Genomic DNA, 125,645 nt, shown 5'->3' on the forward strand with positions numbered 1-125,645 from the left:
AAATGCTCACAGCACTCCAGGTGTGGTCTAACCAGGGCTTTGTATAGCCAAAGCATGACTTCTACCTCCTTGCACTCTAGATATAAAGGCCAGTATTCCATTAGCCTTTCTGATTATTTTCTATACCTGTTCATGACATTTTAATAATCTTATGTACCTGGACCCCCCCAAGTCTCTTTGGAACTCCACTGTTTTTAGCTTTTCACCATTTTGAAAGTGCCCTGTTCCATCCTTTTTAGGTCCAAAGTGGATGACCTCACATTTTCCTACATTCAAATCCATTTACCACAGGTTTGCTCATTCACTTAATCTATCAATAGCTCTTTGTAATTTTATGCTTCCATCCACACTACTTGCAATGCCACTATCTTTGTGTCATTGGCAAATTTGGATATGTGGTTTTCTATCCCATCATCTAAACATCGTTAATAAATACGGTGAATAGCTGAGGCCCCAACACAGATCCCTGCGGGACACCACTAGTCACCTCCTGCCAATTAGAGCACCTGCTCATTATCCCTACTCTCTGTCTCCTGCTGCTCAGCCAATTTCCTAACCAGGTCAATAATTTGCCTTCAATTCCATGGACTTCAACTTTAGTTAACTGTCTCTTATGAGGGACTTTATCAAATGCCTTCTGGAAGTCCATATAAATAACATCCAGAGACATTCTACTTTAGTCACCTCTTCAAAAAATTCAATCAGGTTCGTCAGGCATGACCTACCAGCAACCCTGGAGAAAATGTATTGGGGCAATAAAGAATTTTTGTTTTGTTTTCTTTGAACATTTTCATTTATTAGTTATAAAAATATTAATGATGGTGGAGAAAAGGTTGTTTGACATTCAAGAATCATCCAATCAGGTCGAGTCAATTCACTTTCCAGTTGACCGAGGGAAGGCGGAACTACGTGAAGATGGGCATGTTGGGCGACCAATGGCGGGAGCGTGGGGTGGGGTGGGTGGGCGAGGTTGGGGGCGGGAAGGTCATGTGACGAAAGCTCCAGGAATACATCCGACCAGAGTTGGCAACCCGACTCCCGCTGTGGAGCCTGATCTGCCCAGTTCACCAAGCGTAAAACTACCTGTCCATTTGTGACTCACCCCTCCCAGAAATTCTGCTGTGAGGCGGGAGGCTGAGGCCAATTTATTTGTTCATATCATTTGGCTTTATTTTATATAGGCCTGATGTCACTGCAGCCTTTTTCAAAACCAGTCTGCAGGTTTTTGAGATACCAACTTGGTGCTGAAAAACAGTCCCCATGAACCGGCCGGCCTTTGGACCTCACCCAGCTGGTCATTCTTCCTACACAAACTTAGGTGAGGTACATTAGCAGACTACTGACTGGAGAAGCTGGGGTTGTTCTCCTTAGAGCAGAGAAGCTTGAGAGGAGATTTGATAGAGGTGTTCAAAATCATGAAGGGTCTAGACAGAGTAGATAGAGAGAAACTGTTCCCATTGGCGGAAGGGTCGAGAACCAGAGGACACAGGTTTATTGGCAGAAGAACCAAAGGCGACATGAGGAAAAACTTTTTTACACAGCGAGTGGTTAGGATCTGGAATGCACTGCCTGAAAGGGTAGTGGAGGCAGATTCAATCATGGCTTTTAAAAGGGAATTGGATAAGAACCTGAAGGAAAAAAATTTGCAGGGCTTCGGGGAAAGGGCAGGGTAGTGGGACTAGCTGAAGTGCTCGTGCAGAGAGCTGGCACGGGCTCGACGGGCTGAATGGCCTCCTGTGCTGTAACCATTCTCTGATTCTATGATTCTATTGGACCATGAATTGCTGAGCCTGATCATGTCCTCCCACAACCACCAAGCACGTGCACTTTTCAACAGGTGTCATTTGATCCTGAATTAAAATTTGCTGGGAGTGTACTATAGGCCTCCAAACAGTCAGGGGGAGATGGAGGAACAGATATGTAGGCAAATCTCAGAGAAGTGTAGAAATAATAGGGTAATAATAGTAGGGGATTTCAACTTCCCAATATTAACTGGGATAGTCAAAGTGTGAAAGGCTTAGAGGGTGCGGAATTCTTAAAGTGCATCCAGGAGAGCTTTTTGAGCCAGCATGTGGAAAGTCCTACAAGAGAGGGGGCGGCACTGGACCTAATTCTAGGGAATGTAGCCGGCAAGTGGTAGGAGAGTCAGTAGGAGAGCATTTTGGTGACAGTGACCATAATTCGGTGAGATTTAAGGTAGTCATGGAGAAGGACAAAGATGGACTGGAAATAAAGGTTCTAAATTGGGGGAAGGCCAATTTTAATATGAGAAGGCAGGATCTGGCCAAAGTGGACTGGGATCAGCTACTTGTAGGAAAATCCACATCAGAGCAGTGGGAGTCATTCAGAAAGGAAATAGAGAGAGTACAACGCCAACATGTTCCCGTAAAGGTCAAGGGTGGGACCAACAAACCCAGGGAACCCTGGATGTCAAGGGATATACAAGAATGGATTAGGAAAAAAAGGGATGCTTTTGGCAGATACAAAGGACTAAAAACAGTAAAAGCCCTAGAGGAGTATAGAAAGTGCAGGGGGGTACTTAAAAAAGAAATTAGGAGAGCGAAGAGGGGGCATGAAAAAACACTGGCAGGCAAAATAAAGGAAAATCCCAAGGTGTTTTATAAGTATATTAAGGGCAAGAGGATAACCAGGGAAAGAGTAGGGCCCATTAGGGACCAAAGTGGCAATTTGTGTGTAGAGCCGGAAGATGTAGGTGAGGTTTTAAATGAATATTTTGCATTTGTGTTCACTATGGAGAAGGACGATGTAGACATAGACACCAGGCAGGGGGATTGTGATATACTTGAACAAATTAGTATTGAGAGGGAGGAGGTACTAGCGGTTTTAGCGGCCTTAAAAGTGGATAAATCCCCAGATCCTGACGAGATATACCCCAGGCTGCTGTGTGAGGCTAGGGAGGAGATTGCAGGGGCTCTGACACAAATTTTCAGAACCTCTCTGGCTACAGGGGAGGTGCCATAGGACTGGAGAACAGCTAACGTAGTACCATTATACAAGAAGGGTAGTAGGGATAAACCAGGGAATTACAGGCCAGTGAGCCTAACATCAGTGGTAGGGAAATTATTGGAAAAAATTCTGAGGGACAGAATTAGTCTCCACTTGGAGAGGCAAGGATTAATCAAGGATAGTCAGCATGACTTTGTCAGGGGGAGATCATGTCTAACCAATTTCATTTATTTTTTCGAGGGGTGACTAGGTGTGTGGATGAGGGTAGTGCAGTTGATGTAGTCTACATGGACTTCGGTAAGGCTTTCGACAAAGTCCCACATGAGAGACTGGTCAAGAAGGTAAGAGCCCATGGGATCCAGGGCAATTTGGCACATTGGATCCAAAATTGGCTTCGGGCAGGAGGCAGAGGGTGATGGTTGAAGGTTGTTTTTGTGACTGGAAGCCTGTGTCCAGTGGTGTACCACAGAGATCGGTGCTGGGTCCTTTGCTGTTTGTAGTGTACATTAATGATTTAGATATGAATGTAGGAGGTATGATCAGTAATTTCGCAGATGACACGAAAATTGGTGGAGTGGTAAAGAGTGAGGAGGGAAGCCTCAGGCTACAGGACGATATAGACGGGTTGGTTAGATGGGCAGAACAGTGGTAAATGGAATTTAACCCTGAAAAGTGTGAGGTGATGCATTTTGGGAGGACTAACAAGGCAAGGGAATACACAATGAATGGTAGGACCCTAGGAAGGACAGAGGATCAGAGGGACCTTGGTGTGCATGTACATAGATCCCCAAAAGCAGCAGGACAGGTAGATAAGGTGGTTAAAAAGGCATATGGGATACTTGCCTTCATTAGCCGAGGCATAGAATATAAGAGCAGGGAGGTTATGATGGAGCTGTACAAAACGTTAGTTAGGCCACAGCTGGAATACTGTGTGCAGTTCTGGTCGCCACATTACAGGAGGGATGTGATTGCATTGGAGAGGGTGCAGAGGAGATTCACCAGGATGTTACCTGGACTGGAGCGCTTCAGCTATGAAGAGAGACTGGACAGGCTGGGGTTGTTTTCCTTAGAGCAGAGAAGGCTGAGGGGGGACCTGATTGAGGTGCACAACATTATGAGGGGCATAGATAGGGTAGATAGAAAGGAACTTTTCCCCTTAGTAGAGGGGCAATAACCAGGGGGCATAGTTTCAAGGTAAGGGGCAGGAGGTTTAGAGGGGATTTGAGGAAGAACTTTTTCACCCAGAGGGTGGTTGGAATCTGGAACTCACTGCCTGAAAGGGTGGTAGAGGCAGGAACCCTCACAACATTCAAGAAGCATTTAGATGAGCACTTGAAATGCCATAGCATACAAGGCTACGGACCAAGTGCTGGAAAATGGGATTAGAATAGACAGGGCTTGATGGCCAGTGCGGACATGATGGGCCAAAGGGCCTCTTTCTGTGTTGTATATCTCTATGACTCTATGACTCTATCCCGTTAAACAAAAGAAAATCAGAGCATATATAGCATCTTACATGTCCTCGGGATGTCCCACACTACTTCACAACTTTTCAGACTATAGTCACTATTGTTTTGCAGGCCAATCAGTAGCCAGCAGCAAGATCCCATGAACAGCAGTGATATAAATGACCAGATAATCTATTTTTGGTGGAGGAACTGCCTTCTGCTGCTCTTCTTCGAATAGTGCCTGGGATCTTTTACATCAACCTAAACAGGCAAGTGGGGCCGGCACCTTCCCATGCAAGCACAGGAGATGCAACACCTGCCCTTATACCTCCCCCCTTCCCACTGTCCAGGGTCCCAAACACCCCTTCCAGGTGAAACAGCGATTTACTTGTACTTCTTGCAATCTAGTATACTGTATTCGCTGCTCACGATGTGGTCTCCTCTACATTGGGGAGACCAAACGCAGATTGGGTGACTGCTTTGCGGAACACCTCCGTTAGGTTGATTGGCCATGATAAAAAATTGGCCCTTAGTGTTAGGGGGGATTAAATACGTGGGGTTACGGGGATAGGGCTTGGGCGGGATGGCTGTCGGTGTAGGGACCGGGTGCTAGGGTTTGGATGATCAGCCATGATCTCGTTGAATGGCGGAGCAGGCTCGAAGGGCCGAATGGCCTACTCCTGCTCCTAGTTTCTATGTTTCTATGTTCAGCCCGTAAGGGTGACCCCGAGCTTCCGGTCGCCTGTCATTTCAATTCACCACTCCATTCCCACTCAGACCTCACCGTCCTTGGCCTCTTGTATTGTTCCACGGAAGCTCGAGGAACAGCACCTCATCTTCCGATTAGGCACTCTGCAGCCTTCCGGACTCAATATCGAGTTCAACAATTTCAGACCATAACCTCGGCCCCTATTATATTTTTATATATTTTTTATCCACACCTTTGGTTTGTGCCTTTTCCTTTTTTCTCTCCCACATGGCAGCTGTCTCTCATTCTGCCAGCGCATTTCACACTTCATCTAGAGCCATCCTTTGTCTCTTTACCTGTCCTATTACCATCTCGTCTCGCCTTGAATATCTCTTAATGTCTCCTAACCTCTCCCAGACCTTCCCTTTTGTTCTTTCATCCCCTCCCCCATTTCCCAGCCCCCAAACTGGCCTTTTAATCTGTTTCATTCCCTGCTTTTTTCTCAGTTCTGACGAAGGGTTTCGACCTGAAACGTTAACTCTGTTTCTCTTTCCACAGATGTTGCCTGGCCTGCTGAGTTTTTCCAGCGTTTTCTGTTGTTATTTTGGATTTCCAGCATCCGCAGTATTTTGCTATCACCAGGCAAGTGGGGCCTTGGTTTAATGTTTGAAAGACAGCACCTCCAACAAGGCATCATTCCTTCAATACTGCACTGAAGTATCAGCCTAGACTATGTGCCTGGAATAGTGTTCTCTGACTCAAAGGGCAGTGTCCTACCACTGAGCCAGGTTGACGTCCTGGTTTTCTCTCTGAATCATAGAATGGTTACAGCACGGAATAAGGCCATTCGGCCCATCGAGCCCGTGCCAGCTCTCAGCTCCGTCCCACTCCCCCACCCTTTCCCTGTAGCCATACAAACTTTTTTCCTTTTGAAAGATAAGATTGAGTCTGCCTCCACCCCCCTCCCCCCCACCCCCCTTTCAGACAGTGCATTCCAGATCTTAATCACTCGCTGCGTAAAAACGTTTTTTCTCACGTCGCCTCTGGTTCTTTTGCCAATCACCTTAAATTTGTGTCCTCTGGTTTTCGATCCTGCTATGTATCATTCCCCCTGAAACTTCAGTAATAGTAGGTCTACCAGCTGCGTGTCAGCCATGGCTCAGTGGGTAGCACCCTCGTCTCTCAGTCAGAAGGTCGCGGGTTCATAGTCCCACTCCAGAGACTTGAGCACAAAAATCTAGGCTGACACTCCCAGTGCAGTACCGAGGGAGCGCTGCACTGTCAGAGGTGCCGTCTGTCGGATGAGACGTTAAACAGGAGACCCTGTCTGCCCTCTCGGGTGAACGTAAAAGATCCCGCGACACTATTTGGAAGACAAGCGGAGGAGTTCTCCCCGGTGTCCTGGGCCAATATTTCTCCTTCAATCAACTAACACAAAAAAACAGATTATCTGGTCGTTATCACATTGCTGTTTGTGAGATTGTTGTGTGCAAATTGGCTGCCACGTTTCCTACATTACAACAGTGACTGCACTTCAACTTCAATACTTCAAAGGCGCTCTAAAAATGCAAATATTTTCTTTCTTTCTGTGTCTGCTGTGTATTCCCCCCCCGCACCACCTGTCCCATCCTCCAGTAAGCCCGACTCTACCTCTCTGCTATTTACCCATCCCCCCAGTGATAGCTGAGCTGAGCTGGCCTCGGAAAGCCTCTTGGCACCAGACCAGCTGCAATCTGTGTACCTGACACAGCAGGTGAAACAGGCTGGACCAGCTCGAGGCATCCTGGGAACGGGGAAGAAAGCCTGAGGCTCACAACGTTCCCGGAGGCAAGTGCGGCAGTCAACGAGTTCATCAGATCAGCCTCCAAAACCAAAACAGGACTCAGTCTAAAAATAAATTACCCTGGATACCTGCTCCTGACAGAAAGCAGGGGCGCAGCACGATTCGGGCTCAGGACCGATTTACTGAGAGATAGCAGGACAAAGTCTCAAATATCCTGCCTACCTGCGACTGAGAGGCAGCACCAGCCCGGACACTGCTTAGACAGAGGCAGCACCAGCCCGGACACTGCTTAGACAGAGGCAGCACCAGCCCGGAAAACTGAAAAACAAAGCCTAAATACTGCTTACTGGGAGACAGAGGCAGCACCAGCCTGGACACAGGCTACTGAGAGACAGCAGGACACAGCCTGAACACCATTTAATGAGACAGAGCCTGAATATTGCTCACTGAGAGACAGAGGCAGCACCAGCCTGTACACCGGTTCCTGAGAGACAGCAGGACACAGTCTGAACACCGTTTAATGAGACAGAGCCTGAATATTGCTCACTGAGAGACAGAGGCAGCACCAGCCTGTACACCGGTTCCTGAGAGACAGCAGGACACAGTCTGAACACCGTTTAATGAGACAGAGCCTGAATATTGCTCACTGAGAGACAGAGCGGGACAGCACCATCCTGAACACCGGTTCCTGAGAGATAGCAGCACCAGCCTGAACACTGGTTCGCTGCGAGACAGCGGGACAGAGCCCGAATACTTGCTTTACTGAGAGACAGAGGCAGCACCGGCCTGAACACTGTTCACTGACAGTCAGCACCATCTGGAATGCCTATAACTGACAGACAACAGGACAGAATCTGAATGCCTGCTACTGAGAGACAGCGGGACACATTCTGAATGCCTGTTCGTGAGGGGCAGCGGGACACAATCAACAAGATCTGAACCAACAACAGGAGGGAGGATGGAAAACAATTCGACAGCCGAAAGCTCAGAGCCACAAACAGGTGAGCGCAACTCCCGCGCGCGAAATGTACAGTAAGAGCAGGAGAGATATATAAAGAGTTTTTTTTTAATCAGGGTAAGAATGAGAAATACAATCAGAAGGATTCGAGACAGTCTGAATATAAGGGGTTAACAGCTGGCGTGCAAATAACAATTTTCCAATTATATAGCACCCTGGCACTTGGAAATGTCTCCGAGTGCTCCGCAAATAAGTTACTTTTTTGTGGCCGTGACTGTATGAAAACAAAGGGAAGCTGGGAGCAGACCAAGGCTGAAAAGCTGTGAAGCAGAGCCCAGGATACAGAGAGCAAGCCGATCCCACAAGCGTCTCCTGTTTATAAAGAGTTTGATTCAGCTCAGTGCGCGAACAGATTTGGGGTGGGGGTGACAGGGAGCAATTGCCCACTCCGTGGACGATAGTGTGTAGGAGCGGCTCTATTGGAATGGAACCACTTCCTCTGCAGCCTAATTCTAGAATGAAAGACTTACAGTAATACAGCGACTTTCGCGACCTCAGGATGTCCCAATTTTTTTTATTCGTTTATGGGATGTGGGCGTCGCTGGCAAGGCCAGCATTTATTGCCCATCCCTAATTGCCCTTGAGAAGGTGGTGGTGAGCCGCCTTCTTGAACCGCTGCAGTCCGTGTGGTGAAGGTGCTCCCACAGTGCTGTTAGGGAGGGAGTTCCAGGATTTTGACCCAGTAGCGATGAAGGATCGACGATATACTTCTAAGTCAGGATGGTGTGTGACTTGGAGGAGAACTTGGAGGTGGCGATGTTCCCAAGCGTCTACTGCCCTTGTCCTTCTAGGTGGTAGAGGTCGCGGGTTTGGGAGGTGCTGCCGAAGAAGCCTTGGCGAGTTGCTGCAGTGCATCTTGTAGATGGTACACACTGCAGCCACGGTGCGCCGGTGGTGGAGGGAGTGAATGTTGAAGGTGGTGGATGGGGTGCCAATCAAGCGGGCTGCTTTGTCCTGGATGGTGTTGAGCTTCTTGAGTGTTGTTAGAGCTGCACTCATCCAGGTAAATGGAGAGTATTCCATCACACTTCTTACTTGTGCCTTGTAGATGGCGGAAAGACTTTGGGGAGTCAGGAGGTGAGACACTAGCCGCAGAATACCCAGCCTCTGACCTGCTCTTGTTGCCACAGTATTTATGCAATGAAGTATTGTAATTACAATGTTGCAATGTAGGAAATCCAGGTCATAGTTTTGGAAAGTGATTTGGAACAGCAAAATCCCAGGAATCTCTAGTTATTGTGTGAGGTACAATTAATTCTTTCTTTATTTTTCTCCTTTGAGCAGAGAAGCTTAAGAGGAGATTTGATAGAGGTGTTCAAAATCATGAAGGGTTTTGATAGAGTAAATCAGGAGAAACTGTTTCCAGTGGCAGAAGGGTCGGTAACCAGAGGACACAGATTTCAGGTGATTGGCTAAAGAACCAGAGGTGACATGAGGGGGAAAGAATTGCGCAGCGACTTGTCATGATCTGAGATGCACTGCCTGAAAGGGTGGTGGAGGCAGACTCAATCTTATCTTTCAAAAGGGAGTTGGATAAGTATCTGAAGGAAAATAATTTGCAGGGCTACGGGGAAAGGGCGGGGGAGTGGGACTAGCTGAGAGTTGGCATGGGCTCGACAGGTTGAATGGCCTTCTTCCGTGCTGTAACCATTCTATGATTCTATGTTTCTATAGGAGTGAGATTAATTGGATAGTTCTTTCAAAGAGCCGGCACAGGCACGATGGGCCGAATGGCCTCCTTCTGTGCTGTATCCTTTCTTTCTTTCTTTCTTTCTTTCTTATACCTTCCCTATCTTCCATCTGCCACGTACAAAACCACTTTGCCTGTCCTTTGCTTGGTGTTTGCTCCCATTCCCCAATGCCCTGTCCTCACGGCACACACTCCCCACCCCTCCCCCTAATCTCTGCTTGCTTTGCCCCATTTTCTTCCAGTCTGTGCTAGCCATTACAAACCCTTAACACAGACCTACAGGCACATTTTTTAAAAAGAGTTGAAGTAAGCACTACAATTAGGGTTGCCAACTTTTGTTGCATGTATTCCTGGTGGTTTCGTGACATGATCTCCCCCCCCCTCCAACTGACCCGCCCGGTCAAACAGCACTTTTTCCCCCATCTCCAATATTTTAATAACTAATAACAAAAGTGTTCAAAGAAACTAATACAATCATTTTTTTTAATTCTCCCATGCTTTTTTTCCTCCCGGATTGCTCACAGCAGTGTCTAGGAGATTAATCCTTAATTCCTGGAGACTCAGGTTGGTAACCCTAACTACAATCAGGCTCCATGCCTCTGGGACAAGAAAAGTAAAAGATCAGCCAGGGTCCTGATCACTATGCAACGACCTCTGCTGAAAATTGCTCCTATGTGTGGGCATTGAGTGAGGGCAGGATTGGGCACAACTGACAAGTCGAGCACCCTGCTGACACTCACTGTGAGGAATGTCCATGTGGGTGAGATGCTGGCAGGTGGTCTGTTGAATCGTACCGCAGCAAGAGCCAGCAACCTTCATGAGAGGAGGGTGGAACGTTGATGGGGAACTAAAGAAGGAAAGTCCCGTGATCTATGAGCACTTGGTGCAGGCCTGTGTACTTGCAAATGTGTCTGCGCGAGTTTGTCTGCAAGTGTGCATACATATGTGTGACATGTGTGCGAGATTGTGTATACACATGTGAGTGCAAGGTTGAGAGTCTGCATGCACATCTGTGTGCAAGTGTGCATAAACTGACAGTACAGTATGGTATCAGCTGTGGTAAAAGAAAGATTTGCATTTATATAGCTTCTTTCACGACCACCAGACGTCCCAAAGTACTTTACAGCCAATGAAGTACTTTTTGAAGTGTTGTCACTGCTGTAATGTGGGAAACACAGCAGCCAATTTGCACACAGCAAGCTCCCACAACCAGCAATGTGATAATGACCAGTCTGTCTTTAGTGATGTTGATTGAGGGATAACTATTGCCCAGGACACCGAGGATAACTCACCTGCTCTTCTTCAAAATAGTGCCATGGTATATTTTACATCCACCTGAGAGAGCAACGGGGTTTCAGTTTAATGTCTCATCCGAAAGGCAGCAGCTCTGACAGTGCAGCACTCCCTCAGTACTGCACTGGGAGCATCAGATTTTTGTGCTCAAGTCTCTGCCACCCACGACCCACGACCCTCTGATTCAGAGGCGAGGGTGCTACCAACTGAGCCATGGCTGATACACACGGCTGAGTACAGTACTGTATCAGCTGTACATCTCCTGACTCCCCAAAGCCTTTCCACCATCTACAAGGCACAAGTCAGGAGTGTGATGGAATACTCTCCACTTACCTGGATGAGTGCAGCTCCAACAACACTCAAGAAGTTCGACAACATCCAGGACAAAGCAACCGGATTAATTGGCACCCCATCCAACACTTTTAACATTCACACCCTCCACCACCGACGTACCGTGGCTGCAGTGTGTACCAGCTACAAGATGCACTGCAGCAACTCGCCAAGGCATCTTCAACAGCACCTCCCAAACCCGCGACCTCTTCCACCTAGAAGGACAAGGGCAGCAGGTGCATGGGAACACCACCACCTCCAAGTTTCCCTCCAAGTCACACACCATCCTGATTTGGAAATATATCGGCGTTCCTTCATCGCCGCTGGGTCATAATCCTGGAACTCCCTCCCTAACAGCACTGTGGGAGCACCTTCACCGCACGGTCTGCAGCGGTTCAAGAAGGCGGCTCACCACCACCTTCTCAAGGGCAATTAGGGATGGGCAATAAATGCTGGCCTTGCCAGTGATGCCCACATCCCATGAATGATTTTTTTTTAAAGTGCAGTACTGTATCAGCAGCAGTTCACTGGGGTGTAAATCAGGCATCAGCCCCATTCTTGCTGGGTGAATTAGGTTAAAATCAGGGCTCGTGCCCCTCACATATCATATTTCATTTAGGCTCGCAGCATCTCTCAAGTTTGTTCATTATTATTTGCAATGTTGCATTCCTCCCAGTTGAAAACATTATAAATAATGCTGTGACATTGCTCACACTACACCAACTATGGGTCTGTTACACCACATGACACACTGTTCATTATTATGTTGGTAAGGTGTGTTGAACTGACCTTTCCCTTTAAGGTCATCGAGTCTGATTGCTGTAAGTAAACACATCATGCGAGCCATCAAATTTTAATTGTTGTGGGTGAGGGAAGTGCCTGTAAATTTCTGGCGTCAAGCCAGGAAGAAAACAGTATGAAATGAAGCCCTTCTTTCTTCTTTTTTTTAATGTACTTTCGACACTCTGAAGCATGATTGGCCACTCAAAAACTTTCATATAGACTGAGAGCTTCTTCCCCAGTAGCATACAGGAAGATTAAAGGAAGGCAGTCACAGTGAAACCTGTAAATTACGGACACCTAATGGACTGGCATCAGCTATCCCCTTATTTTCAAAATGGTCAATGTATGTACTGACTGCTGTTGCAGGGGGGGATTCAAACCCGGATACCAGCAGGGGCAGCGGCCGTGGGGGAGATTCAAACCCGGATACCAGCAGGTACAGCAGCCGTGGGGGGATTCAAACCCGGATACCAGCAGGGACAGCGGCCGTGGGGGAGATTCAAACCCGGATACCAGCAGGGACAGCAGCCGTGGGGGGATTCAAACCCGGATACCAGCAGGGACAGCGGCCGTGGGGGAGATTCAAATCCCAATACCAGCAGGGGCAGCGGCCGTGGGGGAGATTCAAACCCGGATACCAGCAGGGACAGCGGCCGTGGGGGAGATTCAAATCCCAATACCAGCAGGGGCAGCAGCCGTGGGGGAGATTCAAATCCCAATACCAGCAGGGACAGCAGCCGTGGGGGGATTCAACCCCTGGGGACCGGCAAGGGCAAAAAGGAATCTAGTAACAATCCATCGGTCATCATGATCTTCAGACTCAGATACAATAGGTCCTTTGAACATTGATGTCACGCTGTGTCCCGTGTTTTCATAGAATCATAGAATGATACAGCACAGAAGAAGGCCATTTGGCCCATCATGCCTGTGCTGCCTCTTTGATAGAACCATCCAATCAGTTCCATTCCCCTTCTCTTTCATAGAATATTCAGCACAAAAAACAGGCCATTCGGCCCAACCAGTCTATGCTGGCATTTATGCTCCACTCCAGCCTCCTCCCATCCTTCCTCATCTAACTCTATCAGCATAACCCTCTATTCCCTTCTCCTTCGTATGTTTGTCAAGCCTCCTCTTAAATGCATCTATACTATTTGCTTCAACCACTCCCTGTGGTAGCGAGTTCCACATAGTTTTTGAGTGGCCAGTCATGCTTCAGAGAGTCGAAAGTACGTTCAAAAAAAGGAGAAAGAAGGGCTTCATTTCATACTGTTTTCTTCCTGGCTTGACGCCAGAAATTTACAGGCACTTCCCTCACCCACAACAATTAAGGGTAAAGAAGTTTCTTCCGAATTCCCTATTTGATTTCTTGGTGACTATCTTATATTAATGACCTCTAGTTTTGTTCTTCCCCACACTCACTCTATCAAAACCTTTCATAATTTTAAAGACCTCTATTAGGTCACCCCCTCAGCCTTCTCTTTTCAAGAGAAAAGAAACCCAGCCTGCTCATCCTTTCCTGATATGTATACCCTCGCATTTCTGGTATCTTCCTTGTAAATCTTTTGTGCACCCTCTCCAGTGCCTCTATATCCTTTTTATAACACAGTATTCCAAGTGTGGTCTAACCAAGGTTTGATACAAGTTTAGCATAACTTCCCTACTTTTCAATTCTATCCCTCTAGAAATAAACCCTAGTGCTTGGTTTGCTTCTTTTATGGCCTTATTGACCTGCGTTGCAACTTTTAGTTATTTGTATATTTGTGCTCCCTTTGCTCCTCTACCCCATTTAGATTCTTATTTTCCAAGTAATAAGCAAACGGCGGAGCGGCGTAAATCAACCAGCGAGTGCTGGAGATTCGCAGCTCGCGGCAGATATCTTCATCCCCTAAACTCGCTGGCCGATTTGCGCATTAATATTGGCCCAGAACTTCGGGTCTCCACGGGTGAGTACGCACGGGGTACTCACCCGTAAGCCCAATGGAAGTGCCGGTTTCCTGCATGCACTGTGCATGCGCGAGAAACCGGCACTTCCGTTCCTCTGAACGAAGGGGTTCAGAGTTCGAATGCGTGCGCGGGAGAGGCTGCGCGTGCGCATCGAACTTAGGTTTTTTTCGCAGGTTTTCCCGGGAGGGTAAGTCTCCAGAAGTTACACATTTAAAAAGCAGGCGTAAGGCCTGCTTTTTACAAGGTAAGTGGTGAATTAATTAAAATTAAAACAATTTTTCCACAGGTTTATTATTTTTAAATATTTTAAAGCAAGGTAAGTTTATTTTTAGCCCTGTTAGAAAATAAAATTATTTTTTTCAAAAATTTAAATTATTGTTTAAAATAGTTATTTCATGTAATTTATAGTTTATTTAAAAAATGTGATGTTTTTTTAAAATTTATTTGAAGATTTAGTGATGTTTTGGGGCCCGTAGTATTTATAAGTTTTGACACTTATGAATGGGCATTCCCTGCTCTGATTGCCTCTCCATGGCCCACGTGATCCCAGGGGACGCATCGAACTAACTGCGTCCCTGGGATACGCAAGCACTGCGCGCCGGCAGTTGGAGCAGGCCCAGGATCGGAATCCCACGGGGGCCCACAGCTCAACGGCCGGCGCGCAAGGTAAGTGCAGGTCAGGGGCTTACACCCGCAGGAAGCTCCCGACCCGAATTTCTGGGCCATCAACGGCGTGCGTCGTTAACACACCGTTATTTTTCCAGGAAGATTTTGGCCCAAGGTGTTTGAAGGTGAAAAGGCGCCATGTAAATTTTTCGCCCTTCCCAAGGCCTTTTTGAAAGTTACGATTGAATCTGCCTCCACCACCCTTTCAGGCAGTGCATTCCAGATCATAACAACTCGCTGCGTAATCTTTTCCCCTCATGGCGCCTCAGGTTCTTTTACCTTAAATCTGTGTCCTCTGGTTACCGGCCCTTCTGCCCGTAGAAACAGTTTAACAGTATAAAAGGGGTTGGTGCATTGAAGGCTGTCCTTTGTATGTAATTTTGAGAGTGTCCATGGTTTCAGAGTGCCTCTTGCATCTTTTACATTGTCTCTCTCTTAGGCAGTCCCTCAGAACCGAGGATGACTTGCTTCCACACTAAAAGTGAGTTCTCAGGTGACTGATGAGTCCAATGCGAGACCTACAGTCTCTGTCACAGGTGGGGCAGACGGTGGTTGAAGGGGTGGGTGGGTGGGGTGCTTGGGTTGACGTGCGCTCCTTCCGCTGTTTGCGCTTGGCTTCCGCTTGCTCCCGGCAAAGAGACTCGAGGTGTTCTCCGCCTTCCCAGATGCTTCTCCTCCACTTTGTGCAGTCTTGGGCTGGGGATTCCCAGGTGTCGGTGGGGATGTTGCACTTTTTCAAGGAGGCTTTGAGGATGTCCTTGAAGCATTTCCTCTGCCCACCTGGGGCTCTCTTGCCGTGTCAGAACTCAGAGTAAAGTGCTTGTTTTGGGAGTCTCGTATCGTGCATGCAGACGACGTGGCCCGTCCATCGGAGCTGATTGAGCGTGGTCAAAGCTTCGATGCTGGGGATGTTGGCCTGAGCGAGAACACTGACGTTGATACGCCTATCCTGCCAATGGATTTGCAGGATCTTGTGGAGGCAGTGTTGGTGGTACCTCTCCAGTGCTTTGAGGTGCCTGCTGTACATGGTCCATGTCTCTGAAGCATACAGGAGGGTGGGTATCAGTACTGCTCTGTAGACCATGAGCTTGGTGCTGGGTTTGAGGTCCTGGTCTTCAAACACTCTCTTCCTCAGGCGACCGAAGGCTGCACTGGCACACTGAAGGCAGTGTTGAACTATTTGGGATTGTCAATAAGTTACCATCTTATGTAGGTCTCCCTTTATACAGGTTTCTTCCATCAGATCGCTTTGCCCAGTTGTCGCAGTAGCGCGGTACTGTAGTGCGCCGCTTATGGTTACTGGACTCGTAGCAACAACAACATCAACTTGCATTTATCTAGCGCCTTTAACGAGGAGAGATTGAGTAGACTGGCTGGGAGTCTAGAACTAGGGGTTAGAGTCTCCGAATAAGGGGTCGGTCATTTAGGACTGAGATGAGGAGAAATTTCTTCACTCAAAGGGTTGGGTATGGGAACACCATCACCTCCAAGTTCCCCTGCAACTTAAACACCATACTGACTTGGACGTCTATCAGCGTTCCTTCATTATCGTTGGGTCAAAATCCTGGAACTCCTCCCTAAGGGCACTGTGGGAGTACCTTCACCACACGGACTGCAGCGGTTCAAGAAGGCGGCTCACCACCGCCTTCTCAAGGGCAACTAGGGATGGGCAATAAATGCCGGCCTTGCCAGCGACGCCCGCATCCCAGGAACAAATAAAGAAAAAGAATCTTTGGAATTCTCTATGCCATAGAGGTGTGGAGGCTCAGTCATTGAGTATTTTCAAGTTAGAGATCGATAGATTTTTGGGTACTAAGAGACCCAAGGGATATGGGGATAGTGCGGGAAGGTGGAGTTGAGGAAGGAGCTCAGCCATGATCTTATCGAATGGCAGAGCAGGCTCGAAGGGCTGAATGGCCGACTCCTGCTCCTATTTCTTATGTTCTTACATCTTATAAGGCATTGTGAGTTCAACTACCACCACAGCAAGCTCAGAGACTGAACTCAGGTAATCTGCGGGCTGGCACCATGAAAGCTGTTCACTAATGTCCTCCAGCGAAGGGAATCTGGCTGCTTCTACTCCGCACATGACTCTAATGCTGTCGACACTTGATGCCCTTGCTGAGCAGGCCTCCCGACACCTCGGGTCAACACTGTGTGGTTGGCTCCTAAAAGACTGGCATACCACTCAATTGCGCAAACAATCACAACTCAGAAAGTCCCTTCATGTTCTCAGGGCAACTCATTCAAAAGTTTCCAGTCATTCTCTCTATGATTTCCGGCCAGATGAAATCTCGGAGCAGCTTGCAACATCTTCAATTTACTCTTTTATTTGCACCACACAAGGCTCTTTTAAAACTTTTTTTTTAACTGTAATACTTCGCTGTTCCTTTTTTACATTCACCAGCCACTGTAACACCAAGTATCATAGAACCTTACAACACAGACGGAGACCATTCGGCCCATCATGCCTGTGCTGGCTCTTTGAAAGAGCGATCCAATTGGTCCCAATCCCCCTGTCCTTTCCCCCTCAGCCCTGCAATTTTCTTCCCTTCAAGTACTTATCCAATTCCCTTCTGAAAGTTACTGTTGAATCTGCTTCCACCGCCCTTTCAGGCAGTGCATTCCAGTTTTTTTTTATTATTCGTTCAAAGGATGTGGGCGTCGCTGGCAAGGCCGGCATTTATTGCCCATCCCTAATTGCCCTTGAGAAGGTGGTGGTGAGCCGCCTTCTTGAACTGCTGCAGTCCGTGTGGTGAAGGTGCTCCCATAGTGCTGTTAGGGAGGGAGTTCCAGGATTTTGACCCAGCGACGATGAAGGATTGGCGATATACTTCTAAGATGGTGTGTGACTTGGAGGGGAACTTGGAGGCGGTGGTGTTCCCATGCGCCTGTTGCCCTTGAACTTCTAGGTGGAAGAGGTCGCAGGTTTGGGAGGTGCTGCCGAAGAAGCTTTGCTGCAGTGCATCTTGTAGCTGGTACACACTGCACCCACGGTATGGTGGTGGTGGAGGGAGTGAATATTTAAGGTGGTGGATGGGGTGCCAATCAAGCGGGCTGCTTTGTCCTGAATGGTGTCGAGCTTCTTAAGTGTTGCTGGAGCTGCACTCATCCAGGCAAGTGGAGAGTATTCCATCACACTCCTTACTTGTGCCTTGTAGATGGTGGAAAGGCTTTGGGGGAGTCGGATCCTAACAACTCGCAGCGTAAACACTTTTTTCCTCATCTCACCTCTGGCTCTTTTGACAATTACTTTAAATCAGTGGTCTCTGGTTATCGACCCTGCTGCCAGTGGAAACGGTTTCTCCCTAAATCCATCAAAACCCTTCATATTTTAAACTACTCAATTAAACCTCTGTTTATCCTTCTCTGCTCTAAGGAGAACAAGCCCAGTTTCTCCAGTCTCTCCACATCACTGAAGTCCCTCCTCCCCGGTACCATTCTAGTAAATCTCCTCTGCACCTTCTCCAAGGCCTTGACATCCTTCCTAAAGTGTGGTGCCCAGAATTGGACACAATACTCCAGCTGGGGCCGAACCAGTGATTTATAAAGCTTTAGATTAACTTCATTATTTTTGTAATCAATGGCTCTATTTATAAAGCCTAGGATCCTGTATGCTTTTTTAGCAGCCATCTCAACTTGTCCTGCCACCTTTAAAGATTTAGCTATGTACACCCCCAGGTCTCTCTGTTCCTGCACCCCTTTTAAAATTGCACCACTGCCTCTCCTTATTAAGAACATAAGAAATAGGAGCAGGAGTTGGCTATTTGGCCCTTCGAGCCTGCTCCGCCATTCAATAAGATCATGGCTGATCTTCGAACTCATCTCCACTTTCCTGCACTATCCCCATATCCCTTGATTCCCTTAATATTCAAAAATCTATCGATCTCTGTCTTGAATATACTCAATGACTGAGCCTCCACAGCCCTCTGGGGTAGAGAATTCCAAATATTCACCACCCTCTGAGTGAAGAAATTTCTCCTCATCTCAGTCCTAAATGGCCGACCCCTTATTCTGAGACCGTGACCCCTGGTTCTAGACTCCCCAGCCAGGGAAACATCCTCCCTGCATCTACCCTGTCAAGTCCTGTAAGAATTTTGTATGTTTCAATGAGATCACCTCTCATTCTTCTAAATGCTAGAGAATATAGGCCTAGTCTACTCAATCTCTCCTCATAGGACAGTCGCCCCATCCCAGGAACCAGTCTGGTGAACCTTCGTTGCACTCCCTCTATGGCAAGTATATCCTTCCTTAGGTAAGGAGAACAAAACTATACACAATACTCCAGGTGTGGTCTCACCAGGGCCCTATATAATTGCAGTAAGACGTCTTTACTCTTATACACAAATCATCTTGTAATAAAGGCCAACATACGATTTGCTTTCCTAATTGCTTACTGTACCTGCATGTTAACATTCAGTGATTCATGTACAAGGACGTTCGTGTATCAAAATGCATCACTTCACACTTTTCTGCATTAAATTCTTATTTCAAACCAATTTTGTGTCCTTGGTAATCTACAGTTCAGAAAAACATAAGAAATAGGAGCAGGAGTCGGCCACTTGGCCCCTCGAGCCTGCTCTGCCATTCAATAAGATAATGGTTGATCTTGGGCTCAAAGCCACTTCCCCGCCCCATAGCTCTCTTATCTTGCAAAAATCTGTCTATCTCCACCTTAAATGTATTTAATGACCCAGCCTCCACAGCTCTCTGGGGCAGAGAATTCCACAGATTTACGACCCTCTGAGAGAAGAAATTCCTCCTCATCTCAGTTCTAAAGGGCGACCCTTTATTCTAAAACTGTGCCCCCGCGTTCTAGATTTCCCCACGAGGGAAACATCCTCTCTGCATCTACCTTGTTGTGCCCCCTCAGTATCTTATATGTTTCAATAAGATCACCTCTCATTCTTCTAAATTCCAATGAGTATAGGCCCAGCCTGTTCAATGTAAAGCAATTAATTTATTTTTAGAACAACAACTTGTATTTATATAGCGCCTTTAACGTAGTAAAACGTCCCAAGGTGCTTCACAGGAGCGATTATCGGACAAAACTTGGCACCGAGTCGCAAAAGGGGACATTAGGACAGGTGACTAAAAGCTGGGTCAAAGAGGTCGGTTTTAAGGAGCGACTTAAAGGAGAAGAGAGGTAGTGAGGTGGAGAGGTTTAGGGAGGGAATTCCAGAGCTTAGCGCCTAGGCAGCTAAAGGCACAGCCGCCAATGGTGGAGCGATTAAAATTGTGGGTGCCCAAGAGGCCAGAATTGGAGGAGCGCACAGGTCTCGGAGGGTAGTGAGGCTGGAGGAGGTTACAGAGATAGGGAGGGGCGAGGCCATGGAGGGATTTGAAAACAAGGATGTATATAAAACATTATGTAAAGCAGCAGCTTACCCTCTGCCAACAGAACTCTATCATCAATGCTCTGGTTGGAGCAATCTGTTTCAAGGACATTGTGTAATTGATGCACCCTCAGCTTGTTATTTTTAAGGGAATGTCTCTAAATTGCACAAGACTCATACAGAACACTGACAGTAAGGAACATCTATAAATGTTCATAGACTATCGTTAGTACTGGGGTACTGCGTTCAATTCTGGACACCGCACCTCAGGAAGGATATATTAACCGCAGAGGGGATGCAGCGCAGATTCACCAGAATGATAAGGGTTAAATTATGAGGACAGGTTACATAGACTGGGCTTGTATTCCCTCGAGTATAAAAGATTAAGGGGTGATCGAATCGAGGTGTTTAAGATGATTAAAGGATTTGATATTGTAGATAGAGAGAAACTATTTCCTCTGGTGGGGGGGAGTCCAGAACAAGGGGGCAGAACCTTCAAATTAGAGCTCGGCCATTCAGGGGTGATGTCAGGAAGCACTTCGTCACACAAAGGGTCGTGAAAATCTGGAACTCTCTCCCCCAAAAAGCTGTTGAGGCTGGGGGGTCAATGGAAAAATCTCAAAACTGAGATAGGATTTTGTTGGGTAAGGGTTTTAAGGGTTACAGAACCAAGGCGGATAGTCGGAGTTGAGGTACTGATCTAATTGAACGGCCATTCAACCCTGTCATGCCTGTTCCGCTGTTCAATTAGATCAGTACCTCAACTCCGACTATCCGCCTTGATTCCGCAACCCTTAAAACCCTTACCCAACAAAATCCTATCTCAGATTTGAGATTTTCCATTGACCCCCCAGCCTCAACAGCTTTTTGGGGGAGAGAGTTCCAGATTTCCACAACCCTTTGTGTGAAGAAGTGCTTCCTGACATCACCCCTGAATGGCCGAGCTCTAATTTGAAGGTTATGCCCCCTTGTTCTGGACTCCCCCACCAGAGGAAATAGTTTATCTCTATCTACAATATCAAATCCTTTAATCATCTTAAACACCTCACTTAGATCACCCCTTAATCTTCTATACTCGAGGGAATACAAGCAGAGAGGTTTAGGGAGGGAGTTCCAGAGATTAGGGCCTAGGCAACAGAAGGCACAGCCACCGATGGTTGAGTGAATATAACCAGGGATGCTCAAGAGGGCAGAATTAGAGGAGCGCAGATATCTCGGGGGGTGTTGTGGGGCTGAAGGAGATTACAGAGATAGGGAGGGGCGAGGCCATGGAGGGATTTGAAAACAAGGATGAAAATTTTGAAATCGAGGCGTTGCTTAACCGGGAATCAATCAATGTAGGTCAGCGAGCACAGGGGTGATGGGTGAACGGGACTTGGTGCGAGTCAGGACATGGGCAGCCGAGTTTTGGATGACCTCAAGTTTATGTAGGGTAGAACGAGGGAGGCCAGCCAGGAGTGCGTTGGAATAGTCAAGTCTAGAGGTAACAAAGGCATAGATGAGGGTTTCAGCAGCATATGAGCTGAGGCAAGGGCGGAGACGGACGATGTTACGGAGGTGGAAATAGGTGGTCTTAGTTATGCCACGGATATGTGGTTGGAGGCTCATTTCAGGGTCAAATATGACATCAAATATGACATACTCTATCATTATACTGATAGCTGCTCCGTTCTCTACACAGATAATCCAACCGTGGCCGAGAGCTCGGACATCACCGCCACCATCCCGCCTGCCACGTGTTCAAGCTCCAGCCTCCCCGACCTTGAGTGCGTCATCTGCTTCTCTCCGTACGACAATGTCTTCAAGCTGCCAAAGCTGCTGGGGTGCGGGCACACCTTCTGCCTCGAGTGCCTGGCCAGGATGAACGTGTCCTCGGACAACGTGAACTCCGTCACCTGCCCCATGTGCCGGCACCCCACCCCGCTGCCCTCCGGCAAGGGGCTGCCGGCCTTGGACAACAACCAGGCCATCCTGTCCCGCCTGCCCTCCAGCATGCGGAGCGTCCACTCGATCCGCTTCAGCCGCGACAAGGGCAAGCTCTACACCAGAAACCCGGAGCCCGGCTCGTTCCTCAAGCCCATCCACCTCAGCAGCGTCAGCATGAGCCTGGACGTGGGCCAGCCGGTGCCTCGCAGTACGGGCTCTGAGCCAAGGCAGCTGGACTGGCTACCTTTCCGTTCCAGCTGGTGTTACTACGTGGCCATCGTTTGTGTGGTGCTGCTCACCATCGCCCTCGTGATGTCGGGAATCTTTATTTTTGTAATTGTGCCATCCCTTACCTTGAGTGGAAGAAACTCAACGGGAGCTCAAGGCGGGCAAGGTCCATAACCTATTGTGGCTCCTTGCCCCTGCATCTTTAAGGATGACTGAACCAGTGCCAACGACTCACTTAGAACTCAAGCCCAATGCCTCGGCTGCATTCTGGTTTCCTCACTTTTATTCTGACTCTACCTTAATCCTGTACTAACATTTCTGGGCCACGGTGAACTTAAGAACATAAGACTGTCTTTGTAAATTCAGCGGCTAACCACAGCTAGAGCAGCCATGTTGAGATCTCCGATACCCTACTTGGAATCCATTTCTGGAGCTTTATGCCCATGACACTGAGAAGGAACCATAGACTTTCTTCACTGTCTGAACAACAACAACTTGCATTTATATAATGCCTTTAACATCGTAAAATGTCCCAAGGCGCTGCATAGGAGGGTTAGCAGAAAAAATTTGACACCGAGCCACATTGGAAGATATTAGGACAGGTGGCCAAAAGCATGGTCAAAGAGGTAGGCTTTGAGGAACATCTTATAAGAGGAGAGAGAGGTGGAGAGGTTTAGGGAGGTAGCTCGAGAGCTATGGGCCTTGGCAGCTGAAGGCGTGGCCGCCAATTGTGGAGCGATGAAAATCGGGGATGCGCAAGTGGCCAGAATTGGAGGCGCTGAGAGATCTCTGAGGGTTGTATGGTTGGAAGAGGTTACAGAGATAGAGATGGGCGAGGTCATGGAGGGATTTAAATCCAAGGATGAGAATTTTTGATAACGAGGCGTTGCCGGACCAGGAGCCAATGTAGGTTAGCGAGCACTGGGGTCATGGGTGAAGGGAACTTGAAACGAGTTAAGGAAAGGGCAGCAGAGTTTTGGATGAGCTCAAGTTTATGTAGGGTGGTATGTGGGGGAGCGTTGGAATAGTCAAGTCTAGAGGTAACAAAGGCATGGATGAGGGTTTCAGCAGCAGATGGGCTGAGGCAGGGATGGAGACAGGTGATGTTACAGAGGTGGTCTTGGTGATGGAGAGAATAAGGGATCCGGAAGCTCAACTGAGAAAGTTAACGTGAAGGACTCAAGCGAGCGTGAGGGAATCAGATCGCTGTATTGACTGCCTGGCCTTTTTATAAAATGCAACTGCGAAAACCAAAGACACGAACCAAGACTCGGTGCACACAGGACATCGACAGGAACTGGTTTCTGGCCACGTGCTAGTTCGTTGATCGTCATCAGACTCAGGCACGTGGTATCTTCCTCTTCCACGTACCTCCCCACCCTCCCACCCCAAAGACAGCTCACAATCTTTGAATGTGATCGGAACTCCTCCCGTGATCACCTGCTATGCAATGACTCGTGTGTCTCTCCAGGGACGTTATAGCTTATTCCTTTGTTTAGCATAGGATCATTGGTTGGGATCCCAGGTGACAAAGGATCTCAGTAGACCTGCTTCTATGGGTTTTGACACCCTGGACTCTTGATGGACAGCCCCTTGTTCTCACTCCCTGAATTGAATCCAGACTCATCATTCTGCTGGGATCTTGTACATTAGGAATGGGGTAACGTACAAATATAGTAACACGATGTAGACTCAAACGACAAACAATGGATTTCCTTGTGCGAATGTTTCTATCAATTAACGTCCATTCATTAGCTGGACTAGATTTGCTCTTTACATATACATCACTACCATACTACCTAAAATGATTGTGGTGAGGGGTCGACAATGAGGAACTGAGCCAATCAGAGCTGGAAGGTCCCTACTCTGTGCTGAGTTAGCAGATCTCAGCCAGGACAACTGACATAGGGCACTTCAATTGGCCTCAGGGTGCCTTGGATTAGGGAAGGAAAAAAAAATCAGTCAGGCTTCCCGGTCCTGATCTCAACCCAGTGACTAAGTGTCGATGTTGTGTAGGGAGGGACAGGATCAAACTCAGCTGTGATATACCCGCCACCAATCAGTCAATTACCTTACTCACTGTCCAGACTCGCTTGGGGGAAGGATCCGTAGGGTGGCGGGAGCCCGTGGAACTGTACCTCGGCGAGGAGTGAGGGCCTTCAGAGGAGGGGAGGAAATAGAGGGAAAGAGAATGCCCCTGGCTTAGTCTGAGATTATAAGCAGCTTTCGGAAATGGTCATCTTAAAGGAAACGAAGCAGGAGAGTGGTGGAAAACCCAAATCACACAGAAGAGCAAGAAGCATACCCAGCCCAGGCAGAGGTCCAGCTGACGCTGGGTGGGGTCCACCAGTGCCTCAGGTGAGGTCCATTTGGCGCTCACACGAGGTACGCACTGCCCTATAGCAAGATGCACCCAGCCCTTAGTGAAGTGCTTCTGGCTCCAGTGAGGTACACCTGGACCCGGGCAAGCTACGCCCTCCGCATAGCGACGTATAACCTGCTCCGGCCAAGGTACACCCGCCCCGCTGTAGTGAGGTACATCCTCCCCCATAGCAATGTACACCCAGCCCCCTTAGTTCATTGTTTGGCCATCGCGTACACATTGTATGTTACATATAACACACAACTTTCTCATATATATTTCTTTATTTTGCTGACACTGTTTTTTGATCACAACTGTTTTAAAGGTGGAGGTACTTCAATACTCGCTGCTGTGCCTCGTCAGTCTCCTCTCTCCATGGGGAGCTGGCGCTCTTCTCCAAAAAGAACCAATGATGTTTTAAATATTAAATGAGGTCCGATTTACCAAAACTTGGTGCAATTCCTCTGTAACTATACGCTCTGTGATGGGTCAACACAGACACCTTTAAAAGACCAGTGTGAATCTCCCTAGTGGCTCACTGGGTAAATGCAGCAACTCGTCGAGGCTTCTTCGGCAGCACCTCCCAAACCCACGACCTCCACCACCTAGAAGGACAAAGGGGGGCAGCAGGCGCATGGGAACACCACCACCTCCGAGTCCCCCTCCAAGTCACGCACACCATCCCGACTTGTATCGGCCGTTCCACCATGGTCGCTGGGTCAAGATCCTGGATCTGCCCTGCCTAACAGCACTGTGGGAGCACCTTCACCACACGGACAGTTAAAGGAGAAGGACCGCCGCCACCTTCTCAAGGGGCAACCAGAGATGGGCAGTAAATGCTGGCCTTGCCAGCGACGCACCGCCCGATGCACGACTGAACCGCACGGAGCAGAAAGGTCCCGGGCATCGACCCCGGTCTGTGCTGACTTAGTTGATGTCAGCTGGGGTGGCTGAGGTTCTGCAACTGGTCTCATAATTGGCTGTGTTATCCTCAACAGCCTCCTACCCGGATATAGGGTTGCCAACCCTCCAGGATTGGCCCTGGAGTCTCCAGGAACTGAAGATTAATCTCCAGGACACTGCTGTGAGCAACACCCCGGAGAAAAATCACAGGGGGCATTAAAAACAAAGGAGTGTGTTTGTTTCATTTTCTTTGAACACCTGAGTATAAAAATTGAGTAACGCCCCATTTGGGGTGATAACTTCGCCGGGGCACTACTTTTAGCGGCCTGAAAAAATTAGCGCCCCCATGACGGATATTGAGTAGTTGCGCCCCAAGAGGGAAGCGGGGCGCTACTGGAAGCGCCCCACATTCCTCTTGGGGCGCTGCGAGGGAATATCACGGCGCTACATGCATTGCAGGCCTTCCTCCCCTTCTTAAAGGGGAGGGGCCTTGTGCAGCACGGCCCGGGGCCCCCGGGGATCGAGAGTGCTGGCAAAAGAGCCCGGCACTCAAGAGAAGTGCCGGGTTCTTGGAGCACAGCTGGCACTCCGCGGGGGGGTGCGGTTCAGGAGGCCAGGGACGGGCGCGCAGGCAGGTGTTGGCAGGCAGCCAGCAACAAAAATGGCCGCCCCGCACCTCGCCTTTAAATAGCACCTCCCCAGCCACAGGTAGGTCCCCCTGACCCCGTCAGACATAGCGTCCGGCAGTAAGTCAGGAGTCGCTCCTGAAGATCGCGGCCGGGGCACGAGCGGTGTGCTCCACACGGCGATGACGTCATCGCCGGCGGCGCAGCGCCACAGGACACTACCAGTTAGCGCCGCCGCTAACCTCCTGCTGAATTTCGCGGGAGGCATAGGCGGCGCCGCGCCAAGGCGCTAGTTGCTTTGTGCCCTGTTAGCGCCCTCTTAGGGCACTAATGGGAGGCACAAAGCAACTGAATTTTTACCCCCTGTTTATTAGTTGTAAAGATATAGGAGAAGCAGGGGACAAAGGCTGTTTGACTGACTTCAATCTGGTAATGAAGAGTCTTTTCACTTTCCAATTGGCTGTGTCGGGTGACCAATGGTGGGAGTGCGGGGGCGGGGCAGTTAGAGGCAGCGGGTCATGTGATGAAACCTCCGGGAATCCAATAAACCAGGGTTGGCAACCCTCGCCAGGTGCCATACTTCAGGTGAGACATTAAACTCTCACCTTCACAGGGATGTTAACTCTGTGATTAGAGCATGGTATTCTGAAAAGATTGGATCGAAACATGCCTTCAGGTGTTCACTATCCAAACCAATCCAATACGAATCCCTGAGAGTGGCCCCCTTGAGTGACACATTGGTTGGGTATGTGTTTTATTTTACTTATTCATTCTCGGGGTGTGGGCGCCGCTGGCAAGGCTGGCATTTATTGCCCCTCCCCCAGTTGCCCCCGCAGTAGCGGTTTGATACAAATAAGTGACTTGCTGGGCCGCTTCAACGGGCAGTTAAGAGCCAATCATACTGGTGCAGGACTGGAGTCACCTATAGGCCAGACCGGGTCAAGTGAACCAGTTGGGTTTTTGTGACAATCCGATGCTTAAAATTATAGGCCTAGAAATTCAGTTGCGTTCGCCAGCCGTTAGCGCCATAAGAGGGGTAGATTTCGAGCGCTAGGCACTTAGCGCCCGGGCGCAGACTGATCTGCGCCTACGCCCAACTTCAGTTGACATTTAGCACCGGCGCAAAGTGTTTGCGTGCGCTCAGCTGCGCGCGCAGCTTATGACGTCATTTCGTCGTGCAACGCCGTTTGTGCGCCCCAAACCGGAACTTCAGTGGCACCCGCCCAATGTGGGCGTGGCGCTGTTAAGAACTGTGAAGTGGAACGCAGCAGAGGCTCTGCGGGCCTCGGGGAGCGCTAATTAAAGGGCACTTAGACTGAACTATAAAGGCCAGCCATTTCGCTGCAATGACTTTAGTGCTACGGATTTCTGGACAGAGACCAAGGAAGAGACCTTACTGAATTGGGCCAACATAGGAGAGGTATTTTTGGCTTCTGGCCAGAGCTTGCAAATTTGTCTCATTGTGATTTCACTGTTTGCAAGTATATTATGGGGGCTGCATGGGGTTCCAACCCTCAGTTCCAGCATTATGTGCGAAGGGCTCGCAGACGCTGTGTGAGAGGGGCAGCCATGCCTAGACGCAGAGGGGCCATCAGGCGTCGGCAACGTAGGCCTTACCCACTCAGGGAATACCGCCAGCAGGTGTCCTATCTCACCATGACTGCCGCGCAGTGTGTTAAGAGGCTGCGCTTCAGAAGGGAGGTGGTTGCAGAGATCTGCCAGCTGCTTCACAGAGATCTGCGTCCACAGCTGATGTGCAGGACTTCTCTGTTGGTGGAAGTGAAGGTCACGGTGGCTCTGAACTTTTATGCAAGCGGCTCCTTCCAAGCCACTGCTGGGGACATAGTGAACATCTCCCAGATCGCCGTGCATCACTGCATCCGGCAGGTCACCGATGCCCTTTTCGCAAGGAGACACCAATTCATCTCCTTCCCCATGACCCTAGAGAGGCAGGAGCAGCGTGCAGTCGGATTTGCGAGGATCGCCGACTTCCCCATGGTGCAGGGCGCCATTGACTGCACGCATGTGGCTATGCGGGCACCTATCGACAATGCCGAGGATTACCGCAACCGGAAGGGCTACCATTCCCTCAATGTACAGCTGGTGTGTGACCACAGGCAGCGCATCCTAGCTGTCAATGCCCGCTTTCCAGGAAGCAGCCACGATGCATTTATCCTGCGCCAGACTACTGTGGCTGACATGTTCCAGGCACAGCCTCCCCCAAGAGGATGGCTTATCAGGGACAAAGGCTATCCTTTGTGTACATGGCTCATGACCCCGCTCCGCGCGCCCAGGACCCCTGCTGAGGAGGCATACAACGAAAGCCATCAAGCCACAAGGAACATCATAGAGCAAACGATTGGCATCCTCAAGCAATGGTTCCGCTGCCTGGATCGTTCCGGCGGATCTCTACAGTATTCGCCGGATAGAGTCTCCCAGTTCGTCGTCGTTTGCTGCATGCTGCACAACCTGGCTATCCGCAGGACTCAGGCACTGCCACCTCACGTTGGACCACCACCTCAGGAGGACGAGCAGGAGGACCATGAGGAGGAGGAGTACCAGCCCAGGAGGGAGCCACAAAGTCCAAGGGCCGTCCGTCGGTGGCTTATTGAACGACACTTCTAGGCCCCCTGTCAGGGAATGGCTTGTGGCAATGAACGCACCTGAATGCAACCGCTCCGCAAGCCCTCAGCCGGTTAACGCAACAACCACTTGAAACATCACACATGGACAAGCTGAATAAATAAAAAGCTTTATTTAACAAACTCAGGGCCCTTCCCACATGAAACCCAAAAACAGACAAGACCCCCAAAAAACAGTCAAAAACATATCTCACTCCCACAACCTGGGGAGGAATAACAAAACTTGTCCATCCAAATGGCCTTCATCCTTGGCCTTACCAAGACAAACCCCCCCATACAGAACACAAACACCCCCATATAAAAAAACATTTGCCTTCATCTTCGGCCTTACCAAAATAAACCCCCCCCATATAGAACACAAACACCCCCATATAAAAAAACATTTGGCAACACACTCTGTGTGCCGAGAGGGCGAGTCCTTGTCCAGGCTTTTCCGGCCCCTGGCCGACCTGCTGCTCCGCCTCAACCTGGGCCCTGTGGGTGTTGCAAGGCTGGGGGAAGGCTCCTGAGGGGCACAATGCGTGACGGCAGATGCCCTTGGGGGTCGGCCTAGACGAGCTCCGGCCCTGGAGGGGCCGGCTGCTGACTGCTGCAGCTGTGGCTGGGCAGCATCAGTCTCTCCAGCAGCTCGTCGCAGCTTTGCTGGGGGAGTGGCAGTGGCGGCTGCAGCAATGGGGGCAAGCTGGCTGATGCCAGGCGCTCACTGGTCGCCAGAGACACTGGCAGTCGGCCGGGCTGGCACTGCAGCAAGCGCAGCAATCTGGTGAAGCCCAGACCGCTGTGCTGCAGCAGCACGGCGGGTGCCCTGGCGATGCGTGCATGACACAGCGAGTGTGGCAGCAGTGAGTGCCCGTACTGCCCTGGTCTGTGCCCACATCAGACCAGCCAGTGACTGCACGGCACCACTCATCAACTCTGCACTCACTGCCTGTGCTGCCCTGAAATCGGCCCGACTCGCGTCCTGTGATGCCCTGAATTCTTCGTGACCCCTGGCCTGTGCTGCCCCGAATTGTTCGTGACCCCTGGCCTGTGCTGCCGCGAGTTGTTCGAAACCCCTGGCCTGTGAGGCCCCGAAATCGGCCACACTATGAGCCAGGGACTCAATGGCCTCAGGCAACCGTCCCACAACCCCCATGAACTCGGTGTGCCGACGATCCGAGTCCGTGGACATTTGATCAAGGAGGCGCACCTCCTGGGCGAGGACCGTCTCCGGACTGGAGGCCGAACTCTCCCTCTGGGGAGAAGGCCGCCGAGCTGCCCGACCCTTCCCGCGTGGCTGGACGCCACTGGGCACAGGAGCTACACCCCCCTGCAACACTTCCCCCTGGCTCTCCTCCAGGCAAGACGTGTCCCCTCCATTGCCATCCCCTGGCGCGGATGAGGGTTCCCCCGATGTGCCGCCTTCCTCTTGCTCCTCGTCGTCCTCCTCTTCCGAGGGACTGACACTCGCAGCCTCAGGGACCTCCTCCTCACCAGCTGAAAGCAGGAAGGCACAAGAGTAGCTTTAGAGTGAGGACAGGGCGTCAGCGAGGGAGGCATGAGTGGTGGCATTATGCGCATTGGTCGGACAGTGGCAAAGGATGTAGATCTGAAGCGCAAGGGGAACGAGAGAGGTCCAAACGCTCATGTCCTTACCATTGGGGCCCAGCACAGGGTCGGCATCTCCAATTGCAACGGGGCCAATCACCCGGGCACCCATGAGTCGACCCACGCGCTCCTCCAGGTCACTGAGCTCCTGGAACTGGGCACGGCCTCCCCCGGTGACAGTCCGGCTCTTCAGATTCTGGGCCAGCTTGGCCTGCAAGAGAAAGGACGGCCTCTAAGTACAGTGTGGTGCCCTGTTGTTGTGTGCACTGCCTCCCATGGTCGAATAGCTTGGCCAGTGTGTAAAGTGCAGAAAGTGCTATTGATGTTCATGCCAGTGCCATAGCTGCTGGAGGAGGGCTGGCCATTAGGCCTTTGAGGTCCCTTTGCCCATAATGTGAGGTGCACATGCAAGGATGAGGAGGACAATGGAAAGGGTACTCACCCTGACCAACCGAGTGAGGTCGTTAAACTTTTTCCGGCATTGGTCACCAGTCCTGGGGACATCGCTGTTGGCTGTGACCCTCTGGGCGATTTCCCTCCAGGCTCTCCTGTACAGCCTCTTGGGAGCCTTCTTGCCACTGTCCGGGCACAAGATATCTCTTCTCTTCTCCAAACCCCTAAGCAGCACCTTCAAATCATGGGCAGAGAAGCGCTGCGCTCGCTCACGGGCCCTCTGCATCGTTGCTGGCGCTATTTCTCTCCAGCAGCAGTGTTTAGGCCTAGCTGGAGGGCTGCAGTATCCAGGGTGTGGCAGCAGACCAAGTCGACCCTTCCCCCTTTAAGAGCTGGCCGGCGCCTGGGTGTCTGCTGTCAATCAAAACATGACTGCACCTGCGCTGCGCCCGGCCTCGGCGGTATCAGTCTGCACCGCCGGCTTAGCGCCTAAAGATAGGGGTGCAACGCCAGTTTTAGCGCTCGAGCAAACTCCTTGGCCAAATCTACTGAATATCGGCGAAGTGGCCTCCACTTTCCGGTGGGCGCAAACTTTAGCGCCCGCCCGACTTTACCGCCCCAAAAGTGGCTATACTGAATTTCTAGGCCATAGACTTAAAAAGGAATCATTTGCAGGGCTTTGGGGGAAAGAGCAGGGGAGTGGGACTAATTGGCCAGTGCTTTCAGAGAGCTGGCACAGGCACGATGGGCTGAATGGCCTCCCTCTGTGCTCTATGATTCAACGAATCCGACTGCTTCATGGTCACTTTTACTGATAATCAGCTTTTCATTTCCAGATTACTTTTTGATAACTGAATTCAAACGATCAAACTGGCTAGCATTTCAACTCACGTTCTTTGAATTGTTCCAGTAATCTAATCAACCCACACTGCACTACTGTCCCCTGGGTAAAACTGGTTAGTGCACTCTGCTGTTCTCCGGTTCTGGCTGAGCTCACTGCCAGCGGCAACTAAAATGACCTGATCTGTCTGCCTGCTGTAGTGACCGGCCCACTTTGCTTTCATAAAATTTAACAAGAAGCAGTTCAGCGGGATGTTATTCATTCCTTTGAAGTCACAGAGTGAGTCAGTGCTGTGGTATAAATGACAACGTGTTCCTTCCCCAGAGATGTAAAGACTTGAGAGGACGTAGCGGCAGCACAAAGCAAGTCACTATCCTCATTACGCCAAGTGCCCCTCGAAAACATTGGCCCAGAATTTCTTGGAGTGGGGCTTCGTTAGACTTTTTCCCTTACCCTTTCGCTGGAAGTGCGAGCTGATAACGGCGCAGCAAGGGCAACGGGGCATCTGAGACCTTGGTGAACAAAGGGACCAATAGTCTATCTCCTTAACCAATGAGTTTGAAGGATTGAGAAAGAGATGGAGGAATGACAGAGAAGGAAATAGGGTGCATTAGAGTCAAATCAGGTACAGAAAGAGAAATAGAGAGGGAAAGAAAGATTGGATTAAGAGAGAGAAAAAAAGTAAGAAAAATTTAATTTAAATTTTATAAATCTCTAACAACAATTTACTACCTGTAGGAATGAGACTCCACTGTTTTAAATGTGCCCTTTTCTGGGCCAATGAGGTTGAGTGCCATTGCAGGAACATAAATCTCAGCATTAAAAAGGTATTTACGCCGTTAATTACCAGCCCTGACTTTCTGTGGCAAGTTTAATGGGCAATTAATGTGCAAATGCAGCAACTTCATGAAACTCATGGGGAGGTTGACGGCAAGCTGCCATTTTCACGAGGCTAACGGCAGAGCAAACCAACCAGCAACTTGTGGCAATTCGCGGGATAGCACTTGCTCGCCACAAGTTGCTGGACGGTTTGCACAGTAATAACGGCGAGCGCCATTAAACTTGACCATACTTTGCCAGCAAATTCTGGCCCCTTACAAATTCATGTCTAACTCAATTCGCGACTCTCAACACCTACAAAATTACCGAACCCCACCCCTTGCCCCAGAAGTCTGCAACACCGACACTAGCAGTTCGGCTCCACCAGTCAATAGCCTGGAAGGCGGGTGTTAGAACATATTGTCCTATCCCATGCTAAGACTGGCTACGAACAGGAGGTAACACAAAGGGCCACATGCACCCCCCCCCCCCCGTTCACTCGTCATGCAGGTCGGAATTCTCTGCTTCCGCGCTCCCAGGTTGAACAGGTGGAAAAGCCCCCAAACTGGGAGCACACAGAAGGGGAAAATCCTGGTTCCCATTTCCTGTGTGTTGCTGTCTTGAGTTGTGATTCAATGTCGTTCCCTCTCTACAGCAAAAGAATCCAATCAAGGTTATCCCAGCTTCTTTACAGCAAGCGAACTACTTCATGGCACATGTCCTCCGGTTTGTACATTGATACGTATTTCACCTGCTTTTCCTCCTCTTTTACTCCCTCCCAGCTGTGGATTGGATCCCCCTCATCACAGTGCTCGCTAGCGACAGTAGGCTGTTTGACCACAGTAGGCGGCAGAGCCAAGAACCGCCTTCTCCTCACCCACCATACGTGCTTTCCAGCTTGAGCCCCAGGATAGAGCTCAGGAATGATAAGCCTGGCTGATTTCCTGCTGCCTAACCCAGGAGCGCCTGGAGCCACACTTCTCTGAAAGCGCCCAATCTCATCTTAACCCGGAAGCTAAACAGTCCAGCCTGCTTAGTACTTGGACGGGAGACCGCCTGGGATTACCAAGTGCAGTGCCTCAGGACATCCCAAGGCACTATACAGCAAATGAAATACTTTTGAAGCGTAGTCACTGTTGTAATGTAGGACAGGGGTTCTCAACCTTGTTGCTTCTGAGGCCCCCCTCCCATGTTATAAAAATTCCACGGCCCCCCCTGTAAAAGAACGCAAGTATATTTTCTGTTTAAAAAGTAATTCGTTATTAATAGCTCTATTACACCTTAGGTAAATAAGAATTTATTACGTCCTAAATTTATATAAGCAAAATACTGTGGACGCTGGAAATCTGAAATAAAGACAGAAAATGCTGGAAATACTCAGCAGGTCAGACAGCATCTGTGGAGAGAGAAACAGAGTTAACGTTACAGTTCTGACAAAAGGCCATCGACCTGAAACGTTAACTCTGTTTCTCGCTTCACAAATGCTGCCTGACCTGCTGAGTATTTACAACATTTTCTGTTTTTATCCTAAATTTATATTATGTGCCCTTTTGCTGCCCGAGGTCGGCTCCAACCCATCAACCATTTGATTAACAGGAAATGAACCAGGAGCAACAAGCGACGTGCTCACTACAGGCTCGTTTCGTACACACTTGGTCGGACTGGATAAAATTCCAGGTCCATGACCTCTATTTCGGAAACAGAACCTCCCTCTAATTTCGATACCAAACCCCAACACGGCAGTGAAAGCCAGTGACTTGAATTAACAGCACCAGTAATGGCGGAGGCGAATGGCACAGGAGAAATGGAGAAATAAACAGGGCCCTGAGCGACTTTACCCACCCGACCTCATCGCCATAAACCCTTCAGTGACAAAGGCAGCAACGCCCCCCCCCCCCCCACTTTCCTCCTCCGCAACCCTTTCACAAATAGTCGGCGGTATCTCAAAGGGCACGAGTGCCCAGGCTAGGCCTATCTGTCCATCGGAGAAGCACATGGCCATGAACATAAAGCTCCGAGTCTGAGGTACTTTTCTCTAGTTTCTCGCCTGTTTGCTTCACCTCCACCTTGTGTGCATCATCTCCCGTGCCTCGCTCAACTATTTCCACAACTTTCTGCTCTTTCACCTTTTTATTGCCTCATTTAAGCAAACAAGGGTTTCGGTGGTCAATGTGTTAACTGCTCCTCTGCGACAGACTTGACGTCCGCCCTGCTGTTCCCTTCCCCTGCCGTTTTGGTTGTGTTTCAGTCCTATGAAGTGGTTCATCCATCTTCGAGTTCTGATGAAGGTTCAAGTAATAGCCTGACTTTGCAAAAAGAAAATACTGCAGATGCTGGAAATCTGAAATAAAAACAAAATGCTGGAGATACTCAGCAGGCCAGGCAGCATCTGTGGAGAGAGAAACAGAGTTAACGTTTCAGGTCAATGACCTTTCGTCAGAACTGGAAAAAAGCAGGAAATGGAACAGATTTTTAAGCAAATGTGGGAGCTGGGAAAGGGGGTAGGGGATGAAAGAACAAAAAGGAAGATCTGTGATAGGATACAAGGCAGGAGAGGTTAAGAGACATTAAGAGATATTCAAGGCGAAAGGAGATGGTAACGGGACAGGTTAAGAAGGCTCTAGATGAAGTGTAAATTGCGCTGGCGGAATGAAAGACAGCTGCCATGTGAGAGAAGAGGAAAAAAAGCCTGACTTTTTTCTTTTCACGAGGGATCGGTGCATTTCACGCATCATCGGTTTTTATTTCTTTGACTCTTACTCATTGTACTCCCCCTCCCCTCTGCACTTGCTTCAGTCCAAGAAGCTGCTTTTATATTGCTTTCTTGCCATTTTAGTTGCTGCCAGCTCCTGATATGTGGGTCTTGTGCAGCCGGCAGCAACTGCAAAGTAAAAGAAGGAAGACTTGCATTTATATAGCAACTTTCACGACCACTGGACGTCCCAAAGCGCTTTACAGCCAATTAAGTACTTTTTTTTATTGAAGTGTAGTCACTGTTGTAATGTGGGAAACACGGCAGCCAATTTGCACACAGCAAGGTCCCACAAACAGCATTGTGATAATGACCAGATAATCTGTTCTTTTTAGTGATGTTGATTGAGGGATAAATATTGGCCAGGACACCGGGGATAACTCCCCGCTCTTGTTCGAAATAGTGCCCTGGGATCTTTTACGTCGACCTGAGAGTCCTCGGTTTAACGTCTCATCCAAAAGACGACACCTCCGACAGTGCAGCACTCCCTCAGCGCTGCACTGGACTGTCAGCCTAGATTTTTGTGCTCAAGTCTCCAGAGTGGGATTGGAACCCACAACCTTTTGACTCAAAGGCGAGGGTGCTACCAACTGAGCCACAAATGGCCAGGAGCTGGAATACCATTAAAAAAAAAAAAAATTTAAACTGGGTCTCCCCAATAGCTGGCCTTAGTGTCTCAGTGGCTGGCCTTAAGCTTACCTGGCAAGCTAACTTGAGGGTTGCCACCAGCTACAGGAGAACCATATGTCAGGAGCCAGCAAGAAAGCAACATAAAAGCAGCTCATAGAGTCATAGAGTTATACAGCACAGAAAGAGGCCTTTCGGCCCATCGCGTCCGCACCGGCCATCAAGCCCTGTCTAATCTAATCCCATTTTCCAGCATTTGGTCCGTAGCCTTGTATGCTATGGCATTTCAAGTGCTCATCCAAATGCTTCTTGAATGTTGTGAGGGTTCCTGCCTCTAGCACCCTTTCAGGCAGTGAGTTCCAGATTCCAACCACCCTCTGGGTGAAAAAGTTCTTCCTCAAATCCCCTCTAAACCTCCTGCCCCTTACCTTGAATCTATGCCCCCTTGTTATTGACCCCTCTACGAAGGGAAAAAGTTCCTTTCTATCTACCTTATCTATGCCCCTCATAATTTTGTACACCTCAATCAGGTCCCCCCTCAGCCTTCTCTGCTCTAAGGAAAACAACCCCAACCTGTCCAGTCTTTCTTCATAGCTGAAGCGCTCCAGCCCAGGTAACATCCTGGTGAATCTCCTCTGCACCCTCTCCAAAGCAATCACATCCTTCCTATACGATAGCAAAATACTGCAGATGTTGGAAATCCGAAATAACAACAGAAAATGCTGGAAAAACTCAGCAGGTCAGGCAACATCCGTGGAGAGAAATTTGAGTTGACGTTTCGGGTTGGACCCTTCTTCAAAACTGGAAAGAAAAGAAACTAGATCGGAGGCAGGGCTGCGATCGGACAAAAGAATAAAAGAAACAAAAGAAGTAAAAGAGATTAGAAGATAGACGAGACGGTGATAGGCTGGGATTAGGTGTAAAGTGTACTGGCAGGGCAAAAGATAGCTGCCAGGTGTGAGAGAGAAACAAAAGTTTAAAGTCTGTGGGTTGTGCAGTTAATAAATACACAGACTTCAGAAGTAACAAACAAACAGGTCTTTACTATTCGAAGGTCCGGGCGAATCTGCCCCAGCAATCCTGCCACAACACTTATATACTGGTGTGGTCACTATCGGTATTACAGTATACAGAAGCCAAACAAATAGTGCCACACCTAAAGTAGTTCTCTTAAAGGTGAACGGTTACATTCAATAGTTCCCTTAAAGGTAGACGGGTACATACACTACAATCCTCCCTTTTTAGCTTATTACTTACAGAGTCTCCGTTAAACATACATATCTTCAACTTCCTATAAACAAATTACAGATATAATCTCGGTGGAGTCAATGTCATATAAAACAATTTACAGATATAGTCTCGGTGGGAACAGTTCACAGGTTCAGTCTCTGCGGAAACAGTTCATAGATTCAGTCTCTGATCTTGACTCGTTCCGAACAACATTTCTTTGGTGTAGCCGGTTCACCTGGCTAGCGTGACTCCTCCATAGCCTTTTTCTTGATGTAACAGCTTGAACTTTCGTCCTGTTGAACCAGCAGTGCGGACTTTTACAACCAACTGGCTGTCTTGACATTTTCCAGTTTTTCAACTAATTTAGCTCCTTTCGTAGTGTTCCGCCTGAGATGGTAGAAGTGCTAATATTTTAGACAGTTATTATCTTCTGCTTCTTCTTTTTCTTTTCTGCCTTTTTGAAACTCTCGGAGCTCCTTTCTCGGCTGCCAGCTGTAGCGCCACCAACTCTCTATGTTCCTTAGACCTTAAGTGCTTCCTCCGGATTTCAGCACTTTGGGAGTTTTCATCACAAGCTGGGCAGACCACATCCTCGTAATATTCAGTGTCACTCAACAGGTCATGGTAATATTCGGGTTCGTCCTGAGTTAGGCCAGCGAGAGAGCCTTCTTCTTCCTCCTCACCCGTCTGGACGTTAGCTGACGGTGGTTCCTTCCCTAGACATCTTTCTTGAAAAGACTTCTTCATGCATTCATATTCATCCCGCTCTTCCTGGGTTGTCTGCCATTCCTTCACTACTGACCTCATTTGTGAGTTCAATACCTTCCCTTCCACCGGGGATTGCAGTATCAGGCTATTTAATCCTTCTACTGAAGCAGCTGTTTCAACATTCTTCTGTTCACATTGACGTGATTCAACGAACTCTTCATAGAGTAAACTGTAACACAAAATCTGTGTTGCCACCTCAGTTATTTCTGTAACTTTTGGGAGCTCCGAATTCCTTCCCTTTGCAGATTGAAGCTCGTGTTCCCATTGTGGAGTCTTGTCTCTCAGCATGTGAAGGAGTTGGCTGACCGTTAACTCTTCCGCGGGGACTCTGTGGATCAGAGTCTTCACCATTTCATCCACCTTTCCCTCCAATGCTTTCACCTTCCTTTCCTCTTGTACTTTGGTTTCAAGCACTCGAAGAAGTTGCGCCTTGATGCTCCCAAGCTCATGTTCAGAGCCCATTCTTACAGTCTCTGTGTTTCTTACAGTTTCCTTCCCTTCCACTGAAAGGATTCCCAGTTGACTCTGCTCTTCAAGTCATTGAACCTCGGTCATTGCCGCCTCATATTTGTCTTGGGTTTCCTCCAATATTTTTATGAGTTCTTGGACATCTTGTCTTTCATGTTCTGCCATGTCTTTCACCGCTAAATTCTCATCTATGGATGGAACTTCTACCGATGAGTCTGTCTTGGCCTTGAGCTCATCAAGAATTTCCTGCAGCCTTTGGACTTCTTGCTCATGTTCAACCTTTAGTTGTTCATATGCTTCTACTGAAACTAGCTTTTCGGAGGTTGCCGAGTTAATCCCCTCCAGAATTGTAGCCTGGGCCTGTTCATACTGTTCTTTCCACTTCTCACACTCTGCTTGTAAGGAGTCGTAGAGAAGAACTGGAATAAAATCCCGGCTTCCTGAAGATTCCTCTTCATTTGCTTCTTTCGCAATTTCCTGTTGGAGTTCAGCCAAGGCTGCTATGCTATCTGCCTCTTGAAGTCTCACTGCCATCAAATCTTCTTTATTCTTGCAGTCTATCTCAGTCATTTTCCCTTTATTTTCATTTAACTGAGTGATAAGCTCCTCTTGCAACATGGCCACATGATTCACATCAGGTAAAGAAGCGTTTCTCTTTTCCATGTCCAAGATTTTTTTCTGCATCTCTTTAAGTGCACACTGTGATTCAGCTTCTCTTAACCTTGCCTGCACTAGCTCCGTCTCCAATTGCAGAACAAAATCCTCAGTGTAGCGTGGTTTGCCTTTATGCTGTATCTCTAGATCATGCAAATATTCTAACTCCTGAACATCATAAGGGAGGTGTGATCGGTAATTGGTCACGATGGCTCTATGGTCGCTCTCTGCTTGAGCCAGCAGGTTCTGTTGTCTTTCCAGACTCTCCCATTCGGTGTCATAGAACTTTTTCATTGTTTTCATCTCTTGTACGAGACGGTAACTTAATTGTTCGAATTGTTGTCGTACTTTGAAATAACGTTGAGTTCGAGCTCGGTGTTCCTCCGTAATGCATATGTCTGTGACTTGAACAGACTCAGAATTCTCTGTCTTTATGCACGCCATCGTTTTTCCAACCTTAGTCAGTGAGTTCATGTTAACCTTGTTTTTCATACGTGGGCTGGACTTATCGTCTTCCGGCTCAGAGTCTGAGCTGCTTGTCTGCACCGAGTCCTCACTCGTCATTGCTTGTAGGTAGTGCCATTCCATGTCTATTTTCTTGATCCACTCCCGTCCTAGAAGTGGTGGTCCTCCCTCATGTAGTACATACAAGTTCATTCTTGGGTGTTCTTTACCCCTATCTCTCACCTTGACTCTTATTTTTCCCATGGGGTATACTTTATGCCCCGTGTATGTCTGCAATACGAACTTGGTATCTCTTAAGGGTATGTGTGAGAATAGCCGGTGGTAATCCCCTCGATTTATGACTGATACAGCTGATCCAGTGTCCAACTCCATTTTCACTTGGACTCCAGCTATTTTTAGCATGACCCAGATAGTTTGTAGGTCAGCTTCCTTACTCACATGGTGGATACTCAGACTACCCAGCTCCTGGCCGTTTGGATCTAAGTCTGGATTCTGTTCGTCTGAACTCTTCTCAGCCCCCTTGTATACCTTGTTGTACTTTTCTTGTGATGGCTTCCTTTGGTTGTTGGTCTTCTTCCCTGACCGGCATACCTTAGCGAATTGACCCAGTTTGCCACATTTCCTACATTCTTGGTTCTTAAACCAGCATTGATTCTGGTCGTGTGTTGTCTTCCCACAACGATAGCATTTTGTTGTACTCGAGGTAATTTGGTCCACCCCGAGCGCCGCCGCCTTTAGTTGCATTTCCGCCGTTCCTTTCGCTGCGGCTTCGTGTGATGTGGCTATAAGGACAGCCCTGTCAAGTGTAAGGTCGTTCTCTTCTAGTAGGCGCTTTTGCGTCCCTTCCTTGGACAATCCGCCTACGAACTTGTCTCGCGGTGCCTCTGTCAGATTCCCTCCGAACTGGCAGTATTTCGCTAGCCTACGCAGTTCGACCAAGTATTCTGCGTTGTTTTCGTCTTTCCGTTGCGTTCTTGCATAGAATTTGAATCGTTCAGCCAACATCAACGGTGTGGGGTTCAAGTGGTCCTTCAGAACAACCACAATCTCTTCGAAAGACTGATCCGCCGGTTTAGCTGGTGCTAGTAAATCCTTCAAGAGCCCGTATGTCTTTGCGCCCATCGAGTTTAACAATGTTATCGCCTTGTCGTCTTCCTCTATTTTGTTGGCTTCACAATAGATCTCGATGCGTTCCACATACGTGGCCCAGTCTTCTATCTCAGAATTAAAATCATTAATATTCCCTCGCTTAGGCATCTTTCTTCCCTTGGGAGCAGCACCAGTATTTCTTTAAGTATTCTTATTTATTTGTTTATTTCTAAGATGGCGGTTTTCCCGCGAAAATGGCAGTTTCCCGCTCTTCCTTTCTCGCCCCGCCCACTTCAATGGCGGTTTCCCGCTTCTGGCGTCTTCTCCGCCTAATGGCGACTTCCCGCGTTTCTTCCCGGTGGAAGGGGTACGCTTCCCCCCACAGCGGACAGGTTCAGCCGCTGGCTGGCTACCGCACAGCTCCCCTTACTCGGCTATGTCTTTTCCTCCCGCCCGCACGGTTCTACCGGCGCTGGGTACACCCCGTTAACGGAGGACAGTTCAGCCGCTGGACTGGCTCTCGCGCAGTCTCTCTCTCCGTACCCGGCTCTGCCGCTCTCTCACCCGCACGTTCGGTGTTACCGGCCCTGGGTAGCCCGTTGGTGGAGAACAGCTCAGCCGCTGGACTGGCTCCTCGCAGTCTCTCTCTCCGCACCCGGCTCTCACCCGCACGGTTCCCGTTCGCCTCCCCAGCCCTCTCGCAGACCGGTGTTTCCCTCCCCGGCTGCAGCTGGGTTTCTCTTCCCGCGCCTACTCGCAGGCTCAGCGCTTCGTGGCTGCGGTCGCTGCCCGGATTTTTCCCGCCGATCGCGGTCCGGCTGTCACCCGACGCCGTTGGACCCGACTTTTGGCCGGCACAGCTTCCCCTCGACCGAGGTCGAGTGCTCTGCCCTTATCCTCCGGATACTTCTACACCTTCCCCTACTCACAGTCTCTTCGGCCGCCTTGTTTCTTGCTGGTCGGCTCACTCCGCACTGTGGCAGAAGGGTAGTCAGTGCCTGTTGCTGATACAGCTTTTGTTGTTAGTCTTCCTGCTTTCTGTTGTTGCAGCCTCGTGTTTTCTTTTGGTAGCACGACGAGGGCGGTTGTCTCTCTTCGACGCTCTTCGTTGCTTTTGGTAATCTTGCCGCAGGGTACGATCGGACTCGTCGCCACTGTAAAGTCTGTGGGTTGTGCAGTTAATAAATACACAGACTTCAGAAGTAACAAACAAACAGGTCTTTACTATTCGAAGGTCCGGGCGAATCTGCCCCAGCAATCCTGCCACAACACTTATATACTGGTGTGGTCACTATCGGTATTACAGTATACAGAAGCCAAACAAATAGTGCCACACCTAAAGTAGTTCTCTTAAAGGTGAACGGTTACATTCAATAGTTCCCTTAAAGGTAGACGGGTACATACACTACAAAAAGGAAAGGGGGGGGGGAAAGGAGTGGAACAATTACAAGAGAAAATGAAATGGGGGCCGAGCTTATGATCTGAAATTGTTGAACTCGATATTGAGTCCGGAAGGCTGCAGACTGCCTAATCGGAAGATGAGGTGCTGTTCCTCGAGTTTACGTTGAGCTTCTGTGGAACAATACAAGAGGCCAAGGACGGTGAGGTCCGAGTGGGAATGGAGCGGTGAATTAAAATGACAGGCGACCGGAAGCTCGGGGTCACCCTTACGGACTGAACGGAGGTGTTCCGCAAAGCGGTCACCCAATCTGCGTTTGGTCTCCCCAATGCAGAGGAGACCGCATCGTGAGCAGGTGTGTGGCGACCAGAACTGCACACAGTATTCCAGCTGTGGCCTAACCAGCGTTTTGTACAGCTCCATCATAACCTCCCTGCTCTTATATTCTATGCCTCGGCTAACGAAGGCAAGTATCCCATATGCCTTTTTAACCACCTTATCCACCTGTTCTGCTGCCTTCAGGGATCTATGTACATGCACACCAAGGTCCCTCTGATCCTCTGTCTTTCCAAGGGTCTTACCATTCATTGTGTATTCCCTTGCCTTGTTAGTCCCTCCAAAATGCATCACCTCACACTTTTCAGGGTTAAATTCCATTTGCCACTGTTCCGCCCATCTGACCAACCCATCTATATCGTCCTGCAGACTGAGGCTACCCTCCTCGCTATTTACCACCCCACCAATTTTCGTGTCATCTGCGAACTTACTGATCATACCTTTCACATTCACATCCAAATCATTAATGTAGACCACAAACAGCAAGGGACCCAGCACCGATCCCTGCGGTACCCCACTGGACACAGGCTTCCAGTCACAAAAACAACCTTCAACCATCACCCTCTGCCTTCTGCCACTAAGCCAGTTTTGGATCCAATGTGCCAAGGCACCCTGCTATAGAAGGAACTTGTTTATTTCCTGATACCTAAATGGAAGGATCCACGTCGAAACATTCGACAATCCTGTTGCACTCCAAATGCCGACAGCAACTACCGTTTTACTAATTTCTACCATTTATTGTTTTCTTCCCCTAGTCAGCAAGATGTCCCTCTGTGCTAGTGGCGCTGTTAATTACAGAGTGTGTGCCGAAGTTGCTTCATTACAATGGATGAAAGGAAAGCTCGCGCTACCTCGGCCCACGCAAAGGGACTTGTCTAACCATACAAATGGTGCTCAACAGTAAGATCCTGTATTGACTGCGCATGCACAGTCTTTGTATCATTGTTGAGACTATTCCACTCGTCTCAATATACAGGGAAGACTACTGATGCCATGAACACCCAACAGTTTGTCGGGAATGTGTAATTTGATCCTGCCTGCTATAGAGAACTCTGCAATGTGTAATTTGATCCAGTCTTGTCAGGCGGCCTGCAGAAAGTGGAGCTGTAGTTATCTTTGTGAAGATCCTCTGTTATCCAGTATTCTGCAATTGTAATTATAGTTGTCCTTGGATAGTAATAAAATACTTTATACTCTAATTAGTGGGTTTCTTTGAAGTTTTATGTTTCTTTGCCTTCTGGAAGTGATAAAAAATTCTTCAATTTAGAATGAAGGGACCAATGTCAAGGCTACAACTTTAAGGCAGTAATTAATGCTCATTAAAATAGGAATTGGAAAACAAAAAGTGCAAATACTCAATGGCCTCCAGATCTCAGGTGGTGCTACTATAGCAAGAAGTTAGTAAGGATTTGCCAGTCAATAAACAAATGGGTGTGGGCTTGTGGGTGTGTGTGTGTGTGGGGGGTGGGGGGGGGGGCGTGTGTGTGGGATGCGTGTATGTGTTGCCTGTGTGCCTGTGGGTACATGTGTGGAGTGCCTGTGTGTGGGGCGTGTGTGTATGACACACAAACGCACCCCGCACATGTACCCGCAGATGCACCTCAGACACGCACACCACATACCCGTGCACCACTCACACACGGACCCCATACACACCTACCCCACACACCCGCACCGCACACACCCACGTGGCTGCATACGGTCTCGGCTCAAACACTTTCATTCTCTGCCATCTGCTACAGCCAAGAGCTCTTCACTTCTCTCCGTGTGTCTTATTGCGACCTGCTATTAAAACGGGTCTTCCAGAATCCAGCTGCTCTGAGAGCTGCATCATAGAATTTTAATCACTGGACAACAGGCATCAAGCGTCTCCAGGCTCGGCAATGTACTCCGGCAGGCATCACTTCCGGTTTCCTCAAACCTCGCACTGCGCACGCACAACCAATCGAGTGCTCATGCACAGTACCAAAACGGTCTGCAGGCTCCCCAGACGTTCTTCGGGCACCCTAAACTGGGGCGCATGCGCAGAAGGATGCAGAAGGCCTTGCAAAATAATCACTCCGTTTGCACACAGCAAGACCCCACAAACAGCAACGTGATAATGACCAGATAATAAGTTTTGGTGAAATTGCTTTGAAGGTTAAATACTGGGCAGGCCATCGGGGAGAACTCCCCTATTCTTCTTCCAGTAGTGCTGCTCGATCCTTTCTGTCCATAAGAGGGTAGACGGGGGCCTCAGTTTTGGCATCTCATCCTAAAAATGACACCTCAGTATTGCACTGGGAGTGTCAGCCGGGATTTTGTACTCAAGTCTCTGGAGTGGGACTTGAATCCATGACCTTCTGACTCAAGAGGTGAGTGCGCTACTCACTGAACCACGGCTAAGCTATCCTTATCAGGTGGCCGAGTGGTTAAAGTGATGGGGTAGAAATCCACTGGGGTTCCCACATGCCAGTTCAAATCCTGCCAACTATGGAGGTGTTTGTGTAGTCCTGTCTAGGGAGGTTTGTTTTTTGACAATTTGGGTTCAGTGCTAGCCCCAACTGATCAGCTAAACCACAACGGACCAAGAGATGGGAGGTAGGGTCTTCCCGTTGCATATGGCCTGGTATTGCATTGGGGAAGCTAACCTCTCTGGCTGGCCTGCACTGTTGAACCCTGGGAAATCACAGGGGTAGATCCCTATCCCATCCGTCCGTAGTCCATAGTGGCCCCTCAACCAAGGGTTTACTTACGTCGGCTTTGTCCTTCCATGGGACCTCTGACTTTGACCCTGGTCTCCCTACTATTATCCCCAACCTATTCCCTGCTACCAGGAAATATGTATCCCATTAATTACTACATTTAACCAGGCCTATGTAACCTGAGCTTTCCCCTGTGTCCAATTCGCGTGCGCACTTTGGCTGCTGCTCTGGAACCGAGCTATTCAATACTTTTCCACTTTTTCTCCCCCCTCCCCCCTTTTTCTTTTCTCTCTATCCCTCCCTGACTGCTCTCCTGTCGTCATGCCTCCTTTCATCTCTCCTCTCTCGAATACGCTGCCCTTCCAAATCCCTACCCCAATCCTTCATTATTCTTCGACCTTCCTACTCTCCTGCCGCCGTCCCAGGCTTGACTCCCTCTTAGATAAGCCTACAGCTTCCCTCTGTGCCTCTCTTGGCATCCTACGAAGGGCCCATCGAGGCACTCGTTGCTGCCTCCTCACGAGCAGCAACCCCAACTGTCCCATCCTACTCTCTCGCCGACCTTCTCGCCCAGCGCGCCCACTGGGGGCTAATCTTGCCAATCTCCTCCCTGTTATGTTCATTAATAAATAGACATTCTTATTATGAACAGCTAGCTTCTAGCTAGTTATTTATTCAGTACATGTTCTTCTAGGTACAGCATCTGTAGAGATTCAGCATGTGTACTTCTGTGTGCAGGCAGCCATCTTGACTACTGCCTTGTGGGTAGCCTAGTGCATCATGGGTAGTGTAGTCTTAAACACATACAACTAAATATACAGCTCTACGGCTCCATCTAGTGTACCACTCTAGAATGACATGTTATTGATCATTACATCCCCCTTTCTTTGAGGTTAACAAAATCAATATCAATCAACTTTCAAGAAAAACGATAAAGATGATATCAGTAACACTTTTGTTAGTGCTCTATAAACATGAACATTTTCACAACAGTCAATACATTTTTAATATAGTTTTTTTTTGTACTCAAAGATTAAGTCTATCAGGCTTTTTTACTACACGTGTGGGTCTTCTCAGCACGGGTAAGTCTGATGTGTTTTCATGAGATTGTTCTGGTGGTGAATGACAAGATTCAGTTGCGGCATTGTCATCAATCTGCTGTTGGATAGTTTCATGTGTTTTTAGGAGGGAACGGCGGTTCCTCCTGAGAATCTGTCCTTCCTCAGTTCTAACAGTGTATGACCTTGGTCGTACTTCCTCAAGAACTGTAGCTTTCCTGTTCCATACATCTGGATCCTCAATCCTGACAACATCATCCCTTGTCAATGGTTTTAGAGTTTTGGATGACTTGTCATAGTATGATTTCTGTTTCAGCTTTAACAGTTGAAGTCTCTGTCTCAGTTCCTTACTTTGCTGTTCTTTTGCACAGCAGGGTAGCGTGGTGCGCAACTTGCAACCCATTAGTAGTTCAGCAGGTGAAGAACCACAGTCTAAAGGTGAGGCTCGGTAGCTCAGCAGGGCGAGATAAGGATCAGACTTGCTTTCTGTCGCTTTCTTCAGTAGCTGCTTGAGAACATGAACACCTTTCTCTGCCTTACCATTTGACTGAGCACACAAAGGACTGGATGTGATGTGCTGAAAGTCATACTGTGCTGCAAACTGTTGCCACTCCTTACAGTTGAAGCACGGACCATTGTCGCTAATGGCAATCCTGGGAATTCCATGTCTGGCGAAGGTGGATTTCACATGCATTATGACACTGCTTGCTGTGGTGCTTGAGAGCAGCGCCATCTCAGGATAGTTAGGATAGTAGTCAATCACTATTAGATATTCTTTACCATTTAAATGAAAAAGGTCCATACCAACCTTTTGCCATGGTGCTGTTGGTAAGTCAGCTACTATCATTGGTTCCTTTGTTTGTTTGTTTTGGTGTTTCTGACATGTCTCACATTTGCCTATCATGTTCTCAATGTCCTTATTTATGTCAGGCCAATAAACAGTGTCTCTTGCACTCCTTTTGCATTTTTCAATTCCGAGGTGTCCCTCATGAATCCTTTTGAGCATGTCTTGATGTAGAGCCTATGGAATGACTATTCTGTTCTGTTTTAGTAATAGTCCACTTGCGACACTCAATTCTGACCTTATGTGAAAGTATTTTGGACAGGAACCTTTTGGCCAACCATGATGAATGTTTTCTATTACTGTTTGTAACACTGTATCTTTTACTGTTTTTCTGCTATTTGCTTTGATTTTGTGTCTGACACGGGCAGTGCAGCAGTGACCATACTCACATGAACATCCACGTCTTCTTCAGTAGAGCTCACTTGACTCATTGTGGGTGCTTGGGATAGTGCATCTGCTAACACTATGTATTTGCCTGGTGTGTAGATCAGTTCAAAGTCATATCTTTGCAGCTTCATCATGAGTCGTTAAATCCTTGGAGACATCTCATTCAGATTTTTTTTAATGATGGCAATCAGTGGGCTGTGGTCTGTCTCAACTGTGAAGGTGGGAAGTCCATATATGTAGCCATGAAACTTTTCTAATCCAACTACCAAGCCTAGACATTCCTTTTCAATCTGGGCGTATTGACACTCAGTATCAGTCATAGACCTGGAGGCATAGGCAACAGGCTTCCAATCTTCACCCTCTGCTTGTAGCAAGACCGCGCCTAGGCCATCTTTTGATGCATCCGTTGACACTTTGATTCTCTTTGTTGGGTCAAAGAAAGTGAGTACAGGTGTGGTTGTCAGCACTGTTTTGAGGTTCATCCACTCTTGTTCATGTCTTTCTGTCCATGCGAACTCATTTGTTTTATGTAGCAGGTCTCGCAGACAGGTTGTCTTGGCTGACAAGTTAGGAATGAACTTTCCAATGAAATTTATCATCCCCATGATGCGTAGCACTCCTTTTTTGTCAGTGGGTCGGGGCATGTTGAGTATGGCGTTTACTTTTTCCATATCTGGCTCTATTCCTTTACCAGATAGATTATCTCCTAGGAAAGTGACTTCCTGGACGCCAAACTGACACTTGGCTTTGTTGAGCTTCAGTCCATTCCGGCGTATGCTCTGTAGCACTTTAGTCAGTCTCTCACTGTGTTCTTTCAGTGTGGAGCCCCAGATGATGATGTCATCAACATAGACCCGAACTCCTTCCAGACCTTCAATTATGTGTTCCATCACTCTATGAAAGATTTCAGATGCAGATATTATCCCGAAAGGCATTCTGAGGAAACAATACCTGCCAAATGGTGTGTTGAAGGTACAGTATTTGGTGCTCTCTTCATCCAGTTTTAGTTGCCAAAATCCTTGTGAGGCATCGAGCTTTGTAAAGTATCTGGCACCTGACATTTCACTAGTGATTTCTTCTCGCTTGGGAATCTGGTAGTGTTCACGTTTTATGTTTGCATTTAAGTCCTTTGGATCCATGCATATTCTTAGATCATTGTTCTTTTTCTTCATACATACCATAGAGTTAACCCAGTCTGTTGGCTCTTCAACTTTCCTGATGACTCCTAGTGTGGTCATTCTGTCCAGTTCTTTCTTGAGCCAGTCACGCAGGGGTGCTGGAACTCTTCGTGGAGCATGTACCACTGGCTGAGCATCCTCCTTTAGCTGGATCTTGTAAGTGAATGGTAGAACTCCAAATCCTTTGAACACATCCTGGAAATTATTTACTACAGAATCCACTGAGTCATCTGGTTAGTTTATGGCACAGTTTATACAGTATACTCTCTTGACCAGTTCTAAGTCCTCACAAGCTTTGTCACCCAGTAGTGAATCAAGTCCTTCAGCCACAACAGAAAACATGAGATGATGCACTTTGTCTTTGACTGTCACTTTAAGTCTGCATACACCTAAGCTATCTATTTTCTGTCCATTATAGTTCTTCAGTAGTACTGACTTTTTTTGTATTTTGGGCTTTTCTTTCATATTTTTAATGTCACTCATACTGATTAAGTTTGCTTTTGCCCCAGTGTCTAGTTTCAATGTAACTAATGCTCCATTTACCTGCAGTGGGATCATCCATTTGTCCTCTTTTACTGCATTAACTTTATGCTCAGCATTGTTTATTCCTGAGGGCTGCACATTTTCTGTATCCTTTTATATATTGTCACATGACACCATTCCTACAAAAAATGTCTCACTTAAATCAGTGTCCTCAATCACATTAACTTGGACTTGTTGCCCTTTCTTTGTTTTTACTTTTGAAAAGCATTGTTTGGCAAAGTGATTCTTTCCATGACATTTTGTGCACATTTTTCCAAATGCTGGGCATTGTCTTAACTGGTGTTTGTAACCACAGCGTTTACAATTAAAAATTCCTTCCTCCGATTGCTTTTCATTTCTGTTCTGCCCATGTTTCTTCCCTTTGTAGGACACAGCACCGACAGCAGCACTTACTACAATCGCATCATTATTGATTTCACTGAAAGTCTTCGCATGCTTTTGAGCTAGCTCGCTGGCTTGGCATATTGTCACAGCATTTTCCAATGTTAGTTCGGTTTCTCTCAACAGACGTTCCCTGACCTTTTTATCATGAATACCAAACACAATTTGGTCATGAATCATGGATGCTTTCAGCTCAGAGAAATTACATGTCTGTGCTTTCAGTTTCAGATCAGTCACAAAGCTATCAAAAGTCTCATTTTGCCACTGTGTCCTTGAACAGAACACATACCTCTCATAGGTTTCATTCTTTTTGGGAGAACAATGTGTATCAAATTTCTTTAGCACATCGTCTTATTTGTTTCTGTTCTCCTCTGGATTAAATACAAATGTATTAAATACCTCTATCGCCTGTGGGCCTGCAACCGTAAGCAGCAATGCTACTTTCCTTGCGTCTGGCTTCGTACCGAACCCGATGGCAGCAATGTAGAGTTCGAATTGTTGTTTGAAAGCCTGCCAATTGTAGTCGACATTTCCTGTGAGGTTCAAACCACCTGGTGGCTTTTCAAAGACTCCATGTCGCGTTTCACAATGTTTAGCAGATTTTCACCAATCCTGGTACCATGTTATGTTCATTAATAAATAGACATTCTTATTATGAACAGCTAGCTTCTAGCTAGTTATTTATTCAGTACATATTCTTCTAGGTACAGCATCTGTAGAGATTCAGCATGTGTACTTCTGTGTGCAGGCAGCCATCTTGACTACTGCCTTGTGGGTAGCCTAGTGCATCATGGGTAGTGTAGTCTTAAACACATACAACTAAATATACAGCTCTATACAGCTCTACGGCTCCATCTAGTGTACCACTCTAGAATGACATGTTATTGATCATTACACTCCCCGTCCAACTCAGCCCCCCCGGCGCTGACCCTGTGGACGCTGGCAGTGGGGCAGCCATCACCGACCCTCTTCGTATCTCCCTCCATAATGTCCATTCACTTGCGAACAAGGCCCTTGCCATCCATGAGCTTATCGTGGGTGATTGCATTGACATCATGGCCCTGACAGAAACTTGGTTGAGGGGTAATGACACCTTATCCTTAAATGAAGCCTCTCCACCTGGCTATACCTTCCACCACTTGCCCCGCTCAGACTGCTGTGGTGGCAGTGTGGCTCTCATCACCAAATCACACCTTGGTCTGTTTCCCTATTCCTCCGGCACTTTCTCCTTCTTTGAGCATCTCACTTTATTCCACCCCTCTCATCTCTCAATTAAAGTTCTCGTTCTCTACCGCCCATCCAAGTACTATAAAAATTTTATTACTGAGATATCTTCCCTGCTCTCCTCCCTCAGCCTCTGCACCGAATGACTTCTCATTCTCAGTGATTTCAACCTCCATCTCAATTCATCATGCTCTCTCTCCTCTGAGTTCACTAGCCTCCTATCCTCCCTTAGTCTCTTCCTCCATGTGAACTCCCCAACCCATATTCACGGCCACCCCCTTGACCTTGCCATCTCTCGTGGCCTCGCTACTCCCAGCTCTCATGGTCTCGCTACTCCCATCGTGTCAGTTGCAGATAAGGCCATCTCTGATGACTTCCTCGTATCGCTCTCCACCCACATCCCCCTTCCACCACCCCGAACCCTACTTTCTTCTGTGTCCGCCCCTGGAAAAATCTCTCTCCCAACTCTCTTACAAATGCAGTTTTGAAATTCCAACTGTCCAGCCTTTGGCCCTCCAACCACCATGACATTTCTGCAGCTACCGATCTGCTCAACCACACCCTCACCATCACCTTTGACACCCTATTACCTATTAAAACAATTACTCTCTCTCACCCTGGCCATTCCCCTGGTACGGGCCTCATCCTCGCTCCCTTATGTCCAAGGGACACAGACTCGAACATACGGTGGACAACTGGTTCAGCCATTCACTGCCAGGTCTGGCTGGACCACATAAAGCATTATCGGGTCCTGCTCTCGTCTGCCAAAATTGCTCACTATCCCAGAATCATTCTGGAATGTAAAGATAAACCCCGGCTTCTATTCTCCTCTGCTAACCATCTTCTTAAAACCCTCTCCCCTGTCTCCTCTGCCCTCACCTCCGACAAGTGTGAGGAGTTCATGGTCTTCTTTGTCTCTAAGATTGAGACCATCCGTTCAACTGCCTCTGCCACTTCCCTTCCTTCCCCTAGCCCACTGGGCCAAACTTCCTCTAAGGTTCTCCCCCCCCCCACCGCCCTAGCCCTGAACTCGCATCTTTCTCCAGTTTCTCTCCGATCTTCCCCAATGACCTCTCCGTGCTCATCTTGTCCCTGAGATCCACTTCCTACTCCCTCGACCCTATTCCCAACAAACTGCTGACCACCCAACTTCCTTTTCAGGCTCCCATGTTAGCTGACATTGTTAACGGTTCTCTCTCCTCAGGTACTGTCCCCCCTCCCTCAAATCTGCCGTCATCACCCCTCTCCTCAAAAAACCAACCCTTGACCCCGCCGTCCTTGCAAACTACCACCCCATCTCCAACCTCCCTTTCCTCCCCAAAGTCCTTGAATGTGTGGTCGCCTCCCAAATCCGTGTCCATCTTTCCCGCAACTCCATGTTTGAATCCCTCCAATCAGTTTCCGCCCCTGCCACAATACTGAAACGGCTCTCATCAAAGTCACCAATGACATCCTTTGTCACGGTGACAAAGGTAAACTATCCTTCCTCCTCCTCCTTGACTTGTCTGTGGCCTTTGACATGGTTGACGACTCCATCCTTCTCCAACGCCTCTCCACTATCGTCCAGCTGGGTGGGTCTGCACTCGCCTGGTTCCATTCTTATCTATCTAATCGTAACCAGAGAATCACCTGCAACGGCTTCTCTTCTCGCTCCTGCATCGTTACCTCTGGGGTCCCCCAAGGAACTATCCTTGGCCCCCTCCTATTTCTCATCTACATGCTGCCCCCTGGCGACATCATCCGAAAACATAGCGTTAGTTTCCACATATACGCTGATGACACCTAGCTCTACCTTACCACCACTTTCTCGACCTCTCCACGGTCTCTAAATTGTCAGACTGCTTGTCCGACATCCAGTTCTGGATGTGCAGAAATTTTCTCCAATTAAATATTGGGAAGACCGAAGCCATTGTTTTCGGTCCCCGCCACAAACTCCATTCCCTAGCTACTGACTCCATCCCTCTCCCTAACATCTGTCTGAGGCTGAACCACACTGTTCGCAACCTTGGTGTCGTATTTGACCCTGAACTGAGCTTCCAACCACATATCCCCAGCATAACAAAGAACGCCTATTTCCACCTCCATAACATCGCCCGTCTCCGCCCCTGCCTCAGCTCATCCGCTGCTGAAACACTCATCCATGCCTTTGTTACCTCTAGACTTGACTATTCCAACGCACTCCTGGACGGCCTCCCACATTCTACCCTATGTAAACTTGAAATCATCCAAAACTCGGCTGCCCGTTTCCTAACTCGCACCAAGTCCCGTTCGCCCATCACCCCTGTGCTCGCTGATCTACATTGGCTTTCCGGTTAAGCAACACCTCGATTTCAAAATTCTCATCCTTGTTTTCAAATCCCTCCATGGCCTCGCCCCTACCTATCTCTGTAATCTCCTTCAGCCCCTGAGATATCTGCGCTCCTCTAATTCTGCCCTCTTGAGCATCCCTGATGATAATCACTCAATCATTGGTGACTATGCCTTCAGCTGCCTAGGGCCCTACGCTCTGGAATTCCCTGCCTAAACCTCTCTGCCTCTCTACCTCTCTTTCCTCCTTTAAGACACTCCTTAAAACCTACCTCTTTGACCAAGCTTTTGGTCACCTGCCCTAATTTCTCCTTATATGGCTCACTGTCAATCTTTTGTCTTATAACACTCCTGTGAAGCGCCTTGGGACGTTTTACTACGTTAAAGGCGCTATATAAATACACAAGTTGTTGTTGTTGATACAGCACAGGAGGAGGCCATTTGGCCCATCGTGCTTGTGCCGGCTCTTTGAAAGAGCTATCCAATTAGCCCCACTCCCTTGCTCTTTCCCCGTAGCCCTGTAACTTTAGTCCCTTTCGAGTATATATCCGATTCCCTTTTGAAAGTTACTGCCACCACCCTTTCAGGCAGCGCATTCCAGATCATAACAAGTCGTTGCGTAAACAAAAATTCTCATCTCGCCTGTGGTTCTTTTGCCGATTACTTGAAATCGGTGTCCTCTGGTTACCGACCCTTCTGCCACTGGAAAGTTTCTGCTTATTTACTCTATCAACACCCTTAACCTTCTCTGCTCTAAGGAGAACAACCCCACCTGCTCAAGTAGACCTCAGCATGGAAGCAGTACTCCTCAAGTACCGCAGCCAGTAGATTTCCACAGCAGTGACAAGTAAACAAAAGGCATCCAGGCTGTGCTCTGCTTTCACTGGTATGCAACAAGGCGTGTTTAATAATAAAATCTCCATTCACCTGCGCTCTGCCCCTCCTTGAAAAGTGGCCGAACCAAACGGGCCGCATTCCAGCACGGCAAGATAACAGGATAAGAGGTCACAGTACAAAACTGGTGAAAAACAGATCAGACAGCAGAAGGAAAGTCTTCAAAGGGTAGTAAACGTCTGGAATATCGACATTCCTGCTCCACCACTGGAAGTGCCTTGCCAACAGGGGTCTAGGCCCATTCAGGCTGAAGACTTCAGCCGGAGAGAGAAAAAAAAAATTCCTGGATGAAGTGTTCCGCACAGATAGGCTTGTATTCCTGGTTTCTCTTTCCTAATAGCAATCAGTTACATAGGAACAGGAGTAGGCCATTCAGTCTCTCGAGCCTGTTCCGCCATCTGTATCTCAACCCGCCTTGATTCCGTAACCCTTAATACCGTTTCCTAACAACAATCTATCAGTTTTGACATTTTCAATTGACCCTCAGCCTCAACAGCCTTTTGGGGGAAGAGTGTTCCAGATCTCCACGTGCCTTCTGTTACCTAGGCCCTAAGCTCTGGAATTCACTCCCTAAACCTCTCCGCCTCTCATTCCTCCTTTAAGACGTTCCTTAAAATCTACCTCTTTAACCAATACCTGGCCTAATTTCTCCTTATGTGGCTCGGTGTCAAATTTTTTGTCTTATAATACTCCTGTGAAGCGCCTTGGGACATTTTACTACGTTAAATGCTTTAGTCAAGGGGATAGATACTGAAGGCTGTGTTGCCTGCCTGGTGCCAAGGCTGTGGTGCCTCCTTGCGTCTGGAGAAGAATTTGGAGTGGGAAGGGGAGGATCCAATTGTCGTGGTCCAAGTAGGAACCAACGACATAGGTAGAACTAGAAAGGAGGTTCTGCTGAGAGAGTTTGAGGAGTTGAGGTCCAAATGAAAAAACAGCACCTCAAAGGTAATAATCTCTGGATTGTTACCTGAGCCACGCTCCAATTGGCTTAGGGATAAGCAGATTAGAGGTTTCAATGCGTGGCTGAAAGAGTGGTGTAGGAGGCAGGGGTTTCACTTCATGGGCCACTGGCACCAGTACTGGGGAAAGAGGGAGCTGTTCCGTTGGGACAGGCTCCACTTAAACTGGGCTGGAACCAGTGCCCTGGCAAATCGAATAACTAGGGCAGTAAACAGGGCTTTAAACTAATGAAGTGGGGGTGGGAGGATTCAGGAAAGAGTACATTTTAAAGCAGCGAGGGAAATGTCACCGCTCTAGAACAGAGTCGAGGTTTGGGTAAAAATAAGCAGAGTGGGTCAGGGCGTGACAGAGAGACTAACAGAAGTAATAGGGTATCAATGACTAAGGTGACATCAGGGAAAAATAGAAAAAAGTCAAAGCTAAAGGCACTATATCTGAATGCGCGAAGCATTCGCAACAAAATAGATGAATTAATAGCGCAGATAGAAATTAATAGGTTTGATCCAATAGTCGTTACAGAGACGTGATTGCAAAGTGACCAAGATTGGGAACTAAATATTCCAGGATACTTAACTTTTAGAAAAGATAGGCAAAATTGAAAAGGAGGAGGGGGAGCCCTGATAATAAAGGATGGGACAAAGACAGTAGAGAGAAAGGATCTTGGCTCAGAAAATTAAGAAGTAGAATCAGTTTGGGTGGAGCTAAGAAACAGCAAGGGGCAGAAAACATTGGTGGGAGTTGTTTTCGGCCCCCAAACAGTAGTTGTAATGTAGGGCAGAGTATAAATCAGGAAATTAGAGGTGCATGTAACAAGGGTAATAAAGTAATCATGGGGGACTTTAAACTACATATAGGCTGGGCAAACCAAATTTGCAGTAATAGTGTGGAGGACGAATTCATGGAATGTATACAAGATAGTTTTCTAGATCAGTATATTGAGGAACCAGCTAGGGAACAGGCTATTTTAGATCTAGTATTGTGCAATGAGAAAGGGTTAATTAGTAACCTTGTAGTAAAGGGGCCTTTAGGGAAAAGTGATCATAATATGATAGAATTTTATAATGAGTTTGAAATTGATTTAGTTAAGTTCGAAACTAGGGTCTTAAATCTAAACAAAGCAAACTATGTAAGTATGAGGGGCGAGTTGGCTAAAATAGATTGGGAAACTATATTAAAAGGTATAATGGTAGACAAGCAATGGCTAGCATTTAAATAATTAATACATAATTTACAACAAATATACATTCCTTTAAGGCACAAAAACCCCACAGGAAAAGTGGTCCAACATTGGCTAACGAGAAGTTAAAGATAGTATTAGATCAAAGGAAGAGGCTGATAATGTTGCCAAAAAGAGTGGTAAGCCCGAGGATTGGGAGGATTTTAGAATTCAACAAAGGAAGACCAAGAAATTGATAAGGAAAGAGAAAAAAAAATGAGAGTAAATTAGCAAGAGACATAAAAACAGATTGTAAACATTTCTATAGGTATGTAAATAGGAAGAGATTAGTGAAAGTAAACGTGGGCCCATTATAGGCAGAGACAGGAGAAATTATGAGCAATAAGAAAATGGCAGAGACATTAAACAAATACTTTGTATCTGTCTTCACGGTAGAAGACGCAAAAAACATTCCAGAAATAATGGGGAACCAAGGGTCTATAGAGAATGAGGAGCTTAAAGAAATCAGTATAAGTAAAGACATAGTGCTGGAGAAATTAATGGGACTAAGTGGCGATGAATCCCCATGACCCGACGACCTGCATCCTTGGATTTTAAAAGAAGTAACTGCAGAGATAATGGATGCATTGGTATTAATCTTCCAGAATTCCCTAGATTCTAGAACAGTCCCCACGGATTGGAAGGTAGCAAACATAACCCTGCTATTTAAGAAAGGAGGAAGAAAAAAACGGGGAACTACAGACCAGTTAGCCTGACATCAATACTAGGCAAAATGCTAGAATCTATTATTAGGGACATGGTAACAGGGCAACTAGAAAATCATAATATGATTAGGTAGATTCAACATGGTTTTATGAAAGGGAAATCGTGTTTAACAAATTTGTAAGAGTTTTTTGAAGATGTAACTAGGACGGATAAGGGAGAACCAGTGGATGTAGCGTATTTGGATTTTCAAACAGCATTCGTTAAGGTGCCACACAAGAGGTTATTACACAAAATTAGGACTCATGGGATTGACGATTGGTCAATGGACAGAAAACAGAGAGTAGGAATAAACGGGACCTTTTCGGGTAGGCAGGCTGTAACTAGCGGGGTACCGCAAGCATCAGTGCTCGGACCTCAGCTATTCACAATCTATATTAATGACTTAGATGAATGGACTGAGTGTAACGTATCCAAGTTTGCTGATGATACAAAGTTAGGTGATGATACAAAGTTAGGTGGGAAAGTAAGCTGTGAGGAGAACGCAAAGTGGCTGCAGAGAGATAAAGACAGGTTGACTGAGGGGGCAAGAACATGGCAAATGGAATACAATGTGGGGAAGTGTGAAGTTATCCACTTTGGTAGGTAAAACAAAAAAGCAGAATGGCCCAGAAATTCGTGTTGGGGGCTTCCCGCGGGTGCAAGCCCCTGACCTACACTTACCTAGCGCGCCGGCAGTTGAGGCCTGGGCCTGCGTGGATTTCCGGCCTGTGGCCCGGTCCAGCTCCCGGCGCGCTGTGCTTGCGTGATCCAGCGGTGTAGTTAGTGTGATGCGTCGGCTGGGATCACGTGAGCACTGGGCAACCAATCGGAGGAGGGAAAAGTCCATTCATGAGTTTGACAGAAAGAACTGTCAAACTCATGAAAACTCCGGGCGCCCAAAACAGTACTTAACCTTAAAATAAATTTGAAAAAAATCACACTATTTAAATCAACTATAAATAACATTAAATAACTATTTTAAGCAATAATTTTAATTTTTGAAAAAAATAATTTTATAAAAAATCGGGGCTAAAAATACACTTACCTTACTGTAAAGTATTTAAAAATAATAAGCCTGTGGAAAAAATGTTCTAATTTTAATTAATTGACCACTTACCTTTTAAAATGAAGTCCTTACGTCTGGTTTTTTAATGTGTAAAATGTAGAGGCCTTCATGCACGGAGAAACCTGTAAAAAAAAAGGAAGTTCAACGTGCACGCGCAGACTCCTGCGCGCACGCGTTCGACCTCTGAACCCCTTGGTTCAGAGGATCAGAAATGCCGGTTTCCCGCACATGCGTAGTGCATGCAAGAAACCGGCACTCCCATCGGGTCCACGTGTGAGTACTCCGTCCGTACTCACGCGTTGGGACCCGAATTTCTGGGCCAATATTTTTTGAATGGTGAGAGACTGGGAAATGTTTGCTTTCAGAGGGACCTGGGTGTCCTTGAACATGAATCACAGATAGTTAACATGCAGGTACAGCAAGCAATTAGGAAAACAAATGGTATGTTAGTTTTTGTTACAGAGATTAGAGTATAAGAGTAAAGAAGTCCTAATACAATTACACAGGGCATTGTTGAGGCCACACCTGGAGTACTGTGTACAGTTCTGGTCTCCTTACCAAAGGAAAGACATACTTGCCTCAGAGGGAGCGCAACAAAGGTTCACTAGGCTGGTTCCTGGGATAAGCGGATTGCCCTATGAGGAGAGATTGAGTAGACTAGGCCTATATTCCCTAGCGTTTTGAAGAATGAGAGGTGATCTCATTGAAACATATAAAATTCTTAAGGGGCTTGACAGGGTTAATGCTGAGAAGATGTTTCCCCTGGCTGGGGAATCTAGAACACAGATGACACGAAAATTGGTGGAGTGGTAAATAGCGAGGAGGGAAGCCTCAGGCTACAAGACGATATAGACGGGATGGTTAGATGGGCAGAACAGTGGCAAATGGAATTTAACCCTGAAAAGTGTAAGGTGATGCATTTTGGGAGGACTAACAAGGCAAGGGAATATACAATGAATGGTAGGACCCTAGGAAGGACAGAGGAACCTTGGTGTGCATGTACATAGATCCCTGAAGGCAGCAGGACAGGAAGATAAGGTGGTTAAAAAGGCATATGGGATACTTGCCTTCATTAGCCGAGGCATAGAATATAAGAGCAGGGAGGTTATGATGGAGCTGTACAAAACACTAGCTAGGTCACAGCTGGAATACTGTATGCAGTTCTGGTCGCCACACTATAGGAGGGATGTGATTGCATTGGAAAGGGTGCAGAGGAGATTCACCAGGATGTTACCTGGGCTGGAGCGCTTCAGCTATGAAGAGAGACTGGACAGGCTGGGGTTATTTTCCTTAGAGCAGAGAAGGCTGAGGGGGGACCTGATTGAGGTGTACAAAATTATGAGGGGCATAGATAGGGTAGTTAGAAAGAAACTTTTCCCTTAGTAGAGGGGTCAATAATCAGGGGGCATAATTTCAAGGTAAGGGGCAGGAGGTTTAGTGGGGATTTGAGGAAATACTTTTTCACCCAGAGGGTGGTTGGAATCTGGAACTCACTGTCTGAAAGGGTGGTAGAGGCAGGAATCCTCACAACATTCAAGAAGCATTTAGATGAGCACTTGAAACGTCATAGCATACAAGGCTACGGACCAAGTGCTGGAAAATGGGATTAGAATAGACAGGGCTTGATGGCCGGTGCGGACACGATGGGCCTCTTTCTGTGCTGTATAACTCTATGACAGGGTCATAGAAACATAGAAGATAGGAGGAGTAGGCCATTCGGCCCCTCGAGCCTGTTCTGCCATTTAATGAGATCATGGCTGATCATCCAAATTCGGTATCCTGTCCCTGCTTTCTCCCCATATCCCTTTAGCCTTAAGAAATATATCCAACTCCTTCTTGAATATATTTAATGAATTGGCCTCAACAGCCTTCTGTGGTAGAGAATTCCACAGATTCACCACTCTCTGGGTGAAGAAATTCCTCCTCTCACTCCTAAATGGCTTACTCCTTATCCTTAGACTGTGACCCCTGGTTCTGGACTCCCCCGCCATCGGGAACATCCTTCCTGCATCTAGTCTGTCTAGTCCTGTTAGAATTTTATAAGTTTCAATGAGTTCCCCTCTCATTCTTCTAAACTCTAGCGAATACAAGCCCAGTCGACCCAATCTCTCTTCATACGTCATTCCTGCCATCTCAGGTATCAGTCTGGTGAATCTTCGCTGCATTCCCTCCATGGCAAGAATATCCTTCCTCAGATAAGGCGACCAAAACTGCACACAATACTCAAGGTGTGGTCTCACCAAGGCCCTGTACAACTGCAGCAAGACATCCTTGCTCCTGTACTCGAATCCTCTCGCTATGAAGGCCAACATACCATTTGCCTTCTTAACCGCCTGCTGCACCTGCATGCTCACCTTCAGCGACTGGTGCACAAGAACACCCAGGTCTCGTTGCACTTCCCTTTTTCCCAATCTATTGCTGTTCAGATAATAATCTGTCTTACTGTTTTTGCCACCAAAGTGGATAACCTCATTATTATACTGCATCTGCCATATTATCCAACTGTCCAAATCATACTGGAGTTCCTTTGCACCCTCCTCACAGCACACACGCCCACCCAGCTTTGTGTTGTCTGCAAACTTGGAGATATTACATCTAATTCCCTCGTCCAGATCATTAATATATATTGTGAATAACGGGTCCTAGCACCGATCCCTGCGGTACCCCACTAGTCAGAAAAAGACCCGTTTATTCCAACTCTTTGCTTCCTGTCTGCCAACCAGTTCTCTATCCAAGTCTGTACCTTACCCCCAATCCCATGTGCTTTAACTTTACACGCTAATCTCTTATGCGGGACCTTATTGAAAGCCTTCTGAAAGTCCAAATACACCACATCCACTGGTTCTCCCTTATCTATTCTACCAGTTACATCCTCAAAAAATTCCAGATTAGTCAAGCACGATTTACCTTTTGTAAATCCATGTTGACTTTGTCCGATCCTGTCACTGTTTTCCAAGTGCTCTGCTATTACATCTTTTATAATGGACTCTAGTATTTTCCGAGTGGCAGGCAGTGACTAGTGGGGTAACGCAGGGATCGGTCCTTGGTCCCCAGCTATTCACAATATATATTAATGATCTAGACACAATATCTCCAAATTTGCAGACGACACAAAGCTGGGTGGGCGTGTGTGCTGTGAGGAGGATGCCGAGAAACTCCAGGATGATTTGGACAGGTTGGGTGATTGGGCAAAAGCATGGCAGATGCAATATAACGTGGATAAATGTGAGGTTATCCACTTTGGTTCAGCGAAGATTCACCAGGCTGATACCTGGGATGGCAGGAATGACGTATGAGGAGTGATTGAGTCAATTGGGCTTGTACTCGCAGGGGTTTAGAAGAATGAGAGGGGATCTCATTGAAACTTATAAAATTCTGACAGGACTGGACAGACTAGATGCAGGAAGGATGTTCCCGATGGTCGGGGAGTCCAGAACCAGGGGTCACAGTCTAAGGGGATAGCAAAATACTGCAGATGTTGGAAATCCGAAATAACAACAGAAAATGCTGGAAAAACTCAGCAGGTCAGGCAACATCCGTGGAGAGAAATTTGAGTTGACGTTTCTGGTTGGACCCTTCTTCAAAACTGGAAAGAAAAGAAACTAGATCGAAGGCAGGGCTGCGATCGGACAAAAGAATAAAAGAAACAAAAGAAGTAAAAGAGATTAGAAGCTATTAGGCAGTCTGCAGCCTTCCGGACTCAATATCGAGTTCAACAATTTCAGATCATAAGCTCGGCCCCTATTTCATTTTCTCTTGTAATTGTTCCACTCCTTTCCCCCCCCCCTTTCCTTTTGTTTCTCTCACACCTGGCAGCTATCTTTTGCCCTGCCAGTACACTTTACACCTAATCCCAGCCTATTACCATCTCGTCTAGCTTCTAATCTCTTTTACTTCTTTTGTTTCTTTTATTCTTTTGTCCGATCGCAGCCCTGCCTTCGATCTAGTTTCTTTTCTTTTCAGTTTTGAAGAAGGGTCCAACCCGAAACGTCAACTCAAATTTATCTCCACGGATGTTGCCTGACCTGCTGAGTTTTTCCAGCATTTTCTGTTGTTGTCACAGTCTAAGGATAAGGGGTAAGCCATTTAGGACAGAAATGAGGAATTTCTTCACCCAGAGAGTGGTGAACCTGTGGAATTTTCTACCACAGAAGGCAGTAGAGGCCAATACATTAAATATATTCAAGGAGTTGGATATATTTCTTAAGGCTAAAGGGATCAAGGGGTATGGGGAGAAAGCAGGGACCGGGTACTGAATTTGGATGATCAGCCATGATCGCATTGAATGGCGGAGCAGGCTCGAGGGGCCGAATGGCCTACTCCTATCTTCTCTGTTTCTGTTTTCCCCACTACCGATGTCAGGCTATAATTCCCCGTTTTCTCTCTACCACCTTTTTTGAACAGTGGGGTTACATTAGCTACCTTCCAATCCATGGGAACTGTTCCAGACTCTATAGAATTTTGGAAGATGACCAGCAATGCATCAACTATTTCTAGGGCCACTTCCTTAAGTACCCTAGGATGTAGATTATCAGGCCCTGGGGATTTATCGGCCTTCAATCCTGTCAATTTCCCCAACACCATTTCCCTACAAATACTGATTTCATTCAGTTCCTCCCTCTCATTAGCCCCTATGTTCCCCGACATCTCTGGGAGGTTATTGGTGTCCTCCTTTGGGTCACAAGTCTCAGAATAAGAGGTCGGCCATTTAGGACCGAGATGAGGAGAAATTTCTTTACTCAAAGGGTTGTGAATCTTTAGAATTCTCTACCCCAGAGCTGTGGATGCTCAGTCGTTGAATATATTCAAGATAGAGGTCGATAAATTTTTGGGAACTAAGGGATATGGGGATAGTGCGGGAAGGTGGAGTTGAGGCAGATGATCAGCCATCATCTTGTTGAATGGCGGAGCAGGCTCGAAGGGCCAAATGACCGACTCCTGCTCCTAATTCCTATGTTCTTAAAGGCGCTATATAAATACAAGTTGTTTCACTACACTGTGAAGAAATGCTTCCTGAGATCATCACAGAATGGCATAGTTCTAATTTTAACACCATGCCCCCTTGTTCTGGACTGTTGCCGCCCCCCTCCCCCCCCGTTCTGGACTCCCTCTCCCCCACCACCAGAGGAAATAGTTTCTCTCTATTAAATCCTTTACTCGTCTTCAGCACCTCAATCAGATCACCCCTTGATCTTCTAGACACAAGGGAACACAAGCCTCTGTGCATCCTGTCCTCAGAATTTAGCTCTGGCATCAATGCTCTCCATTGCTGCTGGAAAGACAGCATTAAGCCCCAACTATTGCATCTTGTCTAGTGCACCTGCTTTATCACAGAATCACACAGTACAAAGAGGCCATTCGGCCCATCCTGCCTGTGCCAGCTCTTTGAAAAAGCTGTCCAATTACTCCCACTCCTGCAGCTCTTTCCCCATAGCCCTGCAAAGTTATCCCCATAAAAAGTATTTATCCAATTCCCCATTGAAAGTTACTATTGAATCTGCTTCCACCACACTTTTAGGCAGCGCATTCCAGATCATAACTCGCTGCGTAAAAACAAAATGGTCCTCATATCATCTTATGCTGACATACTGTATTTTGGCACTGGTAAAGGCAGAACTGGCAGGGTGTCAGTTGGGGGAGGATCTTGCCCCGCCCGAGTGATGTCAATCTGGCGGTACAAAGCACCCTCGCCCTTGCCAACAGAAAGGTCAGAGACCCAGCAAATCCACCCTACTGGACTCGAGCCGTCCTTCCACCCTCCCAGGTCGAGACTACAGAGGCACTCAAAACCGGCGAGAGCGATGTTGGCAAAGCACCGCACTGTAGTGGATCCATCAGGGGCTTCCAGGAGGCAGACAAAGCAACACATGCCAAGATCTTTCAATCCCCCCCCAACCAGGCTGAGCAAACTATGCATTTCAGAGAATGATACAGCACAGCAAGAGGCCGTTCGGCCCATCGTGCCTGTGCCAGCTCTTTGAAAAAACTGTCCAATTAGTCCTACTCTTTCCCCATTTGGTGATTTCTTGGCAACAGAAATAAATGTGTTAAGAAAATAGTGTTCACTTCCCGTCTTTTCAAAAGGAAAGCAAGAACGAGGTCCACAGGCACATAATCAGTATTTGCAGCGTCACCGCTACATACACAGTAAGGTTTCTACTGGAGGAACCAATTGGACAAACAGCCGGTTTCTCCCCCATCCTAAACATCTCTGATGTCTTGCTTAAAAAGGGAGGAGATGGGGTGGGAGGAGTGGGCAACACAGCAATCAATGCAGTCAGCTCTGTGGGCAGGGCAAGGAAGCCAGAGCAGCATTAGTAGCGCACCACTCGGATGCCCACCTCGCACACCACTCACGGGTCCCACCAACTGCGGCCATCTCGCACGTCACGGGCGCACAAGGGAAGTATGCAGGCCAAGTCAGAGCCAGAGAATCAGCCGACAGGCATGGATGCAGCGCATCACTCCGATCGGAACAGTCGGCAAAATCTAAAAGAAGAACCTGAACCTTTCACGACCTCAGGACGTCCGAATCAAAATCAGACAATTCACCATGAGCTCGTTTTGCGCGACTAGAATAGACAAATTTCACCCCCATTGTTTCACAAGGACAGGAACATTATACACATCACACACCTCTCCATTGACAGCCGATATCACACGGTCAGCAAAAGTTAAAATCATCCCCAATGTATTTTTCAGAAAAGAGGAAGAGATAGAAGAGGAGGAAGAACAAGCTTAAGTGCTTTGGAGGGGTCATCACTGTTGTAACGTAAGAAATGCGGCAGCCCATTTGCACACAGCAAGATCCCACAAACAGCAACGTGAATTACCAGATTATCCGTTTCAGTGGCATTAGTTGAAGGATAATCGAGCTAACGGTAAAGCACCAAAGCAATGACCATCCAACCCTACTGCTTTGAATTGCTGCGTTATGAAGGGCACAGAGACACAAAGTATCTTTCAAACACTTTTATTAGATAATGCAGATACCAGATGTTACAAAACTTAACGGTTGGACTTGGCCACACGCTCCAGCTCATCCTTCTTCTTAATGGCGTAAGAGTTAGAGGAGCCCTGCGAAAGACGAGAGAGAATTATTATACACCGGAGCACAGCCTGGGTCTACCTGCTGCCGCCACCTCTGCAGTTCCACATCCCAACCCGCCCGTTCTCTCATGGACAAGCCTCGACTGTGAGGACTCTCCGAGAACTTGCATTTACAAAGAGGAGGGAACAGATAGGGTGGACATCCAGCATGGGTAAGAGGTGGTGGGGGGAGGGGCGGGGGAAGATGAATGGAGACAAGGACAGGGCACCAAATGCTCAGAGTAAGGTATTGAGGTGGTTTTTGACATGGGTCACGCTGCTTCCAACACAAACATATATACTAGCAGGGGGGCCCGGCGTTGCCAGGGCAGTTTAGAGGGCCAACACAAACATTTATGATATGATTCAGGATCGATCTGGCTGCAAGAAAAAGGATCTCCAGTTTCCTGCTTTAAACTCTCATCCAAGCTCCTCCCAACAAGCAAGCAAGGGGACAACGCGTACTCATTAAAAGGAGTAATTTCAGGGGAGGCCAAGTCCAGAGAGGGCATTGCATCGCATCGGGGCTCAGCGCCACTTCCCATTGACACAAACAACAGCCTCAGAAACCCACGGCAAATGATAAACTGGGAGGGGCAGTCGAACAAGGAAAGCAGCTCAGTAATTGCACAATAAGTTTAGATGTGTATGAAAACACCCGAGCATATGCATATTTTATGATTTATAAATGGTGTTTGCCGAGTGAGGAATGTTGGCCAGAGCCCCAGATGGAGTCCCTGCTCCCTTTGAGAAGTGCCATGGGATCTTTAACAGCCATCTGAACAGGCATCCATAGAATGGCACCTGTGGCGACGCAGCATGGTACGGGGGGGGGGGGGGCAGCCTGGATTATGTGCGCAAGGCCCCCGACCCACAAACTCCTCATTTTGAGGCGAGAGCGCTCCCACCTAAACAAGGGCAGGAGGAAGGAATCCAGACCATGCCAGAAAACCTAAAAAAAGGCTCGGCTTCGGTTTAGATCGAAGCGAGTTTATTACACCCTCCGATACAGCATTCTGAAATACAGCTGCAGCAATTCAATCTTTAGAATGATACAGCACAGAAGGAGACCATTCGGCCCATCATTTGAAGAGCTATCCAATTAGTCCCACTCTCTCTTCACCACCCCCACCCACCAACAGCCCTGCTGATTTTTTCCTTTACAAGTCCAATTTCCTTATAAAAGTTATTATTGAATCTGCTTCCACCACCCTTTCAGGCAGCGCATTCCAGATCATAACTCGCTGCGTAATTTCCGCTCCCCCCCCCCCCACTGGTTCTTTAGCCAATCACCTTAAATCTGTGCCCTCTGGTTACCAACCCTCCTGCCACTGGAAACAGTTTCTCATTGGGCCGGATATTCCGACCCCCACGGGTGCCTGCTTTTACCAGCATGAGAGTTAAAATTTTAAAAAAAATAATGCCTCCCTCCCCCCCACTCATTTACCTTTTAAAGTATTTTAAAATTAGAAGTTTACAATTATTTTTCAATAAATTAAATATTTTAAACACTTAATTTTATGTAATTTTAAATACGTGATTTTAAAAAATTATTTAATGTTTAAACAGCGTTTTTAAATGTGATCCCCATTCATACTTTTGACAGATCTATACATAGAGACCTGTCAAAAGTGTGAAGGGGGATTCCCTTCTTTGATTGGCTCCCCATGGCCCACGTGATCTCAGGAACGTTTGCGAACCGCCTGCGCCCCTGCGCACGCAGAACAGGATCGGAAGTCTCGGGACCTCCGGAGCCAGCAGGTAAGCGCGTAGATTTTTCCAGATCAGAGGCATCCGCAAGCAGGAAGCCTCCGATTGGAAAATCCGGCCCATTATTTACTGGGTTAAAAAAAAAATCTCAATTAACCTCTGGCTTTTTTTTTGCCAATTATCATAAAATAATCTTTAGTGTGACGTGCAAACAGAACAAAAGCTCACCACAGCCGATGATCTGCAATTTTCATAATTAAGGAACGCAAAGAGTGTGTTTTAAACAAACAGAAACTCAGAATGACACAGCAACTCATTTGAGAGAGTGAAGTTAACGATTTAGGTGGGACCCTTCATTGGGACAACAAACACTTTCTCCTTCAGATGCAGGCACTCCCTTGTTTACAATAGGTTTTTTATCCTTCTTGCACTGCAGAAGGTGACACAGCCCAAGCCTCTAGCACGCCCATTTAAAAAAAAGGGACTTAAAAAAAAAAAAAAATACAGTCATCAGACACTGTTCCTCCCAGCCACGGTGACGTACCTTAGCAGCATTGATGAGCTCATCAGCCAGGCATTCTGCGATGGTTTTAATGTTCCTGAATGCAGCCTCTCTAGCCCCGGTGCATAGCAACCAGATCGCCTGCAGACACACGTAACAAAAGGAAAAAAATCATTTGGGCAACAGATGGTGTTCGTGAGCACTTCCATCCCGACATGGTCCCTTTCTGTTCCCATTTCAGGGCTGCAATCCCCACAAGTCACTAGCTCCTGTTCCAGTCCAGGAGCCGATATCTACAGCGTTGTTAACAACGAACAAACTCGCATTGACATTACATCTTGCATTCTCAGGACGGCCCAGAAAAGAAGAACGACGACTTGCATTTATATAGCACCTTTCACCCCCACCCCCCCCCCCCAGGACGTCCCAAAACGTTTCATGGTCAATTTTCTCACGGCAAGGTCCCATGAAGTAAGGCAAATGACCGGTTAATCTGCTGTGGTGACGGTGGTTACGACGAGCCAAGACACCGGGAGAACTGCCACAACCGTCTTCCCAACAGTGCGGCGTGACCTTTCACCTCTAACCTGAACAAGCAGCTGGGGGCTTCTGTGTAACAGGTCCGCTCCAAAAGACGGCACCTCCAACAACGCAGCGCTCCCTCGGTGCAATACGGAGGCATCGGGCTGGATTGCGTGCTCAGTTCCTGCGCCCAGGAAAATTTCAAAATGGAGATGGATAGATTTTTGTTGGGCAAAGCTATTAAGGGTTACAGAACCAAGGTGTGTAAATGGAGTGAAGATCGAATTGAATGGGGGAAAACGGGTGCAATGGGCTGAATGGCCTCCTCCTGATTAATGGACACACTTGGTAATGCAAGTGGTCTGGGGGATTAATGGCAAGATGTTAAATAACTAATTTGCTGCATAGCGCTGACAGACAGCATAATTAGCACACCAGTCTTACCCAAAAAAGGGGGGGGGGGGGGGGGAAAGGAGGGGGTCTTTACGCGAATGGGTTTCACAGATCGACAGTGAAAGCACCTCCCAAAACACTGCAGCTGTTGCAGTACAGAGTGCAGCCAAGAGAGGGAGCAATGAGCACCTCTGACGGGGGTGCAATACTTCCAACAAACCTGAAAGCTCCCATCACTTCATGCAGACATGATTTTCTCTGCACTAAACAACCAACTGTGGCCACCCCACCCCACCCCCCAAATTCACTCGCGCACAAAAAAACAGCGACAAGCACTGCTCGGACGAAGCACCCCCCCACCCAATGGCAGTCCACCCGCCGTACCTGGTTAACGCGCCGCAGTGGGGACACATCAACGGCCTGCCTCCTGACGGTGCCGGCTCGGCCAATACGGGTGGAGTCTTCACGGGGACCGCTGTTGATGATGGCGTTCACCAGCACCTGCAGTGGGTTCTGAAAAGCACAAGGACGGGGTTAACACAGGGAGCTCACCAGCGTAACAGCCCAGCCTCGACCCGTTCGATCGTCCACCCATCATAGTTCAGAACCGACCACATTCCATGCCCAAGACACACACGGCGCGGGGGGGGGCAAGCTGGATTTGTGGTTATAATACTGAACTAACAACCCAAAATTCAAGTCCCGCCACAGCAAGTTGTGAAACCGATTTGAATAAAACGGGGGTGGGGGGGGAGGAATGACCACGGAAGTAACTAGATTGCAGTTGATGTCCTCCGGGGAAGCGACTCATCAACCCCCACTGCTCCCACTCTGCTAAGGCTTAATGGCCTCCGAAGTGGCTCAGCAAACCATTCAATTGTAAAAATCAGTCATCCACAAAGCATGGCAGCAGCCCACCGCCACTTCCCAGGATCACGAGGGACGGGCGACGGATCGATCCTGCCAGCACTGCTCACATCCAGAGAATAAGCGAGAAAGCCAACAGGCCCATTCTTTCCACCTACCCAAACTCCAGGCCCATTTTCTTGGGGCTCTTTTCTCTAGAGAGAAAAAAATGAAGCCGAGGAGATGACCTGATCAGAGGTTCGATAGGAGAGACATAGAGATGTTGTTTCCATTTGTGGGGCAATCCAAAACTCAGGGCCATAAATACAGGATAGTCACTAATAAATCCAATGGGGAATTCAGAAGAAACTTCTTTACCCAGAAAGTGGTTAGAATGTGGCAAACAGCATAGAGGTATTTAAGGGAAGCTAGATAAACACACGGGGGAGGAAGGATTATAAGGATATGCTGATAGGGTGAGATGAAGTAGGGTGGGAGGAGGCTCGTGTGGAGCATAAAAGATTTGCATTTATACAGCACCTTTCACAACCTCAGGACTTCCCAAAGCGTCTTTCAGCCAATTTGTGCACAGCAGACTCCCACAAACAGCAATGTGATAAGCATCTGTTTTTAGCAATGTTGACTGAGGGATAAATATTGGCCAGGACATCAGGGATAACTCCCCTGCTCTTCTTCGAAATAGCGCCCGTTGGATCTTTTACGTTCACCCGAGAGAGCAGACACAGCCTCGGTTTAACGTCTCCTCTGAAAGACAACGCCTCCACAGTGTAGCACTCCCTCAGTACTGTTCTGGGTTGCCAGCCTAGGTTTTTGTGCTCAAGTCTCTGGAAATCACAGAAACCCCACAGTGCAGACAGAGTCCATTTCGGCCCATCGAGCCTGCACCGACACATATCCCACCCGATCCCCGTAACCCCTACACCAACACATCACAGAAATCACAGAAACCCCACAGTGCAGATAGAGGCCATTTCGGCCCATCGAGCCTGCACTGACACATATCCCACCCTATCCCCGTAACCCCACGTATTTAATCCCCCTAACACGAAGGGTCAATTTATCATAGCCAATCAACCTAACCTGCACATCTTTGGACTGTGGGAGGAAACCGGAGCACCCGGAGGAAACCCACGCAAACACGGGGAGAATGTGCAAACTCCACACACACAGTCACCCGAGGCCGGATTCGAACCCGGGTCCCTGGCGCTGTGAGGCAACAGTGCTAACCACTATGCCACCGTGGGACTTGATCCCACAACTTTCTGACTCAGAGGAGGGGGTGCTATCAACTGAGCCATGGCTGACACAGACATGGACCTGTTGGGTCCAATGGCCTGATTTTGTGCTGTAACAGGTTAAGGTTGTTATAGTTGGTGGCCATCTACTGGCCATACTATATAGGCAGGCAGAATACCCATTAAAAAGCAGCAAGTTTAAGCTGGTTTGTACCGACCAGCCGTTTGGCAACTAACACAGCCGAGACACTGACGGCTACGGTGGATTTTGAGCTCTTGGCTGTGCTGAATTACCCGGTCCACCGCGAGCTGGATAAGAAAATTGACGGCGCTTAAATGAGGGTTCCTGTGCACATTCATAAGAGTCCTGCAAGGGAATATCATCTTTCTCCTGGAAGACAAGGGGAGTGTAATTCTGCCCTGCCCAGCCCCTTGTCGCCCCGTCCCTCTCCACCTGAAGCCGCTCACCTCGCCGGTCAGTAGGTGGATGATTTCAAAGGCGTGCTTCACGATACGCACGGTCATCAGCTTCTTGCCGTTGTTGCGGCCGTGCATCATCATGGAGTTGGTCAGACGCTCCACGATGGGACACTGGGCCTTGCGGAAGCGTTTCGCAGCATAGCGCCCAGAGCTGTGCGGGAGGTACTTGGCATATTTCTCCTTGACAGCGATGTAATCCTGGGGGGAGAGAAAGAAAGAAAGAAAAGAGGGAGTCAACAACCGCTGCACTCGACTGAAGGTAATTGGCAAACGAGCCAGAAGGGAGACGATGAGAAACTTTTACACAGCAAGTTATGATCTGGAACGCGCTGCCTGAAAGGGCAGTGGAAGCAGATTCAACAGTAACTTTCAAAAGGGAATTGGATAAATACTTGACGCTGAAAAATTGGCAAGGCTATTGGGTAAAGAGGGAGACAAATTGGATAGCTCTACTAAAGAGCCGGCACAGGCATGACGGGCCAAATGGCCTCCTTCTGTGCTGAATCATTATGATTCTATGAATGGGAGGCAGTCCCTCCGTGGCTCACCAACAAACCTGCCCAGGCACTATACCCAGAGATACCAACGCCAGCACTGACGTGAAAGGTTTAATGCACAATGCAGCGAATTACCCAGCAGGATCACACTCAGAGAGCGACAGAGAGCCAGACAGAGAGAGAGAGCGACAGAGAGAGAGAGCGACAGAGAGCCAGACAGAGAGAGAGAGCGACAGAGAGCCAGACAGAGAGAGAGAGCGACAGAGAGCCAGACAGAGAGAGAGAGCGACAGAGAGAGAGAGCGACAGAGAGCCAGACAGAGAGAGAGAGCGACAGAGAGCCAGACAGAGAGAGAGAGCGACAGAGAGCCAGAGCGACAGAGAGCCAGACAGAGAGAGAGAGCGACAGAGAGAGCGACAGAGAGCCAGACAGAGAGAGAGAGCGACAGAGAGCCAGACAGAGAGAGAGAGCGACAGAGAGAGAGAGCGACAGAGAGCCAGACAGAGAGAGAGAGCGACAGAGAGCCAGAGAGAGAGAGCGACAGAGAGCCACACAGAGAGAGAGAGCGACAGAGAGCCAGACAGAGAGAGAGAGCGACAGAGAGCGAGAGCGACAGAGAGAGAGAGAGCGACAGAGAGCCAGAGAGAGAGAGCGACAGAGAGCCAGACAGAGAGAGAGAGCGACAGAGCCAGACAGAGAGAGAGAGCGACAGAGAGCCAGACAGAGAGAGAGAGCGACAGAGAGCCAGACAGAGAGAGAGCGACAGAGAGAGAGAGCGACAGAGAGCCAGACAGAGAGAGAGAGCGACAGAGAGCCAGACAGAGAGAGAGCGAGAGAGCCAGACAGAGAGAGAGAGCGACAGAGAGCCAGACAGAGAGAGAGAGCGACAGAGAGCCAGACAGAGAGAGAGCGACAGAGAGCCAGACAGAGAGAGAGCCAGACAGAGAGAGAGAGCGACAGAGAGCCAGACAGAGAGAGAGCGACAGAGAGCCAGACAGAGAGAGAGAGCGACAGAGAGCCAGACAGAGCGAGAGAGCGACAGAGAGCCAGACAGAGAGAGAGAGCGACAGAGAGAGAGAGCGACAGAAAGCCAGACAGAGAGAGAGAGCGACAGAGGGCCAGACAGAGAGAGAGAGCGACAGAGAGCCAGACAGAGAGAGAGAGCGACAGAGAGCCAGAGCGACAGAGAGCCAGACAGAGAGAGAGAGCGACAGAGAGCCAGACAGAGAGAGCGAGCGACAGAGAGAGCGAGCGACAGAGAGAGAGAGCGACAGAGAGCCAGACAGAGAGAGCGACAGAGAGAGAGAGCGACAGAGAGCCAGACAGAGAGAGAGAGCGACAGAGAGCCAGACAGAGAGAGAGAGCGACAGAGAGAGAGAGCGACAGAGAGAGAGAGCGACAGAGAGAGAGAGCGACAGAGAGAGAGAGCGACAGAGAGAGAGAGCGACAGAGAGAGAGAGCGACAGAGAGAGAGAGCGACAGAGAGAGAGAGCGACAGAGAGAGAGAGCGACAGAGAGAGAGAGCGACAGAGAGAGAGAGCGACAGAGAGAGAGAGCGACAGAGAGAGAGAGCGACAGAGAGAGAGAGCGACAGAGAGAGAGAGCGACAGAGAGAGAGAGCGACAGAGAGAGAGAGCGACAGAGAGAGCGACAGAGAGCCAGACAGAGAGAGAGAGCGACAGAGAGCCAGACAGAGAGAGAGAGCGACAGAGAGCCAGACAGAGAGAGAGAGCGACAGAGAGCCAGACAGAGAGAGAGAGCGACAGAGAGAGAGAGCGACAGAGAGCCAGACAGAGAGAGAGAGCGACAGAGAGCCAGACAGAGAGAGAGAGCGACAGAGAGCCAGACAGAGAGAGAGAGCGACAGAGAGCCAGACAGAGAGAGAGAGCGACAGAGAGCCAGACAGAGAGAGAGCGACAGAGAGCCAGACAGAGAGAGAGAGCGACAGAGAGCCAGACAGAGAGAGAGAGCGACAGAGAGCCAGACAGAGAGAGAGAGCGACAGAGAGCCAGACAGAGAGAGAGAGCGACAGAGAGCCAGACAGAGAGAGAGAGCGACAGAGAGCCAGACAGAGAGAGAGCGACAGAGAGCCAGACAGAGAGAGAGCGACAGAGAGCCAGACAGAGAGAGAGCGACAGAGAGCCAGACAGAGAGAGAGAGCGACAGAGAGCCAGACAGAGAGAGAGAGCGACAGAGAGCCAGACAGAGAGAGAGCGACAGAGAGCCAGACAGAGAGAGCGACAGAGAGAGAGAGCGACAGAGAGCCAGACAGAGAGAGAGCGACAGAGAGCCAGACAGAGAGAGCGACAGAGAGCCAGACAGAGAGAGCGACAGAGAGAGAGAGCGACAGAGAGCCAGACAGAGAGAGAGAGCGACAGAGAGCCAGACAGAGAGAGAGAGCGACAGAGAGAGAGAGCGACAGAGAGCCAGACAGAGAGAGAGAGCGACAGAGAGCCAGACAGAGAGAGAGAGCGACAGAGAGCCAGACAGAGAGAGAGAGCGACAGAGAGCCAGACAGAGAGAGAGAGCGACAGAGAGCCAGACAGAGAGAGAGAGCGACAGAGAGCCAGACAGAGAGAGAGAGCGACAGAGAGCCAGACAGAGAGAGAGAGCGACAGAGAGCCAGACAGAGACAGAGCGCGAGAGATAGACAGAGCGCGAGAGCCAGACAGACAGAGCGCGAGAGCCAGACAGACAGAGCGCGAGAGCCAGACAGACAGAGCGCGAGAGCCAGACAGACAGAGCGCGAGAGCCAGACAGACAGAGCGCGAGAGCCAGACAGACAGAGCGCGAGAGCCAGACAGACAGAGCGCGAGAGCCAGACAGACAGAGCGCGAGAGCCAGACAGACAGAGCGCGAGAGCCAGACAGACAGAGCGCGAGAGCCAGACAGACAGAGCGCGAGAGCCAGACAGACAGAGCGCGAGAGCCAGACAGACAGAGCGCGAGAGCCAGACAGACAGAGCGCGAGAGCCAGACAGACAGAGCGCGAGAGCCAGACAGACAGAGCGCGAGAGCCAGACAGACAGAGCGCGAGAGCCAGACAGACAGAGCGCGAGAGCCAGACAGACAGAGCGCGAGAGCCAGACAGACAGAGCGCGAGAGCCAGACAGACAGAGCGCGAGAGCCAGACAGACAGAGCGCGAGAGCCAGACAGACAGAGCGCGAGAGCCAGACAGACAGAGCGCGAGAGCCAGACAGACAGAGCGCGAGAGCCAGACAGACAGAGCGCGAGAGCCAGACAGACAGAGCGCGAGAGCCAGACAGACAGAGCGCGAGAGCCACACAGACAGAGCGCGAGAGCCACACAGACAGAGCGCGAGAGCCACACAGACAGAGCGCGAGAGCCACACAGACAGCGCGCGAGAGCCACACAGACAGCGCGCGAGAGCCACACAGACAGCGCGCGAGAGCCACACAGACAGCGCGCGAGAGCCACACAGACAGCGCGCGAGAGCCACACAGACAGCGCGCGAGAGTCACACAGACAGCGCGCGAGAGTCACACACAGCGCGCGAGAGTCACACACAGCGCGAGAGTCACACACAGCGCGAGAGTCACACACAGCGCGAGAGTCACACACAGCGCGAGAGTCACACACAGCGCGAGAGTCACACACAGCGCGAGAGTCACACACAGCGCGAGAGTCACACACAGCGCGAGAGTCACACACAGCGCGAGAGTCACACACAGCGCGAGAGTCACACACAGCGCGAGAGTCACACACAGCGCGAGAGTCACACACAGCGCGAGAGTCACACACAGCGCGAGAGTCACACAGACAGCGCGAGAGTCACACAGACAGCGCGAGAGTCACACAGACAGCGCGAGAGTCACACAGACAGCGCGAGAGTCACACAGACAGCGCGAGAGTCACACAGACAGCGCGAGAGTCACACAGACAGCGCGAGAGTCACACAGACAGCGCGAGAGTCACACAGACAGCGCGAGAGTCACACAGACAGCGCGAGAGTCACACAGACAGCGCGAGAGTCACACAGACAGCGCGAGAGTCACACAGACAGCGCGAGAGTCACACAGACAGCGCGAGAGTCACACAGACAGCGCGAGAGTCACACAGACAGCGCGAGAGTCACACAGACAGCGCGAGAGAGAGAGGAGAGCGCGCCAGAGACAGCGAGAACCGCAACAGCAGCCCCACCTCCGGCAGCACTGCTATAAAGTATGCAAGGGGATACAGTGGACTCTGAAGGGGGTGAGGGCCCACCTAGAGATGCACTTTTCCCCTTGTGGCAAATACTGCCACTGGTACAAAAATTTAACCTGGGTTCCTGTTGCTTGCAAACTTGCCATGGTTCTGTTGTCTACCGATAATGTATCAAAAACAAACACCAGAACAGGGCAGGGTAGTGTCGTGGTCATCACAGTGGACTAGAAACCTATTGGCTGCAAATTCAAATCCCATCGGATCAAGATCATTTGGAAAGAAAAGTGACCAATGGAAAATAAATAAATAGGCGGATTATCGTAAAAGCCCAACTGGCTCATTAATGTCCCAGTCTGGCCTACCCGTGACTTCTGCCCCACTCCATCCGGCACACTTGGAGGCAACACTCACCTCCAGTGCCTGAGGTGGTCATGTTTTACTGTAAGCAGCCTGAGGACTGGGCTGCAAGAGGCAGCCACTAGGGGTCAGCATTCACCATCACTGCAGACTGGGATCTCACTCAGCGGCAGAAGAACTCACCACACACAGCCAGGTACCAAGACATGAAGCAACTTTACTTTCAACAGGGCAGGCCCTGTTATTAGGTACGCAAACACAACAGCCTATTTTATACACAGCAAAGTCCCACAAACAGCAAATGACCAGTGAATCTATTATTGGTGGTGCTGGCTGAGGGAAGGCATTTTTGGCCACAAGACTGCAGGAAGATATCAATGGACTGGTCAGGTGGGCAGAAAGGTGGCAAATGGAATTCAATCTGGAGAAGTGATGCATTTTGGGAGGGCTAACAAGGCAAGGGAATACACAATAAACGGTAGGATACGGAGAAGTGTAGAGGAACAGGGGGACCTTGGAGTGCATGCCCACAGATCCCTGAAGGTAGCAGGACAGGTATAAAACACTAGTTAGGTCACAGCTGCATACAGATCTGGTTGCCACATTACAGGAAAGATGTGATTGCAATGGAGAGGGTACAGAGGAGATTTATGAGGATGTTGCCAGGACTGGAGAACTTCAGCTATGAGGAAAGGTTGAATAGGCTGGGGTTGTTTTCTTTGGAACAGAGGCGGCGGAGGGGAGATTTAATTGAGGTGCATAAAATGATGAGGGGCCTAGATAGAGTGAATATTTCCCTTAGCAGAGGTGTCAATAACTAGGGGGCATAGATTTAAAGTAATTGGTAGAAAGATTAACAGACATTTAAAGTAATTGGTAGAAGGTTTACAGGGGAGTTGAAGAGAACTTTGTTCCCCCAGAGGGTGGTGGGGGTCTGGAACTCACTGCCTGAAAGGGTGGTAGAGGCAGAGACCCTCATCACATTTAAAAAGCACTTGGATATGCACTTGAAGTGCCGCAACCTACAAGGATACAGACCAAGAGCTGGAAAGTGGGATTAGGCCGGATAGCTCTTTTTCAGTCGGCAGAAACACGATGGGCCGACTAGCCTCCTTCTGTGCCATAAATTTCGATGATCTATGACACTGGGTGAACTCCCTTTCAAGGAGGTATGGTGAGAAATCAACACTCGGCCGAGGTGCTGGCGCCCGTGGAACCTACACCCCCAGCAGGCCCCGATATTTCTCCAGCCCAATTCAGCTGCCGAGTGGGTGGTGGGGCAGTAACTCCAACCAGTCTGCCCCGCCATTAACCTGGCCCCAAATCCCAGCGACAAGGTCATTTAAACAACAGGAGTGGTCAGCTGTGGCTCAGTGGGTAGCACTCTCGCCTCCGAAGGTCGTGGGTTCAAGTCCCACTCCAGAGACTTGAGCACAATATCCAAGCCGAGGGAGTGCTGCACTGTCAGAGGTGCCGTCTTTTCAATGAGACGTCTGCTCTCTCAGGTGGACGTAAAAGATCCTATGACTCTATTTCGAAGAAGAACAGGGGAGGTACCCCCGGTGTCCTGGCCAGTATTTATCCCTCAATTATCACTTGCTGTTTGTTGGGAGCTTGCTGCACTCAAATTGGCTGCTGCGTTTCCTACATTACAACAGTGACTACACTTCCATAGTACTTCATTGGCTGTAAAGTGCTTTGGGGCGTCCAGAGGTTGTGAAAGGTGCAGGTTTTCCTTCCTTCCAGGTGTTATCTATAGAGCTCCACGGACATAAAACCTGCATTGATGGGGGTGGCCGACCATTTTAGCCAAGGAGGTGCCTCCATGTCCTCTGTTGTCATTAGGAAATTGCTACCAGGTCACCTCTACATCTGCACGTTAAATATGGGCATACCGCGTAGTCCTACTTCACCGTGTCTACAAGGAAGGCGGGGGGGGCTGATGGGATTTCGGACAGGGGACATCATCCCACCAGACTCGGAAGAACCGGGTCCCGTCCCAAATTCCACCCGCCGCCAGGCCCAGGAATTCTGGGGCCACTGTCTCGCACACGGGCAAACCCGATCAGCAAAAGGGGGAAGAGAAATAGTGCCACGCACCTGCAGAGAAATGTCGTTGATCTGAACATCGTCAGTGCTCCATTTGCCAAACAGCTTGATCTCGGGGGTCTCCGCGACCGCGGGCACACTCTCCCACTCAGTCATTCTGCAAAAAGAGAGAAAGACATCAGCCACTGCCAACTGACTCGAGACCCCGAAACCTTCTAACCCAACACAGCATAGAAAACTCTCCTGCGCATTCTTGATCATAATCTTCCCTTTCTTAACCCTTGCCCCCAGGATTAGTTTATATTACAGCAATATACTTCCGTACAGTCTCACTCCCTGGCCCCAGGATTAGTTTATATTGTTTTTACATGCTTATGTGAAATTGCAGATAGGTTCAACGCTGGTCCAAACTCCCCACTCTCTGCCATAGGACCATTCCTATGGGGTCATACTCTCAGGATAAGGGGTCGGCCATTTAGGACTGAGATGAGGAGAAATTTCTTAACTCAGGGTTGTGAATCTTTGGAGTTCTCTACCCCAGAGGGCTGTGGGTGCGGAGTCGTTGAGTATATTCAACAACCAGCGCAGCCTTCGGTCGCCTGAGGAAGAGAGTGTTTGAAGACCGGGACCTCAAACCCGGCACTAAACTCATGGTCTACAGAGCAGCAGTGATACCCGCCCTCCTGTATGCCTCAGAGACATGGACCATGTACAGCAGGCACCTCAAAGCGCTGGAGAGGTACCACCAATGCTGCCTCCGCAAGAGTGTTCTTGCTCAGGCCAACATCCCCAGCATCGAAGCTTTGACCATGCTCGATCAGCTCCGATGGACGGGCCTAAATCGTCCGCATGCCCGATACGAGACTCCCAAAACAAGCGCTCTACTCGGAGCTCCGGTGCGGCAAGAGAGCCCCAGGTGGGCAGAGGAAACGCTTCAAGGACACCCTCAAAACCTCCTTGAAAAAGTGTAACATCCCCACCGACACCTGGGAATCCCTGGCCCAAGACCACACACAGTGGAGGAGAAGCATCCTGGAGGGCGCCGAACACCTCGAGTCTCTTCGCCGGGAGCAAGTGGAAGCCAAGCGCAAGGAGCGCACGTCAACCCAAGCACCCCACCCACCCGCCCCTTCAACCACCGTCTGCCCCACCTGTGACAGAGTCTGTAGGTCCCGCATTGGACTCATCAGTCACCTGAGAACTCATTTTTAATGTGGCAGCAAGTCATCCTCGGTTCAGAGGGACTGCCCAAGAAGTAAGACGATGATTCAACAATAACAACTTGTATTTATATAGCGCCTTTAACGTAGTAAAACATCCCAAGGCGCTGCACAGGAGTATTTTAAGACAAAAAAATGTATATTCAAGACTGAGATCAATAGGTTCTTGGACAGTAAGGAAATCAAGGGATGTGGGGATCCGGCAGGAATGTGGAGTTGAAGTAGACGATCAGCCACAATCTTATTGAATGGCAGAGCAGGCTCGAGGGGCCGTAAGCAATGTTCCCACTAATTTTTTTGGGTGCACAGCCTATTCCAAATACCGTGCATGCACATTCTCCCCACCCCGCCAATTATAACACCGTTGAGCGGCTTGCGTGGTACCTGCAGCTCAACGGGAACATACTCCTGCTCCTATTTCTTATGTTCCCAGTCCCACCCAGTTGAGCTGAGAAGGGTTTCTATTCACTTCATCCAAAGGTCAAAAGCTACGATAGTGGATCCCACCTCAGCCCAGTCGAGGAGCGGGCGTGGACCCCTACAAGCCGCTGCGGCCACTTCAGCCCAGAAGTGGGGTTTGACCCACAATGTTACCCTCAGCCCAGGAGTGGGGTTTGACCCACAATGTTACCCTCAGCCCAGGAGTGGGGTTTGACCTCACAATGTTACCCTCAGCCCAGGAGTGGGGTTTGATCCACAATGTTACCCTCAGCCCAGGAGTGGGGTTTGACCCACAATGTTACCCTCAGCCCAGGAGTGGGGTTTGATCCACAATGTTACCCTCAGCCCAGGAGTGGGGTTTGACCCGCAATGTTACCCTCAGCCCAGGAGTGGGGTTTGACCCGCAATGTTACCCTCAGCCCAGGAGTGGGGTTTGACCCACAATGTTACCCTCAGCCCAGGAGTGGGGTTTGACCAGCAATGTTACCCTCAGCCCAGGAGTGGGGTTTGACCCGCAATGTTACCCTCAGCCCAGGAGTGGGGTTTGACCCGCAATGTTACCCTCAGCCCAGGAGTGGGGTTTGACCCGCAATGTTACCCTCAGCCCAGGAGTGGGGTTTGACCCGCAATGTTACCCTCAGCCCAGGAGTGGGGTTTGACCCACAATGTTACCCTCAGCCCAGGAGTGGGGTTTGACCCCCCAATGTTACCCTCAGCCCAGGAGTGGGGTTTGACCCGCAATGTTACCCTCAGCCCAGGAGTGGGGTTTGACCCACAATGTTACCCTCAGCCCAGAAGTGGGGTTTGACCCACAATGTTACCCTCAGCCCAGGAGTGGCGTTTGACCCGCCCAATGTTACCCAGGAGTGGGGTTTGACCCCCACCCAATGTTACTCAGCCCAGGAGTGGGGTTTGACCCCCATCTGATGCCACCCTCAGCCCAGGCGCGGCTCCACTGCCAACAGCTGGGACCCTGGAAGTGCCACTCGGGGGCTCCACGTTTCTCGGCCTGTGCCAGGCTGCGGGCACATCTTCTCTACTTGCACCCTCCTCTGTAGTCCCCCTCCTCCCTCCCCCGGGTTACCACCACCCCCAGGCCTCCCTTCCCTCTCCCTGTCCCCGGCCTGCGGGCAGGCCTCCGCTCCCTCACCTTCTCCACTCGCGATCCGCCGCCCAAAAGACCGTCTCCGGGTTGCACCGAGATCATAAAGCAGGGGCCGCTGTTCCGCGGAGCACGCCCGCATCCGGGCCACACGCACGCCGGCGTCGGGAACTGGGCATGCGCAGTGCCGCAGAGGCGCTTCGCCGCCGCCATCTTTGCTGTGGGCAGCGGGGAAAGAGCATGCGCATTGGGCGTGCGGCTTTCTGTTCTGCCATCTTTCTTCGAGGCACGCTGGAAACTGCGCACGCGGTTTCCAGTCGTTGGTGCCGCGCCATCTTTAGTCTGGGCAAATTCAGAACCGGCCACGTGGGTAGTAAGACTGCCCTCCTCCTTATCCAGTGCAACGCCGTACCCTAAGAAAAAAGATTTGCAGTCATATCGCGCCTTTTAACCTCAGGACGTCCCAAAGCGCATTACAGCAGTCAATGAAATACAGTTGAACTGTAGTCACTGTTGTGATATAGGAAACGCTGACAGCCAATTTGTGCACAGCAAGCTCCCACGAGCAGCAGTGTGATAATGACCAGATCATCTGTTTTCAGTGATGTTGGTTGAGGGATCAATATTGGCCAGAACACTGGGGATAACTCCCCTGCTCTTCTTCAAAATAGTGCCATGGGATCTTTTATGTCCACCTGAGAGGGCAGACGGGGCCTCCGTTTAACGTCTCATCCCCCGACAGTGCAGCACTCCCTCAGCACTGCAATGGGAGTGTCAGTCTCTGGAGTGGGACTTAAACCCACAACCCTCTTGACTCCAGAGACAAGAGTACTACCCACTGAGCCACAGCTGACCCTGTCCAGTGCAAAGCCATACCCGAAGAAAAAGACTTGCATTTATAACTGTACTGCATACAGTTTTGGTCTCCTTATTTAAGGAAGGATATACTTGCATTGGAGGCAGTTCAGAGACGATTGACTAGGTTAATTCCAGAGATGAGGGGGTTGACTTATGAGGAAAAGTTGAATAGGCCGGGCCTACACTCATTGGAGTTTAGAAGAATGAGAGGTGATCTTATTGAAACATAAGATACTGAGGGGGGCTCGACAAGGTAGATGCAGAGAGGATGTTTCCCCTCATAGGGAAACCTTGAACTCAGGGGCACAGTTTTAGAATAAAGGGTCGCCCTTTTAGAACTGAGATGAGGAGGAATTTCTTCTCTCAGAGGGTCGTAAATCTGTGGAATTTTCTGCCCCAGAGAGCTGTGGAGGCTGGGTCATTAAATACATTTAAGGTGGAGATAGACAGATTTTTGCAAGATAAGGGAGTGAAGGGTTATGGGGAGCGGGCGGGGGAAGAGGCTTTGTGCCCAAGATCAGCCATGATCTTATTGATTGGTGGAGCAGGCTCGAGGAGCCAAGTGGCCTATTCCTCCTTCTATTTCTTATATGTTCTTATATATATCGCACCTTTTCACCTCAGGACATCCCAAAGTGCATTACAGCCATTGAAGTACATTTGAAGTGTAGTCACTGTTGTAATGCAGGATAGGGTGACCATATTTTCTAAACCAAATCTGGGGACACACAGGGTGGGCGCACAGCAAAGTAGCCAGGACGCAAAATGTAGGTTGCGAAGTGTAGCGAGGCAATTTTTTTTTTAAACAGCCTTTTTTTAAACAGCTGCACATATACACTACAAATGCAAAACAATCGTGCATAGAATTACAGCAGATGTGACATCACACTATTATTGTGCATTCCGTCACAGTTTATAAATAATACAAAAGCACTGTTCATTGACCTGAAACTTTGATTATGTCGAATGGTATAATAAGCACATATTCCAATGAATGTGGCTCTAGTCTATTCAGGGACGAGTTTTGTAGTGTATGTACCTTTAAGAGAGAACTACTTTTACAGCTCCTGTATACTGTATAGTACTGGCAGTGACCACACCTGTATATAAGCCTTGAGCAGGCATCTGTACTATTAGTCTTTAGACTACCCTCCTCCAGTAAACACCTGTTGATTGTTAATCTACAGCCTCCGTCTAGTTATTGAAGAACACCATACCTTAAGATTTACGGATTCAACAGTGGCGACGAGGTCGATTCGAATCTACCTGCAACTCTGCATTTCCTTCCAAGAATTCGCTCCAGGAGGACGGTGGAAGAAAGTCGAGGCCAGAAGCACGGGCGTCGACCACGAGCAACCGCCCAGTCATCCGGCAGAGAGAGTGAACATCGCAGGGGAGGCTGTTGAGAGCTGGGCTTGGTTCTCCAGCCACGACGATCCAGCAACAGACTGACAACAGGTACAGCGCAGACCCTTCCCGGACAGCGGCGGCTGGAGCTGACCGACGGCACAGAAAAGGCCGAGCAGCGTCGACGGGGTAAGAGAGAGGGTAGAGCGCACAGGGCGCAGCCGGGGGTTGAAGACTGAGCGGCGTCGACGGAAAACAAAAAGAGAGAGAGGGTAAAGCACAGCCGGGGTTCAGGACCGAGCGGCGGCAACAAAAGAGGCACAGGAGAACGCGCAGAGCGCAGCCAGGGCTCAAGGGCGGAGCAGCGTCCGCGGGGAAAGAAAGGGAGCGCGGGAGACGCCATTTGAGCTGCGGAGAAGAAGGGAGAGCGCGCCATTTGAGCCGCAGAGAAGAAGGGAGAGCGCGGGAGATGCCATTTTTTAAGCCGCAGCGGAGAAGAAGGGCGAGCGCGGGAAGAAAGGAAAGCGCGGGATACGCCATTTTGAACCAGCGGAGAAGAAGGGAGAGCGCGGGAGACACCATTTTAGAAAGTCTAACCACACCCAGGGATGCCGAAGAGTGGCAGTGTCACTGCGTTCGACAATTAAGTCGAAGATTGGGCGACATATGTGGAACGCATTGAGGTGTACTGCAAGGCGAATGAAGTGCCAGATGCCAGGAAAGCACTGGTTTTGTTGAATTCCATGGGTGCAAAAATGTATGGCTTACTGCAAAACCTAATAACCCCAGAGAAGCCAGTGGATAAGGATTTCAAAAGCATAGTGGAAATCCTACAGGACCACTTAAACCCCACACCGCTGCTGATAGCAGAAAGATTTAAGTTCCACAAAAGGAACCAGCAGAAAGACGAAAGTAATGCTGAGTATTTAATGGAACTGCGCAAGCTATCGAAACACTGCCAGTTTGGAATGGGACTAGCAGATACGTTAAGGGACAAGTTTGTGTGTGGGCTTCAAAGTGAAGGAACCCAGAAACGACTTCTATCAGAAAAGGATCTTACGCTGGACAAGGCTTTCAGCATGGCAGTATCACACGAAGCAGCCGCACGGGGCGCTGCAGAGATACAACGGAGACCGCAAGAATATGGCACCAATGAAATGTCATATGGAGCAGGGAAGTGTTATCGCTGCGGCAGAACAACACACAACCAGAAGGATTGTTGGTTCAAAGACCAAGTGTGCAGACAGTGTGGAAAAGCAGGACACATAGCAAAAGTCTGCAGGTCAGGGAAGAAAACCAGCAGCAAGAAATCTCCACAGGAGAAGTACAAAAAGGTACATAAGGTGACGGAGAGTAGTTCAGACGAACAGAAAAGTGATACAGACTCCGGAAGCAAGGAGCTGGGTTGTCTGAAACTACATAATGTAATCAAAATGGAGGATCACCAGACTATCTGGGTCACGCTCAAGATAGACGGAGTCCAAGTGAAAATGGAATTGGACACAGGATCAGCCCTAACAGTCATAAACCGAAGGGACTACAAGCGGCTATTTTCACATATACCCTTGAAAGCTACAGAGATTGTCTTGAAGACGTATACGGGGCAAAAAGTCTACCCCAAAGGAAAAATAAGGGTGAACGTGATATACAAAGGCCAGGAAATACCAAAAATGGACCTATATGTATTGCCAGATGGAGGACCACCACTACTAGGACGTGAATGGATCCGGAAGATACAATTAGATTGGCATTCCATACAGGCACTGAAGGTTGAGGCCAAAAAGGATAACGACGTCACACCTGGACGACTGTCAAAAATGCTAACTGATGCACAAGAAGTGTTCCAGCAGGGACTCGGAACACTAAAAGGCATAACAGCGACGATTAAAATAGAGGAAAATGCAAGCCCAAAGTTTTTTAAGGCCCGACCGGTGCCTTATGCGATCCGACCAGCCGTCGAAGCAGAGCTGGAAGGTTTGGAACATTCAGGAGTACTGTCCAAAGTGGACTGGAGCAAGTGGGCTACACCCATCGTTCCTGTAATGAAGAGGTCGTTGAGTAATACGCCTGGGGAACCAAAGAAGGTCCGCATCTGTGGGGATTTTAAGGTGACAGTGAACCCAGTCCTTCACACGGTACAATATCTGCTTCTACGGATTGAAGATATTTTCGCCTCGCTATCTGGAGGTAAACGCTTCACTAAGATTGATCTGGCCCAGGCGTACCTGCAAATGGAGGTAGAAGAAGCCTCGAAACAATACCTCACGATCAACACTCATAAAGGTCTCTACCAATACAACCGGCTGGTGTTCGGGGTAGCATCGGCTCCGGCTATTTGGCAAAGGGCAATGGATCAAGTCCTGCAAGGGATTTCAGGGACCCAGTGTTATTTGGATGACATTCTGGTCACGGGCAAAAATGACAGGGATCACCTCGCCAACCTGGAGAAGGTGCTCACTAGATTAAAGGAATATGGGCTACGAGCTAATCGCCACAAGTGCGAGTTTTTCCAGAAGCAGATCTCGTATTGTGGCCACGTTATTGATGAAGAGGGGTTACATAAGTCCCCTGAAAAGATTGAGGCAGTAGTCAAGGCTCCAGCACCGGAAAATGTGTCACAACTGAGGTCGTTCCTCGGGCTGGTGAACTACTACCATAAGTTCTTACCAAATTTGTCTACAGTACTACACCCACTGAACACCCTACTGCAACAGGGGGTACCATGGAAGTGGAATGACGAATGTAAACGAGCTTTCCAGAAGTGCAAAGAATTGATCACATCAAAAGAGGTGTTGGCCCATTGCAACCCAGCACTACCAATTCAGTTGGCGTGTGATGCATCACCCTATGGTATTGGAGCGGTGCTGTCGCACAAATTCCCAGACGGGTTGGAGAGGCCAGTAGCCTTTGTGTCTCGGTCACTAACCTCAGCCGAGCGCAACTATGCCCAGATTGACAGGGAGGCCCTCAGCCTAGTATGGGGAGTAAAAAAATTCAACCACTATTTGCATGGGCAGAAGTTCACCTTGCTGACTGACCACCAACCACTTGTCTCCATCTTTAATCCAAAGAAGGGCGTTCCGGTGATGACTGCACAACGGCTACAAAGATGGTCCCTTTTTCTAGGGGCGAACCAATATGAAAAAGAGTATAAGGGCACGAAACAGCATGGAAATGCTGATGGGCTCTCACGCCTGCCACTGCCTACTGTGGAGGAAGCACCAGCAGTGGACCCTATCGAAATATTTTATTCGTCGATAATTGAACGCTTGCCAGTAACTAACGCGGATATAGAGACGGAGACCCGAAATGATCCGACACTGTCTCGGGTATATGATTTGACGGTGAAGGGATGGCCAACATATGGCGACTCACTGTTGCCAGCATTCTCATCCAGAAGAGAACAGCTGTCAGTATGCCAGGGGACAGTGATGTGTGGATCCCGAGTGGTAATTCCACCCAAGTTAAGGGAGAGAGTGCTCAATGAGCTTCACGAAGGCCATCTGGGAGGGGTGAAAATGAAAAGCCTTCCTAGGGCTTGTGTGTGGTGGCCGGGGATCGATCAACAAATCGAGGACCTAACAAAGAGCTGCTCAGGATGCCAGAAGGTCCAAAATGCACCACCACATGCCCCTCTACACCCATGGGAGTGGCCCTCCTCTCCATGGCAACGGGTGCATATTGATTTTGCTGGTCCATTCATGGACTCAATGTTCTTAATAGCAGTGGATGCGCACTCGAAATGGCCTGAGGTGATCAAAATGTCCTCCACCACTGCAGAGAAAACGATTGCAGTCCTACGGACCATATTTGCCAGGAATGGCTTGCCAGAGCAGATTTGCTCTGGTAACGGACCACAGTTTGTGTCCGAAGAGTTTCGGAAATTTATGAGAAGGAATGGGGTAAGGCATTACACATCCGCCCCGTATCATCCAGCCACAAATGGATTGGCTGAGAGGTTCGTACAAACCTTTAAAAAGGCAATAAGGGCCATGTGCGATGATGACATTCCACTACAGCATAAGGTGGACAATTTCCTGTTAGCCTACAGAAAGGCGACACATGCAGTTGCCAACCAGACCCCGGCCATGATGTTCTTTAACCGAAGGTTGAGATCTCGTCTGGATTTGCTCAGACCAAATGTGCGAAGAAATGTTGAGGATAAGCAATTCCAGCACATCAATGAGAAGCCGACAAGGAGCTTCAATGTAGGACAACCAGTCTTGGCCCGCGACTACCGAACAGAGAAATGGCAACCCGGAACGATATGCACACGGCAGGGGCCACTAATGTACACAGTGGATGTCGGGGAGAACATTGTGAGACGCCACGTCGACCAGATCCTAGCGTCACAGGAACGAGTCAACCCCATGTCTCGCGTACCTGGGGATGAACCCGACATACCGGTAGCATCTACCTCAGAAACAGTAGCAGCGGAAACTGATGAACTAACCGACGAAAGGGGGCCAGAATCGCCTCCGCACCAAGAACAAGACACTCAGGAAAGGCGCTATCCAGAAAGGATCAGGAAGCCACCCCAAAGACTGATTCTATAAATGGACTATTTCAGTAAAATGTGCATGTTAAAGTGTTAACTGTTTTTTGAATGTTATGGGTACTGTTAATCTAAAAGGGGAGGAATTGTAGTGTATGTACCTTTAAGAGAGAACTACTTTTACAGCTCCTGTATACTGTAGTACCGGCAGTGACCACACCTGTATATAAGCCTTGAGCAGGCATCTGTACTGTTAGTCTTTAGACTACCCTCCTCCAGTGAACACCTGTTGATTGTTAATCTACAGCCTCCGTCTAGTTATTGAAGAACACCATACCTTAAGATTTACGGATTCAACAAGATTCATGAACCGGGTATTTGTTTGCCCAGGCTGACACAGTACCTCATCTGGGGACTGTCCCCGGAAAACGGGGATGTCTGCTTAGCCTAATGCAGGAAACGCGGCAGCTAATTTGCGCACAGCAAGCTCCCACGAGCACCAATGTGATAATGACCAGATCATCTGTTTTCTGTGATATTGGTTGAGGGATAAATATTGGCCCAGGACACCGGGGAGCACTCCCTTGTCCTTCTTCGTAATAGTGGCCGTGGGATCTTTCATGTCCACCGGAGAGGGCAGACCAGCTGATTTCAATTGCAGTCAGACCAGTCTGCACCTTCTGACGTGTTTTGTCATCGAGTACAGGGATCAGTATGAATCACAGGGAGAATATGGCATGGGAACAGGCCAATTAGCCAGGACACAAACACAGGAGAAATACAGTCTCAGCCTGGCAATAACTGTCCCTTTTCAAAGGACAGAGCTGCACTCCAGCATCGAACTGAATCCAGACCTGGTGTTCACCACTTGTAGCTCAGTTTGGTTGGAAAATCCTCCTTGTTTATAGAACAGAAGTGAAATGTGGTGCAAAGAATAATCAGAATGAGCAATTAAATTGTTTTAATTGTTGGCCAAAATATAGCACACCAGAAACTTAAAGGACATCAATATATCACAAGTCCTTCATTTAGTTGCTGCTCAGGGGCTTCGACTCATCAATAAGTATCCTAGCCGGTGCTTTCAGCCTGCGGAATCGAACAATCCCCGCATCAACGCGATACCCAGTCTTTTTGTCACGAATGTTCTCATTCAGTCGCGTTCTTGCGAGCTTCAGCATATCAATGTTACGACCAGTTTCCGCCATTGCGTCCTTTAGCACTCCAACACCCTAGTTACGGAGGGGGGAGGGGGGGGGGGGGTGCCGAGATAAAACAAAGGGATTGGGTTAAACACAAACACTCTACATCGACACCTGTACTTTTCAGCAGGAATTACTGGATTAGCGACCAGGAGTGGAAACGCAGACTGATTTTCCCTCCTTAGTCCCACAGATGCAAAGACTAATTATAATGCCCTGGCCGAGATCAACTAACTCATTACAGTCCAGGCATCAAACTTTACGTACAATTACATGAGTCTACAGTACAGAAACTCGTCATTCGGCCCAACTGGTCCATGCCGGTGTTTTTGCTCCACACGAACCTCCCACCCGTACTTCATCTCACCGTATCACCATAACCTTTTATTCCTTTCTCCCTCATGTATATATCTAGATTCCCCTTAAATGCTTCTATGCTATTTGTCTCAGCCACTCCTTGTGGTAGCAAGTTCGCTGATGGCTGCAGAGTGTTCAGTGCCATTCACAACTCCTCAGATAATGAAGCAGTCCATGCCCACATGCAACAAGACCTGGATGACGTTCAGGCTTGGGCTGATAAGTGGCAGGTAATGTTCGCACCACATAAGTTCCAGGCAATGACTATCTCCAACAAGCGAGAGTCTAACCACCTCCCCTTGACAGTCAATGGCATTACCATCGCCGAATTCCCCACCATCAACATCCTGGGGGTCACCATTGACCAGAAACTTAACTGGACCAGCCACATAAATACTGTGGCAACAAGAGCAGGTCAGAGGCTAGGTATTCTGTGGCGAGTGTCTCACCTCCTGACTCCCAAAGCCTTTCCACCATCTACAAGGCATAAGTAAGGAGTGTGATGGAATACTCTCCACTTGCCTGGATGAGTGCAGCTCCAACAACACTCAAGAAGCTCGACACCATCCAGGACGAAGCAGCCCGCTTGATTGGCACTCCATCCACCACCTTAAACATTCACTCCCTCCACCACCGGCGTACCGTGGCTGCAGTGTGTACCATCTACAAGATGCACTGCAGCAACTCGCCAAGGCTTCTTCGGCAGCACCTCCCAAACCCACAACCTCCACCACCTAGAAGGACAAGGGCAGCAGGCACATGGGAACACCACCACCTCCAAGTTCCCCTCCAAGTCACACACCATCCTGACTTAGAAGTATATCGCCGATCCTTCATCGTCACTGGGTCAAAATCCTGGAATTCACTCCCTACCCAACAGCACTGTGGGAGAACCTTCATCACACGGACTGCAGCAGTTCAAGAAGGCGGCTCACCACCACCTTCTCGAGGGCAATTAGGGATGGGCAATAAATGCTGGCCTTGCCAGCAACGCCCACATCTCATGAACGAATAAAAAAAGTTCCACTGTCTGGGTAAAACAGTTTCTCCTGAATTCCCGATTTAATTTATTAGTGACTATCTTACATTTATGACCCCTGGATTTGGACTCTCCCACAAGTGGCAACATCTTCTCTATGTCTATCCTATCAACCCCCTTCATAATTTTAAAGAGCTCTCTCAGGTCACCCCTTGGCCTTCTCTTTTCTAGAGATAAGATCCCCAGCTGGTTCAGCCTTTCCTGATAAGTATATTCTCTCAGTTCTGGTATCATCCTTGTGTATCTGTTTTGCACCTTCTCCAGTGTCTCTATGTCACTTTTATATTATGGAGACCAGAACTTGGCACAGTACTCCAATTGTGGTCTAACCAAGGTTCGATACAAGTTTAATACAACTTCTCTGCTTTTCAATTCTACACCTCGAGAAATGAACCCCAGTGCTTTGTTCACTTTTTTCTGGCCTTATCAACCTGTGTCGCTACTTTTAGTGGTTTGTGTATCTGTACCCACTAGATCCCTTTGCTCCTCTACCCCATTTAGACTCTTAGGGGGAAAAATTTGGTTGCTTTGCGCCTCCCGTTAGCGCTAACGGGCGCAAAGCAACTAGCGCCCGGGCGCGGTGCTGCCAACATCTCCCGCGAAATTCAGCTGGAGGTTAGCGGTAACTGTTAGCGCCCCGGCCGCGATCATCGGTAGTGCCCCTTGACTTACCGCCGGATGCTATGTCCGATGGGCCTACCTGCGGCTAGGGCGGCGCTATTTAAAGGCGAGGTGCCGGGCGGCCATTTTTGTTGCTGGCCGCCTGCCAGCTCCTGCCTCCGCTGCCGTCCCCGGCCTCCTGACCTGCCACCCCCCCCACCACCCCCCGGCTGAGTGCCGGCTGCGCTCCATGAGCCCGGCGCTTCTCTTGAGTGCCGGGCTCTTTTGCCGGCGCTCCGATCCCGGTGGCCCAGCTGGGCCCCGGGTCATGCTGCGCAAGGCCCCTCCCCTTTAAGAAGGGGAGGAAAGCCTGCAGTACCACGGCGTGACGTGGCGCCGTGGCACGTATGGCCACGATATTCCCTCGCAGCATCCAAAGAGGGATTGGGGCGCTTCCAGTAGCGCCCACTTCCCTCTTGGGGCGCTACCACCCAATTTCGGCCACAGGGGCGCTAATTTTTCGGGGCACTAGAAGTAGCGCCCCGGCGAAGTTAGCGCCCCAAAGAGGGCACGACTCAATTTTTCCCCCTTATTATCCAGCCAATATGTAGCCTCCTTAGTCTTCCTACCAATACCTTCTGTTCTGTATGTATGGATCAGTTACTCACTGAACCATCAGCCTGCTCCCCTAGTATTTTTGAATCCGAGACACATTTATAAACCAAAACTAGCCACTGTGCCCAAGACATTGCTTCCAGGTAGTCTGGGATCTGGAACATGTTTCAGAGAGGTTTAGCTGCCAACGTGACATTTCCCCTTAAAGTCGCTGCTCGAGGAAGTGGTCTAAATCGGTAAATGTAGGCCATTTGTAGCTACTTGTAAACTTTGGAAGCCTATTAGAGGGAAATTTTAGCTGCTTATAAATTTCCAGCTAATCCAGACTGAACTGCTCTGCTGGACGTGTCCTGTAAACAGCGAGGGATTTTTTTTTTTGGTCGGGATGGATTCACATAGAATTATAGAATGATACAGCACAGAAGGAGGCCATTTGGCCCATCGTGCCTGTGCCGGCTCTTTGGTAGCGCTATCCAATTAGTCGCACTCCGCTGCTCTTTCCCCATAGCCCTGCAAAATTTGCCTTTTCAAGTGTTTATCCAATTCCCTTTTGAAAGTTACTATTGAATCTGCTTCAGGCAGTGCATTCCAGATCAGAATAACTCGCTGTGTAAAAAAAAAAAACATTTCTGCATGGCCTCTGGTTCTTTTGCCAATATACTTAAATCTGTGTCCTCTAGTTACTGACCCTTCTGCCACTGCAAAAAATTTCTCCTTGTTTACTCTTAAAAACCTTTCAAGCTTTTGAACACCGCTATCAAATTTCCCCTTAACCTTCTCTGCTCTAAGGAGAACGATCCCAGTTTCTCCAGTCTCTCCACATAACTGACATCCTTCATCCCTGGTACCATTCTAGTAAATCTCCTCTGCACCCTCTGTAAGGCCTTGACATCCTTCCTAAAGTGTGGTGCCCAGAATTGAACACAGTACTCTAGCTGGGGCCTAACCATAATTTCCTCGCTTTTGTACTCTATTTATAAAGCCAAAGTTCCCATATGCCCTCTCAACTCATCCTGCCACCTTCAAAGACTTCTGTACGTACACCCCCAGGTCTCCCTGTTCCTGTACTCCCTTTAAAATTGTGTCATTTATCCGGTGTCTCACTTTGTAAATTCTCTATCTGGGCTACCAGGTGACCATGGCTCCAAGGTGCTGCTTTAGGGTGACGATTCCAAACACACACACGCAATTTCTACATAAAACCACTCCGTCCAAGAGGCGCTGTTCTGCCTTGCTAGCAAGCCTCGCGTATAGGAAAGGGGAAGAGTGCAAAAATCAGTACTACAGGCCCATTCTCCTCCCATTGTGCTGAACAGCGTGACCATTTGTCAATGTGACAACCAGCCCGCCCTTCAGCAACCTCGCCATGGGGACCGGGCGAAAATCCTGATGGGGATTGGCGGGATGGTTTGCAAAAGTGTTAAATCTCTCTGCCAACTCAATTGCTGCCAATTCACGCAGGAGCTGCCCTGTCGTCAAGGACGTCAGACGCTACCGAAATGCGGTCAACACTCAGGATCCTGCGCCAAACTGAACTGCCGGCCTACTCTACTGACAACACCACCAGGACCCCCAATGACTGAGGGCTCCACCACGCGCCTCTCTCCAGCCAAGCTCCAATAGGAGCCAAATTGCTATTACCAGCAACAGAAGATCCCACCCCACAGTGGGCAGTGCGCCTCAGCCTGTAACCTCCCAACCAGAGCCAGGGAACATACCCCTCTCCTCTCACAGACAACAACAACTTGCATTTATATAGCGCCTTTAACATAATTAAACGTCCCAAGGCGCTTCACAGGAGCGTTATCGAACAAAATTTGACATCGAGCCACATAAGGAAATATTAGGACAGACGACCATAAGTCTGGTCAAAGAGGTAAGTTTTAAGGAGCGTCTTAAAGGAGGAGAGAGAGAGGTGGAGAGGTTTTGGGAGGGAATTCCAGAGTTTTGGGGTCAGGCAGCTGAAGGGACGGCCACTGATGGTGGAGCCATTAAAATTGGGGATGCGCAAGAGGCTAGAATTGGAGGAACGCAGAGATCTCGGAGGGTTGTAGGGCTGGAGGAGGATACAGAGGTAGGGAGGGACGAGGCCATGGAGGGATTTGAAAACAAGGTTGAGAATTTTAAAATTGGGGCGTTGCCGGACCAGGACCCGGTTAAGGTCAAGGGTTAAGTCACGAGGAGAGATTATTCAAATCAGGGTTGCATTCCCTAGAATTTAGAAGATGAAGGGGTGATCTGATCGAAGTTTTCAGGATATTAAGGGGAACAGATAGGGTAGATAGAGAGAAACTATTTCCGCTGGTTGGGAATTCTCGGACTAAGGGGCATAGTTTAAAAATGAGAGCCAAAAGTGGTAGAAGTTTGGAACTCTCTTCTGCAAACGGCAATTGATGCTAGATCAATTGTTAATTTTAAATCTGAGATTGATAGCTTTTTGTTAACCAAAGGTATTAAGGGGCATGGGCCAAAGGTATATGGAGTTAGATCGCAGATCAGCCACGATCTCATTGAATGGCGGAACAGGCTCGAAGGGCTAAATGGCCTCCTCCTGTTCCGATGTTCAATGTAGATCAGCGAGCACAGGGGTGATGGGTGAACGGGACTTGGTGCGAGTTAGGGTTTGGGCAGCAGAGTTTTGGAATGAGCTCAAGTTTATGGAGGGTGGAAGATGAGAGGCCGGCTAGGAGTGCGTTGGAATAGTCAAGTCTAGAGGTAACAACAGCATGGATGAGGGTTTCAGCAGCGGATGAGCTGAACATAGAAATATAGAAAAATAGGAGCAGGAGTAGGCCATTCGGCCCTTCGAACCTGCTCCGCCATTCAATATGATCATGGCTGATCCTCTATCTCAATACCATATTCCAGCTCTCTCCCCATACCCCTTGATGACTTTTGTGCCTAGAAATCTATCTATCTCCTTCTTAAATATATTCAGTGACTTGGCCTCCACAGCCTTCTGTGGTAGAGAATTCCACAGGTTCACCACCCTCTGAGTGAGGCAGGGGCGGAGTCTGGCATTGCACTGGAGACCTGGATGTCACACCCCCTACCCAGCACCAACCAACGTCCCCAAATGCTCGACAGCCATGCCAGGAACCACAGCAATACAAAGGCCAATGTTCCAAACCAGGACCCATAGCTCTCAAGACTGGTGCCACACAAAAACAGGCATGGCATGATTCTCAAACATATATCATGGCCCCCAGACCCAAATACAACAGCTGTTGAGTTCTCCTTCCTGCTCCCTGAAGAATGCCCAGCCCCACATCATAGGATGCCCCTACTCCCCCAGAATTGACAACACGCACTCCCCTCCTGAGCCAGTCCAGAATCTGAGAGAGAAACCAAGGGCCCACCCACTAACAGAGCACAAAAATCAAAGAATTGTACAGCACCCAAGGGGACTATTTCTCCCGTTGTGCCTAGGTCAGCTTTCCAAAAGAGCTCAGTCTCATCCCCTGCCTTTCCTACCCACTCCGCGCCCACCGCCTCCACCCGCGCCCCCCCCCCCCCATGTCTCTTTGCTTTAGTTCTTAATTTTCTGTATTTACCCATACCATTTTAAAAGCAATTACGGATTCTGCTTCCACCGTTGTTTCTGGTAGGATATTCCTTGATTTTCGTCTTTACAGCCCGAGCATAGGAACAGGTGTACATATGAACATATGAATTAGGAGCAGGAGTAGGCCCACTCGTAACTTCGAGCCTGCTCCGTCATTCAATAAGATCATGGCTGATCTGATTACTCCACATTCCCGCCTACCCCCGATAACCTTTCACCCCCTTGCTTATCAAGAATCTATCTACCTCTGCCTTAAAAATATTCTAAGACTCTGCTTCCACCGCCCTCTGAGGAAGAGAGTTCCAAAGACTCACGACCCTCTGTGAGAGAAAATGTCTCCTCATCTCTGTCTTAAATGGGCGACCCCTTATTTTTAAACAGTGACCCCTAGTTCTAGATTCTCCCACAAGAGGAAACTTCCTCTCCACATCCACCCTGTCCAGACCCCTCAGGATCTTGTATGTTTCAATCAAGTCACCTCTTACTCTTCTAAACTCCAGCGGATACAAGCCTAACCTGTCCTCATAAGACAACCCGCCCATTCCAGGTATTAGTCTAGTAAACCTTCTCTGAACTGCTTCCAACACATTTACATCCTTCCTTAAACAAGGAGACCAATACTGTACACAGCACTCCAGATGTGGTCTCACCAATGCCCTGTATAACTGAAGCATAACCTCCATACTTTTGTATTCAACTCCCCTCGCAATAAAGGATAACATTCTGTTAGCTTTCCTAATTACTTGCTGTAGCTGCATACTAACCTTTTGCGAATCATGCACTAGGATACCCAGATCCCTCTGCATCTCAGAGCTCTGCAATCTCTCACCATGTAGGCCATTCAGCCCCTCGAGCCTGTTCCGCCATTCAATGAGGTCATGGCTGATCTGCATCTTAACTCCATCTACGCGCCTTAGTTCTGTAACCCTTAATACCCTTGCCTAACAAAGTCTATCGATCTCGCGTTTTTGAAATTTTCAATTGACCCCCAGCCCCCGCCCCCCACACCCCACTCAAGCCTCAACAGCTTTTTGGGGGAAGTGAGGTCCAGATTTCCACTGGGCTGCATACTGACCTTGACAAGAGTTGCAGCCTCGGGGAGCTGGGTTGCTGGGTGGCGCTGGTAAGCCTTCACCAGCGGTCTGTCTAGGCGTTCATGCGTCATTAGGTGTTTGCTGTTCTCTGGGCCCTGATGGAAATCAGAGGAAAAAGAAAACTAGCATTAATGTCAACTAATCGTTCAGAGCCTCTGCAGCGCACCTCCTGTCCCTGGAGCAGGGAGACGGGGGGGGGGGGGCGGAGGGCTGAAGCCAGCGACCTCCACCACCTAGAAGGACGAGGGCAGCCGGCGCATGGGAACACCGCCACACCTCCAAGTTCCCCTTCCAAGTCACACGCACTATCCTGACCTGGAAACATATTGGCCGTTCCTTCATCGTCGCCGGGTCACAAATCAGGGAAATTTCCACCTGACAGCGCCGCGGGAGCGCCTTCAGCACACAGGACTGCAGCGGTTCAAGATGGCAGCTCACCATCACCTCCCTGAGGGCGATTAGGGAGTGCCAATAAACGCCGGCCTTGCCAGCAACGCCCACATCCCGTGAACGAGGAAATAAACACATAAATGCAATAACTGCTGCTGGAAAGTGCTTGTTTTTTTGCGACCATCGCCATCCAGGCTCAGACGGGAAGAAGGGCCACTTCTGGTGAGGCGCTGAGGCATCCCAGCAACAGCCAATAATAGGGCAGCGATTTGATCAGCGGCCACTGCAAGGTCATAGGTCATCTAGGGAGGACAGGGTGGGTCATTGAGCAGAGACGTCTAGGCTCACTACGCGCCCTGGAGACCTCCTGACCGTGAAGTCTTTTCTCCGTTGATTTCCCCGATCCACCCCGCCGCCCCTGCAGATTTCCCCTCCCCTAGGATGGACTGCACCGCTGCCGACCTACCAGAATCACGCCGTTCGCCAATTCCATGTCATCGTACCAGCGCTGTGTTCGATTAATGGTGGCTCTCGTCTCCCCAGAGCTGACCTCCATGTGTTGCTAAACAGAGGAAAGATGCAGACGGACGAGAGTTAGGCAGTGTGTGGGGCCCACCCCAAGAAACGACTTTTAGTTTCCATCTCAGCTCTGGACCTCGAGTTTTAGTCGATGCTTACTAGCCAATTCCCCCTGTGGTATTATTGGTCATGGCGGGTTTGAGGATATGCTGCTTTAGAATGACAGATGCGTTGTACCGTGTGACACACAAAATATATCATAGGGCGTCAACTTCCTGTCCACATCAGCCGGGGTCAGAGACAAATTGACGTCTCTCTCTCTCTCTCTCGCCTCGGAGTCAGAAGGTTGCGGATACAAGTCCCCACTCCAGTAATTTGAGCACATAATGCGTCTGACACTCCCAGTGCAGTACTGAGGGAGGGAGTGCTGCACTGTCAGAGGTGCCGCCCTTCGGGTGAGACGTTAAACCGAGGCACTGTCTGCTCTCTCAGGTGGGCGTAAAAGATCCCATGGCACTATTTCGAAGAAGAGCAGGGGAGTTCTCCCCGGTGAACTGACCAATCTTTATTCCTCAACCAATGTTCCCTATAATTCTTTTTGGCCGCCGCATGGGCCATTCAAAATACCACGGATGCGCGGTTTCTGCATTGAAAAGCCGGCACGTGAGCTGCACGGGATCCCTAGAGCGCTGTGCGGCCATGCAGCTTAAAGGGAACATTGCTTTCAACCAACATCACTAAAAAACAGATTATCTGGTCATTATCACATTGCTTATGTGAAACCTTATCGAATGCCTTCTGGAAATCCATATGATTAACATCCATAGAAACTTCCTTATCTACCACAAAAAAATTCATCTCGGTTCGTTCGACGTGATCCACGCTGGCTCTCTCTGCTCAGTTTACATTTGTCCAAGTTCATTCCTGGTCATTGTCTCATTGCTGTTTGTGGGAGCTTGCTGTGCACATATTGGCAGCCACATTCTCTACATTACAACAGTGACTATATTTAAAAAAAAGTACTTCATTGGCTGTAAAGCGCTTTGGGACGTCCTGAGGTCATGCAAGGCGCTATAGAAATGCAAGTCTTTCTTTCTGATCATCGTGGAACGCCTTTGGCAGAAAATGCCACGTTGGTGGGCATCAAAGCAAGTTCACAGCTACTGGAAGTGGATCGACATAGAGTCAGAATGGCACAGAAGGAGGCCATTCGGCCCATTGAGTCCGTGCCGACTCTCTGTAGAGCAATCCAGTCAGTCCCATTCCCCCGCTCTATCCCCGTAGCCCTGCAAGTTTATTTCCCTCAAGTGCCTATCCCGCCTCCCCTTGAAAACATTGAGTGTCTCCGCTTCCACCACTTCCGTCGGCAGCGAGTTCCAGGTCCTCACCACTCGCTGCGTAAAAAAGTTTTTCCTCACATTCCCCCCTGTATCTCTTGCCCCAAACCTTAAATCTGTGTCCCCTAGTCCTTGTACCATCAACTAGTGGGAACAGCCTTTCCCCGTCTAGCCTATCCAAACCTGTCATAATCTTGTACACCTCTATCAAATCACCCCTCAACCTCCTTTGCTCTAATGAATACAAATCCAGCTTCTCCAAGCTGTCCTCGTAGCTAAGATCCCCCATCCTCGGAACCATTCTGGTAAATCTCCTCTGCACCCTCTCAAGGGCCTTCACATCCTTCCTAAAGTGTGGTGACCAGAACTGGATGCAATACTCCAGTTGTGGCCCAACCAGCGCTTTATAAAGGTTCAGCATAACTTCTCTACTTTTGTACTCAATACCTCTATTTATGAAGCCCAAGATCCCATATACTTTGCTAACCACTCTCTCAATATGTCCTGCCACCTTCAGAGACCTATGCACATTAACTCCCAGGTCCCTCTGTCCCTGCACATGCTTTAAAACTGTGCCAGGATGGGTACCCTAAAGAGAGTCAGCACTTTCCAGAGAGCAGGAAGGAGAGAAAGCTGACAGGGAAAAAAAAAAGACAGAGAGAGAGAAATAAAAAAGCACACAAGTTACAAAAACTAAACACAGACTGCCTGTCCTGGCACTTCGGTTCTTACCGTCATGGCCACACACTCTGCCATTTTCTGAGTGAGTCCGTCGTTCACTGATTTCTGTGCTCCCTTTATTAGGGTGATCGAGTGCTCTATTAATTTGTCGCTCTCCTCCCGCAGTATCCTGGACTGCACAATGATGTTTTTTGCATTTTCCATGGCCGCCTCGCAAGCTGATAACAAGATGAGATTTGGTCATTACTCGCGGGAAGTGTCACCATCGCAGGTAGCATGAGCACATTCCGGATTTGGGGAGGAGCAGCGTCAGGTTTTTTTTAGGATGCTCACGATCCTTCACCTCAATGCAGGTTCAAGGACCAGGACATAGTCGTTCGTTTAATCACTGTTATTGATAAGCACGCCAATAAAAGCAATTACATTAATATACTCACAGACTTGTGCTCCAGAACCAGCCGCGCCTCTAGCCAAGCTGTTCCAGTACAGCTACAACACTGGCAGCTATCCGACAATGTGGGAAACTGCCCAGGTATGTCCTGTCCACAAAAAGCAGGACAAATCCAATCCGGCCAATTACCACACCATCAATCTACTTTCAATCATCATCAAAGTGATGGAAGGTGTCATTGACAGTGCAATCAAGCAGCACTTACTCACCAATAACCTGCTCACGGATGCCCAATGTGGGTTCCGCCAGGACCACTCGGCTCCATACCTCATTAAAGCCGCGGTCCTGGACGAGCAAAAATTTTCTCCAATTAAATATTGGGAAGACCGAAGCCATTGTTTTCGGTCCCCGCCACAAACCGTGTTCCCTAGCCACTGACTCCATCCCTATCCCTAACATCTGTCTGAAGCTGAACCACACTGTTCGCAACCTTGGTGTCATATTTGACCCTGAAATGAGCTTCCGACCACATAATCGCAGCATAACTAACAATGCCTATTTCCACCTCCTGCTGAAACCCTCATCCATGCCTTTGTTACCTCTAGACTTGACTATTCCAACGCACTCCTGGCTGGCTTCCCACATTCTACCCTGCGTAAACCTGAGGTCATCCAAAGCTCGGCTGCCCATGTCCTAACTCGCTCCAAGTCCCATTCACCCACCACCCCTGTGAACATAAGAACATAAGAAATAGGAGCAGGAGTAGGCCAATCGACCCCTCGAGCCTGCTCCGCCATTCAATAAGATCATGGCTGATCTGATCCTAACCGCCAATCTACTATCACAGAACCATCTCCTGAATCTAACAGAATTAGACACATGAAATAGGAGCAGGATCAGGCTACACGGCCCCTGGGCCCGCTCCGCTACCCACAGGGCCATGTCCGATCCGAACCTAGACTCATGTCCAAATTCCTGCCCACTCCCCGTAACCCTTAATTCCCTTTACTTCTAGGAAACTGTCTATTTCTGTTTTAAATTTATGTAATGATGTAGCTTCTACAGCTTTTTGGGGCAGCATATTCCATGGACCTACCACCCTCTGAGTGAAGTAGTTCCTCCTCATCTCAGTTTTGAAAGAGCAGCCCCTTATTCTAAGACTATGCCCCCTAGTTCTAGTTTCACCCATCATCGGGAACATCCTCCCCGCATCCACCCGATCCAACCCCTTCACAATCTTATATGTTTCAATAAGATCGCCTCTCATTCTTCTGAACTCCAATGAGTAGAGTCCCAATCTACTCAACCTCTCCTCATATGTCCAGCCCCTCATCCCCGGGATTAACCGAGTGAACCTTCTTTGTACTGACTCGAGAGCAAGTATGTCTTTTCTTAAGTATGGACACCAAAACTGTATGCAGTATTCCAGGTGCGGTCTCACCAATACCTTGTACAACTGAAGCAATACCTCCCTATTTTTATATTCTATCCCCCTAGCAATGAAAGCCAACATTCCATTGGCCTTCTTAATCACTTGCTGCACCTGCATACTAACCTTTTGAGTTTCGTGCACCAGGACCCCCAGATCCCTTTGTACTGCAGTACTTTCCAGTTTCTTGCCATTAAGATAATAACTTGCTCTACAATTTTTCCTGCCAAAGTGCATAACCTCACACTTTCCAGTATTGTATTCCATCTGCCAAATCTCTGCCCACTTACTTAGCCTGTCTATGTCCCCTTGCAGGTTTTTTATGTCCTCCTCACTCACTACTTTCCCTCCCATCTTAGTATCATCTGCAAACTTTGATATGTTACACTTGGTCCCCTCCTCCAAATCGTTAATATAGATTGTAAAGAGTTGGGGACCCAGCACTGACCCCTGCGGAACACCACTAGTTACGGATTGCCAGTCTGAGAATGAACCATTTATCCCAACTCTCTGCCTTCTGTTAGATAGCCAATCCTCTATCCATGCCAGAATATTACCCCCAATCCTGTGATTTTTTTATCTTAAGCAATAATCTTTTGTGTTGCACCTTGTCAAATGCCTTTTGGAAGTCTAAATACACTACGTCCACTGGTTCCCCTTTATCCACCCTATATGTTACTTCCTCAAAGAACACCAGCAAATTTGTCAAACATGACATCCCCTTCATAAAACCATGCTGACTTTGTCCTATTAAATTATGTTTATCCAAATGTCTTGTTACTGTCTCCTTAATAATGGACTCCAAAATTTTACCTACCACAGATGTTAGGCTAACCGGTCTATAGTTTCCAGCCTTCTGTCTACTACCCTTTTTAAATAAGGGTGTTACATTAGCAGTTTTCCAGTCTGCCGGGACCTTTGCTGAGTCCAGGGAGTTTTGGAAAATTATTACCAATGCATCCACAATCCCTACTGCCACTTCCCTCAAGACCCTTGGATGTAAGCCATCATTTTTGAGGATGTAACTGGTAAAATAGATAAGGGAGAACCAGTGGGTGTGGTGTATTTGGACTTTCAGAAGGCTTTCAATAAGGTCCCGCATAAGAGGTTAGCGTGCAAAATTAAGGCACATGGGATTGGGGGCAAGGTATTGACTTGGATAGGGAACTGGTTGGCGGACAGAAAGCAAAGAGTTGGAATAAACGGGTCGTTTTCCGAGTGGCAGGCAGTGACTAATGGGGTACCGCAAGGATCGGTCCTAGGACCCCAGCTGTTCACAATATATATTAATGATCTGGACGAGGGAATTGGATGTAATATCTCCAAATTTGCAGATGACACAAAACTGGGTGGGAGGGTATGCTGTGAGGAGGATGTCATGAAACTCCAGTACGATTTGGACAGGTTGGGTGATTGGGCAGAAACATGGCAAATGCACTATATTGTGGATAAATGTGAGGTTATCCACTTTGGTGGCAAAAACAGGAAGACAGATTATTATTTGAATGGCAATAGACTGGGAGAAGGGGAAGTGCAAAGAGACCTGGGTGTTCTTGTGCACCAGTCGCTGAAGGTAAGCATGCAGGTGCAGCAGACGGCTAAGAAGGCAAATGGTATGTTGGCCTTCGTAGCAAGAGGGTTCGAGTACAAGAACAAGGATGTCTTGCTACAATTGTACAGGGCCTTGGTGAGACCGCACCTTGAGTATTGTGTGCAGTTTTGGTCACCTTACCTGAGGAAGGACGTTCTTGCCATGGAGGGAGTGCAGCGAAGATTCACCAGGCTGATAGCTGGGATGGCAGGAATGACGTACGAGGAGAGATTGTGTCAATTGGGCTTATACTCACTGGAGTTTAGAAGATTGAGAGGGGATCTCATCGAAACCTATAAAATTCTGTCAGGCCTGGACAGACTAGATGCAGAAAGGATGTTTCTGATGGCCGGGGAGTCCAGAACCAGGGGTCATAGTCTAAGGATAAGAGGTAAGCCATTTAGGACTGAAATGAGGAGGAATTTCTTCACCTAGAGAGTGGTGAACCTGTGGAATTCTCTGCCACAGAGGGCGGTGGAGGCCAGTTCATTAAATATATTCAAGAAAGAGTTGGATATATTTCTTGAGGCTAAAGGGATCAAGGGATATGGGGAGAAGGCAGGGACAGGGTACTGAATTTGGCTGATCAGCCATAATCTCATTGAATGGCGGAGCAGGCTCGAAGGGCTGAATGGCCTACTCCTGCTCCTATCTTCTATGTTTCTATGTTTCTAGGTCGAGGTGATTTATCCGCCTTGAGTCCCATTATTTTACCGAGTACCACTTCCTTAGTGATTTTGATCGTGTTTAGCTCCTCCCCCGCTATAGCCCCCTGTTTGTCCAGTGTTGGGATATTCTTAGTGTCCTCTACTGTAAAGACTGATACAAAATATTCATTCAGTGTTTTTGCCATCTCCATATTTCCCACCATTAATTTCCCGGTCTCATCCTCTAAGGGACCAACATTTACTTTCGCCACCCTTTTTCTTTTTACATAACTATAAAAACTCTTACTATCTGTTTTTATATTTTTTGCTAATTTACTTTCATAATCTAACTTCCCTTTCTTAATCAATCTTTTTGTTATTTTTTGCTGTCTTTTAAAGTTTTCCCAATCCTCTATCCTCCCACTAGATTTGGCTACCTTATATGCCCTTGTTTTTAGTCGAATACTATCCTTAATTTCTTTACTTAGCCACGGATGGCTGTCTTTTCTTTTACACCCTTTTCTTCTCAGTGGAATATATATTTTTTGGAAGTTGTAAAATAACTCCTTAAATGTACACCACTGATCATGTATCGTCTTACCCTTTAATCTATTTTCCCAATCCACTCTACTCAATTCCGCTCTCATACCTTCATAGTCTCCTTTATTCAAGCTTAGCACGCTTGTTTGAGATCCAACCTTCTCACCCTCTAATTGAATATGGAATTCAACCATGTTATGGTCACTCATTCCAAGGGGATCCTTTACTAGGACATTTTTAATTAATCCTGTCTCGTTACACAGGACCAGATCTAAGGTTGCTTGCCCTCTGGTCGGTTCAGTTACATACTGCTTAAGAAACCCATCCCTAATACACTCAATGAACTCATCCTCAAGGCAGCCCTGCCCAATTTGATTTGTCCAATTAATATGATAGTTAAAATCCCCCATAATTATAGATGTTCCCTTATTACAAGCCTCAACTATTTCCTGATTGATACTCCGTCCAACAGAGTTGCAACTGTTCGGTGGCCTATAGACTACGCCCACTAGTGTTTTTTTCCCCTTATTATTCCTTATCTCCACCCAAACTGTTTCATTATCCTGATCTTTTGACCCAATATCATTTCTCTGTATTACAGTGATTCCTTCCTTTATTAACATAGCCACCCCACCTCCCCTTCCTTCCTGCCTGTCCTTCCTGATCGTTAAATAACCTGGTATGTTTAATTCCCAGGCATTGTCACCCTGCAGCGATGTTTCTGTAATGGCCACAAGATCATACCCATATGTAGTTATTTGTGCCATTAACTCGTCTATTTTGTTACGAATGCTACGTGCATTCAGATAGAGAACTTTCAAATATGTTTTGTGACACTTAGTTCCTGCTTTTGCTGCGTTTCCTACATTACAATGGTGACTACACTTCAAAAGTACTTCATTGGATGTAAAGCGTTTTGGGACATCCTGCGACCATGAAAGGCGTGATATAAATTCAAGTCTTTCTTGCTTTCTTTCCTGCCAGTGGTTCAGTGGGTCGCGGATCTACATGGTGCATGAAGGCAGTGGGACTCAGGGTTTCACCTATGGTTTATGCCAAGTTGGCTGGTCCCACGGGCACAGGTGGTACAATTGGTTTCATTGCTCCTGGGTTAGCAAGGGGGGGGGCGGGGAAATTGTCCCAGCAATGATCCCTTCTGGATAACAAAGTGCATGCTGGGTAACGTGGTTGAAAGGGAACCTTTAAAAAAAAATTGTTTTATGGGATCTGGGCGTCGCTGGCAATGCCAGCATTTATTGCCCATCCCTAGTTGCCCTTGAGAAGGTGGTGGTGAGCCGCCTTCTTGAACCGCTGCAGTCCATGTGGTGAAGGTACTCTCCCAGTGCTGTTAGGGAGGGAGTTCCAGGATTTTGGCCCAGCGACGATGAAGGATCGGTGATATACTTCTAAGTCAGGATGGTGTGAGACTTGGTGGGGAACTTGGAGGTGTTGGTGTTCCCTTGTGCCTTCTGCCCTTGTCCTTCTAGGTGGAAGAGGTCGCGGGTTTTGGAGGTGCTGCCGAAGAAGCCTTGGCGAGTTGCTGCAGTGCATCTTGTAGACGGTACACACTGCAGCCACGGTATGCTGATGGTGGAGGGAGTGAATGTTTAAGGTGGTGGATGGGGTGAGTGAAAGCGGCCCAATAACAAACAGGTTTAGTGTCTTTACCCCCCGGGCTCTATTCCCACAGGCCCAGTGCGACAACTCAACAGCACTGGACCAGGGACAATGGTCACCATTGTCAGAGCCATTACATAGAGCACCCCCCATGGGCTGGTGTCCCTGACATTGTGATACAGGCCTCCCAATGTTGCATTACCCCTTCTCGCCTTACCGTAAGTGAACGGGCCCACAGGTGTCGGTGGGGGCATCACGTTTACGTCCCTAACCTCAGCTATTACTTTTGTTACTCTCGGGGTCAGGCAATCCGTTCTGACATCCTTGGTGGTCTGGCTCATTAGCTGAGGGATCAGATCGAGCACCACCATCCGTTCGTTGTAACATTCATGCAGTCGTTTCCGAGCAGCATCCAAATTCTGGAATGGGGGCACAAGCGAGCAACATCAGAGAAGGAAAGAGTGACTGGAAAGAAGGCACACCATACATGCTGTATAATGGGGCAGGGACTCACTGCCATTTCACTTGGATTTCATTTATTAGTGAGTAAGGCGTCGAGGCTCAGCCTATATTGAAATAGCTCATAGTTCGCAGCTCAGCAGCTGAAAATCTTCACGCCCCGAGGTAAAGATCCAAGGGGCAGTATCAGTGAGAGACTGAGATTCTTCCTAAACCATTTAGAACCAAGTGCTTTCATTACCTTACCTGTGGTCATGTAGTATGGCACAGGTAGACTGGGCCTCAGGGAAGGTACCAGCCAGTGTGATGGGTCACTCGACTGCATGATGGAGCAGTGAACCTTACTCTGTATCTAACCCGTGCTGTACCTGCCCTGGGAGTGTTTGATGGGGCAGTGTAGAGGGAGCTTTACTCTGTATCTAACCTGTGCTGTACCTGCCCTGGGAGTGTTTGATGGGACAGTGTAGAGGAAGCTTTACTCTGTATCTAACCCGTGCTGTACCTGACCTGGGAGTGTTTGATGGGGCAGTGTAGAGGGAGTTTTACTCTGTATCTAACCTGTGCTGTACCTGCCCTGGGAGTGTTTGATGGGACAGTGCAGAGGGAGCTTTACTCTGTATCTAACCCGTGCTGTACCTGCCCAGGGCATGTTTGATGGGACAGTGCAGAGGGAGCTTTACTCTGTATCTAACCTGTGCTGTACCTGCCCTGGGAGTGTTTGATGGGACAGTGTAGAGGGAGCTTTACAGTGTATCTAACCCGTGCTGTACCTGCCCTGGGAGTGTTTGATGGGTCATTGTAGAGGGAGCTTCACTCTGTATCTAACCCGTGCTGTACCTGCCCTGGGAGTGTTTGATGGGACAGTGTAGAGGGAGCTTTACTCTGTATCTAACCTGTGCTGTACCTCCCTGGGAGTGTTTGATGGGACAGTGTAGAGGGAGCTTTACTCTGTATCTAACCCATGCTGTACCTGCCCTGGGAGTGTTTGATGGGACAGTGTAGAGGGAGCTTTACTCTGTATCTAACCTGTGCTGTACCTGCCCTGGGAGTGTTTGATGGGGCAGTGTAGAGGGAGCTTTACTCTGTATCTAACTCGTGCTGTACCTGATTTTTTAAAAATAAATCATTCTCAGTTTGTGGGTGTCACTGGCAAGGCTGACATTTATTGCCCATCCCTAGTTGCCCCGAGAAGGTGGTGGTGAGCCTGAGTAGTGGTTTGATGTAATATGAGATTCCACTTCAGGGGGCACCTAAGAGGCAAACACGCTGATGTGGGATTGGAGTCATATATAGTGCCAGACCAGGTAAGGACAGCAGGTTTCCTTCCCTAAAGGACATTATAGTGTGTCCCTATTAGAGTCAGTGTGTGTGGATGGAATAACAAAACAAGGAGAACATCTGGGAGTGAAAACCATATTGTGTGAATGGTACCAGGAATGGGAAACTAAAATTAGGTGGAGAGGCAGACCTCCGCCCTTCAGCCCCTACCTGAAGCATATTTTTTATTTTGTGCAACGGTACTTCCAGGGAAGGTTTGACGTCCTTCAGCCGCTTCTTCTCCAGACCAATCAGCAAATCAGCTCCATCGGGTTCCTAGAAATCAGCACACGGTATGACACGGGCAGATAAACGAAACGAGCAGCTCCTGCCCTCCCTCCCCAATAACAGGAGCAGCTTCCGCTCTTCCCACCTCCCCAATAACAGGAGCAGCTCCCGCTCTCCCCACCTCCCGCTCTCCCCACCTCCCCAATAACAGGAGCAGCTCCCGCTCTCCCCACCTCCCCAATAACAGGAGCAGCTCCCGCTCTCCCCACCTCCCCAATAACAGGAGCAGCTCCTGCCCTCCCTCCCCAATAACAGGAGCAGCTCCTGCCCTCCCTCCCCAATAACAGGAGCAGCTCCTGCCCTCCCTCCCCAATAACAGGAGCAGCTCCTGCCCTCCCTCCCCAATAACAGGAGCAGCTCCTGCCCTCCCTCCCCAATAACAGGAGCAGCTCCTGCCCTCCCTCCCCAATAACAGGAGCAGCTCCTGCCCTCCCTCCCCAATAACAGGAGCAGCTCCTGCTCTCCCCACCTCCCCAATAACAGGAGCAGCTCCTGCCCTCCCTCCCTCCCTCCCCAATAACAGGAGCAGCTCCCGCTCTCCCCACCTCCCGCTCTCCCCACCTCCCCAATAACAGGAGCAGCTCCCGCTCTCCCCACCTCCCCAATAACAGGAGCAGCTCCTGCCCTCCCTCCCCAATAACAGGAGCAGCTCCTGCCCTCCCTCCCCAATAACAGGAGCAGCTCCTGCCCTCCCTCCCCAATAACAGGAGCAGCTCCTGCTCTCCCCACCTCCCCAATAACAGGAGCAGCTCCTGCCCTCCCTCCCTCCCTCCCCAATAACAGGAGCAGCTCCCGCTCTCCCCACCTCCCGCTCTCCCCACCTCCCCAATAACAGGAGCAGCTCCCGCTCTCCCCACCTCCCCAATAACAGGAGCAGCTCCTGCCCTCCCTCCCCAATAACAGGAGCAGCTCCTGGCCTCCCTCCCCAATAACAGGAGCAGTTCCTGTCCTCCCACCCTCCCCAATAACAGGAGCAGCTACTGCCCTCCCTCCCCAATAACAGGAGCAGCTCCTGCCCTCCCTCCCCAATAACAGGAGCAGCTCCTGCCCTCCCTCCCCAATAACAGGAGCAGCTCCTGCCCTTCCTCCCCAATAACAGGAGCAGCTCCTGCTCTCCCCACCTCCCTAATAACAGGAGCAGCTCCTGCCCTCCCTCCCTCCCCAATAACAGGAGCAGCTCCTGCTCTCTGTCCCTAATAACAGGAGCAGCTCCTACCCTCCCTCCCCAATAACAGGAGCAGCTCCCGCTCTCCCCACCTCCCCAATAACAGGAGCAGCTCCTGCTCTCCCCACCTCCCTAATAACAGGAGCAGCTCCTGCCCTCCCTCCCTAATAACAGGAGCAGCTCCTGCCCTCCCTCCCTCCCCAATAACAGGAGCAGCTCCTGCCCTCCCTCCCCTGTAATGTCCGTGTGTAATTGAGACACGGACTGCAGAAGTTGGTTATAACAGGTGTTTACTGAATGGAGACAAAACTGGAACTACTATACAAAGTTACTACACAGGCTTATATACAGGGGTGGTCACTACTGGTACTGCAGTATACAGGGGCTGCAGAATATAGTTCCTTCTTCAAGGTACATACACTACATCCCCAGTAACAGGAGCAGCTCCTGCTCTCCCCACCTTCCCAATAACAGGAGCAGCTCCCGCTCTCCCCACCACCCCAATAACAGGAGCAGCTTCTGACCTCCCTCCCTCCCTCCCCAATAACAGGAGCAGCTCCTGCCCTCCCTTCCCAATAACAGGAGCAGCTTCTGACCTCCCTCCCTCCCTCCCTCCCCAATAACAGGAGCAGCTCCTGGTCTCCCCACCTCCCCAATAACAGGAGCAGCTTCTGACCTCCCTCCCTCCCTCCCCAATAACAGGAGCAGCTCCTGGTCTCCCTCCCCAATAACAGGAGCAGCTCCTGCCCGCCCGCCTTCCCTCCCCAATAACAGGAGCAGCTCCTGCTCTCTGTCCCTAATAACAGGAGCAGCTCCTGATAATCTAATTGAGGTGTTTAAGGTGATTGAAGGATTTGATCAGGTACACAGATCATGGATACAGGCTACACAGAATTTACAGCACAGAACCTGGTCATTCGGCCCAACAGGTTTATGCTTCACACGAGCCTCCTCCCACCTTTATTCATCTCACCCTATCAAAATATCCTTCTGTTCCTTTCTCCCTCATGTACTTACCCAGCTTCCCCTTAAATGCATCGATGCTATTCGCCTCAACCAGTCCACCAGTCCATACGGTTAAAGACCTGTCGGCCATCTTCCCCACATGGAAGGACATGGACGTCAGGGATTTTAACACCCGTTTCGAGCAGATTGCTTGCCTGATGTGCAGGCGTCGGCCCAGAAACCCCCGCACAGGGTTGGCCATCCATAAGCAGACAAGGGGCGATTTAAATGCGGGATGGGCAGTAATGATATGCGCAGGTGCCAAATAGTGGCCTATTCGTCCTGGTGGAGGGGTTAGTTCTACCCGGTGTCCGGGCACCAATATTTATCCCTCAACCAACATCACTTAAAGACAGATTATCTGGTCGTTGCTGTTTGTGGGATCTTGCTATGTGCAAATTGGCTGTCGCGTTTCCTACTTTGCAACTATGTCTGCACTTCAAAAAAAGTACTTCACCAGCTGTAAAGCACTTTGGGACGTCCTGAGGTGATGAAGATTGCTGTATTTCTTTCTTTCATTCAGAATGACACGCAGGACCCTGGTTTGACAAAATCTTCAGATTGCCATGGGTCAAGGGAAAGAGGCTTTAAAAAATAAATGAGGACTACGACTAGAAAGTCAGTCAGGCAGCAGCAGTAGGGTACAAGAGGAGGACCTCTGCTCTGATCATGTTCTGACGCTTGGCAAAGGGCCTATCAAAGTGGACAAGTGTATGTGCGGTCTTTTATTTTACGTAAGGGTGTGCAGACAGCAATTAAACTGATTGTACTGATATAGAAACATAGAAACATAGAAGACAGGAGCAGGAGCAGGCCATTTGGCCCCTCGAGCCTGCTCCGCCATTCAATGCGATCATGGCTGATCATCCAATTTCAGTACCCGGTCCCTGCTTTCTCCCCATACCCCTTGATCCCTTTAGCCTTAAGAAATATGTCCAACTCCTTCTTGAATATATTTAATGAATTGGCCTCTACTGCCTTCTGTGGTAGAGAATTCCACAGGTTCACCACTCTCTGGGTGAAGAAATTTCTCCTCATCTCTGTCCTAAATGGCCTACCCCTTATCCTTAGACTGTGACCCCTGGTTCTGGACTCCCCGACCATCGGGAACATCCTTCCTGCATCTAGTCTGTCCAGTCCTGTCAGAATTTTATGTTTCAATGAGATCCCCTCTCATTCTTCTAAACTCCAGCGAGTACGAGCCCAATCGACCGAATCTCTCCTCATACATCATTCCTGCCATCCCAGGTATCAGCCTGGTGAATCTTCGCTGAACTCCTTCCATGGCAAGAACATCCTTCCTCAGATAAGGCGTCCAAAACTGCACACAATACTCAAGATGTGGTCTCACCAAGGCCCTGTACAACTGCAGCAAGACATCCTTGTTCCTGTACTCAAACCCTCTCGCTACGAAGGCCAACATACCATTTGCCTTCTTAACCGCCTGCTGCACCTGCATGCTTACCTTCAGCGGCTAGTGCACAAGGACACCCAGGTCTCATTGCACTTCCCCTTCTCCCAATCTATTGCCATTCAGATAATAATCTGCCTTCCTGTTTTTGCCAACAAAGTGGATAACCTCACATTTATCCACGTTATATTGCATCTGCCATGCTTTTGCCCAATCACCCAAACTGTCCAAATCATCCTGGAGTTTCTCGGCATCCTCCTCACACCACACACGCCCACCCATCTTTGTGTCATCTTCAAATTTGGAGATATTACATCTAGTTCCCTTGTCTAGATCATTAATATATATTGTGAATAGCTGGGGTCCAAGGACCGATCCCTGCGGTACCCCACTAGTCACTGCCTGCCACTCGGAAAAAGACCCGTTTATTCCAACTCTTTGCTTTCTGTCTGCCAACCAGCTCTCTATCCAAGTCAATACCTTGCCCCCAATCCCATGTGCCTTAACTTTACACGCTAATCTCTTATGCGGGACCTTATCGAAAGCCTTCTGAAAGTCCAAATACACCACAACCACTGGTTCTCCCTTATCTATTTTACCAGTTACATCCTCAAAAAATTCCAGTAGATTAGTCAAGCACAATTTACCTTTTGTAAATCCATGTTGACTTTGTCCGATCCTGTCACTGTTTTCCAAGTGCTCTGCTATTACATCTTTTATAATGGACTCTAGCATTTTCCCCACTACCGATGTCAGGCTTACCGGTCTATAATTCACCGTTTTCTCTCTACCACCTTTTTTGAATAGTGGGTTAACATTAGCTACCCTCCAATCCATGGGTACTGTTCCAGATTCCATCGAATGTTGGAAGATGATCAGCAATGTATGTACTATTTCTAGGGCCACTTCCTTAAGTACCCGAGGATGTAGATTATCAGGCCCTGGGGATTTATCGGCCTTCAATCCCATCAATTTCCCTAACACCATTTCCCTACAAATGCTGATTTCTTTCAGTTCCTCCCTTTCATCAGACCCTATGTTCCCCGACGTCTCTGAGAGGTTATTTGTGTCCTCCTTTGTGAAGACAGAACCAAAATATGTATTTAGTTGGTCTGCCATTTCGTTGTTCCCATTATAAATTCCCCTGATTCATACTCAGCTTTCGTCATTGGTTGTAAAGTGCTTTGGAATGTCCAGAGGTCGTGAAAGACGCTATAGAAATGCAAATTCTTTCTTTTCTTCCCTGGTATATAGGGTGTGACAATCCATAGGGCACTCGCCCTTCCCCTGGTGTATAGGGTGTGACAATCCATGGGGCACTCGCCCTTCCCCTGGTGTATAGGGTGTGACAATCCATAGGGCACTCACCCTTCCCCTGGTATATAGGGTGTGACAATCCATAGGGCACTCGCCCTTCCCCTGGTATATAGGGTGTGACAATCCACGGGGCACTAACCCTTCCCCTGGTATATAGGGTGTGATAATCCATAGGGCACTCACCCTTCCCCTGGTATATAGGGTGTGACAATCCACGGGGCACTAACCCTTCCCCTGGTATATAGGGTGTGACAATCCATGGGGCACTAACCCTTCCCCTGGTATATAGGGTGTGACAATCCATAGGGCACTCGCCCTTCCCCTGGTATATAGGGTGTGACAATCCACGGGGCACTAACCCTTCCCCTGGTATATAGGGTGTGACAATCCATAGGGCACCCGCCCTTCCCCTGGTATATAGGGTGTGACAATTCAAGGGGCACTAACCCTTCCCCTGGTATATAGGGTGTGATAATCCATAGGGCACTCACCCTTCCCCTGGTATATAGGGTGTGACAATCCACGGGGCACTAACCCTTCCCCTGGTATATAGGGTGTGATAATCCATAGGGCACTAACCCTTCCCCTGGTATATAGGGTGTGACAATCCATAGGGCACTCACCCTTCCACTGGTATATACGGTGTGACAATCCATAGGTTACGAACCCTTTCCCTGGTATATAGGGTGTGACAATCCAAAGGGAACGAACCCTTCCTCTGGTATATATAGTGTGACAATCCATAGGGCACTAACCCTTCCCCTGGGATATAGGGTGTAGACAATCCATAGGGCACGAACCCTTCCGCTGGTATATAGGGCGTGACAATCCAAAGGGCACTCTCCCTTCCCCTGGTATATAGGGTGTGACAATCCACAGGACACCAACCCTTCCCCTGGTATATGGGGTGTGACAATCCATTGGGCACTCACCCTTCCCCTGGTATATAGGGTGTGACAATCCACAGGACACCAACCCTTCCCCTGGTATATGGGGTGTGACAATCCATTGGGCACTCACCCTTCCCCTGTTATATAGGGTATGACAATCTATACGGCACTGTTACATAGTTATGTTGGGACTACATTGTATAAGTGTACTAACACTCAAATCAAGTGTAGCAGCACTACGATGCTGGGAAAGTAGTGTGCAGGGGCCACACAGCACTCGGAAATATCACCCCGCACCATGCGGCAGGCAGCCATTACAACACAAATAAAACAGTAGTTATAATTACAAACTACTGAGTCCAGAGTCATCTTTACAAAGCACTATGAGCGCTAGAAGACATAACATGGTGGCAACGGTATAAGTGAGTAAAACTTACGCAAATAAAATATCAGATTGAAGAAAGAAATTTAAAAGTAAACTCTGCAGCGTTGTAACTGCGAATCGTACGGGCAGCTAAAATGGCGCCGTCCAATGCACTGACCGCGAATATGCTCCCCATCATGAACTGGGAAGCCGACGATATCGTGGAAGCTTTCCGGAAAATTAAGCAAAAATGCGAGCTTACATTTAAAAGTTTCCTGAAAGGCTCCTCTGACGAGGAAAAAGTCAGCTACATTCTACTGTGGGCGGGAGAAAAAGGCTTAGATCTCTATAACAGCTGGAGTTTATCCGAAGAGGATAAAACGAACCCTACAGAGATTTATGAAAAGTTCAGTAACCATCTCGAGCCTAAATCAAACCACCGCATACACAGGTATAAATTCCAAAGCTTAAGACAGGAACCTGGTGAAGCGGCTGACAATTTCCTGACGAGATTAAAAAACGAAGCCAGCAAATGCAAGTTTACGGAACTAGAAGAAAGGCTGGTAGACCAATTAATATGGGGATCAGCACATACAGAAGTGCAAAAAGAACTAATAGGAAAAGAAAAGCTTGGAATATCAGAAGCCATAGATACAGCGAGGGCTCACGAAGCCACAAAGCAACAGATGAAAACGCTGAATACTCATACGGCTGACGTGCGGACAACTCCCGAACCGGATCACAGAGTAGATGCAGTGCGCAAAAAGCACAGCACACAAAAACAAGTATATGACAGCGGGAAGAATACGTGTAGAAACTGCGGAAGACAACACGACTACACAGACAGAAGAAAATGCCCAGCGTATGGAACAAGCTGCAACACGTGTGGTAAAGCAAACCACTGGCAAAAGATGTGCAGAGCTAAAAGAGAGGGACTACACACCAAAAGCAGAGGTGGGCAGTAGAACCAACAAAAGAAAAACAAAATCCATACCATGGGTGAGCAAGATGACGAAGACTGTGGGTACGACAAAGCTCTGAACATTGAAACCATAAAGGTTCTCTTACACGAAACGTCCAGAGCGGAAAGCACCCCAAAGAAAGAATGGCACACTATCATCCAGATTAAAAAGAGGATCGAAGGACAGCCCACAACCGTCAATCTAAAAGTAAAGTTGGACACAGGAGCTCAGAGCAACATCCTTCCACTGAGACTATACCGGATGATCTTCCCCGAAAACTTGGGCGAAGATAGATACCCAAAAAGAGGATGGTTAAAAGCAAACAATGTCACGCTGACAGCGTATGGGGGGAGCGAAATCAGACAACTCGGAACAACCTATATAAAAGGAACACACAAAAGCAGAAACATCAACTGCATGTTCTATGTGACCGACTCCAAGGGACCGGCGATCCTGGGATTAAACAGCTGCGAGAAGCTGGGGTTAATCTCGGTAAACCACGAACTAACAAAAACATCACTGAAAGTCGACAGCAACGCCCCACTGGAGAATCGTCCACAAATCATGGACACGAAACATTTGATGGACATGTATCCAGAATGTTTTGATGACACTGTAGGATGCTTCGGGGAGTTCAAGTACCATATAACAATAGATCCAGAGGTAAAATCCGTCATCCACGCTCCAAGAAAAATACCCATCGAGCTAAAAGAAAAATTATACACCGAACTAAAAGAAATGGAAGAGAAAGAAATAATCGCAAAGGTCACTGAACCCACAGACTGGGTAAACTCGATTGTGGTACGGGAAAAGCCGAACGGGCGGCTCAGAATCTGTATGGACCCCAAAGACTTAAACCAGACAATAAAGCGGGACCACTACCCCACACCAACATCCAACATTAGAAGAAATCACACCAGCACTGGCAGGAGCCAAAGTCTTCTCCAAACTGGATGCCAGAAATGGCTACTGGAACGTAAAACTGGACGAAGAATCAACTAACCTGACGACTTTTAATACACCATTGGGGCGTTATAAATTCCTGCGGCTGCCATTCGGGTTGAAAGTCAGCCAAGACATCTTCCAACAAAAGATCGATGAAACATACAAAGGCTGTGAAGGAGCCATTGGAATCGCTGATGACATCCAAGTTTACGGATCAAATGAAAGAGACCACGACGTGCACTTGCACAAGGCCATGGAGCGCACCAGAACGGCTGGCATCAAGCTGAACACCGAGAAGTGCATCGTTAAAAGTACAAAATGCAAATTTTTTGGCATGATCTACACACCGGAGGGTGTCAAGCCTAATCCCGAAAAGGTCGAGGCGATAGCGGAGATGAAACCTCCAAACGACAAGAAGGAGCTGAGAAGCTACCTCGGCTTGGTCCAGTATATGAGCTCTTTCATCCCGAACATGTCAGACTACACAGCGAACCTAAGAGAATTACTAAAAGAAGACACCGAATACCAATGGTCAGAATCCCATGAGAGGAACTTCAAACACCTAAAGGAATTATTATGTAAAGAAACCAGCCTGTCTTATTACGATAGAAAAAAAACTGTCACCCTACAGGCCTCTACCAGGGGGCTAGGGGCAGCCCTCGTGCAGGAAGGAAAACCAATAGCTTTCGCATCGAAGGCATTGACATCAGCAGAGACAAGATACGCAAACATCGAAAGAGAGCCATTGGCAGTAGTATACGGATGCGAAAAGTTCCACACCTACTTATACGGAAGAAAATTCAAGGTAGAGAGTGACCATCGTCCACTCGAACAAATTTACAAGAAAAACCTAAGCAAGGCCCCAGCAAGACTGCAAAGGTTACTGTTAAGACTCCAAAGTTACGACTTCGAATTAAAATACCGGCCAGGGAAAGAAATGGCACTGGCAGATGCATTGTCTCGATTGTCACCACACAAAAAACACGAGATGAAGGGCCTGACAGTAAAAATACACCACCTCGTAAATGTTACTCCCACAAAGCTTAGCCAAATTCAAGAGGAGGCTGGTAAAGAAGAGGAGTTGCTACTACTCATGCAACAGGTAATACAGGGGTGGCCGGAGAAGATCCAGCAGGTCCAAAACCAAATCTGCCAGTACTGGACAATCAGAGATGACATCTCGGTGGAGGACGGTGTTCTCCTTGCTGGCTCAAGAATCATAATACCAAAAACAATGCAAACGGAACTTCTCCACTTAATACACCAAGGCCATATGGGGATGGAGAAATGTAAACTAAGAGCCAGATCAGCTGTGTACTGGATAGGCATGTACAAAAGCATAGAACAAATGGTCTCCACATGCTGCATATGCCAGAAATACCGAAACACACAGCAGAAGGAGGAGATGATTGAAATGGAAGTACCCCCGAGACCATGGCACACGGTCGGAACAGATCTGTTCCTGTGCAACCAGGAGTGGTACATCATAGTAGCAGACTACTACTCAAAATTTCCTTTTGTCAGAAGGATAAACGACATGAGAGCCACAACAATCCCAAAAATTGCGAAAAACTTATTCGCAGAACAGGGCATCCCAGAGAAGGTCATCTGCGACAATGGGACACAATTCACCTCCAGCGAATTCAGAGCACTGGCTGGAAAATACGGATTTAAAATAATTACCTCATCCCCACATTACCCAAGGGGACACGGATTTATTGAAAGACAGATCCAAACAGTCAAAAGAGCTCTCATTAAAAGCAAGGAGATGGGAGAAGACCAAGACCTCGCCCTTTTGGCAATCAGATCGACACCTTTGAGAGCAGACTCGAAATCACCAGCAGAACTACTAAACGGTAGAAAATACAAAACAACTCTACCAGCAAAGGTATATCCTCCCCAGGACCAAGAGGATGTTCGGCAGAAGCTGATGGAAACACAAGCTACGGGGAGCACACACTATAACAAGCATGCAAAACCACTACCGGAGCTGCTAAATGGGCAATCAGTGCATATACAAGATCCGTTGTTGAGAACATGGAGTCCAGCCAAAGTTATTGGAAAAGCTGATACTCCAAGATCTTACTTGGTAGAGACAGAACCTGGAAACCAATACAGGCGAAACAGGATCCATATCAGACCCTCACCTGAAGCTGTCAAACAGCGGACAACATTAACAGCAGTTAGGGTACCAGACACGGAAAACAATATAACGCCAGAAACAAACACCTCAAATACAACAACTGCAAACATGCACTCTCCAGAGCCAAACACGACAGCACCGGCAACAAGAAAAGAACACACCAAAACACCGCAGAAAGGAATAGTTACAGCCAAGTCCACAAGATGGAGGAGTAACATACAACCACCTGAGCGGTATCGCAAATAATTATAAAGACAATTATAATTCGCACAGAACAGTAAAACAACATGGACAAATATCTGTATATAAATTGAGCAAAGAAAGCTCACGTTCTGTATTTTGTTAACATTATTCAACTGGAAACATTGTAAAATAGAAAATTGATGTAATTAGTTTTGTTGGGAAAGAGGGATGTTATATAGTTATGTTGGGACTACATTGTACAAGTGTACTAACACTCAAACCAAGTGTAGCAGCACTACGATGCTGGGAAAGTAGTGCGCAGGTGCCGCACAGCACTCGGAAATATCACCCCGCACCATGCGGCAGGCAGCCATTACAACACAAATAAAACAGTAGTTATAATTACAAACTACCGAGTCCAGAGTCGTCTTTACAAAGCACTACGAGCGCTAGAAGACATAACAGGCACTAACCCTTCCCCTGGCATATAGGGTGTGGCAATCCATAGGGCACCAACCCTTCCCCAGTATATAGGGTGTGACAATCCATACGGCACTAACCCTTCCCCTGGTACATAGGGTGTGACAATCCAAAGGGCACTCTCACTTCCCCTGGTATATAGGGTGTGGCAATCCATAGGGCACTCACCCTTCCCCTGGTATATAGGGCATGACAATCCATGGGGCACTAACCCTTCCCCTGGTATATAGGGTGTGACAATCCACGGGGCACTAACCCTTCCCCTCATATATAGGGTGTGACAATCCATAGGGCACTCACCCTTCCCCTGGTATATAGGGCGTGACAATCCATGGGGCACTAACCCTTCCCCTGGTATATAGGATGTGACAATCCATGGGGCACTAACCCTTCCCCTCATATATAGGGTGTGGCAATCCATAGGGCACTCACCCTTCCCCTGGTATATAGGGTGTGACAATCCATGGGGCACTAACCCTTCCCCTCATATATAGGGTGTGACAATCCATAGGGCACTCACCCTTCCCCTGGTATATAGGGCGTGACAATCCATGGGGCACTAACCCTTCCCCTGGTATATAGGATGTGACAATCCAAAGGGCACTAACCCTTCCCCTGGTATATAGGATGTGACAATCCAAAGGGCACTAACCATTCCCCCGGTATATAGGGTGTGACAGTCCATGGGGCACTCACCCTTCCCCTGGTATATAGAGTGTGACAATCCATAGGGCACCAACTCTTCCCCTGGTATATAGGGTGTGACAACCCATATGGCACTCACCCTTCCCCTGATATATTGGGTGTGACAATCTATACGGCACCAACCCTTCCCCTGGTATATAGTGTGTGACAATCTATACGGCACCAACCCTTCCCCTGGTATATAGGGTGTGACAATCCATGGGACACCAACCCTTCCCCTGGTATATAAGGTGTGACAATCCATGGGGCACTCACTCTTCCCCTGGTATATAGGGTGTGACAACCCACAGGGCACTCACCCTTCCCCTGGTATATAGGGCGTGACAATCCATATGGCACCAACCCTTCCCCTGGTATATAGGGCGTGACAATCCATGGGGCACTAACCTTTCCCCTGGTATATAGGGTGTGACAATCCATACGGCACTCACCCTTCCCCTGGTATATAGGGTGTGACAAGCCATATGGCACCAACCCTTCCCCTGGTATATAGGGTGTGACAATCCATAGGACACCAACCCTTCCCTTGGTATATAGGGTGTGACAATCCATAGGGCACTCACTCTTCCCCTGGTATATAGGGTGTGACAGTCCATAGGGCACCAACCCTTCCCCTGGTATATAGGGTGTGACAATCCATATGGCACCAACTCTTCCCCTGGTATATAGGGTGTGGCAATCCATAGGAAACCAACCCTTCCCCATCTATATAGGGTGTGACAACCCATACAGCACTCACCCTTCCCCTGGTATATAGGGTGTGACAATCTGTATGGCACTAACCCTTCCCCTTGTATATAGTGTGTGACAATACATACGGCACCAACCCTTCCCCTGGTACATAGGGTGTGACAATCCATAGGACACCAACCCTTCCCCTGGTATATAGGGTGTGACAATCCATAGGGCACTCATTCTTCCCCTGGTATATAGGTGTGACAATCTATACAGCACCAAGTCCTTCCCCTGGTATATAGGGTGAAGTAAGAAAACTACTAGGCACTTGGTCCAAGCGTTAAACAAAGCTTTAATCAACTGTTTTTCAACATGGAGATCTAGTTGTGTCCTTCACTAGTTCCTGTTAAAGAATATCCTGAGCAAGCTGGGCCCATGCCCGAGTATTTATACTCTCCCTGGACAGCGCCAACAGCAGGCTGCCCAGTATTATTTCATAAGTCATTTCCACATAAATGACAAGATTCATGTCATAGGGTGTGACAATTCATAGGGCACCAACCCTTCTGCTGGTATATAGGGTGTGATATTCCATAGGGCACTAACCCTTCCCCTGGTATATAGGGTGTGACAATCCATAGGGCACCAACCCTTGCCCTGGTATATAGGGTGTGACAATCCATAGGGCACCAACCCTTGCCCTGGTATATAGGGTGTGACAATCCATAGGGCACCAACCCTTGCCCTGGTATATAGGGTGTGACAATCCATACAGCACTCACCCTTCCCCTGGTATATCGGGCGTGACAATCCATAGGGCACTCACCATTCCCCTGGTATATAGGATGTGACAATCCATACGGCACTCACCCTTCCCCTGGTATATCGGGCGTGACAATCCATAGGGCACTCACCCTTCTCCTGGTATATAGGCTGTGACAATCCATACGGCACTCACCCTTCCCCTGGTATATCGGGCATGACAATCCATACGGCACTCACCATTCCCTGGTATATAGGCTGTGACAATCCATAGGGCACTCACCCTTCTCCTGGTATATAGGATGTGACAATCCATACGGCACTCACCCTTCCCCTGGTATATCGGGCGTGACAATCCATAGGGCACTCACCCTTCTCCTGGTATATAGGCTGTGACAATCCATACGGCACTCACCCTTCCCCTGGTATATCGGGCGTGACAATCCATACGGCACTCACCATTCCCCTGGTATATAGGACGTGACAATCCATAGGGCACTCGCCCTTCTCCTGGTATATCGGGCGTGACAATCCATACGGCACTCACCCTTCTCCTGGTATATCGGCTGTGACAATCCATAGGGCACTTACCCTTCTCCTGGTATATCGGGCGTGACAATCCATAGGGCACTCACCCTTCTCCTGGTATATAGGCTGTGACAATCCATAGGGCACTCACCCTTCCCCTGGTATATAGGCTGTGACAATCCATAGGGCACTCACCCTTCTCCTGGTATATAGGCTGTGACAATCCATAGGGCACTCGCCCTTCTCCTGGTATATCGGCCGTGACAATCCATAGGGCACTCACCCTTCCCCTGGTATATAGGACGTGACAATCCATAGGGCACTCGCCCTTCTCCTGGTATATCGGCCGTGACAATCCATAGGGCACTCGCCTTCTCCTGGTATATAGGACGTGACAATCCGTAGGGCACTCACCCTTCCCCTGGTATATAGGACGTGACAATCCATAGGGCACTCGCCCTTCTCCTGGTATATCGGCCGTGACAATCCATAGGGCACCAACGCTTCCCCTGGTATATAGGCTGTGACAATCCATAGGGCACTAACCCTTCCCCTGGTACATAGGCCGTGACAATACACACGGCACTCACCCGTTCCCCGGCAGGTCTCATCTTCCGCATTTCGCCGGTCATCCGGTTCATGACCAGCCCCTTGCGGACGTCCGCCAGCGCCAGCCTGAGCTTGTCCCGGGTCTCCTTCAGCCGGAAGATCTCGCGGTTCAAGCGGTTGATCTGGTCGTAGAGGTGGCCGATGACCGAGCGGGTCTGCAGGGTGTAGCTGCCGATCTGCTCGTTGCTCTGCATGGCGCACAGGTCCCGCAGGAAGGGCAGCAGCTCCATCTCCACCCTGAAGCCCCAGCCGGCGTTCTGGCCCTCGGGGACTTTGTACAGGATATCCCCGCTCGAGTCTTCCGCCGACATCACGCTGCAGACGTTCTTCTTCTCCTCCTCCAGCGCATCCTTCACCTGATTGGCCTTCTGCAGCCGAGCCTGGTAGGCCTTCAGAGATTCCGGGTTCTCCGACAAATCCCCTGGCAGATACATGCAGCCCTTCAGCCGGGCCAGGCGCCGAGCTTGGTTCTCGTACTGCGTGGCCGAGCGGAAGGGGGTCTCGTTGTAGCGGTGGGATGTAAGTTCAATGGCTGCTTCGGCCAGCCCCACCGCCTTGATTGCAGTGTCCCGCCAGGATTTGGGCCCAATGGCAACTGCTGGCACTTTCACACCTCTCCATTCCATGATTCACTCTATCTCTTGCCTAGGGGGAGGGGGGGGGCGGGGGAGGAAGGGGAGGGGGAGGGGGAGGGCAGAAAGGCAAAGATTTTCAGTCAGAGCGCAGTCTGAAGTTGAGGGGGGGGGGCGGGCGGGCGGGGGACGACATGCTGAACTTTAGTCCCTCCCATGCTCATTGAGTCCCGCAACGCAGAACCTCCCTTCCCCCTCCCTCCCCAACACACCCACTCCCCCTTACCCCTCCCCAAATCCCCCAGTCACCCTCCCCCACTCCCCCTCCCCAACACCCCTACTACCCGCCCCTCCCCCACTCCCCCAGTCCCCTTCCCCTCTCCAACACCCCTACTGCCCGCCCCTCCCCCACTCCCCCAGTCCCCTTCCCCTCTCCAACACCCCTACTGCCCGCCCCTCCCCCACTCCCCCAGTCCCCTTCCCCTCTCCAACACCCCTACTACCCGCCCCCCCACTCCCCCAGTCCCCTTCCCCTCTCCAACACCCCTACTACCCGCCCCTCCCCCAGTCCCCTTCCCCTCCCCAACACCCCTACTACCCGCCCCTCCCCCACTCCCCCAGTCCCCTTCCCCTCTCCAACACCCCTACTACCCGCCCCTCCCCCACTCCCCAGTCCCCTTCCCCTCTCCAACACCCTACTACCCGCCCCTCCCCCACTCCCCCAGTCCCCTTCCCCTCCCCAACACCCCTACTACCCGCCCTCCCCCACTCCCCCACTCCCCTTCCCCTCTCCAACACCCCTACTACCCGCCCCTCCCCTTCCCAACACCCCTACTACCCACCCCTCCCCCAGTCCCCTTCCCCTTCCCAGCACCCCTACTACCCACCCCTCCCCCACTCCCTTTACCCCTCCCGCACCCCCTTACCCCTCCCCCCAACACCCCTGCTACCCACTCCTCCCCCACTCCCACTTACCACTCCCCCCCAGTCCCCCTCCCCAACACCCCTACTACCCATCCCTTCCCCAATCTCCTTCCCCTGCTCACATCACCCCCCTGTCCCGCTCCCTCAACACCCCTACTACCCACCCCTCCCACTCCCCCCGTTCCCCCTACACCACTGCTAACCATCCCTTCCCCACGTCCCCTTTCCCCTCCCCCAACACTCCTATTACCCACGCCTCCCCCACTCCCCCTTCCCATCCTCCACTCACCCCATCCCCCCCAACACCCCTACTACCCACCCCTCCCTCACTCCCCCTTCCTTCCCCACCCCCCCTCCTGCCTCCCCCTCTCCCATCCCCCTCGCAACACCTCTACTACCCACTCCTGCTTCCCCCTCCCCACTACGCCCAAACCCCTCCCTTCCAACAACCCTACTACACACACCTCCTCCTTCCCCCTCCCCAACACCTCTACTACCCACCCCTCCCTCACTCCCCCCACCCCTCCCCTCGCCAACACCTCTACTACCCACCCCTCCCCCTCCCCTCTACTACCCACACCTCCCCCACTCCCCTCCCCTCCCCAAAACCCTACTACCCATCCCTCCCCCACTCCCTCTTCTCCCTCCCATCCCCCTCCCCTCCCCAACACCCCTACTACCCATCCCTCCCCCACTCCCCCTTCTTCCTCCCCATCCCCTCACCTGCCCTCCCCAACACCCCGACTATCCAACCCTCCCCACTCCCCATTCCCCCTCCCCCAACGTCCCCAACACCCCTACTACCCATTCCCCCTCCCCCACCCCTCACATCCCCAACACCCCACTACACACCCCTCCCAAGTCGACCTTCCCACTTTCCCACACACCCGTCCCGATCCCCTCCCCAACACCCCTACTAAACACCCCTCCCCTACTCACTCTTCCCCTCCCCATCCCCCCCAACACCCCACTTCCCAGGCCTCCCCTTACCCCCCTGCAACAACCCCCTCCCATCCTCTCTCCCTTCCCCTCCCCCACCCCTATCCCCCAGTCCCGGTACTCTCTCCCCCCCCCCCCCCAGTCCCGGTACTCTCTGCCCCCCCCCAGTCCTGGTACTCTCTCCCCCCCCCCCGCCAGTCACCTCTCCCCCCCCCCCCCCATTCCCCCTCCCCCAACGTCCCCAACACCCCTACTACCCATTCCCCCTCCCCCACCCCTCACATCCCCAACACCCCACTACACACCCCTCCCAAGTCGACCTTCCCACTTTCCACACACCCGTCCCGATCCCCTCCCCAACACCCCTACTAAACACCCCTCCCCTACTCACTCTTCCCCTCCCCATCCCCCCCAACACCCCACTTCCCAGGCCTCCCCCTTACCCCCCTGCAACAACCCCCTCCCATCCTCTCTCCCTTCCCCTCCCCCACCCCTATCCCCCAGTCCCGGTACTCTCTCCCCCCCCCCCCAGTCCCGGTACTCTCTGCCCCCCCCCAGTCCTGGTACTCTCTCCCCCCCCCCCGCCAGTCACCTCTCCCCCCCCCCCCCCCCCCAGTCCCGGTACCCTCTCCCGCCCCCCCCCCAGTCCCGGTACTCTCTCCCCCCCCCCCCCAGTCCCGGTACTCACTCCGCCCCCCCCCCAGTCCCGGTACTCTCTCCCCCCCCCCCGCCAGTCCCCTCTCCCCCCCCCCCCCAGTCCCGGTACTCTCTCCGCCCCCCCCCAGTCCCGGTACTCTCTCCCCCCCAGTCCCGGTACTCTCTCCCCCACCCCCCCCCAGTCCCGGTACTCTCTCCCCCCCCGCCCCCAGTCCCGGTACTCTCTCCCCCCCCCCGCCTCCCCAGTCCCGGTACTCTCTCCCCCCCCCCCCCCAGTCCCGGTACTCTCTCCCCGCACCCCCCCAGTCCCGGTACTCTCTCCCCCCCCCCCCCCCCCCCAGTCCCGGTACTCTCTCCCCCCCCCCCCCCCCCCCAGTCCCGGTACACTCTCCCCCCCCCCCCCAGTCCCGGTACACTCTCCCCCCCCCCCCCAGTCCCGGTACTCTCTCCCCACCCCCGCCCCAGTCCCGGTACTCTGTCCCCCCCCCCCAGTCCCGGTACTCTCTCCCCCCCCCCCCCAGTCCCGGTACTCTCTCCCCCCCCCCAGTCCCGGTACTCTTCCCCCCCCCCCCCAGTCCCGGTACTCTCTCCCCCCCCCCCCCCAGTCCCGGTACTCTCTCCCCCCCCCCCCAGTCCCGGTACTCTCCCCCCCCCCCCCCCCCAGTCCCGGTACTCTCTCCCCCCCCCCCCCCAGTCCCGGTACTCTCTCCACCCCCCCCCCCCCCCAGTCCCGGCACTCTCTCCACCCCCCCCAGTCCCGGTACTCTCTCCCCCCCCCCCCAGTCCCGGTACTCTCTCCCCCCCCCCCAGTCCCGGTACTCTCTCCCCCCCGCCCCAGTACCGGTACTCTCTCCCCCCCCCCGCCCCCCCCCAGTCCCGGTACTCTCTCCCCCCCCCCCCCCAGTCCCGGTACTCTCTCCCCCCCCCCAGTCCCGGTACTCTCTCCCCCCCACCCCCCAGTCCCGGTACTCTCTCCCCCCCCCCCAGTCCCGGTACTCTCTCCCCCCCCCCCCCCCAGTCCCGGTACTCTCTCCACCCCCCCCCCCAGTCCCGGTACTCTCTCCCCCCCCCCCCCCCCCCCCAGTCCCGGTACTCTCTCCACCGCCCCCCCCCCAGTCCCGGTACTCTCTCCCCCCCCCCCTAGTCCCGGTACTCTCTCCCCCCCCCCCCCAGTCCCGGTACTCTCTCCCCCCCCCCCCCCCCAGTCCCGGTACTCTCTCCCCCCCCCCCCAGTCCCGGTACTCTCTCCCCCCCCCCCCCGTCCCGGTCCGGTACTCTCTCCCCCCCCCCCCCCAGTCCCAGTCCGGTACTCTCTCCCCCCCCCCCCCAGTCCCGGTCCGGTACTCTCTCCCCCCCCCCCCCAGTCCCGGTACTCTCTTCCCCCCCCCCCCCCCCCAGTCCCGGTCTGGTACTCTCTCCCCCCCCCCCCAGTCCCGGTACTCTCTCCCCCCCCCCCCCCCCCCCCCCAGTCCCGGTACGCTCTCTCCCCCCCCCCCAGTCCCGGTACTCTCTCCCCCCCCCACCCACTCCCGGTACTCTCTCCCCCCACCCCCAGTCCCGGTCCCGGTACTCTCTCCCCCCCCCCCCCCAGTCCCGGTACTCTCTCCCCCCCCCCCCAGTCCCGGTACTCTCTCCCCCCCCCCAGTCCCGGTACTCTCTCCCCCCCCCCCCCAGTCCCGGTACTCTCTCCCCCCCCCCCCCCCAGTCCCGGTACTCTCCCCCCCCCCCCAGTCCCGGTACTCTCTCCCCCCCCCCCAGTCCCGGTCCGGTACTCTCTCCCCCCCCGCCCCCCAAGTCCCGGTACTCTCTCCCCCCCCCCGCCCCCCAGTCCCGGTACTCTCTCCCCCCCCCCCCCCCCAGTCCCGGTACTCTCTCCCCGCCCCCCCCCAGTCCCG

General features: G+C 49.6%; 3 protein-coding genes across 3 annotated transcripts; 1 reads left to right on the plus strand and 2 right to left on the minus strand.

The window, feature by feature from the left end:
* The first annotated feature begins 5,000 nt into the window (after positions 1-5,000).
* LOC147095849 (RING finger protein 225-like) lies at positions 5,001-25,599 on the plus strand. The gene is made up of 2 exons (XM_085974851.1): positions 5,001-7,887; positions 21,628-25,599. The coding sequence occupies exons 1-2, from the start codon at positions 7,845-7,847 to the stop codon at positions 22,272-22,274; spliced, it is 690 nt and encodes a 229-aa protein (XP_085830977.1). The 5' UTR covers positions 5,001-7,844; the 3' UTR covers positions 22,275-25,599.
* Positions 25,600-64,465: 38,866 nt separating this feature from the next.
* rps5 (ribosomal protein S5) lies at positions 64,466-80,306 on the minus strand. Its single transcript, XM_085974852.1, has 6 exons — positions 80,188-80,306; positions 77,428-77,533; positions 70,295-70,504; positions 68,109-68,237; positions 66,852-66,950; positions 64,466-64,585 (listed from the first exon to the last, which is right to left on the minus strand). Exons 2-6 carry the CDS (start codon positions 77,530-77,532, stop codon positions 64,517-64,519), a joined length of 612 nt encoding a protein of 203 aa, XP_085830978.1. The 5' UTR covers position 77,533; positions 80,188-80,306; the 3' UTR covers positions 64,466-64,516.
* A 7,479-nt stretch (positions 80,307-87,785) lies between these two features.
* Positions 87,786-121,299, minus strand: tektl1 (tektin like 1). Its single transcript, XM_085974022.1, has 7 exons — positions 120,640-121,299; positions 106,398-106,502; positions 104,668-104,869; positions 98,287-98,453; positions 96,165-96,260; positions 95,290-95,403; positions 87,786-88,068 (listed from the first exon to the last, which is right to left on the minus strand). Exons 1-7 carry the CDS (start codon positions 121,282-121,284, stop codon positions 87,868-87,870), a joined length of 1,530 nt encoding a protein of 509 aa, XP_085830148.1. The 5' UTR covers positions 121,285-121,299; the 3' UTR covers positions 87,786-87,867.
* Positions 121,300-125,645: the final 4,346 nt, after the last annotated feature.

The sequence above is a fragment of the Somniosus microcephalus genome, unplaced genomic scaffold (assembly GCF_052327205.1).
Source record: "Somniosus microcephalus isolate GS21.2 unplaced genomic scaffold, FLI_Smic_1.0 unresolved_chr1, whole genome shotgun sequence".
In the NCBI taxonomy this organism is placed as follows: domain Eukaryota; kingdom Metazoa; phylum Chordata; class Chondrichthyes; order Squaliformes; family Somniosidae; genus Somniosus; species Somniosus microcephalus.

Excerpts from the sequence above, each read along its gene's own strand:
- LOC147095849 (XM_085974851.1), top strand. The coding sequence starts at position 7,845 with ATGGAAAACAATTCGACAGCCGAAAGCTCAGAGCCACAAACAG. Across the intron at positions 7,888-21,627 it reads AAGCTCAGAGCCACAAACAG|ATAATCCAACCGTGGCCGAG; the intron begins GTGAGCGCAACT and ends TTCTCTACACAG.
- rps5 (XM_085974852.1), bottom strand. The coding sequence starts at position 77,532 with ATGACTGAGTGGGAGAGTGTGCCCGCGGTCGCGGAGACCCCCGAGATC. Across the intron at positions 66,951-68,108 it reads CACTGCGGCGCGTTAACCAG|GCGATCTGGTTGCTATGCAC; the intron begins GTACGGCGGGTG and ends GTGTGTCTGCAG. Across the intron at positions 64,586-66,851 it reads AGCTCATCAATGCTGCTAAG|GGCTCCTCTAACTCTTACGC; the intron begins GTACGTCACCGT and ends CGTCTTTCGCAG.
- tektl1 (XM_085974022.1), bottom strand. The coding sequence starts at position 121,284 with ATGGAATGGAGAGGTGTGAAAGTGCCAGCAGTTGCCATTGGGCCCAAA. Across the intron at positions 106,503-120,639 it reads TGAGACCTGCCGGGGAACGG|GAACCCGATGGAGCTGATTT; the intron begins GTGAGTGCCGTG and ends GCTGATTTCTAG. Across the intron at positions 104,870-106,397 it reads AAATAAAAAATATGCTTCAG|AATTTGGATGCTGCTCGGAA; the intron begins GTAGGGGCTGAA and ends CCCCCATTCCAG.